The sequence below is a fragment of the Centroberyx affinis genome, unplaced genomic scaffold (assembly GCF_046629955.1).
Source record: "Centroberyx affinis isolate AG114_WGS23_722 - 3 ecotype Tasmania unplaced genomic scaffold, CSIRO-AGI_Caff_v1 ptg001070l_1, whole genome shotgun sequence".
Classification (NCBI taxonomy): domain Eukaryota; kingdom Metazoa; phylum Chordata; class Actinopteri; order Beryciformes; family Berycidae; genus Centroberyx; species Centroberyx affinis.
In genome coordinates this window covers 23-144,201 of record NW_027279619.1, presented here as the reverse complement: position 1 = coordinate 144,201, position 144,179 = coordinate 23, and the positions used below count along the sequence as shown (strand labels likewise).

Below are 144,179 nucleotides of genomic sequence, written 5' to 3'. Positions count from 1 at the left end.
TCATATGGGCCATTGTACTGTATGTGTTTCCCATCAGGCCCTCCTGCAAAATGGGATACTCTATGATGTCATGCAGATTCCTCTGCCAGTGTATCATTTACTAGCTTCAGGTCTTATAATTTAGAGGAGGTAACCCGCTTGATATCACAAGTGACAACCTGTTGATGTGTTTTTGCTGCGTAGCAAGGGAGTTGCTAGGCACTTTTTTAGTCAGCAATTAATTTCAACTTTGGCCAAGGGTGGGTGTGACAGCCCAAGTGGCTTGGAGGGTTTGACAGCGGGCCAAGAGAGAGAGAGGGAGAGAGAGAGAGAGAGAGAGAGAGAGAGAGAGAGAGAGAGAGAGAGAGAGAGAGAGAGGGGGAGAGAGAGAGAGAGGGAGAGAGAGAGAGGGGGGGGGAGAGAGAGAGAGAGAGAGAGAGAGAGAGAGATTCCTTCAGCTGACTTTATTTTTATGACCGGCAAACCACAGTAAACAAACAAAAAAGCACATAAATTGTTCATGGACTACCATCTAAAACCCAAGCCCTGGAAACAGTTCTGTAGCAAGCAACAAGTCTCTTACACGAGAAGCATACAACTACAGTTTTTAGCTTGAGCTTTTTTTATTTACCCACTGCAGATTTGCCGATTATGCAAACAGAGAACATTTATGAACCCTGTCCTCAATTGTGACTGTTGGTGTGACAGTTTTAAAGTCAGAGAGTTGGACAAACAATCTTATAGACAATCTGTTATTGGAATCAAACTGACAGATTTACAAATTTATGCCAATTTATACAAAAATTTGTTCATGAGACTGTGTAAAATCAAACAAAAAGTACATTTCTCTAAGTAGTTTTCAAACATGCGTTGCTTGTTTGTGACCTTTACTATATCCAGGGAAAATATGACATACCTTATTACATCATTGTGAAATGCAACAGAGTTAAGCCTCCTTGTCATTACTGAAAAAGTAAAGTGTACAGCTCAATTTTAATGCATCTGCAACATACTTGCCTTTTCTCATGATGTCCAAAAATGAAAATGGAATGTTTGTTTGGAAAAGCACAAGGCAAATCAAACATTTTCTCATTTCCCTTCCTGTTTAATTGGAAAGACAGTGTTTTGACAAAGAGGTGTGGGCACCCTGAGGGGGAGGAAGAACCCCCCCCACACACCCCCACCCCCGCCCCCGCATCCTAGCCACCACCACCACAACAACAACCCTGCCCACCCTGCATACGGAAATAACATTGAAGATAATGTCACATACAGAGGCTGGCATTAATATAAAGACCATAATTTCATGATACTTAGCTCCTTCTAAGTCAAGGAACATGTTGAGGTCTGTGTTCCACATCTTCTTCATGGATCCTCAGCTCCAAAAGGAGAAAGTAAGGCTTCCATGAGAAAAACCAAAGCAGTGAGACTGCAGGACTCGCTCAGTCTTTTTGCAGTCACAAAACCGAGAACCAAATGGTCACTTTCAGGTTGAAACTGGGCAGAAATGAGTTGAGAAGTGAGTACTTCATTGCAAATAAAAAATAAAACCTTACTCTTGCACTTTCTATAATCAGAATCTATGCAATTCAAAGCAGTAAAAACATAAGCAGCATTGCAATTTGCAGTATGCAAGAAACAAATTTCAAAGCGCTGGATGAAATACATATTATTGTTCCAGTCAGACAATGTTTTTGTATATTGTGTTCTGGTTTTGTTTAAGACGGAGTCTATTCATTTTCTTGTGGTCACTTACTCTGTGGAGTGACTTCAACTAATGGGGGATAACAACATCTGGACTCGCTAAAGCACTATTAGCAGCTCGATTATAATTGGCCATGACCCCTTATTCTGAGAGGTCATTGGTCAGAAAAGGTTTGGCAGTTTAGGAACAGGAAAATGAACTTCCTGTTATTCAATGATAATGACTGCATTAGGTGCAAAGTTAACCAAGGGTCGTTAGAAAGAACATCACACACATACCACTTCTTTTTAGACAAAATGTTGGTTTAATTTGCTGAAATGGGAAACAGCTCAAAAGTAAAGAACACTGTCAGTCATTGAACAAGTTTAGCCAAACCTCTATGGCACAAAAGGCAGTTTGCGTGTCTAAAAACAGTGTAGTGCCTGCTGATTAGAAGCCTATTCCAGTATACTGAATTATAGAATGGTTTAGTAGAAAATCTTTCTTCAAGATGTGCACACTAAAATGCTGGGATATTATACTGTTTTTGATTACTGTTTGATTAAGTGGGCATTGGAGAAATGCTGAGCAGAAACTCCACATAATACTGTGCCACATAGACTAGCCACATAACACCAAACACACACGGGTGTTATGGCTTCAGTATATATAATGCATTTAGTATGGATGTTGATCCTTTACACATGCCGCATTCTGCATTATACAATATGGTTATAATAGATGGCACTTAATGTCAGACTTGTCTATGCAATGAATAGATTCCAGACACAAGGAGTTACAATAGTAATATAATCATATCCCAGTATAGGACAAGTGACCATGTTGTGTGTATTACTTTACTGTTACATTATTTTCCACCAAATCAAATTCTGCCTTTGTTTTAGTAAAGTTAACTCTTACTTCTCGTACTTTTGTAAGGAAAGGACCTTCTCAAAAAAACAAAAAAAAAACCCTACTTTTCATCATTATTAGAAGCCAGCTTTTTGTCCTTCGCTTAAAAAAACAAACTCTGACTGTAATCTTTGAAGCTATATGTTGCCTGCAGCGATCGGAAAGCGTCTCATTGAGGCGGCCGCTCACTGCTGGTCACGTATAGAGAGACAGAGGGCCTGAGGCTTGCTGTTTTGCTTCTAACTAACTCCATATGGCTCGGGTCTGGACATCCAACTGACTTCTAAGACTATGGCAGACTGGTGCGACGTAAACTTAGCATCTCATCTGAGCGGGGCCGTGGGCAGCCGCCTCTGTTCTAAAGAGAAGCATCTGTCCCCCATCGCTCTTAATATCCACCTCGCCAGTGGCCAAAAGCTCTGACAATGATGTGGCTCACATTCTCAAAGCATTCATAGTTTCGCTCCCTTAATAAGTTTATAGAAATCAAATCATCCTAAAGAATCATGAAGGTTGGACGTTTTAAGTAACGCTTCCAAATTTAAACAAGCAGCAGAGAAAACGCTCCCCTTTTTCAGTTGTTTTGTCAAAGTCCAAGACTAAGGTACATACTTGGATCCCACTTTCTGTGAGGAATTTTCTTTGAGAAGTCTTTACAGCGTGCGACGGTGAAAGGGAGCGTTAGGCATTGAGAGTGGATTCTGGAATGAGCGGGGCAAGAAAGACTACAACAGGTAACAAGGACCTACTGCTGAGAGACAGATGGTTGAGCTGCACAGTAAGAGGCCCGTACACTAACGGGAAAGTGTGTGTGTGTGCATGTGTGTGCGTTTATGTTTGTGTGTGTGTGTGTGTGTGTGTGTGTGTGTGTTCATGTGTGCATAACACTCTCTTTTATTGGCTGCATATCAATTTTTCCAACAAGCGATCAAGAATGTTTCATGAATGACAGTTTCACAAAGCAGTTATTGGCATTTCTTTGGGGCTTATTCATTCCCAGCTGTCTAATGAGCGAGCTAAAGGTGGCTTCCCATGAGAAACAAATTCTCAGCTGCAGAATTTCACAATGTTGCAGTGAGCCAAATTGATACTTATATAAACAACAACAACAACAACAACAAACTGGTTAACTGGTTATGTATTGGATTACCCAGAAACATTTGAAAAGGTATTTTGACTGTGAGATTATGGACACCATTGTAGTTACATGTTATTTCCTATCTTGAAATAGCAGTTGGTAATGAATCATGATTATTATCATGATAAAAAAAAAAACACAATTCAAATTACAGACTGTATATTTAGGCAAATTGTAAGAGAACATCATGCAGTTTTGTTTTGGAGAAAATAAACTAAACAAAAAATAACTAAATAAATAAAAAATAAAATAACTAAAAGTTTACTGATTCTTCTCAGATATCAGATTCTTTTACTGGACGATACTGACTGCAATTTTAAACAGGCATTTTGAAGTAGAGACACTCCGTACATAACTCCTACAAACATATCTGATCTTATTTGTATGTTGTTAAATTTCAGAATCAATCCCATGAAGCTTGAAATCGCTGTGAAGAAGTGCTCAGCTCTGTTCTGTTCTGATGTACACACACACCTTCTCCCTGTAACTGTACTGCAGGCTTGAATTCATAAGCCCACAATGCTCTAGACACTGTACTGAAAATAGAAAGCTTTAATCTGCAGAACTCACTGGTTGGCTTTTTGGAACTGGAGTTCATTCACTGATTACGGAGCACTGCAGTGTAAAAATGACATTAAAGGAAAGGTGGGTGTATGAACATATAAATGTAGCTACCTAGACAACTAGTTTAAGAACATTGGGGCCTGTCTATGATGGTGGCTAGGCCCCATACTCAAAACACAAAATGTCTTCTTGCTGCACTGCATTCTGGTATTGAGTACCGTGGCGTAAATGCAAACGCACTACAAGGGCCCACCTGCATTAAGAGAAATGTGCTGCAACCTCAGAAATTATGATAATTCCCATACAAAAATCCAAAGCAAATACAACAGAAACATGCTGCAAAAGAAGAAACATGCTGCAGAATGCCAAAGCAAATACATTAACAGTAAACGCGCTGCAAATTCATAAACTATTAACCACGAAAACAAAAGAACAACATAAAAGTCCTGCATATCCAGTCGGTAAAAAAAGAAACGTCTCCAATCAAACTGTATTGTAGCTGCGCTGGAAACACTTTAACATTATGTCACAGTCGACATTTGACCATGTATCCATGGGAATAAGAAAAATACACCACCAGAAAACAAACTTGGCTCAAATTCCACATTGCCAATACCAGTTTTTTTTTATCGGAGTTAAACAGTTACAGAGCTAAAGTAACTGTTGCAGTGTGTAAGAAACTGGCCATGCTTCAGTTAAAACATTCTATTCTTGCTATCCTTCAGTAAATCATGTCTAGAGTAATGTAAATGTGTTGTTGGCATTTTGCAAGGCATTCTCAATCTTTTGCAACTGGATGTCATCAATGACATGAAGCACTGACAGCATTCAACAAAATGACAAAAAATGGACAGGTGAGTTGTTTTTTTCTTGAATACAGTCTGTATTGTGATTGTAGCAAGAGAACATGAATAGAAGTCAAGCATGCAAGCGCAGCATGGATGAATCACAGCGGATCTCCAATTCCAGAGCTCCAGCCACTGTAATTGATAGGGAAACATCCAACCCTCCTCCCTCTAACCACCATCCCCCCTTTGGGAGAAAATGTACAACTAAGAGTCAAACCACATTCATCCCAAGAAGAGCTCAACCCCCCCCCCCCCCCAACCAACCCCCGCTACACCAGTTTGGACCTCGGCCAGTCTATGATTCATTGCTTCAGCTATCTCTCTCATGGTGCCAATGCAGAATCATATGGATTACACACACACACACACACACACACACACACACACACTACAGAACAACCAGTGCATGTGCATACAAGTATAGTGCACATAAAACCACACACGCACACGCGCACGCACACGCGCACGCACACGCACACGCACACGCACACACACACACACACATGCACACAGAGGAACATGTGTGTCTATGTCTATACATGCGTAGACACAGACAGAGACACACACACACACTGTTGCCCTATCAGGCGGCCGGAGCTATTTTCTGGAAGTGAACTTGTTGGCTGTGGTGGCTCTCCACACTAAATAGCGAGGCTAACCAGTGTTTGCTTTGTGGAAATCCCTTTGGCGTTTGCAGAGTGAGATGGGACGGATGGCTCACACAGGCCCGCTGCCCGCCTCCAGTCATGTGCCTCATGTCATGTGTTAGAAGCTGTGTGCTTTCAGTCAGATAGTAACTGTGCTGGTGGGACATGAGAAATATGCCGCACTACAGAACCAAGCAAGTCAGCCTTCTGTTTATGATAAAAGGGTTGAGCGATGCTAAAAATAATCGCTTACCAAATTAGATTTTTCCACATCGGGCTTGTTAGAGAGCTCTAGCCAAACAGATTTATCTTGTAGTGTACGCAGGCATAACCCAGATTTGAATCCAAGTTTGACCTGTTGGTTTGGAGGCGATGGACCAAATTTATATTTAAAATCAGATTAATGGGCCACAGCAAGATCTGAAGCTGGTTTACACAGCAAAAACAAAGTCTCATCAGCTTCAGATCTCCTTGAGCCAGATTCCACATGTTGTTGTTTTTTTTTATCAGTGTGTTGTCCCATTTCAGGGAAGAGGAACAATTTTAATAAATGCTCTGTAGAACTTGTTTTTTCTCTGTTCCCTGTGATCCAGTGAGGATGGGGCTCTCCCCTATCAGGATTCGACCACGGCAACCTGCAGGCCTAAAGCCAAAGCTCAGCCAGAGTCGGGGCCTAGGCCACATCTCATCTGGTTTCTATTCTCTCTGCCCTGTCCAATGAAACCTGACCTGCTTTAGAGGAGGACTGAATTATGGGCCCATCAATAAATACCATATTTCCCCTTTTGATGTTACGTACGTTATGGAAAGTGGTAAGATGTCATGTGTTAAAGTTATTACCCGATTCCTTAGCACTAATCTACTGTGCTTGACGTTCCTGAGTTTTGAAGACTGCTGTGGCTTTATCTATTCTGACAGCAGCCAGACTGGACGCTTTTTTCACTTCGCCCAAACGTCAAAACTATTTTCAATCTCCCCTCGACTTTATATAACCCCCACAGAGCTAACCTGGTGGAAGGGGCGGGTGTGTGGGGTGTGTGGGGCTTTGAATGTTTCGTGACAATGGTGGATAATTTTACCAGCTGGTGAATAGTCTGTTCTTGAGTCATTTGGAGGTGCCTATAAAGCCTGTGTGTAATCTTCCTGCCTCCCACTCTTTAATTGTGCCTCTCACGGAACAAGTTGCTTTTGTTAAAGGAAGAGATAGCCTAAGGTCTTTCCAATCCTGCCAGCCAGAAGAATGGGACACAGGGATACGCTGTGGATTTCCAAAACATATTCTTGTGTTGTATTTTATTTTTGAATGCAAATTTTTTGCGGGGCTTTTTTAGCATTATTTGATAATTGACAGTGGGAGACAGCTTTAATTTAGATGGGAGAGAGAGCGATTACATGCGAGAAGGGTCCTGCGCCAGATTTGAATCCACATGATATATGCCTTAACCAATTGAGCCACCAGGACTTTACTTTACTTTTTTTTTTTGGGAGGCATTTTCCCCTTTATTTGACAGTTGAAAGTAGAGACAGACAGGAAGGACCGGGAGAGAGAGGGGGCGATGACATGCGACAAAGTTCCTGGGTCGATTTGTACTTTGTTGAATATTAAAAGACAGAGTTGTGTTGTAATGCTTATTTTCACATAGGACAGCAGAAAAATCTAGAAAAAACAACATAGAAATGGCAGAGAGAAAAAATGTGCACAGAGAGTCGTTCGCAGTGACCTTGTGAACGTTGCGAAGCCCCATAAGAGCCATAAGAAATGTGGGGGTGAGAGGTGAGCTGGCTGTTACCTGCACAGGGCCAGTGCCAATGAAGACCTCAAGTGAGGAAAGTGCCCCTCTGACAGGTCAGTGGGATCCAGGGTTATCCCTCCGGTAACAGCTGCCTGGGATAATGAATAACAGTGTTCATGCCACGCTAAACGGGAAAAATACCAAGACCATTAAGGAGCCTCACATGGAGAGAGGAGGGAGGGAGGAGGGAGGAGGGTGGAGGATGATTGCATTGTGATCTCAGTACAGAAATGAGGTGAAATCAGTCCATCATCTGTAATTACAGATAGGGAAAGCCAGAAAAAGACAGGCAATGAAAATTGCAATGTCGACATATATTTAAATTGACCTAAAGCTGGCGAGAATGTGCTGTGGGTTTTGGATTAGCATGAGACTTCAGTAAAAGTGAAAAGTTTCTGTACAAGTACAAAACATACAGATTTTTTTATAAGAACATTATATTGTCAGTATTGTCTCATTTTGTGTGTGTGTGTATGTGGGAGTGTTTATGCATGTATATGAGGAATGACACCCGCCTCTTTCAGAATAGCTTATACACTATAGTGTATCTGTTGACATAGTCATTGTGTAATTTCAGCAGTGCGTAGGAGGAAGTGTGAAGATGTTGTCGGTGGTATTCATTACAAGCCGGCGCATCAGCCCATCAAAGCTCTCCTTTGTAGAGGGGATCAAGCCAGAGGCAGGTTAAGGCTTTCCAGAGAGAAGCCTGTGGTTTGCCCTTCCTCCCTGGTTTCCTCTTTTCTTCTGCTGCCATGTTCTCATGCGTCTTCCTAGGAGAGCTGTGCAAACTAAACTCAAAACCTTTGCTAAACATTTTCTGAGTACAACAGCCCTCGAATGACCAGCCACTAGCGTTCAATCTATATGGGTTTTTGAAGGCCGATACCAATATTTTTAAACAGAAGTTGCTGATAGATGATATTTTGTGCCAATATTCAATATCTTTAAAATTGACCATTTACATGCCCAAAAACCCAGAATTATTTTCTTGGCAGAGTAGTTTGAAGTGGGTTAGCAGCTCTTTAAGGCAGGATGACCCACCCCACCTGTTCAGAGGGATGGGAAACTGTAAGAATTAAGAATTAATTTAGATAAAACATAGTTGAACAAAAGTATATAAAATTTGCAAAGAAAACAAAAGTTCATTTCAGATTTTACAGACTGTTTTTATGTCAGGGGGAACCTCCATCATATCGGCAGTCGACTCAGGCATGACTGGCTGATATCCAAATTTAATAAAATCTCAATATTGGCCAGATATATTAGTCTAACCCTACGAGCCACACAAACCCACTTTGCACTTTTTTTTGCAGGTCTTTCTGACTTCTGACTGACACAGAATTGTCCTCTAGTCAATCAGTGTGCTGTCAGAAATAGCCTAATGGGATACATGTGGATAAAGCAAGGACCTAATTTATTGTTTGCTATTAAATTTGATTACACCAATGATCAACACCTAGAACTCCACATTAATGTGATTGTTGTCTGTGGTTAAGTTCCCTGCTGCCTGCCAGGTCCAGACTGGACTGTCCTTTCCTCAGTGGCAGTATTGACTTGCAGACGTGACAGAGGATCGCTCTGTTCACAGACCAACACTCTACTGTTTGTTGTATATTATGCCAGTCAAGTTTTTCATTGTCCTCCAGCATGATAAGGACTTGACAGGTTCTGTTTATATGGCGAGGACTAACAAGGGCATTCACAGTGTAATTGCTGAGCTCCTTCAAATTCAATCATTTCGATCTTGGTTTGCAAAGACCAGTATATAGGATATAGGCCTATGTATGTAAAACTGACCTATGAAATTTTTATGAATAATACAAGAGGAAAGTCTGACACATGATTTCACGATAAAGCTGGAGATTGAACCCAAATAGATTTTTATAAATGAGGGTCTGTTTTGGCATCACTGAAAATCAGAATCAGTTTATCAGATTATAAATAAATTATAAAAAGTTATAAAAAATTATAAGTAAGAGAAGTAATAAGTAATAGTAAGTAATAAGAAGTACACAAAAGAAAATAGTATAAAAGTCCTGTAGCTTATAAAATATATTTAAAATAGACATTAAGGAAATAGTTATTTATTCTGTATAGTATATGGTCCTCTGTTGGAAGCTGATTGCACTGGTAGTTACATAGTATTGCAGATAGTATTGCACTATGTAAGCCGGAAAAAAATAAATAAATCTCTAATTACTCTAGTATTCTGCATTGAGGATGAATACTGAAAAGTGTTTGTCTTATCAGAAGTTGGTCTCTTGGTGGGAAAGGAATATCCATTTCTACTGTAAACTGACACAAAGTAAAAAATAAATGGCGTCGTAGAATTCAGAGATCAGTATCATTTCAGCTTTTCATCAGGCATGCACGCACACACACACACACACACACACACACACACACACACACACGCACACACACACACACACACATGCCAGCATTTAAAAACAGATGAAAGAAACAGAGGGGAAGTGGAGAGACTGAGAGATTCAGAGAGAGAGACGCAGAAGGTCTTGCCACTGAGCGGTCAAGAGGCTGCGAGGTCCTTCCTCTCCGCTGCAGGTTGTGACCCCGCTGGAAGGAGCAGCTGCTGCAGAATGGGCCGTCTGTTGGGGGAAAACGCTGAGCCAACGGAGCCAGAGAAGACCAGAGGGAGCTGCCTCAAGGCCTCTGACAGACTCAGATCAATCAGCCAAAGCCACCACAGCCTGAAGGGGCATCTCCACTGAAGTCATCCCACCTTGACCAGCAAAGGTCAATGCCTTTTAAGTTTGAATATGTTTCAGTTTTAGTTTTCCTCACTGCATCTTGTGCCTTGTTCTTCTTACAACATATTGAGAAATTGTTTAGAAAAATGAAATCTTACCTTAGCCCTCTAACTGACTGATCTTCCTTCACTTGCTTTGAAGATGACTATTCTTGGATGCTAGATTTCGGTGATGTCCTGGGCTTGAAATGAACACCAGCCACCAGGCAAATACCAACACTTTGGCTGCAGCTGGTAAGTCTGTAAATTCTACGGCCACTTCGGCCAGTAGTGTTCAACCATTTTTCTCTATTCTATATATAAACTACTTTGGCAGTCCAAATATAAACCAGCAAAATTGTGAATCCCTTTGCCATAGAACTGGTCCTTAAATGACCTGCCTCATTAAGTAAAGGTTATGGTTAAAAAAATGATAATAATAAAAATATGGGGCCATATGTCATGGGGCAGCTGAACACAGATGCTGAGCTATGCTTGGGGTGACGGGGGGTGTTTGGGGCCTAAGAAACTGAGAAGATTACTTTAAAAATGTAATGGCTAACATCCAAACTCCAGATAGTTATATCTAAGTTGCTTGCTTCAACTTTGTATTATTGCTTCACCTCTTGGTTTTTGGCTATGAATAAAAGAAACCGTTAGATGAATATACTTTGGATATGGGCGGGGTAGACCGCAGACCTGCTTTGTATTCGGTCCCTAAATGTCCAAGCCAGGCCGTGGAAACAGCCTGTGAAAGTGAGCAGAATTAGTAGGAGTGTGTTTTGGACTCATCGGAGGAACGTGACTCCCTCCCTACTTTCCTTCCAGCTCAGTCATTGGGCCCTTTTTAGTCCCCAGGGCCCAAGCACCAAGCAGCAGGCTTCAACTTGCGAAGGGTCTTTGAAACTCTTGTCAAACCAGAAAAAGGGCGTCTCTATGAGACATAAACTTTCAAACTCTCCACCCCTTGTGTCATTCAGCGAACACAGACGCCGAACATAAATTCTCATATTCTTGATATGAAGCAATGCAGTTTCCATATACCTGCCTGTTTCTGTGTAGTTATTCCAAGTCAAATATGTGATTGTTGCCTGTGAAAGAACTGCTTTTAATAATTTCATATCACTGAACGCAAGACTGATTATTAAATGAAAGCCATATATACTATATGTCTGTCAATTGTTGATCCTCAAAATGTGAGAGAAGAAAAAGAGAGAGTATAAACCTAGGAATTCACGTCCCACAGCGGGCCTCCTTCCCACCATCCATCCATCTCTATCTGTCTCCCTGTCCGCCCAGACACGATACCTTCTGCACTTTGCAGAGAAAGTGTGGGATGTTGTGGACAGATTTCTCTTTCCCGAAAGTCTGTTGATTGTTGACCCCTGTCATTTAAGACATTTACTGGCCCATTTTGTCTAGGGCACACACACACATAGGCAGGCAGGTCATGTTTATACACACACTTTTTTTTCAAGCATATAAAAGGATATATCAGTGAAAATGCAAACGATTCAGCAGTGTGCAGAGACAATAACAGGTCACCACACACACACACACAGATGCACGAACACATGCATGTGCACACACACACACACACACACACACACACACACACACATACAAGTTGAGCATCTAAAGAAAAAAAAACAGGAACAAAGTTGGAAAATCAAACCCATAAATACCACAACATGACTAAACAGGTGAGACATGAAGGTAGAGAATGCTGTTTTTGCCAAAGGATATAGGAAACATGCATTCCAAAGTATGTCAATTAGGATTTGTCTTATTATTAATTTACTTTTGTGTTAAAACTCAAGACTTACAAGGCTGTAATCATTATTTTCTTTGCTTGTCAAAAACTCAGGTTTGCTGTTCCATTACACCCACAAAATATTTGCTGAAAAAGATTGAAAGCATCCGGTATAGCCCATCATTTTTTTCTTTTTTTTTTATAATCAACATGCAATTATATAAGTAAGCTGCAATATTGGTGTGTTGCCTGGCAGAGAAGGTGTGTGACTTCATTCAAGTGGTGGGTATCTCACGTTGGAGCAAAACTCCTTATATATCAATGAAGGTTTTGTGCGAGTATGGGGACCCCTGTGGTTCCTTAATACCCCCTTCAGTCCTTTTTTGTAATCTAATCAAAGTTCCCAACTCAACGGGGGTGCTGGAGGGGAGGATGAAGGGGGGGTGGGGGGGGGGGGGTGTTCTGCTGTGTTAGACAGCTTACCGCAATTAAAATTTATTTAAGGCTTACAAGGAATCCTTTCACTCTTGAATAAATCAGAGTGAATTCCTCTGACTCTGACGAGGTTTGCCCTCCCTATAATTATCCTCTGCTCTCCAAGCGCTGAGAGAGCAGCTCTCCTGCAGCCCCTCCCTCCCCCCTCCTGCACTACCTCCAGCTTTACACTTGTAATTAAATCATAAAATAACAACAACTGCAAATTCACAGTATTCAAAGGAGTGCCACAAGACTGTGATTCAGGGAAACGGGTGCATGCCAGATGACTTCACTGATGTCATCTGTGTGGTAGCCTGATAGAACGATGCTTCGCTCTTTGATGGGGTTGCAGAGGTGAGGAGTCTTCACCTGTAGAGTCTGCCATGGAGGCACCAACCTGTACTGGCATCCTGGAGCCGACGTGGGTCACTGGGTAATGTAGTATTCACCATAAGCCATCTTTTGCCCATGAGGAGATTACAACTTAAAATAGGTTGTTACTAGATGTTGCAGCTTCTGTCCTGCAGACTGAGGCTTTAGTTTTAGGTGACTTCATATCACGCAATGTCAAGTTGAGCTGTATAATGTTTACAGTGTACAGTGGTATTTGCTGAGAAAGCAGTTTTTGGCCACCAGGTCTGCTAGGTAGTTCTGCACTATATGGTTTCAGCTATACCAGCTATACCTGAAACGCTCCAACAGCATTTCCATGACACTGGAAATAAACTCAGAGCCTGAACAGTAATTCAGGTTTTGCCATATCTGGATCAGTCCCTGTGGGCAAGAGCAGTGAGGAGAGCAATCTATAAATCTCAAATCCTACCTCACCCTCTCTGGTGTGTGGAGCCTAATTTTAAGCCTGACATACCTGACGAATACAACTAAAGTGCCTGCTTGCTTCGTAACTTTCATTTCATAGCTGTTTATAGTTTCCAGTTTGGAATTTAGAACAGATTTTAGGTTTAAGGTATTTATCTATATGTCTGTCAAATAGACCCTCCTTTTTTATTAAGTCACCAATCATTCATATGCGTCATTCATTGTATACTTTAACTTCGATTTTTAATAGATTCTAGTCAGCATTTCTTCACGTAACCAACACCTAGCACATAAGTCATTTTTGTGGGATATCCTACACTCTGCCTCTCCTTGTCCTTTTAATATGTTTTACGAATTCCCTCTGATTACTTTGCCCTTGTGACCGAATGTTGAATTAAATGCCTAATTTAACATGGCCCTTTTGTTGGCTGCCTCTTTGTTGGGAAGCTCTTTCTAATCGTCCAGCAGGGGCCTTGGTGTTGTTGACGGCCGGGGGCCACTCAGTCCGCTCTTATTATGCCTCAGTGACAGCGTGTCCTTGGGCAAGGCATCGGAGCTGTCAGGTCTCTCTGTCACACTTCTCTGCAGGCAGGACATGGCCAGCCCATGGCACAGCCAGGGGTCCTAAAGACCCAGTGCAGCACCGCTCTTCTCCAAGGATGCCAACCTTGGTTGTTTAGCAACCGACTCTGCCTGACAGCATTTGTTCATTTGTGTTTGGCTGCTGCTTGATGGAACGGTGGTTGTGGGGGTTACAGCGAAACTAACCAAACAACACGATGGGAGCTTTTGTTTCCTCACTAAAGAGGAGGAGCTCTCAGGAGATTCTACTATATGTCCTTTCATGCTTCCAAGTCATGGGAAGAGTGCACACTGACACACACACACACACACACGCACAAGTACATGTACAGTATACAACACCCGCATGACGCTGACTTGTCTACCCTCAACGCTAATTATATGTTTAACCTTTACATTTAACCAGAAAAGTTGACTAGATGCCTTAACTGCGCTGTCTTCTTTTTCTGCATAGTCCTTGTGTTATTTATTAGTATTTTCAATAGTTTATTGTCAGCGATTCTTCACATGCCTACCGAACACAAAAGTAAAAAACTCTGTAAATGATCAAGTTGTCTCCACATCAATAGCACCAGAACAAATTCTTGTATATTATTGAACTTGGCCAGTAAAGCGTTTTTTAATTCTGATTTTGGATTCCGATTAGTTCAGGTTTCAAAACACTCAGTTGGATACAGTAGCATAAAGCCACAGACCGCCGGCAATGACTGACTGAACCAGCTTCCTATTTCTTTCATCTCCCCTCTAATCTTCTGTTTGCACAGCTCTCTGCCTTGTCAGTGTAGTTTGTTTAGGTTTTATGCCCGTCAATGCAGCTGTATTCCCGTGTCTCAAGGTATCACCCACATCTGAAAAGATCATCGGTGATGGATTTGCAGGCAGAACATTTCCTCGACTGCAATCCCATTCTTTGTCTGCAAAATAATTAAGGGCATTTTTTTGCGTTTCACCCTAAAACCAGCAAAGAAAACGTATTTGTGCAACTGAAAGGCTTCGAATTCACTCTCTTTTCAACACCTGGTTCCAAGATCCTCTGAGAGTTGATGGCTGACTACAGCCAAGAAGGAAAATGTTTCTTTTTTTTTCCCAAATTCACATGCAGCAGGTAGTGAAAATGTCTCAAAACTAAAGAAGTACTGGATTAAATACTACCTCACAAAAAAAGACTAAAAGTAACAGGTACGACCAAGTATGTATAATAGCCGTTAAGGTGTTCACTTTCCTCAACCTGCTTCTTCTCCGCTGACCAGCCTTACTCAACAGAGAGAAAGAGAGTGTTGTTTTCCCTCAACTTCAGCAGTCAATGACTCACGCTGGAACGTGTTGCCAACAGACAGAGTTTGACAGTTTAATATTTATGCTGTCAATTCCAAAGACTAACCTTGGTAATTAGGGGAGGTGATTCCGGACAGATGTGGACGGAGGGACAAAAGGGCCTTTTGTTTGGCTCCTCTGAATGCAGTCACCTCTCCCATGACAACATTAAAAAACAGGCCTTAAGTCATTGGCAGGCGGGCGGTCTAATAGGTTCACTCCTCAGCTCGCTGAATGAAGTCACATTTCTTCGTGGCATGACGTCACTGTTGGGTTGGACATCACGTCAAGGTTCATTAGAGGGAGACGTCCTGTCATGATGTTGTGCTGTCAGCTGCTGAGCAATTAGCAGCACAGTATTGCATTGGAGAAGTAGATCCCAAAAACCAGCATGTTCTCTGAATTGCTCAAACCAAACTATTTGCAACTTGATATTTTGCCAACTTGATTTCAAACATTTGAAATACAAATAGCAGGTGGGTTGAGTGGTTAGAGAGACTGTCCTGTAACCAGAAGTTCACAGGTTCAATCCTATCAACAGCCATGTGTCCTGTCAAAGTGTCCGTGGACACTTTGACCATGAACTCCTACCTGCTCATTGTAAGCAAGGATGGAAGTAACTAGTTACATTTACTCTACTGAGTAGCTTGTGTAGGCTACTTGTAGTATTATTATTAGTATTTTTTGAGGTCAGTAGTTTTACTTTTACCTTAGTATGTTAGACATTGCATAAGAAATTGACCAACTGTAAATCAAACCTGTGGATCAAGTTAACAAACAGTAGTATTAAATGCTCAGATTTCTCCATGATAGTAGTTTAATTAACATTAGCCAAGTTAGAGCCAGTTACAGAATTACTGATTTGCGTTTGCCTGGTTGTGAGTTACTTCACTAGCCAGTTTTATTATTTATTTATTAATTTATTTCTATAGCACCTTTCAAAACACGGTTACAAAGTGCTTTACAATAAAAACAGAATACATTAGAATCACAGAGAGATTAGAATGAACTAAAAGTACAAAAGTACTAACAGTTTTATAGCTAGCTTAGCACAAGAAACATCAATGTTTTTTTAGAATGAAGGATCTAATATGACAAACTTTTAGAACACTCAACATTGTAACAACATGTGAATATCACATGCTAAATTATGTCTCATCCTTTTTACATTGCATGGGTAAGATCATGTCTGTTTTTTTTCTAAGTAACTCAGTAACATTTAGTCTGTATATGAGTGAGCTAATTTTTAATTTTGACTTAATTAGATTTTACACCAGTAATTTAACTTCTATAGATAGATAGATAGGTAGATAGATAGATAGATAGATAGATAGATAGATAGATAGATAGACAGATAGATAGATAGATAGATGGCCCATAGTGAACGAAGCTGCCTACCATTTACTTTAAGCTGTGGTCACTGGTCAACCTAACAGCACAGGCTTGGCCTCTCTCCCTGAAGTGCCGTCTGACCGCTGACTGTAACTTTGTTTTCCCTCCTAACAAATCACGCACCACAACCGCTGAAGACAAACACCACAAACTGCCGCCTGTGCACGGCAACACGTCAGGTAATGCACACATCCAGCATCAATCATGTTCGGCCCATCACAAGCGAGGTGAGGTAAAGAAAAAGGAAAATACTACTCCACACAGAAACCACTGCATGTCATTAATTGGCCCACTTGTATATATTAAATCATCAGTGATTTTTTTTATGTGGAAATGAACTGCTGTACTTATTCATGTCATGAGCTTGGAATTAGTTTGTGTAAATTTGTTCAGAATTGTTTTAATATATTGAGCATTACATTTTTTATGTCTGATAGAGCAATACTAATATCACCTTATTAAATTGCTTCATTTACCCACTTAAACCTTTGTGAAGATCTAATTTCATCCACATGTGAATCACTACTTTACTTTTTTATATCATAGAACAAAGAACTCACTGACACACATTCACACACATAAGCACACACACAAACGCTTTACATCAAATATTCATAAAATACAAAAAGAAATCTGATGAAACTTAACCATAACAAGTGCCACCTCATACTACCATGACCAAATGACTTATGTTGTTAAACTCGTCACGTAAAGTACGTTTTTTTTCAGTGACAGATACTTTGACAAATCCATCAAGCTCATTACTGACATTAAACAACAACCTAGCCCACAGAGCAGAGTTTTCCCCCTGAAAAGTTACAAAGTTTGACATAATTTGTTATTTTCTTTTCCCCACGCAAGCCCACCTGGGCCGCAAGTGAGAGTGGAGTAGTTGCCATAAACACTCTGGCTTTATCGTCTGGGGCAAATATGGCCAGGAGTCATTTCATTGCACACTCCCGTTTAATGAGAGATGACCTTGAGCCATTTATAGGCTGTAAAGGACACCCTGTAGCAGCTTTAGTGCAATGGAGCCTGGGCTCTTGGGCAGAGGCCATAGTGTATGGTCATTAAAGGCTGATTTCGGAGGAAGACTTGTCAATGAGCAAGGGAGGGGATGCTATTCAGACAGAGGCTCTGAAATTGTGGCTAAGTGAAGGCTACTAAGAGCTCAGGGCCAGGTGTCAATACTCTAATTTTTCTGATACGCTGCATGTTTTGGCAGGCTTGCGCATTCCTTGCACCTAAATTAACACTGAGCAAACACTTTTAATGAGTTGAAAAACATGTAAAATAGTTAGAGGGAGTAAGGCTGGTGTAAAATTGCAAAAAAAAACCACACTAAGATGGACCATATGTCAATTAAAGCATAAAGATGCCGATTTTAAATGTTTTGATCAGCCAAAATATCTGCAAACAAACAAAAAACAATGCTTCCTAAACTTGCTACCACTACCAAAAACACAAAAACATGTAATGAGAACTTTTTGGCTTGGCTGAGTGTCAGACTAGTGATTTGTCAGGTAGGATCAATAAAATCTTACTGTCTTCCCTTAACCTGTGAGTTCATGGTTATACATTTTATAGATTTACATTCAAATTATTTTGTTCATTTCACCGCTGGGAAAATTGCAGCACACTCATCATTTGCAACAGTCATGGGACACACATGGGACGCCACAGGGGCTCAGACATGCTGAAGCATGGAGGGGGGGGGGTTCTACATTCACTCTCCACATGCATGGTCAAACCCGATGGCACAGGGGCCCTTCACCTAAGGTAGAGTTTTGTTGTGCTAGACCCGGGGATCCAGGCCTTGTTATTGAGCAATATGCTCTTGTGCAGTGAAGGTCCGCCCCCTCATGCTCAGTGCTTGTGTTTTATCTTCCCCTTTACAAAGAAAGAGGCCCTACAAACAGCCATGTGGCTTGCAGGGGTGGCCACCTTCACACCTCTCTTAGCAGTCCTGTTGAATGAGTTTAAGCAATTCCCTATTCATACACACATAATATATACTAAACAAAAATCAGGGTAACTGTGAGTACTCAGCCCTTTCTCCTGACGGTGAAGAAAACAACACAAAAAAAACGTATCCGACGACGTACTGAGATCTTCATATGAAAGAGGAAAAAGCACTGACTCCTGTTTGGTTATTGGCCTTGAAATGTTTATAGGTTTTTCCAAAAGGGGGATCGAGGAGTGAACCACTCGACAATAGGGCCCAAAAACTCCAGCAGCTTGGAACCTTTATGAAAGTGCCAAATATGAATCACTGCACTGCAGATGCCAGACGGGCCTTTCCTGTGTTGCTAAGAGAGCCCCTTGGACCGGAGCGGGCCGGGGAGCCTGAGGGGGGTTAAGTGTTTCGGATAGCTGTACAGTGCTGCACGTTAGATATGACTCGATGCTCCTACTCCTGCCCCGCAGCATGGGTGGTCCGTGCTTGATTTTTATACTGCCACCTATTAGCACCATGGGCCAGTGATTTATGCAGCTGTCAACTTCGACTTCATCAGCTCTGTCAGCCGCTGGTGAATTGTGGGTATCTTGGCAAAGCCTTTCCTCTCTGCACCTCCTACTTTGGGGCTAAAGTAAACTGCCCCTGAGAGCGAAAGGGGGGGGGGGGGAGGAGAAAAAAAAAATGCTGTTAAAGAGAAAAATACAATTTAGATAAATAACAACCATGCATACCACTGAGCCCTGCTCTATGGAGAATTTCCAGCCTAAACATCTGGCTGGCTGCATATAAGGCAGAGACTGTGCTTCAGCTAAAGCAAGGTGAGAATGGAGGAATTCATGGTTAAAACAGCCATCTAGCAGTTGAACAACCCAGGGATCAGTCAGAGTCTACACAATATTATTAAGGGCAAGTCTTACCAGGAAAGAATGCTATCTTGGCAAAACAGAAAAAATAACTGTATTCATGGAAGTCAGTACCTAAAATTTGAGCTGATGGAATAGTAGGATATTGTCCTTGAGATCAGAATGTGGCAAAGCGAAAATCTGTCGAAAATTAGTCGACTGAGCGATGAGTTATTTTGCATTAGGGTGTCCGGTGAATGTAAATCTCTGTAATGGAAACTGTAGCGTTATGGGCAACAACTCTGATTCCTTGGTTAATGAAGAGAAAGGTGTTGTTCCCTGTGGACAGGACAGGGTAATGGGCTTTTGCCTGGTTGTAATGAGGCTGCTAGATTCATGCTGGACTGGTGCAGCAGGCCAATTTAGACATACACTGCCATGAAAGGAAGGTGGACTCCACATATGGGTGATTTATGTAATTCTTTACCATAAGGATCATATTAGCAAACAAAATTACTTCTGGTGCTAATGCAATGCCTAGGGCATTTACAGTGAACAAGCTGATTTGTGTAAAAGGATTTCTGTAAGACATGGAGGTTTTAAAGTGTCATGGAGTAATTGAAGTCCATTACAATCACAACCAAGAACCTTAAACTTTATTAAACATCTGACTGTTAAAAATACTTGTCTCAGTGAATTTATGGAAAGTGTTTAATTGGATGGAAAATCCTAAGGAGTGGTGATTTAGATGATTGTTTATCTTTGAACGTCCATATGGCACGGTGGACCTTGTAAGGAAGGTTGTATCAGTTCAGTCACAGTGTAAGCTTCTGTTTTCAGTTGTTATCATTTGTAATTATAACTGTCTGTATTAAGACAACTTTTCTGCAGTTTCTGTAGTTTTCTGTAGTTTTATTTTTAGATCATCACTATCAAAAATAGCACTCCCAATAATAATAATGACAGACAACACTTTTGACTACAGTCGAAGCTGATTGTATTTGCCTCTATTATACTCGTGCATAACCTGAATGTAAACTGTACTGCTACTTATGTAGTTTGCGTTGACATGCAGCCATCTTGTGTGTGCAGATCCACCGGACCTACATCACAGATTTTCACATTTAAATGTTGGTGTTGGCTACATGCAGGGTGTGACTTGGTGGCAAAGCCCTCTCTTCAGTGTGAAGTGGTTTACTTAATTTATGCTGGGTCAGAAGGAAAGATCATACTTATAGATTTGGAAAAAAAAAAAAAAAAAACCCTGTTAAGGTCACACGCTAGCTTTCCAGATGCCAGAGAGTGTGATCAAACAGTTCCCAATTAGAACCATATAATTTGGGAACATTATGATATTAAAGATGGCAGCTTGGTTTTCCCAAGCAAAACTAACTTCACGAGCGGCTGACCATAATTTGGGGTTCTGTTGCATTTATGCAGAGGGGTAATAGTGCTGGAAGGGGCTGTGCGTGTGTGTGTGTGTGTGTGTGTGTGTGTGTGTGTGTGCGTGTGCGTGTGCGTGTGTGTGTGTGTGTGTGTGGAGGGGGGGGGGTTGGGGTTGCTCAGAGACAGAGAAGTATTCTGGAGAAAAAAATGGTTGGTAAGCATTCAAATATGCATTTCTAAGGTCCAGAGGCAACATTACTCAGGGATGAAAGGGCGGAGAGTAGGTAGGAACATGAGTGTGTCATGGGGAAGGCTTTTGGCTGTGACTGTCGGAAAGACTGGGGGAAAAAAAAAAGTTTACATACTCCACTACATCACCCAGACAAATTCTGAGTATAAAGTGGGGATAACTGTTGTCAAGGTGACAACCAAAGGAAAATGCAAAAACAAAAACAACAATGACAACAAGAACTTCTTACTGTAGATAAAAAAAGGTAGATGTAAGCATAGACTAGATGTAAATCCCCAAGAATACATAGAGAAGGCAGAGTAGTTATTATTGTTGCCTCTAAAACACACATTATGTACCCACTGCTGCTGAGGACTGAATGTTGCCATCTATCATCTCTGCAATTAGATGATAGGTAGTGCGATAGGTAGATGAGAAATCTCAGCATACACAGTGTGTTTTAAATTGTTAAGACCACTGTTAGAATAATTTATTAAGTTTACTGTAGAGATTGGAGATATGACTTTCTTCAAACTTTCTGTTTTTTTGGTGCATGTCTGTTTTGAGGCAGAATAATAAAAAAGTACTACCTTCAAAAGCATTACTGAAAACCAAGATAAGTTCATACATTGGTTGCTATAAACACACATTTGTCACAAAGTGCTTTACAGAAAACAAAGGACACAAAACAGATTAAAAACAAAGATATAAAAACAAGAGATTTGTATTTTACCGAATTCATAAATGGATAAACAACCACCATAAATGATGATAAAAAGAGAGCTCACTTAAACTGTTTTATTACCATGACTCATCCCAATGTCACATAATGTAAAGGACTGCAGCACTGGGGGCTTTTAAGATGTGAAGTGCCACGACAATATGCGTGTGTGTGTGTGTGTGTGTGTGGAGGGAGAGAGAGAGAGAGAAGTTTGCTCAGTTCAGCGAAGCGTTGTGACCCCTCATGGCCAGGTTGCCAGTGAAGCATACAGGGAGGATCCAAAGGGGCAAGAGGGATTGAGGACGGATTCACAGGGAGGCCGAGAGTTAACAGCAGAGCCGGATCCCCAGAGACTTCTGCCTGTCTCACTCCTCTGTTGACACTCTCGTACTCCATTGACTTCTTCACTAACCCCTTATCAAAATGTTTTTCTCTCCCACACTCCACCGACATTAGCCCCCCCCCCCCCCCTTTTCTTTTAGGATTTTTTTTTTTTTTTGGATATCCTGGTTCAGCTGTTCCACCTTGTGGTCATATTGGATATGAGGACGTTTTTACACCTACACACAAATAAATGAGATTCTGTCAGTCTGTTGATATCTGTGCTCTGGCTGCGTAGGAGTATTTACACATGCCTCTTCTTAGACCAGCTGTAAATCTTAAATTTAGGACTGTTATGGAAATGATTGATTGGGTAAGGAATATTAAGGCAGGTCAGTGTTTGCATTGGAGAAAAAGGCCACAGTTTCATTTGTGATAATAAAATAGCTTTTTTTAAAATGTTGCAGCTGCAATAAGAACATTTACTTAAATAATACAATTTTGACAACCCAATATATTGATAGCCTACAAGATTAAGACAGAGCACTTGTTTTCAACACATCACACACCCGTGTCTCAGTAAGCATAAAATACAGACCTACACAATAAATTAAACCTGTGAACGCATTTTATTTGGTGCTGAAAATTTCAAATTGGCCAAAATAACTTATGGCTTCTCACTTATTTTAATTACCTGCAACTTGTAGCGCAGCCAAAATCAATGTTTTCATTGGCCTATATTCAGAGTTATATCCAGCCGGCACTTTGGCAACTGTGAAGCAGTTTCAGACACTAACTTTAGTCTCAGAAATAATTTAACTGATTTATTTAATTAATGGACGAAGCATGCACGATTCAAATAGGTCATTCCCACAGAAAAAGGGAAACAGTTATACCATCCACTACAGCCGGAGGCAAGACAAGTTTCCCTAAATCTTTCTAAATCTGTGATGTTCTGGTGAATAATCTCATGGCTGTTGGAAGAATTGGCTTTCAGGCTGGACCGGCACTTGAGTGAGCTCTAGCCCCAAGAAGTATAATTTACCCTTACTGTGAGTTTGTTGATTGACAAACCAGATAGTAAGATGGACCAAACAAAAGCAAAGGTTAAAGCTCCACAACAAGCCATTTTTTTTGTTTCTTTTGCCAAATTTGTGGTAGCCGTTTCCCCATAGTAAAAGTCCCATGGCACTGATCAATGCGTATGTATCTGAGTGATTTGTTTTGTATTTGTATGTAATGCAGAAACACTGCTGACAGCCTGTCCCTTCCAGCTACACAGGCAGAGGATGCAGGTATAGCACCCACTAGTGGTTTATATAGTAATCAGAGGCTGATGGTGGGAGGCTGATGAAAGATGAGAATAAACATAAAACAGCCTTTGTATTACATTGTCAAAAATCTGAACTATGTTATATATTAAATTGGGCAAAGTACACTTTCAGTATGCTTTGAGCAAAAAATCAACTTTAAAAACAGAAAAGATAAGATTCCTGCACTAAGTATTGGACAAAAAAGCAAAAGAAGTCCAACTACAGCATAATACTTCAGATAACTAGTGATGTGGAATTAAAAAGGAAAAATAATAAGTCAACTGACTCCCATCCTTTTTTTTTATGGGGGGGGGGGGGGGGGCATAAAAAGCACCATACCAAGTATAACCATATCAAGTATTAATATGGAAAAAACAACAAAAAACAAAAAAACATTAGAATTAGAACTCATTAGAATCAAGAAGGTCAACTTTTAATGGAGAAATAAAAGTTAATTATTAGTCCATTAGTGTAATGGACCTAAATAGTAACAAAAGTGTGTTGCTTCCAAAGAGCATCCAGTAAAAAGGCATGGATACCTTCCACCACATCAGGAGCGTGGTTTTGGGGGGGGAGGTGACTTCATTGGCACTGGCCACCGGTGTTATTGATCCCCTGTCCCCACAGCAGTACACCTCTTTTACACACCTCTCCAACTCCTATCCACCCCCATGTGGAAAATTGAATGTGTCCAGTCTCCAACTATCAATTCATTGCACTGCCAGTTTGGTATAAGCACCTCATTCTGCTCTCCTTGTGTTCTACCACCTCTCTATTCTTCTCCCAGTTATCACCCATCTATTCTTCCCTCCTGAGCTATATTTAGTCCAGTCCAGTCCAGTGCAGGGGGTGGGGGTGGGGGGGCGGGGGGGGCTGCTTCAACACAGCCTTGGTCTGCAATCAAGGAAGGAATTCACACCACTGCCTCAAAGAGGCAGAATTGCCTTTATGTTATTCCCACCACATATTTTTTAATTTCAGTCCAGTTTGAATATGTAGAATCTCGAGCCAGTGAACTGAGTTGACTCGCATGAAAAAAAAAAAGCAGTCTGTAAGCAATCTTGATTGTTACAGGCTTCCCACACCTTTTCACTGATGAAACTCTTCCATGACCCCTTTTCAAATCTCCATGACCAAATTTTTAATGAGACCGAATTAAAAAGCAACCATCAACTACACTTACTTTAAGCTTTAGTTTGTTTTTCACTTGAAATTCTATGATTGTATTATATTATTTATTATTTCAGCAATCAACAACAGGGAGCTCTAGACTGTTTCAGAGCCAGCCACAGCTTTTTGTGACATTTGACAGTATTCAAGAAAAACAAAACCATTAACTTCACAAATAAAATTTCAAGACTTTTTGAAAACTTCTCTCCCTTTTATCATTTTTCACAACTTTTTCATATCTTCTATGACTTTTCCAGGTTTTCCAGGAGTGTGGGAACCTTGCTGTTAGTAACATCTGCAAATAAAAACTGCAAGTAAATCCATATATGCATATAAATAATGCATATTCTTTCTCATACTTCCCATCAATACAGTCTACTTAATGTGTTGACATTGTCACCTGCATGTTTATATAACCCCACAATTGTTAAATATTCTATTTATTGCTTTAATTGCTTATTTTACATTCTAGTTTTAATACTTAGAAACCATTTCTCCCATTACTTGCGCTGCTGCAATGACCCAATTCCCCCATGGGGGATCAATGAAGTTTCATCGTATCTTGTCTTACCTGATAAAAAGCATGCACACACCCATCAAGAATAGATTGTTTAATTATCAAAATTGTAACTCATGTACAATTCCCTGAAGAGAGATGACGGACTGATACAAATAGTCATCGAGTCAACGTTACAAACCATTCCCTTCTGTTATGATCCTATTCCTGACTTACGGAAACGACTACGAGAAGAATTAAGTCATATGGTCCAATTAATTTAATTATACAGAGGTGTTCTGTAAGGCTACTCAAAGACCAAATCACATAAGAGTAGTATTAGTTGTATTTCACCATAAGCAGTAAGGAAAAGGGTGATTACAGTAAATTCCATGGAGGGTATGGCACCCAATGATACAAGTGACTTGACAAAAGAAATCCTATACTGATAATAGTAGCAGGGCAACGGAAGACACTAGAAAAACGACTGAATTTGTTCATAACTGTATAATCTGGAAAATCTGATTTCTGGGGGGAAAAGCAGAGATTAGGCAACAATGTGGAAGTAGTTTCATCCCTCACCAAAAACCTTTTTCAACCAATCAACAAAGTGGCCCTGATAGTAGCTGCTATTGATCAAACGATGAGGTGATGGCAGCGAGTTTGGGAAGGCTCAGAATTCCTCTTCGGCGTTCCGACTCCTGGAAGACTTGAGCTGCTGCAGGCGCTCGATGCACTCCTTCACGCTGCGCTCGCCGTGGACTTTGTTGTCCCGGGTACGCACATTCACCGTGTCGCTCGTCTTCTCCTTCTCTCCCACCACTTCTCCCCAGCAAAAGAAAAAAAAAAAAAAAAAGAAGATGCGAGAAGGAATTAATATCTAGAGACTTGGGAGGGAGGAGACACAGACAGGCAGACAGACAGAGAGAGAGAGACAGATAGACAGACAGACAGACAGCCAAAGAGAGACAAAGAGAGAGAGAGAGAGACAGACAGACAGAAAGAGAGAGAGAGCACAAGAGTGTGTTCGCTACTGACCCAGGATGAAGTTGTACTGGGCCAACTGTGCATTCCTGATCTTTTTGTTGAGAGTGCAGCCAGGATCCAGATCCACATCAGTCATGAACCCGTTGTTGTGGAATTCCTGCTGGACCTACCGCATTCACACACAAGACAAAACAGTTAATTCCATGCCAGTATTTCTTAAAACAATATACTACACACCATGAATCATTCTACAGGGTTCCTACAAATCTTACATTTCAATATTCCATATTTTTTCCAGATCAGATTTGGAAATTTTGGCCAGTGACTGTCAACTAGTCTCCACCACTCTTTAGCTAAAAACTCTTTTTCACATCCACAATATCACAGCATGTGAAATTACAGCAGGTCTACAACTACATAAAATGTGCAGTAACATGTGTATCAGGACTGAGCAACTGTTAATTTTCTTTTTGTGCAATGACCAAGCTGTTAAAAGATGGGAAATTATCAAGTATATACATTTTCAATACATTTTCAGACTTTCCAGATGTGTAAAAACTCTGATTTTAGCAGCAGTGACAGTATTTTATATAACTGCATGTCCAGATATACTGTATATGGACTTCAGATGTTGTGGTGGGTGTATACCTTCTGGGCATACTCCTCGCAGGTCGGTCCCACAGGTACAACCATCACTTGACGAGGGGAGAGCCACAGAGGCCTGGAGAGGAACAGACCACATTTGAATTCAGTTGCTTGGCACTGGAGCAAGCGAGGCTCTCTCTGCACAGACATTTACACCTCCACATAGCCCAGGTCCTTCTATTTCTGCTGCTTAAATTTGGAGACTATAATCAGTGTCTGGGTTTCCGTTATCCGGTTATTACCGTTTTTTTTAACGAGAAAATCTGTTGAAGTCCGACATATTTAAATCTCTCCGGTCATAATGTCCGATGAAAATAATTCCCTCTAAGCACAATTATTGGAACATTGTGCTCCTTGTTTTACTGAGACTGAGTTACAGCAACAGGTTGAGTTCTACTCCTAGTCTATCTCCCGACCTGCCCCCGTTGAGTAGCTTTGAGTAGCTTTAAGTCTCGTTCAATAAAGTAATAATAGTGAGTTGAGTTGATTTAAGTGACATGAGACACAACTGGGGAGGACTCACTTAACTGTTTTGAATATAGCGTAATGTATTAACCAATCAAGGGCGATGTGTGTGTGTGTCAGGTAGGCCTACGTTGTGCGTCGAGTGAAGTTAAGATGCCTTTGCAGTTTATTTTCATGACTTTTTGCTGGGCTGTGCTTTTTACATATTTACTGTGTTGTTTTTCTTGGGTGTAGGTTGCGTATTTAGCAATTGGCAATGTGTGATGATGGTTAACGGGACATGCACGTTGCGCATTTTGCATTGTGTAATGGTGAGAGGGACACAGTTTTTGGCATTTGGCATTCCGTAATGGTGAAAGCATATGGCTATTTGGCAACAAAATACATGTCAGGAACGAAGTAAAGTGCAAATTTTCATAGTAGATAATCCTATTTTTCTATTTTGCATGGTAACGTTGTTTGTGTGTTTGAGAGAGATAGCGTTATGCACGTGAGTCTATTGACGGGACTTATTTTATTTGGAATATAATGTATAAGCAAAAGTAGCCTACTTTTCAATTAAAAATATTATAAATCTACATGCCTTGATGATGTCATTCTTTATATAGCCTGCCTATCAATTGTTTTTAAGCTCAATAAACACAGATAATATTTGACCGGAATTTCTCCCATTTGTCTGGGACATTGAAATCTTCCAGGACACGTGGACCGGCACCAATTTTTTCTAATGGAAACCCTGATCAGTGTTTTAAAGCAAGTGCAATCAAACGACGTCTCAAGGTATTAGAGCACGCATATTAACCAACCAATTACTCCTCCTCTTTAACAAATCTGCTTTTTAAATGCATTGGTTGCTACAAACCATTTGCCTCCGTAGTTTTCAGTCAGGATAGCGATCATCCTCTCTACTGATCCCAGGATGGCTCTGTGGATGATCACTGGTCTCTTCTTGTCGTCACCGTCATGGCTACACAGTCAGTGGAGGGGGACAACAACAGTGTCAACAACAACCATGACTCAAATGAGAAGAGGAAATCCAACAGCAGTCCTCCTAAGAAGTTATTAAGTCCTTATCATTCCAGCCACAAGCCGTTCATTTTCATTCTTTTTAGAAGACAGACAGCTAAAACAGCAGTAATGAGTTGAAGTTCAGTAAATACAGTAAGACAAATGCCTGACAGCAACATTAAACAAATCTACGGCCACTGGAGCAGCAACAAAAGGGTTAGTACTTCTCCATAAATAAACTTCACACAGTATCATTCAAGGCAATCCTATTTTCCCCTATGGCATCAGCACATTTTTACATTTTGTGTTTTTACTTTTATCCCACAACATTACAGCAAATTCTTAACATTAATCTCGACCAATTCTTCTCCGCAAATTGCAGTGTTTTTAATTCCAGCACTGTGAAGCCAAAGGTGCATTTCCGCGAGTGTGGACAAAAAATAAATATATTATTTTAATGTCATTTTGCCTGGCTGTGAACAAAAAAGAAGCAGATGAGTTACCTAACAAAGGTGAGATTGAAGCGGATTGGCAGCTGGAAGTCAAGCTGAATTGTGGCACACTGATGGTATCGACCAATGGCATCTTTGATCTGAATGTCGATCTGCAGAGAGAGAACACAAATGAGACCGATCCTCCTGCTGCTCCACAGTCCAAGTGAATCATCACTTCAGCGTACTGCTCACCTTTGGTCCATAGAAAGCTCCGTCACCTGGGTTGAGAACCCATTTCTCCCCAAACTCATTCAAGCTGTTCTCCAGTTGCTGTCAAAATAACAAACAATTGTTGCTTTGTTAGAATATCAATGGCTGACATTAGGCAAAGTTGTATATTTAGACTGTAATATCGGTTTTATTCCATTTTCTTCATCTGGAACGAATCACTGAAGTGAGAAATATAACGTCTCAATAATCTTTTATGGTTATTTGTGGGAGTTAATAGGGGCGGGGGGAAAACGCAGTGAGTGCCAGTGACTACACCGAGTTTATAAGTCAGTATTTTGTGCCTACAAACATTAATCATGATCATTTAGTGGTGAATTTACGGAATGTTTCCTAAATTAGTTTCTAGGGGTAGGACAACAACTTTTATTTTCTTACCCTTTTTTACAAGTCCATACAGTCTGATCATATTCAGATATTACCCTGATATTACCCCTGAGAACTGTGACTAACTTTGTTGATTACAGTATCCATGCTATGGAAACATTCAGAGGCACACTGATATTAAACATGCAGTAGGCTTGGGCTGAAAGATATTGACAACAAAAACCTAGTTGCGATTATTTGACAGAATATTGCAGTTGCGATTTAAACTATGATTCATATCAAGTTTTTTTTTTGTCATAATCTTTTTTAGAACTTTAAAGTGATTTTGTAAAAAAAAAATAGATGTCAGTGTGCAGGATTTACTGAGTGTTAGTATGATGACAGGGTTTCACCAGTATTGAACTTGATTCATGGACCAAAGATTACCTGTAAGTTAACACCTTGTTTAGAAATCCATTTCGGACAACCCCCTCTCTTAAGAAATTAACTGCAGCCTCTGCAATTTAGAAATTGCAGACATTCATATTGCGATTTCGATTTTTTTCTGATTAATTGTTCAGCTCTAACATACAGCCAGGGATTTCTCCATCTCCATAGTCTTTCAATCATCTCCTTTCTTCCCTCCCATCAGCACAAACAATCAAGTGTTTAATATTTAAATAGTTCCTGTGGCCGCTGGATAGATTGTTAAGTGAAATACCATGTTAAAAATAACTTCTATTATCATCAGTAATGTTTGCCATCCCATAACAAATGACACAAGCTTGAAAATGAAAGTAAAATGTAACACTGAGGACAGAACAATAACACAACTGGCTGTAAGTTTATTCGCATGTTCATCCATTCATGGCTTGCCAGTAGAAGTTTGTCGGAGTAATAAACAATTTATGTGTGCTTAATATACTTGTGCTATTCTCAAAACAACCTGACAACTGTCATTTAATAAATTTTAAGGATCAGTTTTAGTTCTAATTGACCCAATAGAGGTGTGCACTGTGTGCCATCTAATGCTGAAAGTGCTGCACATTGCTGCCAGGCAGGAAATACTTGCTAAATAGGACAGGTTAATTATTACTAAATTTAATTCAATAATTTGTGTGATTGCTATGTTCAAGGACTGTCCAAACTAGTTTTGAACATCAACTAATCTCTCCCAAAGTCAGACACCAGAGAACTGAACCTGGCCTGAACCTGTTATGTCATCAAGATGTAAAATCTGGAGCTGGTCCATGGAGAGTGAATTTGGATCGACAGCAAAGGGAAACAGTGAGAGCAGTGAGGAGGATTCTCTGGAGATATGAGTACGTTTTCTGCTTCAGACATGATAGCAGTACAACTGAATAAAGCTCATTTATATAAAAACAAACATCCGGTGGGTCGACAAAATCAGGCAGTCAGTCTCTTATTCATCAAGTGGCTTCAGAATTTCAATCCTGATACCATCACAGATTAACGTCTTCATTCTCCGGTTTCTGACTTGTGTTGAGCTACATGAGAGAAATGAGAGGTAAGCCGAGTATCTTATTACCTTCTCTGCCTGGTCCCAGACCTCGGCGTCTCCCAGGAACTTCTCCGGTCGTGTGGAGAGGTTGAGTTTGAAAGTGAAGCCAAACACTTCGTACACAGTCCGCAGGAAGTCCAGGCAGCCTTTGATCTCCTCCTCAATCTGGAGTCAAAGACAACAACAAAACAGAACTGCGTTTATATGGTCCATCTGTAGAAGGCTGCAACTTTACTTTCTCTTCTAATGCTTCACTTTTTCTTCAAGGCACATTTTATCATTGTGTTTGTTCTAATATAAACAAAGAATGAAATGATATGACAATAGTTAAACATGTTCATTATCGCCTTGAGGATAAACTAAGTGAAGCTCTGGTACAGCAAAAATAAAAAACAATCTATGTAGTTTACCAAGAGCTGCACAATTAATCATAGATAATTGTATATCGCAGTTTTATGTTTCCACGATTGGTAATTCTGTGATTTGGTGACAATGAAGTGTTTTTTATAGTTTAAATTCCCCTGAAAGTCCCACTGCCGTATATCAAGTGCTTCCATTACACAAAATTAATCACAACTCTTGGACAGGTAAGTCCGTGGGAAAGAAAGAGAGAAACCTTACAAAACACCATCTTTGGACAAATGTAGCAATGAGCAAAGTAGAAAACAAAGGTTCGGCCCAACGTTAGAGAGGAAGATCTTTCTTCAGAGTCTGAACGTGAAAGTGTTGTTTTAGTTCCTTTAAGTGGATCCTCATCTGTCATTTGAGGATACTTTGGTTTTAAACCAGATGACGACAAACAAGTACAGATACTGTGCAAAGTTTGCCCTAGGGTTGTAGCTGCAACCCCAAGCAATAAAGTAGTAATTCTTTATTATTTGAATTTTGTAGGTTAAGACGACAATAAGAGTAAGACAGACTGAAAACAATACTTTCTAGCAGCTGCTACTTTAAGAAATAGCTCTTAAAAAAGTGAAAATACATGGTTACGGTTAGCATTGCAAAAGTGCAACAATAATTTTGTTTCCTCAAAGAGCGAAATAATGGTGAACAATTATCAGGATCACAATATTGAGCTAAATAATGGGAATTATCATTTTTGCCATGATCGTGCAGCCATAAGAGTACATCATGCCAGATTCATGGTTGATCAAACAGTTTTCTGCTTATTGTTGTTGTTGACTATAAAATGTATTATACACTCTGTGCATGTAATTTTCGTAAACTATTGCATCAACACTGTCACTGTTCAAACTTTCCAAACTTGTTTACACTTTGAACAATATCATGTGATGCAGAAGCTAAAAGAGCTGCTAATTAAAATCGCCATGTTATTTCACCATTTGATCGCTGCCATTACTGATATAGGGAAAAGAAAAACTGGGCTCTGGACTGCAAGTTTCTGTGTCGCTACACTTGAACAAACTAATTATGAAAGTTTGACACTGTACTTCTGACCGTCACAAAATTAAATTTCTGTGTGTCAATATTAGCAGTGCTCTTGTTTGGTGAAAGAATTAAACATGCAAGTTGCTACATCAGTGGACAGGCTACAGCCGTTAGTGGAGTCCATACTGGAGAATGTGACAGACCATTCACTGACATCATTACCTGCAATCATTAAATAAATGGTTCCGAAAATAGGCCTAAAAACCTCTCTCTTCAGAAAGGCAGTTTTTGTGATCTGCGTAATAGCTTACCCTTGTTTTGCTTTTTTTTTCCCCTTCACGCTGTGTTTTACTAGCTTTTAAATGTCTTTTTCTTGTAGCACTTTGAGATTTGCTTTTAATGTCAAGCGCATTATCAATAAAATGCATCACCATTATTATTATTATTAATGTGAATAAGACTGAAGCAAAATACATTAATCAAAGTTACTGCCAGGAAAATTTGGCAGCAATGTAAAAAACATGTTTTAGGGTTTTCAATTCATCAGGCAACTGAAAGGCTATTGTCTGACTCGCACTGCTGCAAAACAGATGTGTGTGTTGGATGTGTGAGCTTCGCTGGCCAATGAGAACACTGGACTGCGGGCTTCACCTGGTCCATGGAGCAGAAGATATGAGCGTCGTCCTGCTGGAAGCGGCGAACGCGGGTGAGGCCAGTCAGGGCTCCTGACAGCTCGTTCCTGTGCAGGACACCAAAGTCGGCCAAGCGAAGGGGCAACTCCCTCCAGGAGCGCGGCCGGTGATCAAACATCAGACTGGTGGCCAAGGGACGGAGTAAGAAACACACAGTCAAAACCACTGATAACTTTCAACTAGTGTTGTCACAATAACTGAAATTCCCATACTGCTGTCAAAGGCTGAATTCAAGAAAAAGTCCATTTCCATGTCACCTCCAGAGGGTGTATACATGTAAATGGCTCAAAGATGGGAATAGTTAAAGGAAGAATGAGGACTGTATTAGACAGATCTGTAGTCTGGCTCTTGACAGTGGACTGCAGCAGTCAGCGCAAAATTCAGTCAAAAAGTGTCAACCAGTTCAGTTCAAGACGTGGGGGACTGTCTGACAAAACTGGTGCTAGGAACTAAATATGGAACTATTTCACTTATAGAGCAGATGACTCCCTACCAACATCAAAACCTGTGTGCAAGCGTTGCTATAAAGATGTTCACGTGGTAAAACGTTGCTTGATGGTTTTTACGTATTAAACATAACATTAAGCAGAAATTGTGGTATTGTGACAACACTACTTTAAGCTCATTTCAAGTTATGTGGCTATATCTTTCCCATGTGATATAAACTCATTTATTGCTGGTGAAACCAACAGCACTGCCTCAAACAGACAGTGGTTTTCCCTGGTTACAGATTGAAACATCAATCTAAAAGTATCTATTTCCCACCAGTGTAAGAATTAAAACCCAGACTCAACAGTGGGTGTGTGTTTTCTTCACACTCTAATCACTGTTTTCTAATGCCTTGCTGAGTTAGAGCCACATTTTGAGAGCAACTCTAACCAGCTCTGCAGGTGAATGTGTGTAAAAGCAGGCGTTTACCAGTGTCCCGGGCAGTTCATGGGTTTGAGGGCGAAGGTCTCCTTCTCCACCTCGAAGGAGAACATGTTCTCGCTGTAGTGCTGCCAGTGGCCGGAGGTCTGCCACAGCTTGCTGTTGTAGATGTTGGGTGTGACAACCTCCTGGAAACCCCTCTTCTTGTACTCACTCTGTCAGTGGTGGAGAACATAAAATGATGTTTTCTCACGAAGAGGGAGACCTTCATGAGACTTTGATTTCACCATTAACGCTCTTCTGAGCTACTGGCAGCTCAGCTTCATAATGTTGTCTACATAGCACAACTACAAAAGATTGGTTAGACCATATTATCTGTCAAGACCTGGGGCCTCATTAATAAATGGTGCATGTGTACAAAAACAATGCACACATACTGTATCTTTCCATGCAAACTAGCCTTGAGTATACTGCTGCACATTCAATGCCATGCGTACACATTTTATGAAGGAGATTTTGGGTAAACTGAAAGATAAAGTTAGCTAATTAAGAAAATGTAGACTATTTTTTCAACCTTTTCACTTTGGAGTGGCCATTAAAACATCTTCAAATATAGTTTTTGTAATCATATTTATACTGCTTCAGTGCACCATGGGCTGCCCTTTTTCCGATGTTTGTTATCAGTTTTTAAATTCAAAGTAGAAAGCAGCCAGTAAGGATTAAATTGAATAGAATAATGATTTTTCTATGCCTGATCAGCTGTCTTATAAACTCTGACAGTCACATACGCTACATTTGGGATGTTATGCGAGAGTCATTCTGATGCTCGTACATGCAGCGCTGCCATTTGCTTCAGACATCTCATTACTCAAACTCTCTTCAGAACCGTCAGAAATAATACAATTATGACTCATCTATTTCAGTAGACAATTTGTGACAATGCTGAAATTACTTTCAGTGTGGTGGATAATGTTCACAATTAGTGATGTGTATTGCACAGTGGCTGCACTGTTGGAAAACTTTGCGAAGAGTTAATTTTTGAGATCATATTTCTTTTCTGGCTCTTTATAATGATAAGGGGACTTCAGAACTTTCATTTATTACTGTCTCCATCACTTCTGTTTTACAAATTTCATTTCATTTCTAATTCCAAATAAATACCTCGAAATAATATTCACTTCTTTCTGGATTAATAGTCAACTTTGTCTGCAAAGATGAACTTCACATTGGGCAAATCTGTGGTTATTTAAGTCTAGCGCTATGTGCTCTTTGTATTTTCAAGCCAAAACTGAGAAATTAAATGTTTAATAGGCAAATATTAGGTGTTTCAACAACCATGGCTTTATTGGCTTATGGCTTATGGCTGGAGCTGACAGGGTGTGGATATTAAATTTTATATGCACACAAATTCACTGTTTGTGTTTTATAACAAGATACATGCATACTGGTGGTGTGGGTTTTATGAATCTGACAATAAATGTGAGTATGCAAGGTTTCAACTTTAAGCATCAAAATAATAAAAGTAGAGTCCGCACACTATAAGCTCCCTTTATGACGATACTTTATCGTCATAAATATACTACAGTAAAATACACTATATAAACTCAGGGAGTTTATACTTATATGCGGATTCTGCTTTTGTTATGTCAATGTTCTTTCATCTGTCCAGCACCTACATCAGCATTTGGATAAGCGTGTTTTGTGTGGAGTGTTTCAAGTAGTGGTGAAACTATAAAAGTTTTATACACGCAGCCCCTTGTTTCTCCGATACATCAAGCCTATTGTTCAAGAGGAAAACATGCTTTTTCCAATTTAAAATCATGTTACTTGGCTGCCTATTTCACACCTGTGAGACCACTGATGTTTTGTAACATCGGTAACGCTGTGTCAGCAACACATAAGCTCTTCCTCCTCCCTTGACTAAAAGATTATGCATATAATGATTCTAAATAGCAGTGCTTAACATAAATCTCATGAATATATGAAGGCATCATTATGCCACAGGCCAACTAGCGGCTCTTGTACAAGCCTGTTCTTCCGCTCTCCGCAGGTCTCCTTGCAAATTTAAACTGTCTGCCTCGCACTCTCCGTCTCTTTCTGCGTCTCAAAGTTTACAGTAAAATCATACAGCATTTATCCATTATGGCTTTCACAGCTCTGACTCACTCTGATGAACTGCACCAGGGTGTTGTAGATAAAGGCTCCCTTAGGCAGGAAGAAGCAGCTGCCTGGACTCAGGTCATGGAAGAAGAACAGGTCCTGCTCCTAGAGATGAAAAAAAGAGATTTGTTAGTGTTTGAAGGAAAATGAGAGTGCAACACTCAGGCCAACAGTGGTGCATGGCTGTCGCACGCTACAATAGATGACCAATTTAACATAACTAGCATTTGTCTGACTTAATACCGAGTCTCCTGCTCATTGTTTTAGTCATAGTTTCACATATCCACATCCGCAAAACCACACACATCCTGACCTGGTAATTAGAGCTGCAACGATTAATCGATTAGTTGTCAACTATTCAATTATTCGCCAACTATTTTGATAATCGATTAGTCTTAAATGTGAATATTTTCTGGTTTCTTTACTCCTCTATGACAGTAAACTGAATACCTTTGGGTTGTGGACAAAACAAGACATTTGAGGACGTCATCTTGGACTTTGGGAAACACTGATCGACATTTTTCACCATTTTCTGACATTTTATAGACCAAACAACTAATCGATTAATCGAGAAAATAATCGACAGATTAATCGACAATGAAAATAATTGTTAGTTGCAGCCCTACTGGTAATTCCCTGTCAACAATTACCTCAGAGATCATTTTATCACCTTTGGGACGGCCTTAAAGATAGACACAGCTCAAACCTCTAAATTATAATTTAGATGCTGAAGCACATCTAGTGTCAGATTATTATCTGTGGTGGGTTCATTTTGCCATCACTCACAGTTGAAAAGCTCATGGGTAAAAATGTATCATGCCACTGTAGGGATTTTTTTTTTTTTCCAGATCTTGAGACCACTCCATTAATATTTGTGAACATGAACAACTCCCTAAAATCCTAAGAACCAAGTCACCAATCAGTGATGTCAGCAAGGGATACTTTCTGAAGTGGCTGAGTTTAAGGAATATTTCAGCTTTTAAACATAAAGAGAGCTTTTTTTCCACAGTAGGACTAATGGTTCTTCACCAGAAAATGTAACTATATTGGTATTATATTTTCACACAAAATTGGTTTTCAATCTATTGCCAGTGGAGAAGAAGGTGTCCCTTCATAACACTAGAAAACAGCCTGGGCTCTCTTATTTTTAACTTCAGGATAGACAAAACTATCTTTTGGTTTGATTTTTGCATTTAGATTTTAACATTGCAGTCATATCATGTCATCACAAACTTCACACAAACACTCACTGCACTAAATAAACTGCCTTTCGAAGGATAAATCCTACAGGAGACTATTTTAAAATAACCAATGATATTAAATCTTTAGCTAATTGACAGCCTCCTCGTATTTCAGTCCTTACCCGGCCCAGTTTGCGGTGATCTCGGTTCTTGGCTTCCTCCTGGAACTTCTCCCACTCTTTGAGCATTTTGGGGTCAGGGAAGGAGATTCCATAAATTCTCTGCAGGGTTTCCATGTCGGCCTTTCCCTCCCAGTATGTGGACGAGTTCTAGCACACCACAGATATGTTGAAGGGACAAGTTAGCTTTGATAACTTTTTTTTTTGGGTCTCTTTTCCCTTGAGAATAAAGCATAAGGTGTCTTTGCTCTAGAAATGGAGTTGAATGCGCTTTCTGTCAGGCAATCAGGACACAGACTACTAAGAATCCTAGCAATGCACAAATAACAACCAAATCCGCATATAACAACACATCTTCTCTGTACTTAAACAGTGATGCACAACTGAAACACAAAATTCACCTTATGGATCTTCATGGCCTTGATCTTCCCAGTGTGTCTCACATGGGGCCCTCGGCACAAGTCAATTAAGGGGCCACACCTAGAATATACAGCATGTTTATAAATGAGATCACTCTTGAATATTTTAAGATGACATATCAGATGACATAGTGAAACAAACAGTTAACAAAACAATGGAAACACCAACCTAAATCAAGGTCTATGTTTAAAGATACAAACTTTTAAATCCACAGGCCATACACTCACCTGTAAACTGTGGTAGTGGGAGTGGTGACTTTCTCGTTCAGAATGCGGCACTTAAACTTGTTGTACTGTCAAAGAGAAGAGGCGGTTTTAGAATGGCAAGTACCTGATGCTGACTAAGTTATGCGTTGCTCCTCATAGTTCGCTTTTGTGTGCGTGTGTTTGGGTGTTTGTTTGCAGATACCTTGAACATTTCCAGAAGAGTCTCCTTCTTTATCTCCAGCCTCTCAAATGGTTGCTTTTCCTTGATGATTTTCTTGCACAAGTTCTCCAGACCTGGAAAGTCATTGCTCGATACACCTCTGGCCAAAACAATGGGAGATAAACACAAGAGCAGCACCACATCAAACAATGACTTTGTTACCTACTCTGTCGTCTATATTAGTATGCAAAGTGTTTCCAACTCTAAATCTAGTATGCCACAGTTTCCAGAGGGCATCAAGGATGTGGCCAGACATTTTGCCATGTGAGCAGACCTTGTGTTCAACAGCGCAATTCTGTGACTGCCAGAAACCGATAACCTCTACCAAGCGTGGGCAAATACTCACAGGCCTAGGCTTTAGGGCTTGTGCAATGTCAAAATGACCTTGCAAAAACAGTCTCCAAGAATACCATTAGCATAAAATGACTTCAATAAGGAGGTTGTAGAATTAATTAGACAGCACTCCTCACACTCTCCTGCAGGCTGGAGCAGAGAGAAATGCATCTGCTTGAGGGAAAGGTCAAATGAAAAAGTTGTTTATGAGGAAGAAGTGCTCCGACTTGGTGAGGGTGTCTGAACATGCTTTCAAAGCTTGAGTAAAATAATCTCTAGTTTTATGCACTGAATAAATTTGATTTCAGACGTCCAATCCTGTTGACAGACGAACAGCCAAGATAGATGTCATTCCAAATCCACACCCCAGAAAAATCCAGCTTGACAGCATTAGTGTCATTACAGTCCACCTGTTTTGTGTTTACCGTCAGTCTTAAGAAGCAAACCAGACTGACAGCTCCAAAGCCTTGAAGTACACACCAAAACAACATTAAGGGAGCTGATTAAGACAACTAATTAAGCAGAAACAAATTAAACCCATGCCTGTGTGACTCACTCATTGTTATCGAGGAACATGTCGTAGTAGAAGCCGCTCTCGATGGGGGGACCATAGCAGAGGCAGCCGCCGTACACCCGCTCCATGGCTTCACCCATGATGTGGGCACTGGAGTGCCAGTACACCTGAGGGATACCCAGGGAAATACTGCCCAATTAGCAAAACAGCAGTAGAGTCATTCTAAACCCATTGTGTTTAATAAGATGGCATTAATGCAGTGGAAAAACAAGTTGTTGTTTTTTTGTAACACTGTTTATCCTCATATTTGTGCTGATGGTGCGATCATTTACTATTGTGCTGTAGACTTTGTTAAAGCCTTTGAGAATCTCCAAACCACAACAGTGCACAGTCTACCTGACAGACAAACAATATGTTAAAAATCTGCTAAATAGGCTACAAAATCTTCCAACTATTGGTACCATGGAAAGTAAAGTGACTGAGACTGCTGAATCTTATAAGTACTTAGGAATATCAATCAACGAATGCCTTTCCTTCAGGCCATATATTCAGTACCTTGTAAAGAAAATGAAGCTGAAATTGGGGTTTTATTTTAGGAACAAGTCATGTTATTGTCTTGCGGTTAAAAAGAGACCGGTCGCTGCCTCTTTTATGACAGTACTTGATCACAGCGATGTTTAATATTCACACGCCTTGTCTTAATGTCTTTGTGGCTTGGACAGTGTGTATCATATAGCACTGAGGCTTATTATTGATTGTAAAGCGCTCACTCATGCCTTAAACTTGTATGCTCAGGTTCATCTGCCTGCCATTACTACATACAAATAAGGTTACACACACTGTGCAAGATATTTTGAACCAATAAAGAACCAGTTACTGTCCTGGCCAACTTTGTAAAACCACTGTAGTCGGAGAAAGCCTTCAGGAACAACTCCCATTAAGATTTTCACCCTAAATCTTCCAAATGTGTGAAGACCGCCTCAAGCACCAATTAAGTGTTCCAAAACAAATTTCAAAGATCACTGTGTGTCGTAGGACTTAATAAATGTAGCACTGAAAAATTATCAAAGTTATTTTGAATCTCTAGGCAGAACAGAGGTTTGATGGTGGAAAATCTGAAGCCATAATGTAATCTGTACTTTGATTTATTTTATTACTGTATTCTGCATAATAACATAGAGTGATTTATTGTATTACTGCATTCTGCATAATAATACTCAAGGGGATCAGCAGATTCCAATATTTCTCAACAAATCCAACACATGGGCAGTTAATTTTCACCAATGCATAAAACACCACTGTGGTGACAGAGAAAACAGTGCTTGGTGTGAGCGCTGTGTCAGAAAAGCAATTTGTTCCTTGCAATTAAGCAGCATAATAATGACAATAGCTGCAGGAGTCTGTACGCCACAGATACTTTGATTTGAAGGCCACATTAGTTTGATGTGGATTCTGCCTTTATGGCATCAGGCTCTGTGTGCATCCTATCAACAATGGTCAAACAGGCCAATGACACCCAACTTGACTCATTGTTTTTGAACAGAAGGCATAAAAACAAACAAACTTCTTCTGGTTATGGTTTTGCTAGAAATCTGTGGGAAACAGTTGGCTGGCAAGTATAGTGGGTGACAAAGGTGGTGCTCAAAAAACCTCAAACTGTGTATCCAGCCTAAGAAGTTGTTTGAGGTGACTTCATTATCAGTTTACAATTATGATGTATTTGTGTGGTATTTCTTCTATTATGGCAATGCACTATTTCATATGTAGAAAAAAAAATCCTAATCCAAGAGTTGTGTCAGAACCAGGGTTGAGGTGCACTTACAGCTTGAGCCTCCTCATCATCAAACTTGAGCAACTGTAGACTGCAGTCATCCTCCAGAGGCCTGTCCAGGTCCCACACACCGTTGTTCACTTTGGCAATCACAGTGTTGTCGGCAAGACCTTGACTGGACAGGAAAAAATGAAAAATTCAAAATGAAATTAATGTCAGCCCACATAATGTGTCATAGCTCAGACAGCAAAATATACCATATTTTGAAAGCAGACCATTTTAAAAAGGACTACTTTGGTCAAAAATGCCCAAATATAACCACAAATATAACCACATCTGTGACACCATCCATCTTAGATGAGAGATTTTGCTCTAGAAGTATATAAAATGTACATTTTCTGTCATATCCACTGGTACTGATCATGTGATAATAATGTCATCAGTCTTAAGTGTAACGTTTGGCTGGTCTCACAAGGTGTGTGTTCGTAGGACAGTCCTATAAGAAAAACAGAGTCCCTTGCTGTTATACAGTACTGTGCAGAAGTCTTACGCACCCTAGATTTTTTATATACATTTCTTAGATGTTTATTTGTTTTCTGCATTAGTGTGCCAGTAGACTGCTGTTTATTGTAAATTTTTGATATTCAGAAACTTTTCACTTCATTAGTTTTGAAAGCATCTTCACTTTATGGATATCTTTGACATATGCCTAAGACTTTTGCACAGTACTGTATATTGTATCACAAGGCAACCTTTTTTTATAGCTGTGTCATGAAAAAAAAGAAGAAGAAGCAGGTGCGCTCCAAAATCATAAGCTCTGGGGTCTGTTTATGAACTGCAGACAGAAAATCTCTGGAGATTAAATTCCTGGAGCATTTTTGAGGTTTTCTATTTTTTGCTACACGAAAGCAAAGCGCCACATTCAACCAACGGCATTCGGGACATAAAAGTACAGCTGGTCTGACATCAATATCGGTCCCCTCGCCACACTGACCTGATTCCGCAGGCCACCTGGTATGGGGTGGTCTTCCAGGACTCAGCCTCCACCACCTTCCCATCAGGCAGAGTCACCTTGATGGCTCTGCTATCCTTCTCTGCCCTCTCAGCCATCAGGGCATCATGCTCAGCCTTCAGCTTTGCGTACAAAGCAAGGCGCTCATCAATGTACTGGGGCGGCGGGGACAGCTGGAAAGCAACAAGAGATAGGTGTGAGTAGATGGAGGGTAGCTGATAATGCAGTCATCATGTGTTATTTCTACAGGTGCCAAGCTGTACAAATATTCATCAAATATTCATCAAGTCACCTAGCTCATGTGCCTCTTCAAGGAAAAATCTACCCACTGAGACTGTTAGATGTCAATTTGTGATGTTCAGTGAATTCCAGGAGTTATTTTGTGATTAAGTGTTGTAAATTATTTGTTGATGTACCCATGTTTCCTCACCCTTCTTTCTCTACTTCGCTGTGTTTTCTGCTATCAAACTCCATTGTAGTTGTGATGGACATATCTGGATGTGACATCATATTGTAAACATTTGGCCAGTTATCCATGGAAACAGTATTCAAGTATTCAAGGGTGGAGTTTTCCTTTAACAGTCAATTTAAGAGGCATGTGTACGGACTTGTTTGGGTTTGCACTTGCATTAAAAGTACCATGGACACTTATCCAGTGTTTCTGAAATGTATTTGTGGCAGTTCACCACAACAGCCAGACCACAAATAGCTCCCCCAATCTGATAGAAAACACATCAACAATATTTGGTGTATTCTTTACACATTCCTACACACCGCTTGCCTGTGTACAAGTGTCTGGCCATCATGACAAACACCCTAAGAACATGTGGGAGACTGCTTCTATGCATTGGCAGAGGGTCCAGTTTGACTAAAGCTCTTGTAGAACATGAGATTAACATGAACTGTATAGCATCCACATACCTTCTGACAAATTTAGCCACTCACCTCGGTCTTGCCACCAGAGTCTCCTGCAGCACCTTTGGCCTTCTTCTTTCCTCCCTCTTTACCACTTTCGTGTCCCCCCTATCCCAAAGGCACAGCATCAGGTTAGTAAACTTTTCTCATAATAGATAAAAGACTAGTCTGACAGCACTGGCCTCAGACACAAATACACACACTGTTTACAGCCAGACAGGGCATGGGCAAGCACACATTTACACAGTGCTTGGCATAAGGATGACAGCTTCTGTACAACTAGGCCTAGTATGTTCGTATAGAGAGAACATCATCCTAAACTCCTTTCAAAAATCTGGCGATTTAACATGGCTTTACTTAGTGGCAATTATACATAATAGTTAGAATATGACTTGAGACCTTTCACAAGTCGGTAGGATCCTCTGGTAAATTCGGCATACAAGTGATCCACCAAGCAGCACTTTATTTCGATGAAAATTCACTACTTATAATTAGTTCCCATTGCTCGCTGCCGCCCTCCACGTTGCATTTTAGAGGAAGAATACAGAGGGAATGCTAGGTGAGCCAGTTCTTAAAGTTGAAACTTTAATGAAATAAGTGCCGCTTGATGAATCTGATGTATGCCGAATTGAAAAGTGGATCCTATTGCTTCGTAAAAGGTCTCAAGTCTCGTTCTACGATGTGTGTAGAATTTGCCGATAAGCAAGGCAACTTTAAATTGACAGACTTTTGAATAGAGTTTGGCGTGCTGTTCTCTCCTCAGATGAGAACGGAACGTGAGCCATTAAAACAGCCAAACCCAGCTATCCAGCAGGGCTTGTTGAAACTGAATGTGACATATTCTGCCATATAAGTAATTTAGATGTGTAATCTGTAGGATAACACACACATGAAGCCACAGTTTACGTTAGCTAATTTAGATAACTGAGGCATTGACAAAAGCTAGCTAGATATAGCACCTCATTGCTGGTGGCTAAGTGACAGCATGAAGCTGACTACTAGCTAAGCTAGCTAGTTAAAACCATAAATGCAGCCAGCCATCGGACTGATTTAGCACCTTTTTCCCGTCTTCCACTTGCAATTCGCTCATTTTCTCCTCCACAGTCTGTTCAGCCATAACAAGTGGAAAGCTACCCCGCCTGTGGAGATAACTTTTAAATGAATCTCGTTAATGTGAATCCAGAGCCGGGTGTAGATGCAGGGTCGATGACGTTTCCCGGATATTGCGATTCTGATGCAACATTGCTATAGAACCTCCTTGGTGGAGCCTCGTACTAAAAAAAGGATTAAAACTGTCAAACTGTACGGTGAACTCTTTAAAGAAGAATAACATGTTTTTGTTTTGTTTTGTTAATCATAATCTTATATTAATGAGGTTTATTTATTCCAACTCTGTTTTGTTTGTTTTTTGTTTGTTTTTTTGAGTAAATAATTATTATTATTACTTTTATTTGTTTATTTAAATTCATTTTCTTGTTTTTTGTATACTACTATGCTGAGCACATGTCTGCACTGTTTGTATATTTTAATGTTTTTTCAATAAAGATTGGAAAGGAAAAAAAAGAGGGTGGAGCCTCGCAAGACAGACGTTTTGAAAGTCAGTAGTATGTATTAAAGACATTTTTAGTGAATACTCAGAGTATTATTATGCACTTACAATACCATCCCATAAGTTAATAAACAGGTTAATACATTGGAATAAGGTCATTGTGATATGTGACCCAATAATGTTCGCTATTAGGCTACTTTGCAGTGCAGTGAATGACCCAAACAGAAATCATTGAAACAATCACTAAATGTTAATTTGAGTTTATTCCCCATGTGGATTAATAAAGTTTCATCTTATTTTATGACCACACAGTGGTTGGTGGAGCTTTTCAACACAACATTTCCAATCATTGAAGTTAATAGGCTATTACTGATAATCTTTTGTTTTAATTTTTTCAACAAATAACCACAGTAATTGCCACAGGTCACCTGACACCATCTGAACATCATCCAAGTCATCATGCCTCTTTGGCATTGTAGATTATTTGAAGATTATAAGGATGAATTGTGAAAAGTTGTCAGTGCAATATGAATATGAATTATATCAAACTGAGTTAGTCAGTTAAGTACTGACTTAAAATAGTTAATTTGAATAGCAATCCCAGAAAAATCTGATGCACCAATTGCCCATTCCATTTAAGATCAAGTTGAAGTTCCTTTTATTTCCACCAGCTAGGCTAGTACAGTACAACTGAAAGAAAAATGCTCAGGCATTTTTAACACATAACTTCAGTGCAACATTAAACATAAACACAACGGACTGACAATCCAAAGTCTGACAGTGCTTCACAAATATAATACAATCAAGTTCACAGAATTACATACATATACATATACATATACATATACATTCAATTCATATGTCAAGGCCATGGTTTAATTGGGGTGGAGATGGAGGGCTAATTGTGAGAGTTTGAGAGCTTATTGCTTGGGGGGAGAAGCAGTTTGAAATGTTTGTCTTCCCTGCCAAGGACCTGTAGCACCTGCCAAAGGGTAGAAAATGAAAGAGAGTGAGCTGGCTGGGAAAGAATGATTGTTTTCTTTGCAATCTTGACACTGTATATAGAGTGTAGAGGGAGAAGGTGGCAGCATGTCATTTTTGATGCTTTCTGGATGACGGTTCATTTTTTTATTTGTTTGGTTGTGCTGTTGCACAACATGGTAAGTGACAGTGTTAGCATACTTTGGATAAAAGCATTTTTGAGTTGAGTTGACACAGTAATCTCTGTTTTGCTCTGTATTTTTTTGAGGTGTTGGAGAAAGTAAAGTCTGCTGAGGTTTCTTCATGAGATCACTGGAGTTAATGCTCCATTTGAAATGATTGCAGATGTGATTGCACAGTAACTTGGTGTTGTTGGCTCATTGTTGATCAGGAGTGGAATTACATTTTTAGTCTTTTCTGTTGTTAAGTCTGAAGTATGTTGTTGGTTTTCTCATGCGTCACCCAATTATCAACGATGACACGGCACATCATTATTTCCAGTGATGAGGCTCACAGTTGAGGTGGTGTTGTCAGCATGCTTTAATATTCTGATAGAGCTACTGCTGGATATGAGGTCATTTGTGAAGAGGAAGAAGAGGAAGGGGGGCAGGATGCAGCCTGTTGGAAGTCTAAACTCCAGAAGCAAATGGAGAGCTTGATGTCCACGCTCTGAAATGCCTTCTCTCACTTGACAGGGCTGACAGTGTTGCTGAAATGAAATCAATAAAGAGTATTCATGTGTGTGTATTCTTGGACTCCCAGTGCTGAGGACTGTAGTGCAGAGCAAGGCTGACTGCATCATCTGCTGACCAATTTGGCCAGTGAGTAAAGTGTTGTGGGTCCATCAGGGATGAAGTGCAGGATATGAGGTAAGATGTAAGATACGATGTGGAAAACAAGGCTGAAGTCATCAAGACCGTCTGTTTTGGCTGATTTGGGAATGAGGATGATAGTAGAGTCAATAAAGCAGCTTGAGGTCTTTTGCTGACAGTGTGAGGTGTTGTGAATATCAGTGAATACTGGGGCCAAATGATCTGCGCAGAGTCTGAAGTTAGGGTCATTTGGTCATGGCCTGCTGCTTTCCTTTTATTTGTGAAGTAATCATGCGATATCTTTAGTTTTGACTGTGAATGATTGGAGGAGACGGGATGGGGAGACTGGGATGAATAAGAGATGGGTTTTCAAACTATGAGGATGTGCAGCTTGTCTGCATCTGATATAGTGGAAGTGCTGGCTGTTTTTTGTATTTGGTTGTTTCTTGGAGATACGGATCCACAAGATCCAGGAACTAGAGGTACTGGTAAAAAAAAAAAAAGAAGTAGTTTTTGTTAATGTTTTGAAGTTTCCCTATATCTACTTTTCTCTTTATGCAGTTACAGCAGATCAAGTGACGGCTTGTTTTTGCTATATGATGGATCAGGCTCAGGTGGATCTTAACTGGATTTAGAAAGAATAACTCCACAGATTTCATTGCCAATCAGTTGATTTTTTGATATAGAAACTTTATTGTAAAAGCCTTATACATTTTTTACACACCACATACATATCATCTGTCCTTGTTCCTTTAATCAAATCAACAAAGTGCAATAATTGTACCAACACGGACGTACAAATAATTAACACCCACAATACATACAAAATCAAAATAAATAAAGAACAGATTAGTCTTCTCGTTGATTGGAATCACATCACTGATTGCTCAGCTTACCGAGTGAGTATGTGAGGTTACGTCTGTCCTATGTTTTCCTTCTCCTTTGTTTGAGGGCTCCAAACCCCAAGACAACATGTGCATTTCAATTATAGTTTAGCAGTGGTTTTAAACTTCTGACACTCTCCAAGGGAATAAAGAAGAAGCTGCAGCAAACCCCACTCTCCTGCTGTTCCTGGCTTGTAGTGAGGAGAGGAAAGTCGATGAATAATTAACCTCCAAGCACTTGAAAAGTCAGAGGCACCATGTTCTATTTCTTGGCACTGTAGATTGGGCCTTAAACATTGCTCCAGTGCCAACTCAGGCACAGTGTGGCTGATGAAGAACCAAGGTTAAGGCATAGCGGATTATATGTAACCGGATTACAGTAATCTGATTACCAAAAAAAATGAATAAAATAAAATAAAATAAATAAAAAAGTAAAATAAAATAAAAAGTCAAATCAGAAAAATTAGAATTTGTTTTTGAATTATTATGAATCTTTAAAGTGCAAAAGGTATTTTGATTATAAGATTATAGGCATAAATATCTTGCATAACTTTTCAGTTGTACGCTGTAATTTTCCATTCAACTTCATATTCTACAGATTTTGGGGGCAGGGTCATCCAAAAGTAATTAAATTAGTGAAAAAATTAAAATAGATAGTGAAAAATTAGATTAAAATTAGATTTGTTATACTGATTACAATTTTTTAAGAACGCAATTAGTAACTGGTAAACTATTTGAAAGCAATCTTTCTTATTTTGTAAACAAGGCAGTACATTCAGAAGATAAAAGGTGAATGAGATAGTCGGATAGTTGGTGGGAGATGAAAACTGTGATGGGGATACTTATATATTATTTATAGAAAAGACAAAAAAAAAAAAAAACAGCGGAACAAAATTGATGCCACTGCAAAGAAAGTGGGAATATTCAGGGCACCTCTGGTGTTGTAAAGACAAGATTTATGTGTCATGTCTTTATTGATTCTCTAATTATTTGGAGATATTTTGAATATTTTATATCAGCAGCCATTAGGTGTCAGTAGAGAAACCATGCACAAGAAAATCCTAGCCAGAATCTATATAGCAAGTCTCCAACACTCTGTTTTCCTGCCTGCAGTTTGCACTCCCCCACAGTTCAGGAGCTGACATTGTCACCTCCCTCACTGAAGTTTTGATATAGCCGGTGTTTGTCTAGAGGCATCTCTGGAGATAGCAGCACAGTGCTCCTGCCTCTTCCACTACTCTGCTCCACATTCAAAGGAAATTGCGGAGGCGAACACATGATGGGATTCGTTCCAAATGCATCATTAATATTTTATCTTTCCGTGCTAAATTTTTTTAAATTGCATATTGAGTTTATGAGATTGTCATTCTGTGTATATTAGGCTACTGTCTATCTCACATGAAACATCTATCAGAAAGGTTACTGAGCAATACCGCTCAATTTAAACATTTATTTACGTTATTTTTATGGTCTAGGATGGCCCAATTAATATTTTCAAACCTGACCAACTCTTTCCCAAAGCCAAAACACACAGAACAAAGCCATGATGCAATCAAGGTGTAAAAGCTGGAGCTATAAAGAATGAATGGGAATAGATGATAAGGTACTGTGGGAGCAACTGGGTGGAATTTTTTGGGAATAGGGCTACAGTGTTGGGTTTAGAGCTGATAATAGCTCAAAATCAATATCATATTTTAAATCATTTCTTAGAACTTTTATTGAAAACCTCACCTTTAATCCTGGTCTGATTTTAGCTAAGTTGCCCAGCTACTATATATTATATATATATAGTTTATTTATTGTCATTTGTTTGTGTTTTTATTTCTCTATTATGTTTTTTTGTGGTTGCGCTTTTTAAATTTTTTTTTTTTATTACATGTTATTATTACATGTTTTATTTCTTGCACTACTGTAGTTCCTTGTTAAGCACTTTGTAACATTGGTTTTGTTCAAGTGTCTTGAACAAAACCAATTGATTGTTATTGATTGTTATTATGTTATTATGATTGTTATTATTATTATCATTAATAAATAAAGCACAGGTTTGTAAAGTTGCGTTTTTATTTTCCATGTCTGTTTACACTTTTGGCAATCTGGCCTGCACACATTCCTGGTGACTATCATCACCAACACCCTCACCAATCTCTCACAACCAATCCTGGTCTAATTTTACAGCTCAGTAATTGAAGGCATTCTCACACTCTGCATCACCGCCTGGCCCAGGAATGCCTACGCCTGCTCCAAGGACAAGCTCCAGTGTGTTATCTGCACTGCGGAGCAGGTCATTGGCTTTCAGCCGCCATAAAGGAAAAGCATGACACCGGGTCAAAAAAAAGGGCAGGAAGGATCGCCACTGACCCTGACCAAGCAGACAACCATCTGCTCCGAAACCTTTCGATGAGATGGTAGCGGTCCATAAGACTAAGACCACCCGTCACCTCAACAGCCTCCTCCCAAAGAGCTGTCACACTCCTCTGCCAGCCCTCCTGAGGCTCACCCCCCTGCACACACACACACACACACACACACACACACCATCTCTGGACTCACTATGACAGTTTGTAAAACATGCTACTGTTACTATTTATTGCCATTCTATTTATTATCACCCAAGCATGATGTCTGCACAACAATGCGTAAATTCAAACCTTGCACACTATGCCACTTTTCAGCCTCACAACTTGTATGTTCTGTATCGCCCATAATTTATTTTATTTGTCTCATTCTATTTAATACCCACATAATAGTACATTGAGCTCTACGCCTCAAGAGCTGCAGCCATACAGTATGCCATGCTGCTTGAGCGCACATAGGTATTGAATGATGAATGTCCTGAGTATATGTAGAGTGACATGTATATTCTGATGGCTATCACATATCCTGACTGTCCATTTGCACTGTATGTGAGGACCTGTCACCCTCTGTACTGTGTGTCTCAGTATATGTGCTGTTGAGTTGTCATTATGTCACTACACAAACGCCACCAAGGCGAATTTCTCTAGTAGGTGAAAGAAGTGATTGTGTTTCTTATTCCAAATCCTTCACCCTAACCACTTCATATGAATACAAATAATATATTTAGAAACGGCTGGTCTGATCCACACCTGCCCATTGTAACCCATTACGCTTCACAACACAAAAATATGCACATACGCACACACACACATACACACACACACATACACACGCACACACACACACACACACACACACACATCGAATCAGGTGCTTCTGGGTCGTTTACCCTCTACTGCTGAGCTGCCTGCAGAGTTTCTGGTTCAGACAAAGGTGCTCCCTTCGAATAGAAATTCAAATGCTGATGCACATGAAACAACAGCGACAACAGTCAAATGAAGTACAATAAACAACTCAAACTTTTTCAGAGGAGAAACAAAAAAAGATTTTCTCAGAGGTGTTTCCTAGTGTTGAGTGCAACTTGTCTTTATTCAAGGTGAATCACTGATATAAAATAAAACGCTTCCCTTCTTAACAGTGAAGTGGCATCAGGTGGTGCAATATTCCAGGAGTGCAATATGCTACATATTAAAGGTTACCTAATCCTTTAGGGTGTATAACACAAATTTGCAACTCAAATTATATTATTATTTTCAGTGTGACAGAGCTTTTGCCTTCAGGGCCCCTTGGCTTTGAAATAACGAGCTTAGACTAGCAGAAATGATTACATGATTATTCTGTCTCATCATCATTACCTCATCATCTTTGTCATCAAAATGAATACATCAAAAGAAACTGGGACTCCTTTGCTATCCAGAGGTACCTGCCATCTTTTCATTCCCACATAATGTCAAATGCAGCAAGGGGCAGGCTTCAATAACACCGCCTTTTCCAGAACCCCTCCATGTCCCTGTGCTGCCAGGGGAGGAGAAAAAAAGTACAAAGAAAAAAAAAATTAAACGAGGCACTGAGCTCATTTCTAGCTGCTTGCGTCGTCGTAAGAAATGAGAATAAATCACTGTAGGAGGCAATAAAAACTACATCACATCCCACCAAAAGGAACATTTATTGGCCTCTTACCACAGCCAATGACAATGGCAGATGAGAACAACTGGTTAGTTTGAATGAGAGAGAGAGAGAGAGAGACAGAGAGAGAGAGAGAGAGAGAGAGAGAGAGAGACAGAGAGAGAGAGAGAGAGATATAAGGATTTAGGCTTGATTCTACATTCCTTATCATTCAGTTCACTCTGCTGGCTCAGCAGTAGGCAAATTGAAACTAACAGGATCTGCTGTAGCTACCTCTTCACAGTAATATGTAAGCCACTACAGTCCTGACTGTCATTACAAGATTACGCTTTATGTCCTCTACCCACTGCCAAAAGAGCCCTGTTGTACTTCAAGGAACAATCCTCCCTAAAGCAAAAACCACATTTACAGTAATGTTTGTGAATATGAAGACGTCGAACTATCAGGAGCTTCTCCATCAACAATGATTTTGTTTTGATCTTAATTTTGTTATCGCTTTAGCAATATTTTATTATCATGCACACCGTTTAGAACCAGAAAGTGTGTCCATTACCCAGTAAATGTTCCCTGGGTACTATACCAGTGTCTATTCTGTCATCCATGTACAGTTAATGAAGCACTCTTGATGGCATCACTGCTCATAGTTTTGACAGCCTTGTTCACAGTCATAATTTTAGACTCACTGACCTGTCCACAATCATCATATATCATGGACTGTTTTGTATGTGTTGCCTGTTTGTGTGAGCTAACACCATTAAACCAAGGCCAGTTCCTTGTGCTCTTAAATGTACTTTGCCCTCAATTTACTCTACATTTTGTCACCTTGGCTGTATGGTTTGGACCAAAATGTACCCACAGAGACAAAAGGTACAATATATTATATATATATATATATATTTTTTACATTTCAAAAATGTCTTACATCTTATAGTCTTAATCATATTTTATCTATTGTGACCTTATGGTATCCTAGGTCAATATTGACTTCTATGAGTAGCACAATTGATTGGTATTTCCCCTACAGATGAGATCTTGTATTGGATTGCCTCCCTATGGGCTGTGTAACTGGCCAATTTCGGTTCATGTTTTTAATTGAAATATTCTCAACAGAATTCTCTCTGGCAAGTTTATTTCTTATGAACTCAGCGTTAGTGATGATTGCAAAACTGTTAAAATTATCTCACTAATTCCAGAGGCTTTTCAAATGAACAAACTCCCAATGCCCACATCAAATCAACATTGTCTGCATTTATCCAAGGCCATATCTTTTAAATTTACCATTTACCAGAAAGGTTCCAATCACTCCCCTTGACCAGTAGTTTTGAATATATTTCTCTCTCTCATCTCTATGAAACAGTATCTTGCCCCCTTGATGTTGTTCCTACAAAATTCCTAAGAGGTCTTTGACACAGTTGTTCCTGGTGTTTTCAATCAATAATCAATAGCGTTCTGGCAATTTGTGCTTTCCCTTCTGTTTTTAAAGCCTAGTAGCATAGTACAACACCTCCTTAAAAAAATGAATCTAGATCCCTTAAATCTCAGTAATTGCAGGCCTTTCTCCAAGCTTCAGTTTTTATCTAACATTTTAGAGAAAATTATTACAAACCAACTAAGTGCTTTTATGAATCAAAACAACATTTTCGAGCAATTCCAATCTGGTTTTAGAGCAATGCACTCTACAGAGTCAGCCCCAGTTAAAGATACCAATGACTTTCTTTTAGCAGCACATGTGGGTGAAAGTTCAGTTTTTATCCTTTTAGGTCTTAGTGCAGCCTTTGACACTGTAGACCACAGAATTTCAAATGACCGCCTCAAATTGTGGGTTGGCATCTAATGCTCAGAGCATTTAACTGTTCAGCTCACATAGAACATTCTCTGTCAATATGGAAACTCTTTTTTTTCGGGAGTTCCTCAAGCTTCAATTTTAGGCCCCATCCTGTTTTCCATTTACATGCTCCCACTTGGCAATATCCTAATTATCCTAATATTATAATGTTACTAATTTTGATTTATTTTATGAGCATGGAGTTTGCTTTTAAACTGATTGTTAAAATAATTTTGTAAACTCTGCTTTTAAAAAGTGCTATACAAATAAAGATGATTATGATGTGTATTATTATTATTATTATGATTATCATGATTATTATTATTATTATTTAGTTCATTGAGGCTCTGAAATGCATGAGAGGTGATGTGACTTCCATGCCAAAGATTTTGTGATTAGATGGTTGGTGATATTTTTCCAGGCAAAATCTTCCACTTGCAAAAAAAAAAAAAAAAAAAAAATCCATAACAGTGAAGGTATTGTGGAACAAATAATGAGACATGCCTGCTTCACTAGCACCTGCTGTAGAATGCAAGTAATGGAGGGGGAACACTAAGCAAAAGCCAGTGAACCAGATAGAGCATGAATAAAGCAGCAGGGAGATGGATGGAGCAGGGGCTTGAATCCTCCCACCCCTCTCATTTCCTTTGGAGCGGTCGGGAGGCATCTTTGGCTTTAATCAGGCTCACCTAAGCATACCTCGGCGCTGCCATGCCAGGGTGATGGATGACCTGGAGAAATACCTGTAATGGCAAGCTCTCCACTACACATTGTGTTTGGCAAAGCAGCTGCTTGCTCTCAAAAGTATGCTAAGCCAACTAAGCGGTGATACCAGTGTAGATGTCCTGTAGAGAAAACTGGCTTTACAGTTCAGTGTTTTCAAATTCTTCACTGAATTATTTATTTATTTATTTTTGTCCCACAATGTCCTATTTGTATCCGGTTGAGATAATCAGCTTACAGGCCCAAACCTGGTTCCTTAAAACAAGGACACAGCTGCGAAGTGCAGTCTTTCAGGAAATTTCTGACATTTTGTGTGAAATAAAATTCAGCAGTAATGTATATATCATTCGTTTTTGCCTCTGGACTGACATCATGTAGGGCTGATGGAAAGATGTCTTTTCACCAAGTCCTGAATGATACATTATGATCTTTGAGAAGTGCCTAAGGCTTAGTTTAATCTATTCCCACACGCTTTTTCATGCTGTTGCCTTCGAGGGCCGAGGCTGCTGCCGCACAAAGCAATTCTTGTAATTGTAATAAATAATGTATGATTAATATGGCTGATTAAACAGTCTGGGAATCCTCTCCCTGTGGGCAACACTACTTCTAGCAGAATAACAAAGATTACCTCTCAGCTTTCCGCTCTTGTCACAGCATTGTCTGATAAGGAATTAGACAGCCTCCCTAGATCAAAGAACACCTTTATGTGACCTAGCTTTACAAGTTAAATTTCAGTCAGTTAAAAAGTGATGCAGTTTGCAGCTTGGTGGTCATACGAGGTGTGCGGTTTAGTGATTGTTAATTCAAAGTTTTCAGGCCGACTTCAGGCTGTAAAAAGGGAGATGTGGTGGAATGCTACAGGTCTTAAAAGTTAACATGAGGCTACATGAACAAATGACCCCCGTTTCTTAATCTGTACAATGTGTTTGATATGCTTTATTAATTTGGATTGGCTGTGATGATACTCCTAAATTCAGAATCGCATTTGGCAAAAAAATTACACAGCAAAAGCGTCAGTGTTAATTTAAGTCTGAGAGTGTCAAAATCAATACTATGCCAGTGTTTTTATAAGGCCACACCATCAGAGTTAATTTAACACTTTTGATAGTTTTGAACAGCCGTCCCAGAACCAAACCAGCTCTATGAGTGGACAAACAACTGGTCCACTCCAAATAACTGTCACTGAAAATTCAACACTTATTAATACTGGAAAACTTGCTGTGTATTTGCTGTGTGCTCAATTTCTGACACAACTTTCACCCACTTTCATCATACAGGTACTTGCTACCACTTGTACTACAAAGATGATACTAGAAGATAGGTTGGGACTTCTGGCCAAATCATTTTTATTCTCTCAACATTGAAGTCACCTGCTGCAAAATTGCATCAAGCCACTGCACTCTGCTGTCCCTCTCTAGATGGCCCCTCATGGGATATTGGGGTTTTGTTCTAAAGTTGCAAGGACTTGTTGAATACTTGGCGTAAAAAGCATGGTCCCTTCAAGTTCAGACAAAAATGACATTTTCCACTTGTCCTACCTGAAGGAGACACCACTAAAACTTTCTTGCTAGAAATTCTGTTTAAATATGAATTTCCATGGATTTGAGACAAGGTCACCGTCTTTGGCCATAGATTGGCCCCTGATGTATGGAGAGAAAATGCTATTACGAACTCCATTGCTGTTGAGGAACAAGCTCTGTCCCTGGGCTTTGGCTAATATACCTGATGGGATCACTCCCACGAGCGGTCAAGCGAGAGAAAGAATGGTGTATTTCTAATTTAACTGCCAATGTCTTTGACAGATGCTGGCCTTTGGTGGAAAAAAGGTCTTTAAACACTTTTACAGGGTTTTGGGGGAAATAGAAGTCATTTAAGCTAATGCTTGACTCACTCACAGAATCTGATAAAGCTGAAGGTTACCCGCTGTCCATTGAGCCTTAAAACAGAACAGTTGAAGAACATTTGCTAAGTGCTGTGTATTATCTTGTTGGGACTCCAGACAACTTGAACTGATTTGAGACAGCTGTTTGATTTCCTTAGAGAGCCTTTGATGCCCTAATAAGCTCAGGGTGCTTCTGAAAGAAGAAGCTGATCCCTCTTGTTCCAAACTAATGACATGACAAGATTTTTTTTATGTAAGATATCAGAGGAAAACCCAATATGAACCTCTTGTGTTGCAGAATTCTAGCACACTCTTCACCAACACCACTAACACCAAGCTAATTTTATGAACAATTAAACTTTTAATTATTTGAGGAACTCTGCCACAGATTCACCACCAGATATGAGGCCCTATCTGAAATGACTAACTGACTCAAGGTCCTTTAACATTCAACAATTAACATCAACATTGTGTGCACATAACCATATTAGTCATATCATCTTGGTATCTATTGTATGCTGCTGTGATGTACAGCTGAATATACTTTGACAGCAGATGATATAACTGCAATTGTTTGCCACAAACTAGTTCACTTGGATTTGTCCAGTCTCAAAACAAAACACATTGAGGTGGAGTGTGTATGCTGTCTACCAATTAAACGGGGTGTGGGAGGCATTATGGGGCTCATCAGAATTTTAAGGTTGAGGGAGTGTATGAATAAAGAAATACAAGAATCCTTCAGACATTTTGGCATCTTATAACAATACAAAATGACAAGTCAACCAGACAGTCAAAACAAAGGATGGCTGTAACAGTATTCAGCAAAATACCAATTCCGTGACTGTGGGAAACCTTTCCATATGCTCATTCATTCATTGTCTTTACCTGCATGTTTATTCCTGTTCAGGGGATCTAGCCTATCCCAGCATACACTGAGCAGAAGGCAGGGAAACTGCCAGTCCATCGCAGCGCTAACACAGATCGACAGACAATCACTCACTGTCTCATTCATACAGTATGGGTAACTTATAGTCTCTAATCCAAATGACCTTCTTGCTGTGAGGCAACACTGCTAACCACTGAGCCACCATGCCACCCATTTCCACATGTGACCACTTTAAAATTTAGACTGTGAACAGACTTATTTCTTTTTTTTTTTTTTTTTTTTTTTTTTTTTTTTTTTTTACAACAAATCCAGCAGTCACTACCAGGTGGAAATGTAAAAAGAGGCATATATTTCCAAAGAAGGACAGCAACAAGGTTAATGGCCTGGATTGGTTTATGACTTTGGAGGATGATTACTTTTCATGGCAATTTGCTGTTTATATGAGTAGAAAAGCCTATAAATAGTACAGGCTTGCAGAGCGACAATGTGATTATGGCTTTGGCTACTCAAGATAAGCAAATCGTGTTGCTCTAAGTAAAAGCTTTCCTAGGATTCACTTTCCTTGACCTAGAAAGTCCCGTCACTCCCACTCACCCACATACTTACTTTCTTGAAGATAAATGGTTTAAGAAAGTCACTTACACTCTAAGGCAGCGGCTCTTCTACTGTCCGCAAGTAACCCAAGTCCTTACTGGGTGTTTTTTAAACTGCAGTTTATTTCTTACATAGTGATAATCCAAGGATGGATTTGACGTTTCACTGCAACTGTGGAGTGACTGGAAATTGAAAATTGCAATGCCCTCTCTCTCTCTCTGTCTGTCTCTCTCTCTCTCTCTCATACACACACACACACACACCGCCAGACATACAGTTGCTCAAATCACCAATGCACACAGCTTTCTCTGCACCATTAGAAAACACCCAGTAACCAGAAACTTTGGCCGTTTTTTTTCTTGTTTACAAGCAGAAACCGGAAGTAAGTCACCCTCTCCTGTCTTGTCTCAGCTTTCGCAGTGTTCCTGAATGTAAATATGAAACAGCCATCTTATAGTGAACAGGACTTTTTTTCACATTGTAGCGCTCTGATGTAACATTGCAAAAAAAAAAATTGTTGGCTTCTCATACACAGTGACGGATTACCGTTACCAACGGAGACGTCCTGGGAGTTGTTTTGAATTGAATGGTTGTGAATGAGACACCCCCCCTGAGAGGTATAGAAAAACTGATTTCAAAATATCTTTAATCATGACAGGACAGATACATGTAAAAACATTCAGAATTAACATTAAATGGATGGAAATGTAAAAATGAGCTAAAAAAAAAATCCAATCATGTTGGAATGGTCCTTTAAAGCAACAACACAGCCGCTTGATATTGCTTTTAGTCCTGTACTAGTTCTTTTGGCAATCAGTGTAAATACATCCAGTACTATATCCACAGCTCATAACATACAGTAAATAGTTAGCTAATGTTACACTCCAATTTACCTCTGCAGAACTGAATACTACTTGAACTGCCAAGATGAAGATTGAAACTGTTGAGAAGCAGATGGAACAATGTTCAGGTTTCAAATGTGCAGTGTACACTGTAGGGTTTGGTGATCTGCCATATTGGTTGAAAATGCATCACATTATGATACCATTATGAAAACTGTGGGTTGAATTCAAATCTCCTTTTAATCTGCCAAGTTATCATGTATGTGATAAATGCTGGTTCAGTCACTGAGCATTGGAGCAGCAATTTAAGAGACTGATACCGTGAAGAAGAGGATTGGCTTTTTTTTAAGTTGTTTATGACAGGCTGCGGAGCCACAATAGTTTGATTTGACTCAATCACCCTTATGTAATGTAGTCCCCAGTGAAGCATGCAATGTTTTTCTTTTCATAACATAGCAATGCCTGCTTGCTTCTAAGTGAAAAGCCTCATGAGTCAGAAAGAAATTGTTGTTAGATGTGGTTATCTAACGAATATATATATATATATGTATATATATATATATATATATGTATATATGTGTGTGTGTGTATATATATATATATATATATATATATATATATATATACATATATATATATATATATATATATGTATATATATATATATATATATATAATATATATATATATATATATATATATATATATATATATATATATATAAATGGGTCCTGGACTTCTCATCTTAAGATTTACCTGATAGAGACAATCAGTCTCCATACATCTGATCTCCCTCAAGAGTAAAGTTTTAGGCTGATATTCTTCTCTTCAATATGGCCAGGGAGTAACATCTATATTCATCAGCACAGCATCTCTTGTCACGGCTATAACGACGATAGTTGAATATATTACGAAAGTGTCTAAAATTGGAGTTCAGACACGATTTTATCCACTTGGCAACGAGGCAAAGATAAGATCAGTTTTGATCTTTAACAATACTGAGAGAATTATTCATGCTTTTATATCAACTTGTCCTGACTTCAATGCCTTGTCTTCCCGTCTCAAGTGACTCGCCATGACATTGTGCAGAATATTGCTGCCATGTCATCGACCAAGTCTAAACGCACATCTCACGTCTTGTTGTATTTATTATCAAAAGTTCTTTCCTTAGTCACTGACTGTAGGAAAATCCATACAGCAATGACAAGCCCAAAAATGAGGTGAATTATTCAATTCATCAAAAATTTGGGATTTAGAGCTACAATATGCGTCTTTTTTCCCTTGGTTTAGTGTATTGTTAATCTCGCCTCCTCCCCCTCAGTTGGCCCCAAGTTCCCGCCCCAACACTTGTCAGTCATATTGATCAGCTGTCTACCTTGAAACAGCATCTAGCCTGAGACTGAAGTAACAAGCATCCGTAAAGCCACCACAGACACTGAAAAAACAGACGATGAACGCAAGGAATCTGCCATAAAAAACACAATGCCAGTGTCATATATGCTGCACGTTTAATTTCACTGTTCTTTCGTTTCTTTCTGCTTTCAGCCATTGTTGTTGTGCTCAGGTCACAACCCCCACCGCTGGACACGCCCATAAGACACACGACCACAACAAATGATATACACCCCAAACTGTCAAATTTCAGGTGAATGGGGGGATTTAGGAATGTCACAGACTGATAGTGTATAATATACCTGATTTATTTATTGTTATTTTAATGTAAAAAAAAAAGATGCATATTACAGCTTTAAGAAAATGGAGGTACTTGCACAGCAAGTTGGCACGTCCCAATATGAAAAAAAACAAGTTCACAATTTGCTGCTCAGTGATTTTAGGGACAGCGTCACATCCTCTTGTGTCAAAAACAGAAAGAAGTTGCCAAAAACATTGCTGTACATTCCCAGTGCAACATCACACCATCCAACTTCAAACAGAGAGACCAGTATCACAGAAACCACAGAAACAGCAACAAGCTGTTCAGAGCTGACCAGACTCAAGCCAAAGATTGACCCAACTTCCTAGGCTCCCCATTCCTCACCTCCCAAAGCAACAGTCTGAACCCCTAATTGGTGAGACTGTGGCTCAGACCGAGGGATGAGCCAATCAGGATGTCTTCCTCTCCACAGGAGTGGAACTGCTCGCTGGCTTTAGAGCTTGTTAAGGCATAGTGACTTGTGGCATCACGGGAACACTACACAAACACACACACACACACACACACACACACACACACACACACACACACACACACCGCCAGACATACAGTTGCTCAAATCACCAATGCACACAGCTTTCTTTGCACCATTAGAAAACACCCAGTAGAAATATTCTGTGGTAGAGAAAGTTGAAGAAAGCATGATCACACAACATAGTCAAACACAGACAATAACTGTGTAAAACACTTCTTAAAGCCAAAGCCACCCAACCTTGAATTGTTAGGTAGAATCAGTAAAAAAAAAAAACATTTAAGACCAAAACTGCCTTTTAACAACATCTCAAATACATAAGAATCAGCATGAACAAAAAATATCTAAATGCAGATGTGAGATAGGACTCAAATTCCATTTTCATTCTCCTTTTCTAATAGTCGATCACACTGCCTGTGTCCATGCGCTCAGAAAACAAAGATGAATTAACATCAATACTGAGGCTACATTCACACTTTTTTTCTCTTTTTTTTCCCCACATGTGACACAGATCTGATGTTTCCTAATCAATGTGAACAGCAAAAACCTTCATGGAGTTGTATTTCTTCAATTCTGGACCACATGGATATGAGGCACATAATCTGATCCCAAGGGATGCAACCTACATGCGACTTGAACGCTCAAATTAGAATTTGTCAGCGTTGCCATGACAATAAGTAAATATTATGTCATTCACCTGAGATAATTGTCATAATTTTGGCACCCACAGCCTTGGCTGAGCCAGCAGCTGTCTGGAAGAGAAGACACAAGGATGGAAAGAAAGCAAAATAGCCGACTTGATTGGCATTTGGCACCTCAAATCAGTCAAAACTCAAAAGGCGCATAACCAAAATGTGTTTGAAACAAGCAGGAGAACCGTAGGTACAAACACGAATGTGACATCCTTTGTTATTGTTACTCAGTGCACACGTGTCTTCCTGACATCGCTGTCAGTTCATATTGTTATCGGATATGGGTTACATCCTAAAATAGATATGAACAGTCATCCAAAAACATCAGATGAGCAGCAATTTGGAATTGAACATGAAGGCCTGCGGTGTGAATGTAGCCTGAGATATGAGTCAGACTTCGGTGACAGACGTCTTTTGAAAAGATCACAGCTCAGGTCACATCTGGCCACGCTAAACAAAAGGAGGTTAGGAATAAGGTGGGCCAGAAGAAAACCCCTTCTGTCCTATCAACTTAAATCTTCAGGGTGATTGTCAATGTGACTCCTGCAACAGACACTGCAGTCACCCAGCAGAATCACAAACAACAATGGTGGCTACAGTGTCACAATATTTGAGCGAATACAGCATCTGTTACAGAAGAAGTGAAACGGAGAAGATGAATAAAATGACTTTTGGCAGATTTTCCTTACAAAGACGGCAAGAATCTTTGATCAGGGGGTTAGTAAAATGTCGAAACTGATCACTACTGGCTGACAACCTCAGCAGGTAAACAACGTGTGTTAGAAGTTACATGAGCTGTTTTTTTACTCTTACAATCTGAAGTGATTTTCATAAGTTCATAATTTTCAGCAGCTGGCACAAACCTTCATGTGGTGATTGGTTTGGCTATTTAGCATAATGCAAAATGCCCCTGGGTGAAGCTCCTGGATGGGACAGGAAGGCCAGATGCGTCTTGTGCTATGAGATAACTATCACAAAACTGAAGAAATATACTTCCAGGTTTTCTGCAGTTAAAAAATTGACAAATGTTCTGAAAACTGGCATGCTGGTCTGTATGTGTCTCCTGAAACAGATCGAGACATGATGCAGAAAATGTAAAATGCACTTACTGTTGGAATTTAAATGACTATACATATTTTAGATTTTGTTTTAGATCTTTCCAAGGGATCATGAAAGCCATTGGGCCATTCTACATATTTAAGGACCTTTGAATATTTTGGCCCATTCTCTTGCTTGAAAATAGTCAACTGCGTTTGAGGATGCTGTCTTTAGTCTAAATCTGTAATAGGCAAATGCTGCCACTATAACAGTCAAGTCTTCCCCGTTTTTTTGGACCCATTAAAGATTTGGCATTACCAAGTCTTCCCATTTCTGTATGCATTAGGTTGTAATAAATTAAGTGAAAATCAAATACTAGGATGTAAGTTTGTGTTTTTGGGATGTCATCCGAACGTAATCATTATCAGCAAATTATGCAAACTGATTTTAAGAAGTAGCCCATGATTGCACTTGTAGATGTCGACAGATGTCTACATGAAACTGTTGCAAACCTTGAAACACGCTGAAACTTTATGCAACACAAACCGATAGCAGAGTGATGACATTGAGGAGCGATAATGAAGCGCGTGTCCTTCTGACCTGCAGCATATCATCTTTACAAGTCAAATCTGAGCAGAAACAACTACAAGGACCCGGGGCTTTATTCTTAAGCCACAGTGTTATTGCATCTTAAACTGTGACCATCATTAGCACACTCACACACCCGGGGCTTGTCAATGTTTCAAAAGCCAGTCATCATGTAGTCCTGTATGACAGATGTCTGTGTGAAGCTACACGCTGTATAGACCCACTGCAGACTCTATTAAATCTCCCAGCAGCACCAACATTCAGCCATCCCTCTCTACACAGCATCTGAAATGTAGCATGACCTTTCTGGTCCCATCAGACTGCCAGGCTGTCTGCTTGATGTGTTTGGGTCCAGTGTATGCTGACAGGAATCTGGGGGAAGAGCAGAGCAGAGCCAATTCGGAGATGCGAAGCCACTTATTCAGATCTATCCTGCTTTGACACTTCTCTCCCTCCTCTGTGCCACTCTATTTGAGAGGTCTCATTGTAAAATGCTAGTTAGCTATTTTGGGAAAAGGTTATCTGTTATTGAATGATCAGCATTTAAAAGACTCAGACTTCTTGTGTTGTTGCTGTTTTGCAAAAGGCTCAAGATGCATAATCATTTCAACAGCATTGTATGAGTTGCCAGGAATAATTTGGAACAAATTCATTTCTACCTCAGGGTTTGTGGTGTAGCAGGACCAAACCGCTCATAACAAAGATGAGACCTCATCTCCCTCAGAGCTGGAACATCAGTTATTTTAGCACCTCTACCCAATGGGACATGGCAGTTGTGCAATCAGCATTCAGCATGCACATGTGTCAAAAAAGCACAAAATTGGACCTGTTTTCTTTTCATGTGTGAATGGAATGGATGAGCACACAGACTCGTATGCTTGTTTGATTGGTCTAATTTCAGTTTCTATGAGCAGTTAAGGCTGATGGCTCACAGGCTATTTCCAAATCCCTTGTACCAACTTAATCATGGATTATGTAAAAAAAATAACATTTTCCTCAGGAAGTACGTCTCTTAAATAGTATTTGTGTTCTGTAGCAAACAGATTACCCGTTAGTAGACTTTTCCCATCATATAGTGAATGTATTCCTATGTAATTTAATGTAATGATGTTTGAAACTGTTATAGCCTAGTCTTAGATGACGAGTCAGCCTGGTAGCAGCTCTAACAAACAAAATCCACAGGCCATCTGAATTATTTATACTTGCACTGAAAATGCAATTTGGGCAGCAATTATAGCTGGATTAGATGGACAGTTGGATAACTAGTATATTGTTGCCCCTGTTTTTTGTTTATGCTGAGCACAAGTCATGTATGCTCAGTTTCAACAAAACTTTCCAGCTGGTTTATTTGTTTTATTGGCCCTGTACTTTCTCCTTGATGGTGCCAAACAGCCAGACATGATTGCATTAATTTCTACCAGACTGATGCTCATGAATTAAGCTTGATTTAGTTGAGCTATGCTTTTATTTTTCATTTTCATTTCATTTGTTAAGTTCTCTAAATACGAAACAAAATTCTGTCAATCAAAAAAGGCAACTAGTACCAAAAAGGTCACTGCGGCAAACAAAATAAAATTGAAGGCAGGGGCTAGAATGGATCCTAAGAGACAATGAGAACAACAGGATTTGGCCTGGGGATTTCTATATGTGATATTGATTGTGCGCACATCGGGCCATGTGGGAGCAATTACGTGATAAGACCCGGGGATCGTGACCGTATGGACCGGCTGCCATTTGAGGGGTAACAAGACAGTGCAGTCTCCAGTTAAACAATGCTCTATTGAAATACAGTGTGTGCAAGTACATAGTCATTGCACACCTCCAAAATCAAGATCAATACTAGTGTGCATCAGCCGAGTGACAGAGTGATAGTTAAAGGATCGAACCTCTAAGTAACAAAGTCTCCCTCCTCCTCCTCCTTTTAAATGATATGTTCAATATTGTGCCTATTGCCCAAGATTTAGCCAATCAGGCCTGGGCTCTGTAATTGAGCTAAGACACAACAGTATCCATATTCCTAATTAGTCTCTAGGTTATTTGTTGGTGGAGATGGAGAAAGCTACTCTGCGGGGTCCACCTTCCTCCAGCTAATACATCTAGCTGTGACTTTATCGCTAATTTCCTAAACTTCTCATTGGGGCGCAAACACATGGACAACGATAATTTGGCTCATTCAGAAGTCATTACAGCTTATGAGGCTAGTTACTGCTTCAGGGCTGAGGGAAACCTGGAACTTAAGCGAGTGACACCTATGGGACATGGGGAAGGAAAGTCATGGTTTTGCCCTCTGATGGATGTGTTCAAAACTGACAAGGTTTGACCTCTTCATAGGGAATTACATGAAAAATTATAGAGCAGAGTACAATGAATCAAACGTCACAGTGAGTGTATTTCCATATAAACAGTCTGCTTTTATTTATTATAATTACATGCAGGCTGCCAAAGATGTAATTGACTGTTTATAAGATTTTACTGCAATGAAAGGTTGGTTATATGGGGGGTGGACAAAATAACAGAAACAGATAACAGTATATGAATATCAAGTACCTAACCTACCCAAGCATAACCTAACCTAACCTAACCTAACCTAATTTAACCTAACCTAACCTAACCTAACCAACCTAACCTAACCTAATTTAACCTAACCTAACCTAACCTAACCTAACCTAACCAACCTAAACTAACCTAATTTAACCTAACCTAACCTAACCAACCTAACCTAACCTAATTTAACCTAACCTAACCTAACCTAACCTAACCTAACCAACCTAACCTAACCTAATTTAACCTAATTTAACCTAACCTAACCTAACCTAACCGCTTGAAGGCATCCTTTGGCTTTCTTCAAATGTAAACCTATCTGGATAGAAAAAAGGCTGAAAGATGACTCATCAGACCATGTTAATTTTTTTTTCCATTATTCAGGGTTCAGGTTTTGTGCTCCTTACACCAGGTTATGCATCTTTGTGCTTTGACCTTGGATACAAAGGGTTTCTGAATGGCAGCTCTGTCCTGAATACCTTTGTGAGGCTCCTGACGTACAGGTTTTGCTGAGACTGTGTCACAGAGGAGTTGATTAAATTCTGTGGTGAATTTCTGTGGTGTTTAGTAACTATCCTGTTGAGTTTCTGTCTTGCGACCACTGTTCCTCGTTGCCGATGTAGTTTGTCCATGTTTGGTATGTTGTCATAATTTTCGAGGCTGTTCCTTTTGCAACATTAATTTTGATAGATGCAGTTTCAGTTTGGGCACAGGCTGAAAATTGGCAAAAATATAAAAGTGATGATTGTCAGACCTTTTTTAAAGCAAACATATACTGCTAATTGGCAGCTAATTGGCATTCAAATTAAAATGACTTGCCTGTGTAGCTGCTTTTGTAATTGTGATTTAGTTACTTCAAATCAAAATTTTTTGAATTTCTGTTATTTAGTCCACGCCTTGTAATTCAGAACCTTATCTATTCAAAACCAACTGTAAACAACCATTGCAGTAAATTTGATGCATTTCATTTATTTGAGTTTTTTTTTTAATGGCAATTTCTTGGAAAACCTTCATTTTCCTAAATCTAAAAAAAAATGTCCTTTGCTCCAATTGTGCTTGGCCATGAAAATGTTTGTAATAACACTGTTTTTCAGACACTGTACGCTCTTTATTCCATGCTCCTCTGTTTTACCAACCTTTCCATGTGCTTGTTGTTAGAAATACCTCCTATATGAACATGGAAGCTGAAATGGGCTACATGTAAGGAGATGATCCACAGTCATGAATGTGCCATGTAGCTGGTATGAAGCAGCTGTTATCATGTTATGGATGTGTTATAAATCACAGTTTGTGTAATCTCTAAGAATATTAAGATGTGTTAAAATGTTCTACATTTACAAAAAACATATTTTTGGTCACAATTTAGAAATGATCGACGTCTCTCTGTTAGGGTTTCGATGGTTGAAACATCTTGTTTGAAACAAGAATGAGACGGACCAGCAGCATGAGCACGCCAAAATGTCAACTAACAAAAGCTGCGGTTTTGCCACCATGTGGCTCAAGTTTCAGCCCGGTACAGTAGCTTTCTACTCAGGCAGCAGGATTTACCCCAGGAAAAATCGCCATGCAAATAAGACAAGGTGAAATTGCTCTAGTGCGCTAGGTTATGGTGTGTCAGAGTAATAATCCTGTTAGATTTGTTAGCGTAGAATCCATGAATACAAAAAAGGTACTTGCTTTGATTTCATGTGTGGTGGAAGTACAGGGATATCCACTGTTTGAAATTTCAATATCTAAGACCTCGTGTCATTTTGGTATAATTTGTCTCATTAAGTTCAGTCACAGGCCTTTTATTCCTGCCAAGGGGCGCAGTCTGCACTTGGAATATTGAGTCTCTTCTTACAAGAATTTCCATTTCTTGGCTTTTCATTGAAGTGACTGGGAGTGGCTGAGAAAAGCACTGAAATACATACTTTCATAAAGTTTTGTGTTGATCTAATGATTGTTTTATTTAGCATGTCAATGGCACATAATTGTTTCTTTTCAATATCACTTGAATCCCTCAGTATTTCTTAAATTATTGGGACCCAAAAAGAGTCATGTGGACATTTCTTTGGATTCTTTTTGATGTGAGGGAAAGAGCAACAAAGACTCAACTACTTTTTCACATATGGGTGGCATAGCTCTTACCTTGACTAAAATTACTTAATTTAAAATATAATACTTGTCTGAGTATTCAAATACCACTTTGAGGCATAATTTTCAGAAACAACTTCTAGAGCACAATAACTACAAGAATGAATCACTAAACTTTGGGGAAAAAAAAAAAAAGTCTAAAATATGTTATTGTTTATTAGTCATTGCTCCTGCTCAAGGTTTGACTAAACCATCTTTTATCTTCTGTATTTTTGCTCATTTTGGTTAGGGAGAGAGCAGAGAAGAAAAGTTACAGTAAGGATTATAAATGCCCTCCAGTGACCTCATCTCATCACATTTTCAAAGCTCAACAGAAACACTCCAACTAAAGAACTGATGCATAATTAGCTCCAGCAGTCGCAGTCCTGGTCAAAAATGAGGAATTAGTTGTTTCCCCAATTCACCCTGTAAATAAATGCTTTGCTTGCAAAGCTTGAATGAAAAAAAAATGAAATTGTTGATTAGGTCACTTGGGGGAGAGCGCTAATGCAGCAAAAAGACTCTGCGATAATAGAGCAGAATGGTTTGTTGTGAATCCACAAAGCACTTTACTTCACTTTACTATCCCATCTCTGGTTCATCATGACATTCTCAGCGTAATCGCTTACTAAGTTTAAAACAGCAAAGTATAGTTATTTTATTCTTTAGTTTATGTTTTATAAAATTGATCTTAATAACCATCTTGTGGTGTTTTTACTTTATTTGTTAAATGTCAGGGACAGAAACTTAGTCCTCCACTCTAAGTTACGATGTGTGTATCCATGGTGTTTTTGCTTCTTTTTTTACTTGCGCAAAAGAATGAATTCTTTATATTTTCTCAAAGAGTGTGATAAAAAGGCCCTGCGCATAGGATGATGAATACTGAAGAACTGCTGAAGGATCATAAATATGAAGGAGTGAAGCAAATGCATAAGTCACAAACTCTCACAGCTCTGCTTTCCTTCACATAACAAGAGAGGCTACAGCATATCGACAGGATGCTCTGAAGCCGCCTTCATACCATTGCTGTACCGTGTTGGAGAATTATTTATTTCTTAGTCTATTCCTGGGAGGATACTGTTGACAGCTTCTCATCTCACTGTCTGGCTACCACTGACTTCCATTAGGCCAGGAATTGCAATATGATGTCTTTGTGTGAGGTTCACCAGTTGCACCACATTTAGAGCTACAGAAGCATAAGTAATACTGAGGCAAAGAAAGAAAACATTTATTGTTCATGAATCCAGTGTCAGACAGGTCCTGGCAGAAAGAACAGGGAAGTTGAGGTCTTGGTTTGAGGTCTCTGAAATTATCCCGCCTCCCCCTCACTTTCAGGCAGCTGGACTTTGGAATTGTTCCCATTAAGAACAATCAGCACATTCGTGTAAAAGCGATACATTGCAATTGCAAAAAGACAGTCTAACATTCCACATGACAACTAGATTTTACATTTGAACTTTGTGATGCCAATTTTAGTTTATACATACTATATTATTATAAAAATTTACAGAATAACATTTTTGTGTCTCAGTGCAAAAGATATATTCCAAAAGAATATCATAAAAGCCGTGCCCTTGATAAATGTTCCCCCACATCTTCCCCTCTCTGTACCCAAACAGTAAAATAACTGGCCTTTTTAAGAGACCATCAATAAATAACCAACATAAGCAGTTTTACAGTCACCGTCAAGTAGCAGCAGTGTTTCAGCTTTGACTTTAAATACATATTCACAAACAACAGTGTGTCACTGTACACCCACAATTCATCAGAACAACTTCAACAATAGATAATAATAATTACAGTTGTATTGATAATAATTACCATGACAATAACAACAGAAAAAAGATATGCAATGTATCACATCTGCATTAAAGTATTTACATTGCTTATTCAAGTTCTGTGGCTTATTTTCCCGTGTGTGAATTTCCCAAGTAAAAGAAGGCAATGGAGTGTCTCTAAGGTAAAGGGCTGGGAGTGGGGAATTCATCAGCTGGTACAGATGCTGTTGATGGAGATGATGGCCGGGTCCACCAGGCCCATCTCCTCGTGCTCATTCACGCACAGCTGATAGCCACAGCCCCGCCGGCGTTTCAGCGGGGTCACCTTTGCGTCGGGCTTGGCGCGAGGGGGGAGGAGGAAGCCCACGCTCCCCGCGATCAGCATGTGCCAAATGCTGTGGATGTAGAAGTAGTTCTCCTCCGTCTCCACGAAGGCGTAGAGGGCCACAGCGGACGTGGCGATCATGGTGCCCGGGAAGAGGAAGAACACCCAGCGCTTCCAGGTAGGGGGGTAGCAACGCCGTCGACGGATGGTACGCACCGTCTGACAGAACGACAGACAGACAGAAAATGTTTGACTCACACACAGAATCAGTGTTTTCAGCTTGATCATTTACTAAGTTTACAACAAAATGCTACAGTTAAAGTTTATTCTGTAGTTTCAGTTTTAGAAAACTGATCTTAATAATCAGTTTGCGTAGATTTTTGACATTATTTGTTGTGGTAGAATATGTGGCAGTCATTTTATGTAATTCTATGGCAAATGTCTCAATCTCTGTGAATTTCTGTGTGACAGCTGCAGTAACCTTGAAGTTAGACAGATGGGTTAGTGACTGAAACGTTACTGTGGATGCACTGATCAATAGGCCAGCGATCATAATAGATGTTCTAAATAGTTCATCAGTACTTAGCCGATCACTGCTTCAACTGCCTGAAAACATTATTGGCTTATTTTGTTATTTATGCTCATGTGCTATTTGTCAGTAATTGAATATGATCCTTTTTATTTTTGTTTCAATAGAGAATATCCATTCTTTAAGTGGCCTTGGCATTTTCAATTTCAGAATTGCCAGGAGCGAGAGAGGCGCAGAGAGAGACTTGGTCATTTCATTTCACTCCTTTGTGAACAGAGTGTTTAGAGAGTGTGTGATTATTGTATTCATTGACTATTTTCAACTGTTAATAAACACTGACAGCTCACATATATTAATTTCCCTAAACATTACCATACAGAATCCCAGGAAAATGTATAAGCCAATTATGAATGACCAAAAAAAATATATGCTAGCAGGAAAACATCTCTGATTGATTTATTATGCTGTATATATTTTAGGTTAAAGACTAATGATCCATCTGAAGCCAAATGGGGAAAAAATATTTTACTGTCTTTTCAGTTAGGGTTCCTGCCTGTGTGTGTTTTACTGGTAAAGACAAACAATTTCAGACGAGGATGGTCTTTTCATGCATAAGTCAGGAACCCCACTTGGATTGGAGAATCAGGGATTTTTGGCATTGACAGATTTGAACTTCTCCCCTACCACTTACAGCACATGACACCTCCGCAAAGCAGCAGACGCTCTGTGCCCTCCGCTTGACTGATCTAATTTGGTTGTGTCTGGGAACATTCAGAATGCCAGGCTTTGCAGAAACATGACAAGCTGATATGAAAAGGCCTTCATAGAAAATGTACGCTGCTGAAATGCAGAAGTATGGCACTGAAGAGAATGCTGAAATGCAGACATACAGTATTGAACAGCTGATAAATTATAAAGTGACTTGTGATTATAAAGTAATCAAAGCATGTGCCCAAAAGTTATCTTTGAAAAACTGCAACATTAGCATTTGATCCAAGTGAATTTCTATGACAATGTTGCTGCTCTCAATTTGCTATTGTGGCTATTTTGTCTGAGTGCGTTACATTGCCATGGGAAGATGAGAAAACAATACGGCTTTCTTTGTCAGTCCTTGTGATGCTGCACAAAATCTGTGTGGACTTCCATGCTGTAGATCTTGTTACAGTATACCCAACAATGGTATTTGCACTTTGTATTTGTTGAAGAACATATGTCAACAAGCCATCTATAATTGAATTACAGATGAGCCAAAGCCTTAGGAAAAACACCCAAACAGTTGAAGCCTGTGGCTTTATGTAATTCTCTGAAAAGGCTCATATTTGAAAGAGCAAGATACAGTAGTGTTGTGCATGAATTCTGAAGGGCTGTTGTTAATCTCTGAAGAAAGGAATCTTGTCTATGGCAACATATACTGTAACCTACCTTTGGTGCCAAAGCTGGAGGGTTTACTCAGCGGAATTAAACAGTACTTCATCTTTCCCTGCTTCTGTACAATCCTCCAACTCGCTAACTCTCAGAGCTACAACTCCCACACTTTATTCAATGCAAAGCTTTCTCCGAGGAGGCCACAAACCTTGTTTTCAAACTCATGTCAGAGCTTTGGCGTTAAAGGCTTTTTTTTCCAGAACCTTGCCTGAAAGACTATTATTTTTTATCTTCTCAGTTCAGGGAGCACATTATGACTCGGAGAAGAGTCAGTGAAAGTACAAGCTGACTTATAATGGAACTACAAGGCATGACTAATACCCACAGGCTGCGAAACTTTTAAAGCCCCTTCCATGCTAATGTGAAATAGCTTCATTGGTCAGAATCCCATAGTTTCAGGCATGCACATGTTTCAGCCCCATGTAACCTTAAGTGACGGATTAAGTCCCTTTACGCCTGCCGTGCACCAGGAACAATGGAAGGACAATGCTGACACTTTTCATCTGCATGTTCAAACTCAGTGTCGGACATGTTAGCCCATGAACATCATCGCTACATTATGCATGAGAAAACCCAGATATTTCATCCTGTGCAAGGTGTCAATCTTAGAACAGTTGAAGTTCACTTCCAATATGCTATACATCTTTTTCAATCTATTTTGGAAAAAAAATCATTACTTAATGTCATTCTTTATCTCTAAAATAGAGGATCCAGTATGGAAAAGTGTTATAATTTTGTCACCAAGGACATACTGTAAGTGGCAAACTTTCCTTTGAAAGTACCATAAATTGCTGTTTTAATTTTGCTTGGTCATAAAAAAACTGAAAACGCACACCACTATTAGTGAGGTGCTGGCCAACAAGAGCGGAGTACTTAAAAATGAAGATAAGGAAAGCATATTATTTATTAGGTAAAGACCAACATTTTGACAAGATGTCTTCATCATTCTGTAAGCATAGACTACTATTAATGTGTATCTTGTTATGTAATAAACCTCTGCAAGGTGTAGACATGTGTGCAACTGTGCAGGAAATCTATGGCTTCCACTTACCCATGCTACAGCCATGATGCCCAGAGCAAACAGGCTGGGACCCAACAGGTTCCACAGGCCGTGGCGGTCCAGCTGCAAAGCCATGGACAGAGACATCGCCCCCAGCAGGTACAGCACCTTCAGACAGACCACACATTAACAAAATGTAATTCTCCCCATTTAAAAAAAAAAAAAGCATGTGTGTTCAAGACAAAGCCAATGCATCTCTGCTTTTGAAGAAATGAACACTGGTCTGGGCTTGCCAAAACTGTTATTTTCTCCTCACAAGTTGGAAAAATGGCAATAGAGGCTTTGCAGTCATGTCACAAATCGCTTAGCAACCATGGCTAGTGCCATGGAGGTCCTGTGGAGAACTGACTGTGCTCAAATAACAACCACGCAAGAAAAAAAAAATGAAGAAGACTGCTGTGGTGTGGGTGCAGGCCAATTCAGTAATGTCCTAAAAAAAAAGTTAACAGTGTGATGTTCCGTGACACTAGTCTCTACTCCAAAGCACTGAGTTGTGAAGTGACAGCTCATTAACCTAAACAAACAGATGTTTTTTGGTGTTGTTAGCTAACCAAATAGCTAACAGGCTAATATAGCAAAACAACTGATGTGAATGATGCAACCACCCAGTACTAGCGCTAGCTTTACTAAATGGGATATCCAGCGTGTAAATAGTTATAGTTATAGTGATGGGTTAGCTAACCAGATACTATGGTTAGGTAGCTAACAAGCTGGCATTATCTAAACACACAATTAATCAGATGTATCAGTGGGGAAATTATCAGTTCCCTGTCAAAAACAGCACAGAAATTAACCATGTCTATTAATTAAATTCTGTTGAGTCAGCCAAGTTGTACATTTAGGAGAAACACAACCAGCTGTTCACAGCCACTGTTGTCCAAGAGCTGACGGGTCCATTATGGCTGCCAGAGAGAGCGTTACACCACCTGAAAGTTCTCTATGCAGACTGAGAACCACAACATAACAACAAAAAGAAAACACTAACAGTAGAAACCAATGCTACAAAAACAATTGAACTTTAATTTTTTTTGTCAAGCTCACAATTTGACAGAAAGCCACAGGATAGAAGAGAGATACAACATGAGTGAAAAGACGATCAATAAGCTGCGCTACACATGCTTTGGGAAACCTAAGCCTGTCCAGAATGCCTGGGGTCTGCATTCGTCTGTGGCCGAGCTGGAGGAAGATGTGCGGTAGGGAGTGCGAAGAGAAATTGGGGATTTTAGAGTGGGGAAGGGATGACCCGCCTGCAGGAGAACAGGACTAATTGGCACAGACCAAAGAGGAGAGGAGCGATGTGGAGCAGCCTGAGGACTCCATGCAGCAACGGTCATCAGTCATACTGCGCCACAGGATCGCACAGTAGCACGCACATGCATGTACACATGTATGCAGGCACAAACGCACACACAGTCACGCATAAACGATACTTTAAAAGTCATTTCATTGGCTTACATTGACTTAAATGGACCTAACCCTAACAGTAGTCCTTCCTACTAGTCTTGTCTCGAATCCCTAAAAGAAGCTTTTTTTTCCCTATGTGAGAAATGCAAAAATATCCTTGCAAGATATTTTCTGGTCATTGTATATGTGAGGACTTTTGGACCTCTGATGATAAACCTGGTACACACACACACACATGCACACAGACACAGACACACACACACACACACTAGCAGGTGCTTGTGGGTCCTTCACCCTCTGCTGCTGCTGCGGTCATGCACACAAACAAACAAACAAACACACACATGCACACATCTCTTTCTAGTACAGACACACACACACACACACACACACACACACAGTTCCACTTGCCAGTCCTGACATGTGCGATTTGATTAGTGACTGCGTACTGCAGCGCTCAGCAAAAATGAAAACTCTAGAGGACAGCAGATGTTCGGGCACTCTCCCTCCCTCCCACTACTCCGCCTCCTTCTCCCCCTCCTCTCTCCCTCTATCTCTCATTTATGGACATGGACACACACACACACACACACACACACACGCACACACACACACACACACACACACACACACACATTTTCCCTGAGACCGTTCCATCTTGGTGTGCAGCCAGGGAGTGACCCAGAGAGAGGGTGCACCTGTTAGTGTTTACTGTTATCCACCGCAATATGTCAACAACCACAGAATTTAGCACCACGCATCACTAATTCCAACACATTGATCTTTCAATTTGAGACTACAAAATGAGGCATAAGCAGTACTCATTAATAGACCTGCTTGATAGTTTTTTTTTCCCAAGTTTTCCTCCTCAGTAGCACTCTTCTCACTACTCTAATCCCTCTTCGATTCGGGGCTTATCTCAAGTTGTCCACCGTTAATGTGGAGCACTCAGCTTAGATGCGGCCACACTGTGTATTGCCTCCATAACGCTCAACACACATCACAGTGGACATATGTTACGGTCAAAGTTGACCCGCGCTCACTCCTCTCTTCTCCAGCCTGCTTTCACAAACTACAGGTCTGTAAAAATAGGGATAATCTAATATATTTTATTCCTCCCAGCTGAGCCATTGGACTTGACTTTCCTTTAACGAGGATTAGGTACGTACCTGTTTGATGATAGACTTGAGCCTGGCCATTGCAATGACAGTGACCCACACCGACATGAGCGAGCCGAGGAAGTCACAGAACTGCAGGACGTCATACTCCATGATGCAGAAGACCACAATGCCTGGCTGGTCACACGCATGGTAGAACTGCCAGGAGAAAGGGGAAAAGGGAAAAAGCTAGTTTTAGCCTTGGGCCAGCAAGAAGCACAGAGTTGTTGTCACAGAAAAACCATACAACTGCAATTTTGGTGATCTTCTTCTTACTCCTTTACACCATTGTTTATGTGTTGAGTGAGTTCAGAGACTCTTGGGGCATTGAAACCTTTAAAAATCTCAGTGTAAAATCTAAAAAATGCATGGGCAGCGGTGAAAAAAAATAAACACTCTATTTACAGTATCTATGAAAAATGTATTTTTTGCTAATACATGACATTAGTCCGACAATGACAATAGGCTAAATATGGTGCTTAAATCCCTGCCATTTTGAATCCCAATTCAAGTAAAAAACCTCAAAAAGTCCACTGAAAAATGACTGCAGATCGGAAGTTTGGTATCAAGTGAAAGCAATGTACGATGATTAATCCCCTTTTCACCAAATCCCTTTGGATCTCATTAGACAATTATTTTTCTTTCCACAGATATATTTGACACTTGCATTCATAATAAAAGCATCAGGTGTACTTGTGAAATTTATTGTCCAACCATAAAGCAGCCATTAGAATATTTCTCTCCATCAGTCTGTGTGGGGAAATTGTAGTTTTTCTCATGTCTCATAAAAACCCAATAGCGGCACATAAAGCAGCAACGCTCTTCCCAATTGTTTGTGCCGGTATCAGACCCAAAAATATTTTATAGGTCAGCCCCAGTTTAGTATTCTGCAGAGGGTAGAAGAGTGCAGCAGTCTGATTGTGTGACAGTCACTCACCGTGGAGAAGAACATGGTGAAGATGTAGACAGAAGCCTCCAGGAGGTAGTGGCTTCGGATCGCGATGGCCACCGGCGGAACGAACATCAAGTTGCTGAGACAGAGGAGCAGGGTGGAGAGGAGCTGGAAGCTATAGGAGTAGGCCTCCGAGTTGTCTGTGCATCCCCAGCCATCCCAGCCTAACACACACACACACACACACACACACACACACATATATACCGATATATTATGGTTACGGTGGTTTGTGTTGTGTTTGATCTAAGAGAGTAGATGTAAGAGCTGGACAATACAGTAATCCAAAAAAAAATCTAAATTGCAATATGAACTTATGCAATTTCCAAATCACAGAGGCTGCAATTACTTGCTTAAGAGAGGGGTGTCCAAAATAGACTAATAAATGGTATTTTATTATTTATAATAAAAGGTAGTTTAGTGCTCTGGTTAATCTTTGGTCCATGAATCAAGTACAATATTGGTAAAAACCCTTTATCATATTCAAACTCAGTAAATCCTGCACACAGACATCTTTCTTTTTCAAATCACTTTTATCAATTTTAAAGTTCTAAAAAAATATTACAAGAAAAACTTATGATGATATGAATCATAGTTTAAATCGCAATTTGCTGTTATATAATTGCAATTAGATGTTTTATCAATATCTTCCAGCCCTAGAGGTGCTGACAGAAAAGCTTTAGTTTTTAGACTGTTTAGGTTGGGAAAAGATGAGGTCAAAGAAATCTTCTTCCCTGAATCCTAAACATTTTTTTTGGAACACCTCCTTAAATCTTTTGGCTAAATGGATGGAAACAAATCCTTGGTGAATTGGTCTGTTTCCAAAGTTCAACCAGTTAGAATTTATCTGTCAGAGTGGATAAAAGGGCTGATGAAGTGTCCATCTCCGGCCGCTTCATCAGCCCAGTCTGATAAACAGACTTTCCTCTGTGAAAAATAATCAAACATAGATGAAAGGTCATTTATCCTGCACAATGGAACCTCCTGATGTAAGCTCACTCCTATTAAAATGCCCCTACTTTGCCATTTCAGTTCCTTATCAAGTGGTGGCTTGGGTAAGTCTGGATGTGTATGATTCGTGCCCAGTGGTGAATGGAGGGTTTGCAGTTCTGAGACAGTCCAAGGGCAAGTGCTGAATGCAGAGCGCCTGCCAGCAACCAGTCACACACAGACACAGACACCCAAGCCCTAAGCATGACAATTAAATGAACTGAAGAAGACGACTGCTAATAAAAAAAAAGATCAAGAAGATCAGATTTGTAAAAAAAAAAAAAAAGCCCCCAAGGACATTCTTTGTTTAGTGTCATAAGCTTATCTTTTATTGAAAAGCTGTTCTGAATTAAGAGCGTGTTTTATTGCTTTATCAAAAAGGTTTATATTAGAAGATTAATAACGAGGCACTCTGACTCATTGGACCAAGGCACATACAATTTAATCGCACTACTGTGAGTTCAAGTCTGGAAATGACCTATGTCATCCCACCTTGCTCTCTCTCCCATCTCCCTGTCACTCTGCATGATATATTATACAGCAAATTAGAAATTCTTTGCTGCTGCAGAAATCATTAAAGTTTAATCTCATCTTATATGCAAAAAAAGCTTTTGAATACTAATTAAAATCACTTACTTGAGATTACTAATTCATTGTCATGCTTTTTACTATTTGCTAATTAATGATTACTGATTTAGATTACTAATTAAAAGCATTATTGAGCATACATAATATTCATGCAATTATTTTTCCACTTATGTCACCCAACTTGTATGTTTGTTTAATCAATAAATAGCTCCCAGAAGTACGTGCCAGAGTCAACTGGTGCTTTGTGATTACGATGTGAAAATAAAGTGGATGGCAAAGAGGACCAAAAAGAATTAGACCGCCTCCTAATCTGAATTTAGTTTATTTCAAGGAGCTTGGGTCTGTATGGCACATTCACAGTATGTACAAATTCAAATCAACAGACCAGGGGCAAAAAAAAACAAAAAAAACATTGCAAGCCTGGAAAATGCATGGACAACACACTCTAAAGCAAAATATTTCTGAAAGTATTTTGTTACCTGCTTTGCATTCACATGCAGCATAAAGGTAGTTGTTGGTGCGCAGGAGTTTGCACTGCCCATATGTCCCACAGTCATTGATGCATGGAGTCAGGTATGAGCGCATATACACCTCAGCTGTAACATTGGTGCATGCCTCAAATCTGGGAAAGTCACAGATAGGCAGTGGATTAGATGGGAAGGAGGATCAGGAAGCCAGTTCAGGTGTGTCGGAGTCTTCACTCCGACACACCTGTGCGCTGTCAAACATCTACTGTGAAACTTTAACCTCGATTATGAATCTTAACACCTCAGATGCAAATTTTCACAATCCTCTTCTATCACCTTCATGTCAACATTTTGGGAAGACTCTTCTTTGTTTTTTGTATCACAGGAAATACATATCAACCAAAAGGTAGAAGTTTTTGGGAACAATTCCCAACCCTGTCTGATATTGATTATGGCTGATATTGGCACTTACAATCTAGTTTGAAATTGCTTTTAGCTAGCTATGTGTAGCTTGCATACCCACAAATGCATCATGAGCCTGTACATAATTGTCACTTGTTTATCCCTGACTTTACATGGAACATGGATGCAAGCAAAACCTTGTACATTTCAGCTACATGGACACTTTTCTAATTGATCGGTTCTATGATCAATCACAAGGAATGAAACTCCAGGAGGTAACAGATGTATGTTTCTTTGCTTTTCTCAGACCTCATTTGCTAATTAATGCAGCTGCTCAATCTTGTTTGCTTGCTTTTTTTATAAGTTAAGTTATATCAATCAATTTAATTGTAATCTGGAAGGCCACCTTTCGTTCACCCCACCTCTTTTGTCTCTAATTAGATTTGATTGATTTAACGTGGAAATCAAATAGATAGAAATGTGAAGTTTACCACATATTTTCATACCTCAGCAATGCTCTCATGTGAGGATCAGTCTATGAACCACACCATCTGTTATTCAGATTCAATTAAAACTCCCAAGTGTCTGGGAAAAATCTGCTTAATTTTATTCTGTTCACATTTTCTTCAGTTAAGGGTTCAGCCATACAGTTCAATCTGCTGAATAGCTAATGGTTAAAAACTGATAGCAAACTTTCATTTTGACATCTCAAAGGAAAAATCCATCCTCAGATTCTCTTACACTGTTATATATCATCAATCTATGTTGTGCAATGCATTCCAGGAGTTATTTTTTGTCCAAGTGTTGTAATTTACTTTTTTTTTTTTGTATCCACTTTCCCTCAACCTGCCTTGTCTGCTTCTACTTCAGTTAGTGATTTCCTGTATCTCCCAGAATGACTTTGACAACCCCCAGAGAGAGAGATTGGGCCTGAACTTTAATGACAGTGAATGAGAATAAGAGAAAGAGTTTTGTCTTCAGTCAAGAACAAGTGAGAGTCGTGGCTCTTCCTCAAAACACGTGTTCAAGTGTTTTAGGGTGGATTTTTCCATTAAGATTATTTGTGTCCCGCTACAGCACAACACATACTTGAATCATTTTGTTGAAATTCCATAACCTGTGATTATAGTAACATCTAAAATCTCCTTTTAAGAGCTCAAAGTCTAACCCTAGAACATCTAAGATATTATGCTAAGTGCGGACCAGAAGCATGTTCATTAAGCCAATCCCAAATTAATCTACTGGGTGACAGATGGGAAAGGATGTAAACTGATCGAGGGAGGCTGCACCACTTAAACAGTGGGCCTGGTGCCTTCATTAGCAGATTGAATAATAATGTTGGTAAACCACCAGTAACGTTTAAACAAACACACTTTGCCATTTTTTGCTGTAACTGACAGCAAACCTTGTCTCACATAGGTAGAAAAGGTTTCATAACCTTGGGACCAAGCTAAAGAATTGATGTTGCATTGTCAAATATCAAAAATGCATGGCGTCAGTCAACTGTTTTTGGTCAATTTCTGCCTGAAAAAAATACTTTTGGGAGACACTAGACTTTATAATCTATTTCAGTCCATTCTAACGACACAAAAATCTGTTTGTGTCCTTAGAATTATCCAAAGAAGCAGAGTGTAAGCATGTAGGAGAATCTAACGACTATCGATACAGAAGCAGTATTGCTATTGCCGGTCTCACCCATGTTCAGTGGCACAAAGAGAGCGCAGACTGAGGTACCAGGTGCCTGTTTGTGGGTAAGGAATCCTCAGTTTGGTGATATTGGAGGAGGCATTTACAGAAAGGAGAAAGCCGGCCGACGATTCTGCAAGAGAGGAAAGAAACGGAGGAGACGGTGGGGCAAAAAACATTAATTAATGCCATGAAACCGAGAGTTTGAAACCAAAGAGAGCTTCTCACTCAAACCGATTCATACAGGAAATACATTTATTATTAGCAATATTTCAATGGACCTGCCGGTAAAATCTGAAAAGGCTTATATTTACATACCTGATTCGCACTTCACTGAAGAATTTTCTCGTAGGAAAAGAGGCATCCCATGGTTCAGGCAGCCAAACACTGTGACGTTTGCTCCTTTTACTGTAGACTGCAGGAGGAAACACAAGCAAACCACACAGACATCATTTATCCATCCAGCCATCAGCCATCTGCTGGCATCATGTGGGTGTGCTAACGCTGTTCAGGATTTCCTTAGGTCTCCGTTTCCTTTAGCCATAAGACAGTAAACTTTAAAACTAACAAATCGACCGAAACTGCTTACCCTCTGTCTGTCTGAGGTAGCTAAATGAAGATGTTGGCAGTTAATCTCCCTAAAGCATGAATTATTAATTAACAAGGCTCATAAGAAAATGGAGAATTATTCAAACATGTGGAACTGGCATATGCTTATGCAAATACCGCACAGAGGTGAAACCAGGCCGGTGCAGTCCAATCCGGTGTGCCAGTAAAAGAAAAACAGGGGTACAAGCATAATAGTGAGAAATATTGGATGTGTTCACAAATTGGCGCTCTGATCATCAGCGGGAGGTCAGGCACCAAATTTGACTGTTCATACATTTCAAAATTCCTCTTCATTTATTCAGAGAGTCTCTGTCTAGTATTCAGTGTGCACAAGGAGCAGACGCTGTAGAGCTTTTGAATGTTTACAAAAATGGTGAAAGGTATCCAACTAATCGGCTAAACTTGAAAGCAAACAAGCTGCCAATCAGCAACAGTGGGAATGAGTCTTTTATCAGAACTTGCCACAGCATTTACAAAGATGCAACATATTACATGCATTGTGTGCAAAGGGAGATTCAGTTTATATGCTTGTGGTAGGTTTAAATTATTAGTTTAAATGGGCTATAACTAGGATTTTTACCACCCCATAGCACAAAATGACCATAATATATCTGCGGGGACTTGATAGAGTTATTGATTAACACTAATGACTCAACCATTACTTCACCAGGTGCTGAGATTTTATGGCTTTCAAAACTCTTTTTTTGGCCCGTACTCTCTGTTTTGGAACAAAAACTCCCTGCCCATTGGCATTTCAAGACACTCCCATCATTTCCCCCCCTCAGATTCTATGGCTCAACACTAATCGATTGCACACATTGCTTTTCATTTCAGCCTTGACAGTTTTCTGCCATTTTGAATTTCATGCATAACCTTTCTTTTTTTTTCACTATTTCTCGCAAAGTTGATCCAGTCTCCACTAAATTTTGAACACAGCACATGTGGATGTCCTATTTTATAGCTGTTACACAGAATTTTGCAACCTTGCAATAGCACCTATTTGTTTTTAATCTCTCCTAGAAACATGCCTCAACCTCACCAAATTTTACACGCAGCATATATCATCTTTATATTACAGAATTTTGATGCCTGTAACCATTTGGCGTTGATGCACAAAAGATGGCAAACACACGCAAACAGGAAGGGATGCATAATTCCGTAATCCCGAAATGTTTGAGCAACCAAACTTCATATAAATGTAAAGGGCTTAAAAGCGTGTCCAACCACATTTGGCTGAGCTCGACAGCTTTACCATTAGGCCAAAAAATTGGCAGTTTTTCAAATGGCAATATGTCAGGCACCGTTTCACCTGCAGTAGCAGGACTGTCACCCAAATGTTCTATCTGTGAGATGTAGCACTTTTCTAAAATGATGAATCAAGTTTATATTCTCACTGTCAAATCAGTTTCCCCATGGGCTTGGACCCCCACTAATGGCTGCTTGCAGCTATATTTATTTCTTGATACTTTTCCCTTGTGAAATCTATTATCTGAACCATTCATACAAAATTCAGGAAAACACAATAAATGACACCCACCATAAATACACATCACAGGGTCATATTGCCCCCACTTTATCTTCCCCACACTGTTTGCCTGTTTCGAACTGAATTTTTGAGAATTTTCGAAACTGAAATTTTACTGATTACTTTTAAGTCTCAGTCTGGCCTCCAGCTACATCTCAGATCGTTTCCCCTCTTTGGAGCCTGACTGCAGCCTGAGGCAGGATGCTGACCGCTCCTAAACCCCCTGAGTCTTCTCCGTCTCGGCCCCTAGGCTTTGGAAATCCCTCCTGAGGAGATTACTGGCAAAGTCTGTGGAATCTTTTAAATCACATAAACACATTTCTATTGTGATTTGTTCCTGTTGTATTTGTTGTATTGTTTTATCCTTCTGCACCCCATTTTTAATTCAAGTCTGGCATTTTTATTGTTAATCTTGTTGGGTTTTATTTGTTGTTGTACTGCTTGTAAAGCACTTGGTGATATGGTTTTGAAAATTGCTATATTAATCAAGTTTATTATTATTATTATTTACAAACCTGATCCATTATGCAGCTGTTAGCTCGCATTGTGAAATGTGACTGGCAGAAGTAATCAGGAGCTCTGTGTCACAACAATGCAATGTTGAAGGTTACTGACTGAAGCAAACTACTGTAGCAAACTCCTGAGTTAATATCTCTACAAAAGCCAACAACACTCAAAACTTGTAACTAATGCCAGGTTGTTGCTCTAACCATCTTTCTTTACTCATGTGTCTGTCTGGCTAATTTCCCATGAGTTCTGCTAATGACGAGCCTGACAGGACATGATGCCAACTGATGCATGAACATCAATGAAGCTAGCTTGTGTAGCAGCATGGATAGCACCATGCACTGCACGTACAGCCCAATGCCCAAACTAATTAAAAGAATATGAATTTGCAAAATAGCAGTTGCTATGAAACTGGACACAAAAAGATGAGCTTATTATTTTACTGCTATTCAAACTGCCCCATGTTGTTCAATAAAAGTCAAAAAAAGTGTTTTGGCAAGTTGCTCACCTTGTTAGCCTACTATCGCTGCTTAGAAACAGTGAACATTTGGGGGTTTTGTCTTTGGGGATGCTCCAGTGCAATATGTTCTGCTCAAATTAAACACCTATTGTTTTACATACAACTTTTTAGAGGATGGTGTGTGAATAAATGTGTTATAACAACAGTAACATATATAAGCCAATAAGCCAATCTCAGGGTATAACACTGATCACAGTGCTTAAAAAAATGTCTTGGATGAAATGTAATTAAAACAATCCAATTTTGGTGAATTATCGGTGGAATAAAGTCTATACGGATTCTTTTCACAGCCTTTCACAGCCTTTCACTGAGATTGATGCAAGGCAGAGAAGCAGCTCCAGCTACTGTCTCCCGAAGCCCTGCAAGTCTGCCAAAGAGTGCCCCACTGGTAGTGGTTGATTGGATTCTGTGCCTGTGACAAGCAAGTGACAGATCATTGCAAAGGAGGGAGAGAGTGTCCATAGAAAAATATAGTAAGATATTCACTCTGAGGAATACATCTCGTTGCTCATAACAATCACAGCAACCAGAATTCATCATAACATATTTTCTTTTACATTCACATTCTTGTTGCCACAGAGAATTCCCCCATATCTATCAACCAACCAACCAATCAATAAACCATCCAACCAATTATTCAGTCAATTATCATCCTTTTCCTAAAATTGTAACGTCATTTATATTGAGCATTCAAAGACTGATGTTTGGATTTTATGCTCTCTCCTCTAGTTATTTGGTCACATACTGTTTTCTATTAGGAGAAAAATGTGTAAAAGTATGTGTAACTCTCTAGTTATCATGTTCCTGGCTCCTTGTAGCCCTACAGAGCCACTGTGGGTGCATTCCTAATGCCATTAATATCTGAAGGACAGACAAATAAAGTCCTATCAAACCCTAGTCTGCTGATTTTGTGTTTTGCTCCTTCTGAATTAGAGACATATGCCACCAGGCAAACACTGGTGTCTGCCTCATTCTGAACTTTTTCAGTCCCCACAGGAGATACCATGACCATACCAGCATCCATATTTAGCAGGGTAGCTCAGCCAGACACTTTGTAAGTCCAATTACCTCCCTTGTTAGATGGGGATTTTCCTTGGGCAAGCTGTTACATATTTAGTTACTTATTTCAATCTGCTCCAGTGGTGAAGGACAGGTGAAGTCTAGGAGGGTGAGAGAGCCAAAACATTCCTATCCAAGACCTTGAATATATTTTGACCAAGGACCAAGATTCCTTTGGCAGTCTGGTAAATATTCACTTGTATGACCGGGATTGTACATTTTAGCAATGTCAAGAAATTCCTCAAACATCATCAACACATGAAAGCACAAACTCTCAAGCAATCAATCACAGCTTCCCTAAGTGGCGATATTGTCAGCTGTGGAACTCACCATGTTGAGCTTGAGCTCCATGTTGAGGACCCCTCCGCTGTCTAACACAGGCATTAGGTTGATGGCGAACACAGCGGCCCTGTCAGGTGGAATGGATATGTTGGGACCAAAGAAGACGTAGAAGTGCACAGAAAAGGTGTCCAGCTCATTGCGTAGTGTTGGGCGGATGGGCCAGCACTTGTTGGCGTCAGCAGTGGGGGCGAGGTAAACGATGCTCTCCTCTGACGTGTGCAGGTGGCTGGCGTTCTGCGACAGGCTGGGCAGGTCGGCCATCGACAGCGTCTCCGACAAGGAGAGACCCATTGCCGTTCCAAAAGACTGGGGCATGTTCAGTGATGAGCTGGGCGACGCTTGGTCCTTCGACAGATTGGGTTTGGAGCAATCTAGTCAGAAGAGGAAGATTTACAAAAGAAGTACAATCAAATTGACGTTTGTATGTGAGCTAAACCTTTTGGTGCATTACCAGACATTTGATGCAAAAGGTTTTTAAAACGCACCTGCAACATCCAGTCCAATGTAATATTCCCTATCATCAAATCAAACAAACAATCCCTATCAAATCTCAAACAAACAAGCAATAACTAAGTCAGTTATGCTGCTAAGCAACCAAGTCTTTTGCAAATGTTTGGAATGATCCCCTTCAGCTGCTTTTCAGAAAGTAAACAGCAAGGTTCAGTACTGTACACTGGTTTTTAATGAGACAAAGATTCACAGTAATTACAAACAGTATGCCTTTACTCAACACAAAGCAACTCACAGCAAAATGGTCATTGATGGCAACTGGCAAAGTACCATCAAATACCGCCAATCCCCAAGGGGAAGGATTTCAAAGGTTTTTCTAGCTCAGCCTGGTTTGCATAGAGTTGTCTCTGAAAGGGTTTGAAGTATTTTGATGTACATGTAGGAAGGCAGCTGAAGCACTTCTAAAAATACTAAAATACTGTTGTCTCTGGACAAATGTAACTGTGGTTGAATCAGATAAATTATAAAGTTGGTATAGACCAAAATATATACATATACTGTATATGTATGTATATATATATGTATGTGTGTATGTGTGTGTGGGTGGGTGGGTAGGGCTGGAGGGGGCTGTGTAAATGTGTTGTTTCATAATATTCATAATGTAAAGACCGAGAATGGGTTTAATTTTGCTCTCATATATCAAATAAACTATCTTCAATGCTCAATCATCTTAAGAGCAAAATACTTGCAGAGAAAATATAGTATAAACAATGATAAAGCTCCACCTAGTTTCACCATCCTCTGTATAGCACGCAGCTATTATATCTATAAATTGGAGATTGGACTTCTGGGACAGAGCTTAACAACAACAACCAGAAACAGCTAGGAACCATACGAAGGAGAGACTCCAGCTGATGGTCTTTCCCTGAGTTTGAGGTATTCTTCAATTTAAGAGCAAATCCACAAAAGGTCAAGTGAAATATGCCTGGCAGGCAGAGGAAAAGAGAGTGTGAATAATTAGTGTCTGTGTTGCCATGGTGACAAAGTGCATCGTACAGTGTCGAGCGGAGGGAGGGCTTGCTACATGGAAGTGGACTTCCCACTGATTTGTGAGCCATCCCTGCGGAGTGAGCATAAAGAATATCAGCTCTCCACAACTCAAAAACAGCATGTAGCACTCAAGCGTGGCATCACTGGCCTCTTAGCAATCACACACGAATTGCTTCAGTTCAGGCTCCCGTCTGGTCTTGTACAAGGCTCTCGATGGTCTTATACTGCGTCTGTCTCCCTTTTCTCTCGCCCATCAAAACATCTGTACAAATTATCAACATTCAATTTCCGCCTGGCATATCTGTGAGAAGGATGAGCATCTGAAACACGCTCTAAAAGACGTGGAGATGTTCCTTTTTATCTAACCTGTGTGTTGATATGGGGGAAAAAAATCACGCTGAGAATCAGCTATCTTCTGAGAGAGCCAATGCAAATTAAAAGCCACAATCCTTGATATTCTGAGTGTATAATTCATGGATATTGGATATGGTATCTAGCAGAGATCTGCTTTGAGTCTCCTCTTGGTCTAATTTGGAGTTCTCAGGTTTGATTCCCCACAAAATTTAAGAAAACCACTGCAGTATCGTCCTAAATTACACATCAAAAGCAGCAGGAGGGAAAATAATGAACCATGCTGGAAGCAAACAGCGCACAAAATGTAGTGATAAGCATTATCACAATTCATTTGACAAGGATAGATAGAAAATCCTACACATCATGTCTAACAAATTATTCAATAATTTTCTTTAATTGGCAAAATTGTTAAAACAGATATAAAAAATCCAAATGGGAAATGAACAATATTGTGAGACATGAGTAACTGTAAAATGAAACAATTATAGAAAAACCAACCATGTGACACTAGAAACTCATAAGAGTTTTTGTGGTATGTCAAACTTATCTTGTAGCATATTAATATTATAATATTAGCATATTAGTATTATTCATGCATACACTACAGACAGCACTTGGTGTTGTAATTGTGTTTGTATTGAACTAATTTCACTAAAGACCTGAAAAGCAAAGTGGGGCTCCAGTACTTCACACTCAAGGACGGAGCGATGAAGGTGAAGCCACCATTATGTGTTAGTACAATGATGCAGTCTCTGATTCTTCAAAGCCTTTATTGGATAAGGTAAACAGATAAGGAGTGATTTTTACTTTCTTCTTGACTGTAACTCAGTGTTCCCTGTTCCATGCTATAAAAACTAAAAACTTTTCTTTTCTATTTGTCTTAAAACTACAGAATGCAACTGTTTGCCTTGCGATTGCAATTCCTGCCCCAAAACTTGTCACTCATCTTCAGCTGTTAATTCTGTGGGATAATCTATCACCGTTAGCTTTCTACGTAGAAAACCTAGCAAACTGGCTAGCATTGTAGCTGAGCCCTTTTGTCTCCTTCCAATGGCGCTAGTGTTGGAAAGCAATGAGGTTGTTCACACGTTTTTTTAAGCGGTTCTTGTCTGTTGCATGTTTAACTTCGCTGTACTTTGTTTTGTTACTGCTTTACACCCTTGTTGTTGTTGCTATGACTTCCCTGTACTCGATAACCACACCCCAGCCCCCTGCTGGCCACACACATACGACACACGCCCACAGCAGATGGTGCCCGTCTCCCAACTGAAAAAACAATTTCAGGCAAACAGGAGGATTTAGGCATGCACACACAGCATCACAGACAGACACAGACTAATAATGTGTAATATATCCAATTTACTTATTGTTATTTTAATGTGGAAAAATGTTGCATATTGCAACTTTAAATTAAGGAGGACTACAACCCTTTGCTGTCAATCCCTATGGATTGGCATCAGGAATTGAAACTGGAATCATCATCTAAATCCATGAAATTCCTTGAGCATGAGAATGAGGATCATGACACTTATCAAGCACATTGTGCCTGTGACAATCACTCACCTGTGACCTGCACCCCGATGCGGAAGTAGACATCGGAGTTACTCAGGTATCTCTCCACTAGAATGTAGTACCATTGTTCCCAGGCAGGTACAAGTGTGTCTAATTCACAAGGGTTCCACTCCCTGCAGTCGAGGGCACTTGAGTTGTGCACCGGCGGCGCCCGCGCTCTTATCTTCAGCACCACGGGACAACTGTCGCCGCTCTTGTTCCTGGTGCTGCAGTTTACCAGCTGAACCTTCACTTTCGAAATATAATTGGGGATGAACACTCTGCATGACCGCAAATTCACACCCAGACGCACACACAGACAAACACATACACACACACACACACAAGCTTTAGTAATACTACATATAGGAATATACAGGGTAGGCTATATAGGATATACATTAATATTATAATATACTAATACTGTATGTATACTAATGTAGTATAATGTAGAATAGTATTGTAGATAATATGTATTCAAATTAATGCTTATTAAACATTTTAAAGAATCTTAAGCCTGTTTAAAATGGCCTAAAATTCTCAGAAGAGAATACTATGCATTTGCCACAGCTGCTGGAGTTTAAGATTTTCAATCATTTCATTGGACCAGGTTTTAAGGTTTGTTTGGCTATTTCACGCACAAAAAAATCTAATACATTCAGTCTTTCCAGGGCAAAGCAAGGTATCCAGTCAATCCATGATGATATTGATTTGACTTGTCATCAAGGTTGGGGACTAATTTAAAATACTGATTACATTTTATGGTAACTTAACACACTACTTTGTTGTTTTTCCAAGTAGGTATATTGATACTTTTGCAGGAATTTCCAAATCAACCTCAGACTTTCTTTAAAAGACTCTTCTTCCCATAAATGAACTGTGTGAATCACTTGTCAGTCTTCTGTCAGTTTCAGGCTTCATTTGAATGAATGGTCTTATAAATTAGACAACCCCTATAATAACAATACTGTGCAAAGGCTAGTGTTTTAAATTCAAAAAGCAAATGAATCCCACACACATTACAATGGCTGAAAACAACAGACTTTCAATGGAAGTAAAACTGTAATATTTAAATGTTGAAGTAAAATGATGCAAAGGGTATTTCCATACCCTTTGCATCATTTTAGATTTTTCTTATGCAGCAATTGACTTAAATATTGGCTCTGCTACCTTTAGGCACCTTGGCAAGATTATGAAAAAATGAACATAACCCTGAAAAAATTCATATTGCTCACAAGAGCGAGGTGACTTTTAGAGAGGGGGAAGTTAATAAAGATGCACAGGCTATGAGCACCAACTTGGAAATTGCATCTTTTTAAAATGAAAATGCAAGATAAGGGTGCTGCAGAGAGTGCGAGAAAATCCCAACTTTAATGGCCATCAAGGAGGTGGACTGTGGAAGTAGACTGGGCAGAAGAGCTTCCTATTTTTCTGCTAGATAATGTACGATTAGATGAGTTATTACTTAGCCAACTCAATGTCCTGACTTTTGCTATTCAACAATTTTAGGGTACATACAGTATCCATGACGTGTTCAGCCCTATGGACATGGAAATGTAATAAGAAGACTTACTTATAAAGTGCAGATCTGTTGTGGATGGGGATCATCTGGTCGATAAAGTATCCAGGATAGAGCACTGAAATCCCAATAAGCCTCTGGACAATGAGCTGAGGTTGGAATAGATACTGGCATTCTTCATATAGACCCTAAAAGGATAAGAGAACAATGGTAAAGATGGTATACTAACGCCAACGATTCCTCAAGCCCTCCCAGGTAAAGAGCAGATTAGATATCATTCAGACTGCCTCAAAATTCTTAATGGACTGTGTGCATAAAGCTTGTCAGCCCGCTGGATTAATATCACTTTGCCCTCCCTGCCTGTCTCACAGTGTAACTCGCACCGAGCATTTCACTTCTGTTGTGCTAATGCTTGATGTGCAATACGCTGTGAGATGAGCCAGGCACACAGAATGACTTTGAACCAGGAGGCTGTGCATTGTTTCTGCACATGGTTCACTGGAAAATGTATTTTAAAATGAAAGGGGCCTTTGGCACCCAAATCAAAAGGACAGGTGTGAATGCCAAATGAGGTCCTTCATTCCTGTCAGCTGATCACTAACCCCTCCTGCTCAAGCCACAATTACTGTGGCATGTCATTAGAGCGGGAGGTGCCAGGGTGACCCTTTGATTTATTACAGCCTGTCAGCTGGACCTGCAAATGTATCCTGTGGAGCATGTTGTGTTTCGATTAGGGTTCAACCGAAATGGGTTTTTGAAGGCAGCTACTGATGGAGATATTTTTAGACTGAAGGCGCCAATAGCCAATATTGTTTGCTGATATTCAATAGCTTTAAATGTGACCATTGTGATGCCAAAAAATTACAAGCATTCAGTGTTTCCCCCTTGGCAAGCTGTGAAAGCCTCTAACAGCATTTAGAGCATCATGGGACACAAACACTCTCCACTGAAACCCATATTAATGAAATTATTTTAGGGGAAACTCTGGGATACATTAGGCCTTTAGATGAAGAATTAATTTACAAACACATTATTGAACAATTAAAATTAAACATTACAGGTTTGTAGCTGTGGCCACTCCATCATATCAGCGGTGGATGAAACTGACTGGCCAATATCCAATATTTTTTATTAATAATATATTGGCAAACCGATTTATCGGTGTGACCCGAACTTATGTACGTTATAAACAGTGAATATCTTTTTCTGAGGGATAAGTGAGAGAAAAATGAAGATGAACTTTTTAATCATTACTTTTTAGTCATTACATAAATTAGGTAACCCTGAAGAATCGTGATTGATTATATTGTGTTTTACACTCTTTTCCACTGAGTATATGGCCACAGCCTTATTACTATGGCCTAGGACAGTTCAGTCAATGAACATTCACCAGTGTTGCCTTTACCCAGATACAAGAGGGAATACTTTGCCTCGCAATCAGTAATGTGATACCAAAACACCTCCAGCAGCATAAAAATGGCTGCCACCTGACATAATTCACTTCTCCCATTCCTTCCCATAGTGCAATAGGCATCCAGTTACACCCAGCTTTGTACTGTAGGATGATGGTCCAATAAAAAAATGATGGAAAAGGTATCTGGACAGTATCCAGTATTTCTTTCTGGGTAAATGGGACTGTTTAAATACCCGATGAGGTGAAAAATTTTGTACATTATGAAAACAGCATATTTAGCAAAAGGGTACTCCGAAGAGATAATACAGGTCAGACAATTTACAAAAAACAATGCCTAGAAGAAATACATGCTCAAACGAAACATTATTCTCCAATCTGTAAAATCTGTGTGAAGGGACAGCTTGCTCAAATTGCACCAAGGGACATAACCAGTAAGTCCAAGTAAATATGGCGATAACACAGGTTTGACTACAATTACATTTCATCACTGCTTATTTGTCCAGTTTGTTCCTTACATACTGTGCAGTCAATTGCTGCAGTATGTGACTGAGATTGTTAGCAATGCAATGTGCACTCCCACTGTTCCACTTGCATTACTGCCACCCATGTTTCCTTTTTGAACTTAAATCATCGCAGATTAGAGTCTTGGTTGCTAGGAAATTGCCTCGGGAAGCAGCATTTGGAGACGTTATGCTATTTCTACCGATGCAAAGTGTGTCATTGGAAGCTGATCCCATGTTAGCCATAACTGTTTGTAATCCCAATGTCCCCAAAGCAAACTGCTTCTTTTGTACACACAACGTTGATGGAAACTTTTGATGGTATTTTTGATTGTGTTGTATTCCAGATGCACTTTTGAACTGTAGTGCAGTCACTGGAAGCCACAAAGGAAACACAACTGAACACTACACCAGTGACAAATAAATTGCCTGAAATGGTAATCAGCAGGTGTTTATGTGGCCAAATAGGCAAACATGATGAGGTGAAGAAAGAACTCTCCGATGCCGTTCTGCTTCTTTAAGCTCTGAAACACAGGCTGGAATACTAATACCAGTGAACACTTAAATTATTTTTATTTTTTCTATCAACTGAAGGGGAGTTAAGTGACCATGGAGAAAATATTTTCAATGTAGATCTTATTAAAGTAATAGTCATTTTTGTATAAATAAGATTCCATTTTGTTACTCTCTGTCACCGATAGATAATACACAATAGTGATTCAATTGATAGCCAGTTCATGAAAGCTTTTACATTACTGTTCTAAACACCTGGTGACAGGTGAGTCTTTCCCGCGGAAAACCATCTGCTGCACAGGAAGAGATGTGTGTCACATTTCCAGCAGCAGCAACAGCGGTTTGTTTGGAATAAATAGAAGAAGAACTGGGAAGTTACCATAAGCAGCGATACAGGTGGTTAGTCGCATGGTAATCCCAACATCATCAAGGTTCAGGAAGTGTTTTGTGCATTCATTTGTAGTACCAGATATCAAAACAGCTGGGTTTCACACAGTTTCACTCATTCAATCAATCAGAGAATTTACGGTAAGAGTAATGGATAACTAACCAGTAATGGATGACTAACTGCCCAGCTCAGTGGTTTTGTGCCGGATAGTAATCAATTGCACAACATTTTACTTATTTAGTGAGCGCTTGAAAGAACGGTGGATCAGACTCATATGGTAAGAATAACTTTCTTTCAAACAGAACATGCAGGGTACTACGGCTGTTACGAAGCACAGAGCTATTCTACCATGACAAATCGGTGCTGAGGAGAGAGTGACAGTAGAACGAGGGTAAGAGCTGTTCTGATCTGATCGTGTGATTGGTCAGGAGTTGGCGAGCCTTATGGGTATTGTAGTAGGTGTCATGGAAGAGTATGTGTCTGATGATAAAAAAACAGATTTTTCAACACAGAGGTTGAGACATGCACAATCACGGATGACAGCAATCACACAGTGAAGCCTTATAATCAGCCTGTTTGATACAGATCGGCTGTAATCAGCAATAGAATGCAGTTGGACGGGGGGGCTAACATGGGGAAAATCACTTGTTGAACCAGGGTGACACGTGACTAGCAGGCTCTAAAGCCACCATGGCTGAACACACAAAGAAAAGACCAAAGAAGAGACCACCTACAGAAACAAATTCATCAACGGAAAATCCAAGGAAAAATACGTCACAGTACTGGACACACTGATTGATTGACAAGTGATTGCATAAAAAAGAAGAAACAAGATTTGTATTTGTGATAATTGATCAGTTTCACCTTGACTGAGATCTTCCCTTCATCCTTGGGTAAATGTGCGGCCAGGAACCAATCTCCCGGGAGCGGACTGGTCACGTTGAATGCTCCTGTTGTACGGTTTGGAAGAGTCCAGGTCAACGTAACAGCAAAGGACCCTGGGACAACTGTATCCCGAGGGAAGTGGGTGTAGAGGGGGTTGATGACAGGAGGTGCTCCAGACCTGAAGTACCTATGAATCATAAAACCAACAGCCAAAATCAAATCCTTGTTAGTTGGGCCTAATACTCTTAGAAACAACTGAAGTGTCTGCCAAATACAAAATCTGTCCATCAGAAGTCTGACCAAGATTGTACTGTAAGAACAGCCAACAGTATTAGTGTAGATGGCATCTTCTATCTTGAATATGAAGGATTCAAACATTGATCAGTAAAACATTAATTATATCCAATCCTACACATTTGAATGTGATAACTGTGGCCACGTCAATCACAAAACCACACTGACGATTCAGATCTGAACTATATGTGCTGTCATGGCAAACATTACTTGCCAATCTGATAAAAAATAGACAGGCACAATAAAAAGCTAAACACAGCTAATGTTTCAAACAGCACCTCTTCCATATGGTGAGGCTGCCAATAATAGCTGACACTGCACAGGTTTTGCCAGCTGCTTTACCTTTTCCCCATAGGCAGGCCTCTTGTCTAATGTCTATAAGGCCCTTATCACTATCTCTTTATACCTGACTGAAGGAGAGAACTTAGAAGAGCCACTTACTGGTATCTCAACAACTTTGTAAAGAAGTGTTTCTTCTCGGCTGTGAAAGCCCACATCTGAACACCTTTCTAGCCTCCACATCAATAACAACATCTAGGCTGTTTTGTTTTGAAAGAATCATTCACACATACACACACAGACACACACACACAGACGCTACACAGTCTTACACAGTCACATTGCGGTCTGGGCAGCTGTCTCCGAAAGTGCCCCCTTGCTCCTTGAAGGTGATGAGGTTCCATACGGCCATCATGGTGTCATCAGGCACATTGAAGTGGAACAGTTCCACACTGGCGAAGGAGTTGAAAGCATTCAGCTTACGAGGCGTACGGGTGAAATAATCAGTCACAAAAAGGCAATCTAGGGAACAGAACCAGAAGAAAATTTTGCTGAATATGTGTGAAGGTAATGTAAGGAGAGTTTCATTCCATCCAATGTGAGATAGTTGAAAAAAAAACTGGCACCTACACTTGAGTGAAAATTATGTTAACATGAAAATGAAACACATTATGAGTTACTATTAGTAAGTTATGAATATTTAAGACCTGATGAATGAAACTCAGGTGCCAACATTTTGATGTTTTACTTTATTAGTATTTTTGTGAACTGAACAGGGGCAAGAGGAACCTCTCAGTCTTCAGGCGCTAATGACAAGCTTCTCCTTGAAATTGGCAAACTGTTTGGAATGAGCCAGATCATCCAAAGGTGTGATCGCAGAGTTTAACTTCTTTTTGAGCAGCTGGGGGAGACATATGCAGGCTCACTCACATCCTGCATTATGTCAAATCCTTGGATTACATTCACTGAAGGCTCTGCATAAAAGCAGCAGAACAAGTGACAGGTGTAATCTGCCATATTACCAACATGAGCTGGTCCGACACTGAGCACACCCAGCAGGTGGGTGGGCAAAAGCTGGGAGAAATTATGTGCGAGTCAGTTAATTACTAGCACATCTCTCTAAGGTAATTGTTATCATAAACACAGACATAACAAAATGGAAAAGAAAAAAGGGAGTGGGATGTGTGAGGCCGCAGTATTTCATGGGAGCTACAGTATGAGGGAGTGCCATGAAGTTTCTTTGGAGGAGAGCGTTTTCATTTTGTACCATGTATATCCCCATTAGTCTTCATGCATGTCAACCATTAATATACTTTGCACTGCGGATACCTGTAGTGATGTCACTCACTGTTTTCTTATCTGACCTGTACAATACATACAAAAAACTATGGAAAAAACAACATAATACTGTTTTGCAGATGCAATGAAGAGGTTATGTTTCTAACATAATATGCAATTGTGAAGACCAACATGAAAACCTAACTGAGCTCTCTGTACTAATACTGTCATTTTCAACTGTGTGTCTGGCATTGCCTCTGCTATTTGCTGTGATGATGACAAGGAATAGAAAAGAAAACCAAGTGACCCTCTAGAGAGACGGAGCATGGAGGCATGAATGCGTAGTGGAAAGTGTTTCTTGAATGCACAATGTGTTCTAGTGTGTGTTTTAGTAAAAAGAGAAAAATGGCTCTGCTCTGCTCCGCTCCTCTCCCCCACACTATTACCAGACCTCAGAGCTTGCAGTGGCTCTCACCTATGGCAGCAACCTTGAATACTAAGGCAGAGAACAGGGAAGCAGAAACTCAGAAGAATGAAGTAATCTTGCTGTCAAGCGCTAAAGCTGAATCCCATACAAAGCTCCCAGCCATTATTTCATTCTCATCCCAGGCTTCCTCTGGTCCAGTACCTGCTTTATATGTGAGCCTTCTTCACATAAGGGTCGTTCTTTACCATTTCATGGACGGGTTTACATGGATACCTGTGACCAGGGCTCACAGATTACAGTAGATGCACCTGCACAAACACTTATTTTGGAGGTGTGAATATTTTCTCTGCTGAAGAACGTTAGTCTCATTAGAAAGAAACATAGAGGATTACTTTCAGCTGTAACAGATCTAGAAGATTACTAATAGTTGATAAAATAATCAGTTGATTACTTGTTTACTTGTTGTTTACTCCGAAAGATGTTTGAAGGGAAAAAGTCACTAATTCTGCACATCTGAAAATAATGAGAATAATGAGTTGTACAGTAGATGATGATAATAACACTATCAAATTAAATTGGGATGAATTGCTCATTACACGGCATATTCTTAGGGATTTTGGAGGAAAAGTAACCCAAATTAGATGAAAGTCAGTAATCTGCAACAGATTATGTTTTCATGGTAATCTTCCCAATGCTGCATATGTCTTACATTATTTCACATGTTGCAAATTTAATCTTGTGGAAATATCAGATGACTGAAATCTACATACCAATTTATGATTAGAATATTAAACTTGCATGCATATGTGTTTCCAAACCCTCTCCATATGAACATGAGAGTCTTAGGTAATGGAAACTGACCCAGCAAACAGCAAAAATCTCAGTAACAATCTAGCAACCAAGCAGCTAACAAGTTGCATTATGCTAGCAAGCTTTACTGTCCATAATGTAAAGTCTAGTCAAAAATGCTGTTGTCTCTCTGTAGAAAAACTGATAAAGTAATGGAGTTTTATAGTTTTGTTGCCCGGTGTGTAAAAGCTATGGAAAAGGATACTTGTTCAAAAGGTTTGTTAATGTCATGGAATTTGTTTAGAAACACTTCACCAGTTGAACATTCTTTAACTTAAAGCTTGGTGGTAGGTGTCTTTGAAGGAAGTGTAACCCAAAAAACATTTGTTCTGATTACATGACTCTGATTTGATAGCCTTAGCTAGTCAAAGAAATACCTTGGACATTCAAATCTGCTAATCAACAATGTAAATGTAACATAGACAGTGACAAATATTGGTCATGGAAATTGTGCTAAATGTCACACATTAGTCTTAGAGTTTAGTCAGCAAAATGTGTTGCAAACCTGTCTTTAGCTGAATATGTAAATGATTAAATATTCTTGTTTGTATGCCACCTAAATAAAGACTTTTTAATTTTTGATAAGGGAAGCAGAGTGCCTGCAGGCTTTCTTACAGCATGGTGTTGAATTCAGTAATCTCTTCAATGAGCACCTCCTCACCACTGTTTTACTCCTTTTGAGGCTTAATTTTGACATAATCCTGCTTTCTGTCAGCTCTACTGTAGATTTATTCTTTGCATACCTGCAGTCTATACACTTTTTTTATGAACAGTGTAAGTGAACACCGCTTTTCATAATTCATCATCTATGATTTTTTTAAATTCTTGAAAAACGAATGATAAGAGAACCATTAATGACCACAGGAATTAAAAGGAAGTCTAAATTCATAAACTGCTATCGATTATCACTCACTCACTATCCTCTGCTTCACCATGGTCACAGTCACCAACAGGAACATCACACACACACTTCACACTCCCAGACTCACAGACCTCAACACCGATGCTGTCAAACGTAAAACACTCACACAAGCACTTGACCCTGAACCCTCAACACTCGTTTCCCCCTCCTCACATCCAGCCGCAGATACTGATCCTGAATCTGTAGAAAAGCTTGCTTTGGCAGAGGCTTTGTTCCCTCTGCTATCACGACTCCCAACAAACTGTCTCAGTAACATCACAGACTACTTGTGGTCAAATCAATTTGGTAAATCTCTAGTGCCAATATGTCTATATGTCTGTCAGTGTCTTGTATTACGGTTCTTTAATGTTTACCTGCAGGTTGTGAAAACAAAATTCCTCTAGCAAGACAATAACCTATCTATCTATCTATCTATCTATCTATCTATCTATCTATCTATCTATCTATCTAGTGTTAAATTAAAATGTGGATAAACAATGATCTCCAGTTGGTGATTGTCATAAAGCAAACCATTTAAAAAAAAACATCAACTACATTTTCATAAAAGCATTATATTATGTTTTTTCTTCCTTATAAGACCCTATTCTCATATACCTAACATCACTTTGATACTTCTTACTATGATGCATAGTAAAAACTAACCTGAGAAAGATTGATGTCAGCCTAAAAGAAGGATGGTAAATCAAGTTTATGTGGGTTTATCCTCCACTACATCCCTGTCTACAGCCAAGTCCAAGATTTATAAAGGTACAAATTTATGGAGCGCAATTGCAACAAGTCTGTCAAGAGGCTGCAACATCCTGAGACCTCCGAGGCTCCAGTGACCACGGCCAGCACAGTCTGTGCTATAGGTAGAGATTCATCTTTGTCCCACTTGAGCAGTGAGGTTTGTGTTTCACGGTTGCAAAGACGTCTGGGAGGATGGACACAAAAAACACGCAAACACAAGACAAACACTATACATCTTCGCCAGCCTGAGATGTAAAACGGAAGAAAATATGTTTTTCTTATATGGTTGATCACGAAATTCTCATGGCTCTTTTGTCATGTCTCCAGACAATAAATCCAGTAAAGTAATTTAAAGAAAGGGACCAAGAAGGTTTTACTTTCACATTCCCACATTGTCCAAAGAATCTATTCACATCTTGCACGATACAAACGCGTGATAACTGGGTTTATCTTATTTTGTTCTTTAACAAAGCAAAACAAAGACAAAATCTGAATAACAAAAGGTGGCAACAACCAAAGCGTATAGCATGGTATGTTTTCTTCTGGCCACATTCAATATTCAGTTATGTAGCCCACAACCTATAGGAGCATCTGTCAATGTGTTGCGTGCCATAGCTTAATTAGTCGCAACCTTTCCATGCGCCACGTAATTGAATAGTCTGGTTAATCACAATGGTTTTGATTAATGGTTGAGAATAAACAGTAGCTCTGCATGTGGGGGAGACTGAAGGCGACCAGAATGGGATGCAATGATGCTTCTGGGAGGATTTCAGCACCCGACAAAAGAACAGCTCCCGTGAATCAAAGCAATACACACTGAATGAATCGCCACGAAATCACTCACCTCCAAGAGCGCAGAGATAGGTGTAAACAAGCAAGAGGAGCTGCAGGGGGCTAAATCCTAAGCCCAGACGCTCCAGTTGCCACATCGTTAAAAGCAAAATATTTGTGATGGGCTACAGCCCGGGTGCAGTTTTCAGTCGCTATGCTGGTCTACATTTTTTCAGGTTTTGCCAGCGACCAGCTGTTTGTGCATGACGTAATTCAGACGACGACGGGACAGCGCCTCCTCTTTTTCTTTGATTTGACAATCTCAAGATGTCGGCTTATCTCATTGGACCTGCCGCCCTGTCAGTCCGGGGACAGTGCAGACGTAGATTGCACCACAAGGCTCGTCATTTTCGGCGTTCAAGCTACAATACAGGGCAATGTGAGAAGTACAGAGGACGCAGCTGCCCCCCAAGGCTGCAGCCTGTCTGTCTCCCCGGGACCCGGGACGGTCTGGTCTGATGTGATCCTGTACACCCGCTGGACTCACACTCAGCTGTCTCTGGAGAATTAGGACAGCATACCTTGATGGATTTACAGCACTGTCTGCATTGCAGTGCATTTGATTTACTAAATAGCCACTTTGTGGTTAGACCAAGATGAGCAGACAGGGAATTTATATAGGTAGGCCAGTTCAAAAGCTGGCATCATTAACTTTTTTTGAATTATTTTTTTTACAACCACAACCCATGAACCCATTGGACCAGTTGAGATATGGCATTTTGAACTCTTATCCGAAATTATTACATTTTTGTTGATCCATTTTAATCAAAAGTAACTATGGGAACTATGTGTGCCATTATTTTTTTCTCATTTAAATGAATCGTTTTTTAAAGATTCTTTAAAGTTATTTTATTTGCTTCACAAACGTGACCAAATCGAAATTTCAATTGACTTCAGCATCAGAAAAGGATGCATATTCCTCTACAGGAACTGGACACAAACACTAACTCTTGAACTCTGAGTCATGAGTGTTTTCAGGCCGCTGGGTGACTTCCTTATGAGTCATAACTGTCCAAACAAATCTGTCAGCGAGTGAATGAGCTGCTGAATCCCACCAGACATCATTTAATCTGATCTTCATATACCTATTGAATTGTTTGCACTGGACGAATAAAACCAATCGCTTTACTAGAGAGTTGAGAATAATGAATAGGCTGAATTTCATATTTGGACAATTTGTGGTCTACCTGCCTTGCCAAAGACTCTGATGTTAGCAGCTCTACAGCAACTCCACCTAATCACTCATTAACTCACAAGTTCTTCAACTTAAAGTAATCCAGCCCACTGGGTGACTTTCAGTTTTGCTTGACTGAACAAATTTGTCAGCGATTGAATTAGTTTGCAGTTCAGTTATTGAATCAGTCTGGACTTCATTTCATTCAGGACACCTTTACCCACTGAATCACTTGCCGGAATGAATCTAATCTCTAATGAATTTATGTCTGTTAACTGTCTGAACAAGTCCCACCTGAGCCACGTCACAACAGTCTGCATGTCTGCTATTGAGTCATAGTAATAATGTGATACTTTATTGATCCCCAAAGGTGAAATTCAGTTTTTCAGTTGCCTCCCTCCACAGGAAGGTCAGAGATCAGGAACAGAAGCTCTGGAGCTGGTTGAGTTTCAGTGTTTTGCTCAAGGACACTTCAGCAGGGCAGATGCTTGCCGTTATGGCACCTTGAACCCGGGCTCCCTAGTCACTATGCCACCCTGCTACCCTGGTTTCCTTTGGCATCACAGACCGGCTGGGTTGGTAAACATGAGTGTGCTGTGTGCAGTTTCCTGATGTCATGTTACAGTTTTCAAAGAGTTACCTCTCACTGACATTTGGAGCTGCCAATGTGAGAAGTTGCTTTAATAGTGCAGCTTTAGATAAATAAGTAAGTCTCTATTGAATATTTCAAGTTTGGGATATAAAGACCCAAATCATGGCATTTCGGAAGTTTACCAACTTCATTATTATTCATCATTATGGTTTGAGACTTGAGCTACTTGAAAGAAAGCTAAGGATGTTTAACTGGTAGCTGTTATCAGATTGCAGTCTATTTGGCTTTTATTTATGTTTGTGACTTCCCACCTTTAGGTCCAGCCATACAAAGGGACATAGGCCCTCCACATACTTGTTAATTAGTGTTGTAGTTGAGTCCACCAAAGTCAAGTCAAGACAGAGACAAGAGTTTATCACGTTTGACTAAAGACTGAGAGTGGGGCGAGACAGAGTCCAGACTGAGGCTGGGCCAAGTTCAATTCAAGACCGTGTCTGGACAAAGAGCAGTCTCAGGTACTACAACCCTGTTGTTATCATCATCCCTTTGATGAAGATGAGGTACAACACATCAGTAATACCTGAGAGGGCATCCTTTGCTGTGATTATGGGTGCCACAGTCATGCTTTGCACCTTGCTGTTTGAGCTCATACTCTGAAGTTTTCTTCAAGGTAATTAACAGGTAGCTCCCTGGTTACCGCCAGAATTGGCATAGCAACCTCTCCAGTAGCCTACAGGTATCCATGTCATTAGGGAATAATTAGCACAGCTGGAATACAATTTTTCTATGCCTGGTTGAAAATACCTGTTCTGGCCTTCTTTAGCTATATAATTTATCCATATAGTACAATGATACTTGAAACTACCAGGCTGCACTGCACTTAACAAGTAAGGTATGTAGCTCTGCCACATAAACACAACATGGATTTAAAACCGAGTAAGTCTTGTGGCCCTCTAGGCTCAGTGTTAGCACTGTTGCTGCCAGCAAAAAGGACCCGGGTTCGATCCTCGGCCCTCTCTGAGTTTGCATGCTCTCCCCGTGTTCATGTGAGTTTCCTCCAGGTGCTCCGGCTTCCTCCCACAGTCCAAAGACCTGCAAGATGGGTGGTTTGAAGACTCCAAATTGCCCATAGGTATGAATGTGAGTGTCTGTGTGTGTTAGCCATCCCTGTTAGTCCAGATGAAAGAATAACCTTGCTCTTCTGTGAAAAGGGACCTGAAAGCTACCAGCTGTGTAATAATTGTAATAAAGAACAATCATGTTCAGTGCTAAGTTTAGATCAGTTTTGACACACAGACACAAATGCATGCTCTTGTATCATCTTGGTTTCCCCTGATTCAATAGCATATCGATCTGCATGCTGAAATGTTTGCTTTCGTTTCCTTGCTTACTGGCAAAAATACATACCAGAACATGCCTTACGACTTTTTCTGAACCACTAGGGTCCACTCCTCATCTCAGCATACATCCATCTAACAAGCAGTACTTATTTGAATACAATCTCAACTTTTAAAAGTGTTTCGCACTGCTCTAATGCCTCCCACAGTGACATTTGGTGGAAGATGATGAAGGCATAACCAGTGAACCAGAACTTGGTGGTAGAGGGAGGTGAAGGATTTGTGTGTGGGTGGCGACACACACACACACACACACACACACACACACACACACACACACACACACACACACACACACACACACACACACAATGGCCTGAGCTATTTCTGCTCTTCCGAAGATGAGGTTCTCCACAGCCTGTCTCGATGCACCAGCCGCACACTCAGTACAGACAGGTCTGCATATACCATGGCCCATGCATTTTAGCCAGCTAGCTTGATGCCATTCGCCACTAATGTAAACACTCAAATGCACTGCTGTATCTACTCCTTGGCCTCAAGGATAGTGCTATGAATGTGAGAAAAGTGCAACTCTGTGCCAGAGTGCACTCTGATGGGCTGTGCCAATGTGTGAGAATACTAACTGGATGCAACCTGTTCTACAGAATAGAAGATATGATAAAATGGAAAAGAGAGGAGGAGGGAGGTGGAGAGAAGGGATAGACAGCTGGTAAAGTTAAGCACTCTCCCTCTCTTTGGCTCAGCTTCGGTACACAGCACGCTGTGTGTTGTGTGTGTGTGTGTGTGTGTGTGTGTGTCTGCCTCCAGTGTGGGATCTGTAAAGACAGCATCCTATTCCCTCCTGCTAATTCAAAGTTTGCACAAGTATAGACGTGAAAGGGAAACAGAAGGCTGGCTCAGAAGGCATAAACCCACCAGTGTCTCTGGACAATAGAAATTTGAAGTGTGAAAATTTAGTTAATTACACATTACACAGACAACTTCAAAACTTCACGTCTTTTCTTCTCATTCCACCTCAAAACATTCTTCAGCTCATCTGTTATTGTTACACAAAATATTCAGCAGTACCAATATGTGCTATTTTAAAACCTATTAACTTGAAAAAATGTCTTAAGTGTGTCTCTACCACACCACAAGAATGCAGCCAGTCAGATATTTATAGCTAAACAGCGCCCCCTTATGAAATGTTTTGGTAACACTTTACAAGAAGGGTACATTAATTAAGGGTTAGTTAATGCTTAATAAGCATTAACTAACCCTTAACAGTTAACTAATGTGTCTGGTAATCATTTACTAATGGTGTTCATGTTAACTAAGGTATTAATTTATAGATTATTTAATAGTCATCTTTATAAACTATTAAATAATGTATAATACCTTAGTTAACATGAACACCATTAGTAAATTACACATTAGTTTAACTTCTAATTAAGGTTAGTTAATGCTTATTAAGCATTAACTAACCCTTATTAAGCATTAACTAACCATAAACTTAGTGTACCCTTATTGTAAAGTGTTACCAATGTTTTTTACTCAGATATTCCTGTCAGGTATCACCTTGCCAAAAGTAATGGACCAGACCAAAGACAGTTTCTGTATTAACAAGTTTCAAAATTCCCAAATTTTAATAGGTGACAATTAACAGTATCTCACAAAAAAAAAAAAACACAAACCACCTAAAGGAACAGTTTTATAGGTACAGTTGCATTTACACTGGATGAGTAACAGTTAAGGCACAAGTTAACAGCTGAAATGTCCCACAACAACAGAAGACCCTCAGATCTCGTCACCATGAATCCGATGTTGGATGATTCCATTCCCTGTGATTTTCTTCTTAATTTTCAAACTGTGTTTGCTATTCTAGTCTGGTGATACTTCCCAAAATCAACTACAAAGACTATAAATGTCCACGTGTGACTAGTGAAGCCAAGGATTACACCGGTAAAAGCCAATGGAGCATCACATCCTGAATACTCCGAAACGTGTCTTCTTCGTTGGTGCATTTAGCGCTGCGCTGAGGCTCATTCCCAAAACCAGACGAGTATCAGCAGGATCAATAATACCATCATCCCACAGTCTGTAAAAATAGAAAATAAAAGTGCATCACATTATTAGATGGCACATTATGCCTCACTCATTTGTGTGCTTGCTGTAGTACTTGTGCAGGGCTCTCATGAATTACTTTAGTAGTGTGGCAAGATGCTCCATTCCCCTCTATAATCGACATCCTCCCTCATCTTCCTCCTCTTCTTGCTTTATTATGCTCTTGTAGAGCCTTGTATTCTGGCCCGAGCCCGACGGGGCCCGAGGCTATGACAGATTCGGGCCAGGCTTCGGGCCGATTTTCACATCACTAACTTGGGCTCGGGTCGGGCCCGGGCCTGTTTCTTTTTTTTTTGGGCTTGGGACTTGAAATCAATAGGCATACCAATCAAAGAAACTACTAATTTAAGAAAATAAATACAATTTGATTATAAGACAAAGTTAAGATAGAAAAACGTTTTAGCCTATCAAATACAGACACTGCCTGGCGCACACACACACGCCCTCCTGTCGCTTCCAAGCAAGCACTGGCCTCATGGACTAACATTATTGTTCTGTTCTTGAGAAAATGGACTCTAGGCATTTTCTTTGGTGAAGCTTTTGATCGTACACAGCATGCGTTCTGTTGGCGTAACGGAGCTGTTCCGCCTGCGCTTCCATTCTGTTGCACGTATCTAGGATTTTACCTATGGGTAAGTCATCACAGTTATCCAGTTTTGCTTATTGTTCTATAAACAACTCACGTTGTACTGTGAGGAACATTAATGTACCATAGAAGAGTACTTGTGTCCCTTTTTATGTGTAGATGTACTGTTGCCAAATAGAAGCTTCTCAGCGGCTCTCTGTGGATAATTTCATCTCCAACATATATTTAAGCGACATTGATTCATGTATTTTCTTAACTGACATGGTGATAAATGACTACAATAAGCAAACTATTATTTATATAGATTTATATGGCTAAAATATGGAACAGACGGATGCATAGTAGTCCGTCAAAAATGGACTACATGTGTATCTCCAGAGTTGTGGCTCCGAGTAAAAAGCTCAACCTTTTTCTAATAAACGTTTGAACTGACACATCTAATACTGGTAATGCTTTGGAAGTGTTTTGTATGGTGTTGGTTTAATAAGCTATTCGAAATTGATCAAACACATTACGTTTTTATGTAACAAAAAAAAACAAAAAAAATTGGGCTCGGGTCGGGCTCGGGCTGAGAATTCTCATAAGCCTTAGGGCTTGGGCCGGGCTCAGGCCTAAATTTGAGGCCCGTGCAGGGCTCTATGCTCTTGTCTGAAGTTTAAAATCCTTTCTACCTCTCCTCGTACCTCTCATTTCTTTCCTAGCACACTTTTAACTTCATCAACGTTCTAGGCCACAGTAATACTTTGTTAAATGTATCGTCATATTTTGTTGACTGTATTGTCAGGTACTATTTGTGCATTCATGTGTGTTGAAAATATCGGAAAAACAACTTTCCTACTTGGAAATTTCACATGAACGCCATCCAAAGTCGGACGATTAAGTTAGAAACTTTTAAGTTAGAAGAAGTTAGAACTTTTAGTTAGAAGCTACCTGAGTTTCCGAGTTATGACGCAATGGCGACCTTTAACCTTCTTAACAAGGCAAAAAAATAAAGTTTTGTGTCAGTCAACAGTAAGACCAGGAGCCGAGTTGGAAGTCCCGGATGTCGGACCTTCCCGCCAGCACATGAACGCACAATATGACTCTGACTCTTGCATAGCTTACTATTGGTTGCTTGGTAATCGAGAAATTTACACTTATTCTACTGTTGCACTCATTCTAAATTGCTCGGGATAAGAGCGCCAGCTAAATGACGCAATGTTTTTGTTTTTGTAACAGTCTCCTATCAAGCAATGCTAATGCAAGTCAATGGGTTGTGACACCATTACTCTCAAAGCCACATAAAATCCTTTCAAGCCCTTTATTCTTACCGTTGCTACACAGCCATCCAAGTCTATGAATGGCTTGTAAGCAGTTCAGAGTATAATGCTTTCATACTTCATTGATTTACACAAATTTGGCAAATGCTGACAGGATACTGGTGCCAATTTCACAAAGAAAAGCCCTGGTGTTTATCGTTGTTTAGTGTCCTTGATTAGTGTTCTAGTGTCCTTGATTAGTGTTCTATCAGTCAGCTTCTAAAGAGTTTGAACCTTCCCTTTTGGAGAACACATTATCTGGATTTCCACCTAGTATACTATGCCTACTGCAAATGTGTTAATATCCTCTAAATCACAGGGACCACAAGGAGATTGTGGCTGCTACAGAGGCATTTTTTCTTATCAGAGATTTAGACCTTTTAGCGGCCAATACAATGTTTTAGGAGTCTCGTCAATTTAACATCTGCCATATTTTAATATTTGAATCATCTCCCAGCACTGCAAGAGCTTGTGCTTGCCATGTATTTGAAATTGTTGTGCCAAGGTGAAATTGGCAAAAAGAAGGTGCTACAGTAGGAGCCTTAAAACTTGTCCTCAATCTAACACACACACAGCATTTCCACCATGCACATGATGCTAATTTGGTTAACAAGAACTCCACCGTCTGATGTGTGCTCTGCTCACATACGACATGAAAAATAGCCGGCAGGACTAAATGAAAAGCAAAGATAGCTCATATTAGCAAAAGAACAGCACATCTAATAACAAAAAATACACTTGGGGCACAGCACAGCAGCACCTCTCATGCATGAAGAGCAGCTCTTGTGGTTTTTCAGTTTATGGAGGAGCAAGGTCGCAGGATACATCAATAAAATAATGTTAAAATAAATTGGAAAAATTGCTGGTTGCCTGTGGGTACTACAGCTCTGCCCCATATTACCATTCCCCAATGCTTTACCACAGAGGACCCTTGGTACCAGCGTTGAACTCCTATCACATACTGACATTCAAAAACTTCTTAGTCACAGCCTTTGGACTCGTGAGCTTCACATTTGAGCGTGTAACTGCCTGAGACATGACGTGTCCTGACAAAGCTCACCTGGCACTCGAGTAGTACGGGCTGCCTTCCTCCTCAAACCGCCGCACTATTGGCTCTTTCATGGCAGCCTCTTGCTCTGCTGTGAACTGTGAATACATTGCAAAACAAAATCATTGGTAGGTTTGCCAAACAGAACTGCATAAATGAAGCCGATTTACAGTCAGCTGCATGCAGGGTTGGACAACAGTTATGAGAGAGACTTGTGAATGTGCAATTACAAAGCAAAAAGCACAAGGCCACTTCTTTTGTTGTGGAAGTGACAGTTTCCTTGGGTGGAAAATGATGAATCAACCCTGTACAGTTTGTCGGTGATTACAGAGTAAGGTAAATCGAGCTAGCTCTTTATTATATTTTTTTAAAGGCACCAGCAATTACCACATCCATACGCTTGATGCCCACGACAAGAGACAGCAGCACCTACAGTAGCATGCATGTTGGCAAAGCGGCTAGCTGATAGCTGCTCATCTACTCCAATTAATTTATTGGCAAACAAATGAACGGAGAGACTTGACAGCCTCATGAATTTCCATTCCATTTTTTTTTTTTTGCATGTAACTGCTGGCCACATTTACAAAAAAGCTGCAATCACTTGGTTATAAGGGCTCTTCCATGAATATAATAAGTGCAACAAGGGCCGGTTTATACTTTCAAATAATTGTTATAATAAAAAGAATACATTTCAAATTTATTAAAAATCATCCAATTATTATCATTATTTTATTTATTTTTTTCAGTCATTTTGCTGCTGTTTATTGGACCATCTCCTACGTCACCTCGTCAAGGCCCTGCCATCAGGGTACAGATACATGAGAAACAGGTGTCACACTGCACTATAAATACACTCTTAATACACTCATAACAGCAAACCAGATGCTGTTAATATAATTATAGCTATGTGATGAATTAACAGTTTGGATGACTCATCGCTGTAATACTTGGTGATTAAACTGCTACAGTGCATATGCATGTCCTGTAGACATAATGTCAAACTCCTGCTGAACTCCTGTGACATACATGAATGTCAACCAATTACTGTGAGAAAAACGTCTTCCATTACATCTATGCTTTTGGCAATAGAATAGATTCACAGGAGCTAGTTTAAGCCTTTGTTGCTCATGTACTGGGGCTGCACGATATTGGAAAAAACTGACATTTTTTCTGCGATATATATTGCGATATAAAAAAATACAGGAAATTTCACCAGATACATGCAGTGTGTTATTCATGTACAGATATACAATTAAGAATCAGAATTTTCATCATTTGGGTTCTTTAAATGTCTATCCTCTTCTAACAAAACAAACCCCCCTCCTACTTCTACCACACTTGGTTCAGCCCTCTGCCACCCAGAAATCAGCTTGGACTCCTCCACTACAAGGAGTGGAGAGAGAACAGGTGGAGCGGTATTTGGGAAAAACAACACGTTTCTTAATAAACTTTACAAATGGACTTGTGTGTCGCAGTTGTGTTATTTACATGTAAGCTACCATTTCTAATGATGTTCAAATGTATGCTTAATCTGCGTGGTGGAAGATAAACAGGCCTCCCAGTGCGGCTGAGGATGGTAAAACTCTCAAACTCAAGCAACAAACAGATTTATCTCTCTGCCGGCAAGATGTAAGTACAGATAGATCTGGAAGTTTTGTGTGTATATTGTGTGTGTTATGCGTTTCTTACATTAAGGCACGGACCAGCCCCGTGACAGTAATTTTTTAACTTTTCTCCAGCACCGGAACGAGGTGCCGATGATAACGGGCATACATGCATTCAAAAGCCGCCTCGCATAACTGAATGCCTGCCTCTAGCATCCAGGCGACATTATCTGTGACAGAAGCCGCGTCGCATTCATGTTTACAGGCAGGTGATACGTAGACTCTGCATGCACAGCGAACAGTTCGCTATGTGCTCTGGTGAAGGGGTGCACTGGATCAGTTTGTCAAACAACCAAAACAGGCAGCGCTCATTTTCAGGTTGTGGTAGGCGACTAGTGGGGCCTGCTTTGGTTGTTAATAAATTGATGAAGCGCACCCCTTCACCAGAGCACATTGGGAACTGATCAAACTCCATGTACCCAAGAACCCTTAAATCGGACTAAATTATGTAATATCAGACGGACTTTTCCTTGTAGATTAGTCATGGAAAATGAGAACCTTGCGAGTTTTCCTTTTGTATCAAGCAGCAAAAAAGTTGTAGCATGAAGTGTGTGAGTTAATTTGCCTTACTTGACATCGCGCGTCCTGCAATGTGACTATTGTACATGCGCACATCGCGATGTCGATGCTGAAACAATATATCGTGTAGCCCTATTATGTACGGTGCCAATGAGAGCAAATATTGTAATTGAATTGTTACCTCCTTTCCCTCACGTGCCCTCTGATCCTTAGTGATGGTGGCCAGGACAGTGGCAGCCTGCTCACCACCCATTACAGAGATTCGGGAATTTGGCCACATGTACAGGAATCTGGGGCTGTGAAAGGAGAAACAAGAAGCATCATTTTGCTTGAGTCAGAATAACCAGCTATACCACATAATAATACCACAAAAACAGAAAGCTGTAATAATGAAGATCAAGTAAGAAAGTGATGACAAATACAGCAAAACACAATGAGCGTTTAAGCAGCAAGTGCATTATTTGGGTCATAAATCTGTTAAATCTCTTAACAAAGTAGAGGAATAGGCAACAATATGGATTTTCCAAAATGATTTGATTAAAAATGACTCAATTCAAATTGTCAACAATTCAACAATTATCTCAACGGTGAACTGGTGGCAGTCTTGGCAGGGGAAACATTTTGTTTGCTCTTGGGTTGGTCCTTTAATAATAATTAAATCTTTAACAATGTAGTCTTCATACCTGTAGGCTCTACCGCACATGCCATAGTTTCCTGCACCGTATGAACCTCCAATGATAACAGTCATCTTAGGCACATTGGCACAGGCAACTGCAGTCACCATCTTGGCTCCATCCTTGGCAATTCCTCCTGCTTCATACTCCCTTCCCACCATGAAGCCTAAGACGGAAATGTAGGAGGAGAAGAGAGAGTGCAAATTAAAACAGTGTATTTCTGGAGTAAGGTGGGTGAGAACTACTTTGTGTGTGTCGTCATCTCAGAAGAAAACCTCTGTCAGGATTAATAATAAGTAAGCAAAAAAAACTAGGAAATTGCTGAGCAAGAGATTTATACTACATCATCTAATTTGATCTGAAAATGATGTAAATTGAGATCTTAGGCATATTATCACTTTGTTATCACTTTCTTTTGGTGATGATAAATGATAGTAGGCAGCCATATCTGTGTAACATAGGAAATGAGCAAAAGAAAATAAAGATACTGATATAATCCTGTAATAATATATAATATTAATAAAGGAACAAAATCCATGATGTCAATGACCCCAACTAACCTGTTATGTTTTGGAGAAAGATAAGTGGAATGTTTCGTTGACAACATAATTCGATGAAATGCGTCCCCTGAAAAAGAATTTTAAATTCAATTAATATGTAAATTCCCAGTTGACCTCCAAGGAACAATTAAATTATTAAATTAATTTTTTTTTAAATACAGAAGTGTACCATCTCCATTTTAAAATAGAGTGATGGGACAGTACTGATTTATTTTTCTTGACACAAGAGCTAAACATGAATGTACTTTAAGCCTTAAGTGAGCTGCCATAAGTAACACCTGAGTAAAGAAGTAGGCTAATTCAAAATATATTTAAAGCACACAGGTGCACATGCCCAGCTGCTTGTTTCTCACCACTACAGGAACAGTTTGTGCCTTTGCATTTATTCTAAGGCGGTCTGGATCTCTTTCAGAGATCATTCTTCCATGAGAAGTTGGGAACTTATTGATGGCTGGGCAATAATTCAATATTATCATTTATCATCTTTCAGTGGAATCATACTGAGATTGTGACGTGGTGATGATATTTTGATATTGTGATATACCATTCTGTTATCTAAATTGATGATAACAAACACATTTTATTAAAAAATGAAGTTTGAAACATTTTAAGGAATATTATTTGATTTTTATTTTTTTGCATTAAGCTTAACATTACCGTGCAGTTCAATGAGATGAACATCAACTTGATTATTTAACTTGTGATTTTGCATACTTAACCCATATTGTGATATGTATTGAAATAAAACCCTTTATGATTATCGTGATATTGATTTCCACCATATTGCCCTGGTTGACGGTGGTGCAAAATGTTGCCTCAAGCAACTACTAACAACTTCTTCACGCTCATCAAACCATTCAGGAAACACTTGTGGCCTGTGAATGAGGGACCTGTCATCTAAGACGAGACGAGTCAGGATAGAAATGTTTCACCACAGGAGGAAGGCCATCTCTCAGAATGGCTTTGTATTTTACTGGCATTTACTTTGAATTCAAAGGGGCTGAATGGTCTTAAACCACGCCAGAAAAATGCAGCCCACAACACAAAACCACCAGAAGCCATTACATTTGCAAACAAGCACAAAGGACTGTGTACTGTGAGGAGCCATCTAATTTCAATACACTTTGCATCCCTGAATTACTCAGGTGTTTTCTTTATTTTGGCTGTTACCTCTACTGGTGTTCTTTTGGTGAATCTGCCTGCCTTGCTTTCAAAATGTAAACAAATGTCTGAAACAAGTGACAGTTTCTGTCAAAAATAATCTGTCAGTTTGTTTTCTGATGTGTTCACAGCAACAAATTGTATCTGTTCTTTGTCTGCCCTTCACAAAGAAACCTAGGAAAAACAGCATTTAACAATTTACCAGTTAGCATGATAGAAAGCCAGGCATGTCGTAAGTGATGACGGGCTGGCTCAAAAATGCGTCTAGAAACACAGGTGGCGTATTGATTTTTGTTGGATATGCAATCTGTGCATTTGTCTGGCCCACTTCTGTGCCTGTCTGAAGCACTGTGTCAGTCCCCATCTACAGTAATTGCCCTAGTGAAATAACTAATGCTATATCATAGTGTCATGTTGAGACCTTACTGGCAAGATAAAAAAAAAACCTTGTTTTAGGGTTAATATAATTCAAAATGTGTTCTAAAAAAAAAAATCTTAGTCTATAATCACAAATTCAGCACCTCATTTTGCCTCTGCCAGTGCCAAGTGCAGCGCTGTTCACGGCACCAGTGATCAGATTGGCTTGCAAATTGAATGAATTAGATTAAATGAAAATTACAGTTGTCACTTGTCTTTGGTTTCTAAATGTTATGTTATTACAACGCCATTCATCAGGCTATTACAGCCCATTCACAAGAAGGCCTGGACGAGTGTAAATTGAGAGCTTATTGTATGGGGAGAGGAGCTTCATGTCTTGAATGCAAATATGCCTTTATGGGTCAGTGCAAGACTGGAGCCTCCTCAAGAGTGAAATATTGGTATTCAGTGATGTAAGCAGCAGATCTCTGTGGAAGATCATCTTTGAACTGCTTCAGTCTTGTTTTTAAACCCTTAAAGTCCTTGACATTTTGAGAAGCACATTACCAGTAAAACAGACATGGTTATTCCTTCGCAAATTCAACATGATCTTGAGGCTTAGCTTTATACAATTTACACAGGTATTGTCTGTCTGTCTCCCTTCAGAATCAGCTCGTAAGCCCATGGGACGGAAGCTGTACCATTCTCAATCTGAACTCTGTGTGAAAGTCAAAGGAGCATACAGACTTTCTGAGGTTTTCTTCAGAGTTGTTATGAACAGACATCAGAAAACCCCCACTGTCTTCACAGATCACTCCGAAGCTATGGCACACAATATTATTCTATGCGATAGTCTTTCAGTTACCCTCGGGTACAAAGGAGATTTTATTGCTTACCTTTTTCGCAGACTCTGAGAACAAGACTCCGTTGTTGCCAATGATTCCAACAGGGTAACCAAATATTCTTGAAAATCCTGAAGAGGCAGAGATTCAAAGTTGAAACAGTGAGATTGGTAGAATCCACACCAACACAATTCTCTGTGCTGTCGAGAGGAATTTATTCATGTGAAAAAAAATGTTTATTTCACATACCTGTGACGAGTGTATCCCCGTAGAAAGCCTTGAACTCGTCGAACTTACTGCCATCTACGATTCTGGCAATGACCTGCAATCAAATGTATATACGAAAGCCATATTTGATGCAAGCCAATTGATGCAACAGCGGATGAAAAGACCAGTAAAAGAAAATGGACAACACTTGTGTATCAAGTCAGTATCAGGCTCAGACGATTCAGACGATTGCAACTGAAAACATCTAATGAAAAAAAGGCTGCTAGTAGATCTTGTGTCCAAAAAGGTCTGCCAACACTTTTGTAGACCATTGACAGTTTGACATGTTTAGCGTTAGCATAAATTCTTGCTTCCGGGGGCTAGAACAAGACTTAAAGGCCCGAGCTTTAATCCAAATGAGAACAAGTGTAGCACTGCCAAAGAAAGGAAAAAAAGACTGAACCGTTTTCAATTTTCAACTTCACTTAGCTCTTGATAGAGGGGGTTGACAGCTTTACATTGGTTTAAAATGGAAATCAGAACTACCCATCTTATATATACTCATAACTTATTGTCCAGGAATTCTAGATTGGAGTGTGTCAGTGTTCAAATCAAACTTGAAGGAAAACTTTACGTTTTCTTTAAGAAACTTAAGGACATTTTTTTCTTGAATTAGAGTTTTGATTTCCTCTCTCTATTTAAAGAAATACACAGAAAACTGAGTAAATACCTCTCTGACATCAAAGTTGCGTTTCAGGTTATCTCCAACTATGCCATACAGTTCATCTGCTGGGTAGAGGGGGGGTTCAACAGGTTCTGTGGTAACCTGAAAAATATAGCACAGATTCCACGTCAAGAGAATACAATCACTGATTTTTCAACTTTGGTTTATTGAAATCATACAAAAAACTTGGCTTCCTGCTAGTATGACATGACCTGATGTGCAATAAAATGTGAATGTTTATGGTGATTATCAGTGGACTTGCCTCAATGTTTTTCTTGTAGTTCAGGCTTCGCACTGCCTTCCTTGCCAAATGGAGGGCGTGGTTATCGTCTAAAGCATAGTGGTCGGTCACACCAGATTTTCTGTAAAATAAGCAACAGATCAATTTTGGTGGAATAACTGTGGTACATAAACCATTATATATGAAACAATTACTGTATATAACATGGGAGCATGTGTTCCATCAATTAAGTTAAATAACATGGTTATGTACGATACTTTTCCAAAGCACTCTTAACAGAGATGTATGATTTAATGTTTAAAGTCATATTTGTGCACCCCTGACTTTTTGTTGTGCATTTGGCTGTGCTGCAAAATAATTACAAATGCAATAATTTGCATTTCTCTGAGATCTACACAAAGTGAAAAGACTTAAATTACCTTACTGGACAATATTTGTACCACATTTTATATCAAATGTGCCTTCATGTGTAGGCTGTAGTCAAGGGTTTTGAACAATATTTTCCATTCAAAATCGTTCAGATTCTGCCCATTTTGCTGACACCTCAATACATCTCAGTGGGATTTTAGGGTGAAGGATCAGTCACAATAGTCACAATATTCCTCTGATCCACAACAGCTCACTAAGTATTTTTATTGATGAGCACTGCAGCCCTTTCCCAAAACCAGAAACCTGGGATCAGAAACCCAGACCTGCCATGTCATAAAAAATGCCACTAATTTCATACTTGCAGTGCAGGTCAGCACCACCAAGGTCCTCTGCAGATACTTCTTCCCCAGTGGCAGCTTTGACCTGCCAGAAACAAGGCACAGAGATCCTCAACCAAACGGAGACGCATTACCAGAAACAATATCATTGCAGTATTTATCTATTATTTGTGAGCAGTATCTGCTACCTGTTTGTTATTTGCAGCTTGTATGGAATTACAGTAATAGAATGAAAATAAGTTTAGCAATATTAACCACTTGTTAATTCCCAAATCCGGTCCCAAATTGTAAGGGATATTTTTTGTGTCTGTGTGTGTGTGCATATGCAACCCAAGCCTTGCTGAAAACCACTTAGTGCAATTATTATGTTGACTACCAAAGGAGGTCCTCCAAGGAAAATGGTTCCTTGCTTCCGCACAATGATGCTCTCATCTGCCATGGCTGGTACATATGCTCCTCCAGCGGTACAAGAGCCCATCACAACAGCAATCTGAAAGAGTAAAAAGAGAGACGTCTACTCACAGAACATCTCACAGAACATCAGCTGCTCATTCTGGGTCCGATATTAAGAATGCACATCTAAGAAGGGCAACCGATAAAAGCTCTGCTATCAAACGAATGGTGAATGGTTGATCTTGTTGATAGTGTAATTCAAATGCAAAATTATGAAATCCACTTATTCTAAGGACTACTGGGCTTGAAGAAAAATTTGTGGCTATGCATTAAAGCGAATCAGTCAAAAATCTCAGAAATAATAACCAATGCTATATGGGGCCCCTTTTAAAGCAATATTTCACTTAATTTTAACATGGGGCTTATTCTGCACTTGACTGCCATGAAAACCAGAATATAACCTAATCACCAAGATCGGAGTTTGTACAGTAGCGTTTGGATTTTTACTTCCCATTCATTCGAATGAGGCTACGAAAATAGCCTGAAAACGTATATTTAACACGTTTGTGAACAGATTCAACAACAGATCCCCCTACTGTGGTTTTCAATTGACTGTTGGTCGAACGCTTTAGAACATAATTTTGCCAAACAGCATTTTTACTGATAGAGGAGAACACAGCGGAGGGTTATTTTAATCAGCGTATCTTAAGAGACAATATTAACATGAATTCATGGCCATTCTATTTGGTGAAGCCGTATGATTATATTCTGGTGTGTGAGTCACCCTTGGGTCTACAGGAGAGACGCAAGTTCAAGGAAGATCTGACTTCTCTGTACCGCCATCCACATCTATCATCTTTCACACAAACAGCCCCTCACACTCAAGCCTTTTTTTTCTTTTAACCACAGAAGGGAAAAGATATCTCACAACCATCTTATTCTGTGAGAAAGGGTCAGACTACTGTATTCACAGACTAGTCTGAGATGGATTGTAGTTGCCTGTTGCAGACAGAAGAAAAGATGAAAAGATGACTAATCTATAGTGGTGGTGTTATATCACAATATGGCCTACTGCAATTTTCAAATCGCAGGAGGCGCAATAATTGTTAAAGGCGAAATGTGTGTCAAAATACCATTTTAAATTAAATATTGTCGTGCTGCAGAGATGTCCTGGCCTACACATATTCTACAGACTTAAGAAAACATCTTTGTTTGGTACAGATCCCCGCAAAAATCAAACCATAATCATTTTAATACGTTTTTCAATGAAAATGAGAATAATGATGTAAAAATTATCATTCCCTCTAATATCGCAAATCATATCGCAATTGCAATATCAGTCAAAATAATCGCAATTAGATATTTTTTCAAAATCGTTCAGCCCTAGTAGAAGAGACCAAAAGTAGATCAAATTATGAAACCGAGGTCTTGAGGCACTAAGTCCTATCAAGGTAAGAGTGGTATACCATCAACATGTGAAAAACAATAGTATTGACCAAACCCAAGCATTACCTGTGCTATTCCCTCCGAAGACAGTCTTGCCTGGTTGAAGAAAATCCGTCCAAAGTGATCTCTGTCTGGAAAAACATCTGCTTGTCTGGGTAGATTGGCTCCTCCCGAGTCCACTGAAGGAGTCAAGAACATCAGGACATGTTGAGATCTCATGGATTATTGTTAATGTCTGGCTATATTACAGGTATTTTATATTTCCTTATGTGCTGAGGTGCAGCCTGAGACCCTCAACCAGGGCCTTTTGGCATGTTCCAAATCTATACCAGCAAAAAAAAAAAAAGGATCAGGCCTTTTCCCAATGGGCCCTTTGACTTTGGAACAACTGCAGAGGAGATCTGGCTAGCCAAGTCAGTGAATCCTAATAAATCCCTATTAAAACACAACTTCTACTTTTAGTGAACTGGTTTTACAGAGCTGCTGTTTACCTTTCATTTTTATAAATTTCACTTCGGTGAGGCTATATTACGGAGCCCGGGAGTGGCCATTGGGAAAGAAAAAAAGTTATATCGAATCCACGATTTACTGTAACGTGCGCACATTTTAGTTCATTCGTGGGCACGCGATACAATTTGTTCCCTCAATTTCGTTAAACTGTGTATTTTAGGAAAAAATGCAACTTAAAAGGTACCCTTTTAGGTATTGCAGATAGGCCTAGTACAGATCTGGTATGTTAATATCCATTGTCTGTTTACACTGAATAGGCATATCCCCCAAATTTAGCCACTTAACCTTCAAGCCATGTAAACACAATCAGGTGGCTGCAACACACCCAGGACAGCTCCACATTTAAACATAATCACCAATATGTGCACTGACTCTTTATAAGCTCGTGAAGAGCGCATGTATTATATTGAGAGCACGATATCACTATTTCGAGGGCACGTTTTGGCAATTCGTGCACACGTAAAGAGGAAATCGGGGGAACGAATTGTATCTCGTGCGCATGAATAAACCAAAACGAGGGCTCATTTTAACCAGATCGAGGGAACGAATTGTATCTCGTGCACATGAAAAAAGAAAATGAGAGCTCGAATTGCATATCGTGTTGCATATTGTGGCCACGACATATTATTTTTCTCCCGATGGCCACTCCCGGGCTCCGTACTATATAGAGGAGCTGGGGCGGCAGTGGGAGGTTAGGCAAAAAGGAATACTGATTTGATGAAATTGCAATTTAAAAACTCAGCCATGTTAACTATTGGAGAAAAAAAAAATGTTTTCTTTTTTCTTTTATAGGTTCATTTTGCTTGTTCGTCCAATCCCTAAAAGAAAAAAATATAAGCAACTTACCTAAGTATATGCATGGCATGTAGTTTTGCTGGGCGATTTCTTGTGCACGAAGATGCTTCTTCACTGTAACTGGATAGTATGTTCCCCCTTTGACGGTGGCATCATTCGCAACGATGACACACTCTACCCTACAAGGAATGAAAGACAATCAACAAGATATTTATTTCGGGGCCTGAGTGCATTTGAAGCAGTCATGTGAAAATGTGCTTAGAAATTAAGCAAAAAAGCCAAGTTAGAAAACAACAAGGAGATGAAATTAACGTCCTATGTAATTGTCATTGTCAAGATTTATTTCACTGTCTGCTGATATCAAGCCGCTGGATATTACATCTGTGCGTATCTCCACCAGCACGGCTAATGATAATAGGCCAGATGTGGCTAAGAAACAAGCCTTCTGCCTTACCTCCCTGTATATAGTAAGGGAATGATAAGTCATTGATAAGTCATGGAATTTAGTCATGGGCCAAGTTAAATTATGGTTATGCATGTGAGCAAACCATACCAAATACAATAATGGCTTATAATACCAAGATGTTTTAACCATTACAATCAAAGTCAGTAACCCTGTGAGAATTACTTTTACCACTTTCAAAGACGTGTAGTATCGCTAACACCCTGGTAAACCCATGTCAAAAGTGTCCATAGAACTTACCCTGAAACCCGGCCAATTCCAGTAATTATACCGCCTGCTGGGACTTCCTCTTTTCCATACAACTGATATGCTGCAAACTGGGAGAGTTCCAAAAAAGGGGTCCTGAAAGAAAATCAGATAAAGAACAACAATATGTAATAGATAATTGTAAAAAGGAGAGGGAAAAAAAGTGATGGCTTCTTTCAGGAGTCTAAATTGTAAGAGGATAGCAATGGCATCCTTCCATCCCTGTATCCAGTGTTAAACGATAACAACATTAGGAAAATTTGCACCATGGTTTGAGTAACGACATCGAACCAGAGGGCCACCATCTTTATGCATCTGGTCTGGTCTGAATTTGATTGATTTGTAATTTCTGAATTGGCCAAAACCAAGGGTGGAGGTGGATGTCATTACCCTGGATCCAGAAGTCTGTCTATGCGCTCTCTTGGCAGGAGCTTCCCACGAGAAGTATGAAGTTTCCTGGCCTTTTCTCCTCCACCTGTATCAACCCAAATAAATAAAATGACAATTTTTAGAAAATCTTAGGGATCCGCACATTGACTGTGGGTGCAAGACTAATGCAAGGTCATGTAAATAAAGGCAGAGCCCACACACAAGATCTCCATATCAATCTTCTTTCATTTTAAACTTTTAATCTTTGACCTGACCAAGTCCACCATGGATCGAAACGTTGTCTAAAGCCTAATGAAATAAAAGGAGATTGATATGGAGATCTGGTGTGCGGGCTCTACCTTCATCAATCAAGTGTGTTGCTCAAGGGAACTGTGACAGCACTTTCATCACCCAGATTGTCCCAATTAGTCCACTGATTTGAACTGGTGACCTTCAAGACACAAGCTCACTTCTCCATTAGGCTGTCACCGTATGGGAAACAATGTCACTATTTAACACAGTGCAAACCCTGTTGAATTTCACTTCAAAGAGCTTGTAAACATGGCGTGTAGTGTGTGATCCATCATGTGCTAACACTTACCCAATTTAATCTTCTCTGTTCGGCTTTTCAATTCATCAACAAGAACTTGCATCCGCTCATAATTTTCCTAAAAAAACAAAAAAAAGTAGAGTACATGCACATTTGTTTTGTTAGTCAATGAGCTACAATGGCTATAATTTCTATTGATGACATTTTTTGGCAGACACAGCCCCACATTAAGATCCTGAAGACAGATTTGGAGGTTGGCTGCCAAAAGGTTCTGCTCCTTGATGCAGACCTAAGTAGGTTGGCAGGCCAGCCTCAAAGTGATGCATATGCAAAAGCCTATGTATAAAACGAAGCCTTGAAGCCTCCAGTCAAGAACCCTGAGCATTGTGGAGATATAGCAGTGGGAGTAACAGTGTTTCCCCATACACTGACCAATTTATGGCCACATGCCATAGAGTTATTAAGCTAATTCTAAGGCTAGCTCCTTTGTCAGACATAAGGTATTACTTTGTGCTGCTAGTTTATTTGATTCCAAACAAAACCTTTTTCAGGGGAAATTAATTTAATTCTCCTCCTTCAATACTAGCTAATACTAATGGAAAATTTGGGGTGTCAGGAGCATGTCTGACAATCTGCTGATGGGACGCACAAGGGCAACACCTTTTGTTGAGACGCTCCCGTTTACAAAGAGTAGGCTACTTTCCCAATCATTGCCTGAGTGTGTCATCACATAAATGCCAGTAGCGCTCTAATCTTCTACTGAGATGAATTTTCTTTCAACATCAGAAAATAGGCTATTCTATAATTGTTCGGCTTATGAAGTTGTAATGGGTTAGGTTAGTTCCATTTCACATAGAGAAGTTAACAACCTCCTCAATTCTGTCCCATCTAACTTAATTTTGGAAGAGGAAATGAAAAAACTTCACAACCTAGCTGCAATTATATAAAGCAAATAGAGATATTAGAAATGAAACTGATTTCATGTGTGATCTTATGATTTGACATAAGTTTTAATTTGTGGATTTTTAAACAAGTCTCTCCCCAAGCTGGAAAAATAATCACAATTCTATGATGCCATCAAGTGGCACTTTTTGGTGTTGCACCACTTTCAATGAAGAGGTTATGAATCACTGCATGTAGACACTGGGTACTGAGGGTGTTTTTCTGGAGATATGGGTACACTTTATTTTCTAACTATTCAATTATCACTGTTATTAACTAAAGTTCTCCACAATTAAACATTTTATTTTAAATGTTTAATATTTCATTTTCTCTTGCCATGGCCTGAAAGATATATATATATATATATATATATTTTATTCTAGGTTTGTGTTAATTTAAGTTAATTTGTCTCTGTGATTAATATAAAGTATCCATTTGGTCACTGTTCAAAGATTATGACTGAATTAATGAACGACATCAGATACAAAACAATGGGTGCTGTTTATGGTGGCTTTCCCCCTTTTTGCATGTAAACTTTTCTCATTTGTCTGGTTTCACCTAAGGCAGCGGTTCTGAATCCTGGTCCTCGAGAGCTGTGCTGGTTTTCATTCCAGCCATCTAATCAGGGACTATTTTACACCTGGGATGCCAGGTGAATGCAATTAACTGCAATTAACTATCTGGTATGTTAGAAAACCAGCAGTATTCAGGGTCCCGAGGACCAGGACTGTGATCCAGTGCCCTGCTGCTGTTCCCTCTAGCCATCAAATGAGGGACTGTTTTACGCCTGGGGTGCAAAGTGAATGCAATCAACTAGCTGGTAGGATAGTAAACCTGCGACACTCGCAGACCAGGGTGGACAATCACTGACCTCGGGCATTTCGTGTGCTTGCTAGCCAGGTCCCCCTTCTTACAATAACAAATGTGAAAAGCAAAGACTGTGTACTGGGTAATATCACCTGGTAAAACCTACTAGTTGGACTCACAGTGAACAAATTGGGCTGTATGAGGGAGATGCTACAGTAAGACCTTGGCTGAAGAGCACGAAACGCTCAAGGTTTTGACCTCCCATTGAAAGTCCTCTGGCATGTGTTAGCTTGTGCGTGGTTCAGAGACAAGTTATAACCGATATGCTTATCAACGTTAGCTAACCTTAACGTAACTTACAGTTGTTGGGCAGGTAAAATGTGAGCCAACGCTAACGTTAGCTGTGTGCAGAAATATGCATTTTGGCTAGCCAACGTTAGCTACAATCCAACCTACCTGATATTCAGGAGATTGCGTGTCAGGCTGAGAACCGAGTCGAGCTACTTTGTCGGCATAGTAAGGCCTTGTGTTAGCCAAGGATAGACTTCTACAACGAAGCAGCCACGGTTGGACAGTCCGTAGAAGCATCTTGCTGCTCACAGCCAGATAACCAAACGTCAAACTATTTACGTGGCTAGCTAGCAAGCTAACCCAGCAAAACTCTTCTTCTGTGGTTAATGGGAGAAGTAACGTTCCATACCGCCATCTACTGTCTGCAGAAACTATTCCGATAGGCCTACACTTATCTATCTATCTATCTATCTAATTGTAGAAACCAGTGTACAAATAGGAAATAACATTAACATCATGCCAGAGGTCTGTTATCTTTTGTAAAGATCTTACACACACATTTGAAGGGTTTCAATATTTTTTTACTAATTGAGATAGATTTTACATATTGATTGAGTTCATTGATCATAACAAGGACATCAGATTTGTTTTTTCTTGTGAATTTTCATTTGTTAATATGAAGTTTTGCCAACAGTACAATTACATGTACTAAGCAAAGCCACTATTCTTGTTCATTGCCCTGCTCAACAAATTTAAATATCACATTCTCCCTCAGGACTGAACAGACATTTCTCAATAGATCCTAAGTGTAATGACAGTAGGCTACCGTGATAAATAATAAAAGTATGTTTCTCATAAACTGCCCCATTAAAATATATATATTTTAATCTCTTAATAATTACAGGGTAGAGTTTATTAATAATTTCATGTATAGTCATTATTCACCTCCGCGCCGCCACCATGTGGATTCTAAGAGGATTACACTGCTGAAATTAGAGTGTGATCAGTGAGAGTTAATAAGTTGACACCTTATTTAGATTTCTACTCACACATTTTTTTCTGTTTGACCTAAAGCAGGAATTTGTTTGATCATGCACCAGTATTTTGTTTTATTTTGACAGATTTACTGAAGGAGGAGTGGCATTATCAAGGTATATTTTGATGAGTTTTTAGACTGACAACATTACACATATAAGGTGTGTAATGTTGAAATGACTCAATGTGTGGAAGGAAATTCTCATTATTTTACACATGCAATAGTAACACTGAAATGTGGTCTTTAAAACGCAGAGAAAAGGCCTCTCATTTAGAAATGGGAACTAAAGTTGGTTTTAAGTGGGAATTGGAGTTAGCCTAAAAGCTTCAAAAAAATATCCCTTCTGACCCAAGTGCTTTATTCTGAGGTAGAGTACATTTGGCAGAGTATGGACTGAAGAGCATTCAAAACAAGAGCTTTTTGTTCATTTAGTTTTAAGAGGCCTTTCTCCTCCAACACTCCCACCTATTCTATCAGTATGCATGGAAATGTCCATGACCTCCACTCGAATAGCTGCCCCTGTTTTCTTAGGAAATATACAATCCTCCACTCTCTGGGTGAACTTAAACCCTCTCACCCTTCCAGCTCTCTCTACTTTACTGTGACCCTTAAACCCTTCTCACTGCTGCAGTGATGAAGTGACAGAAGAGATGTAGAGGCACAAAGAGCCACGGTACAAAAAAAAAGGGCTATATATTGTGGTGACTGAGCATAAAGTGCCTGAACAAAGCACATGGACTTTGGATGAAAAAGAAAGAAAGAACAGGAATCTCTGGAATATCATGGACTTTTGAGAGGTGTATTTCAGATGGGGGAAGTTAGGGGATTTGCAAATTTCTCTGAGGAAATCAGAGAATACCTGGGAATTTTACAAATGGGTCACTTATTTTCCAACTTGTTTCACTCATTTGATGCCTTAAATGTTAGTGTTCAGCCCAACTGTAGTGTAAACCACACTGTTTAGCTCTTTAGGACTTTTCTGAACAAACCAGGAAGGGATACAATGTTTTGGCTATGGAAATACTCCAACTTAGTTACTGAAAGTCAAGGAAAATTCATGTAATCTTACATCAGGGCCACAGTGGGAACCCAGAAAGCAAGCAAGCAAGAAAGAAAAATGAAAGAAAGAAAGAAAGAAAGAAAGAAAGAAAGAAAGAAAAAGAAAGAAAGAAAGAAAGAAAGGGAAATGTGAGTACTATGTTCAGTTCACCAGATCAGTGTCAAAACACACCCACCCCCACAGTCCAGTATTAAATGAATAGTGAAACAAGATGTGATGGGGTATCATCATCTTTCTCTCCTCCTCTCGTTCTCTCTCTCTCTCTCTCTCACACACACACACACACACACACACACACACACAAACTGCAGTCCTGGCTGATTCCTCCCCTGTCTTTATACAAGCTGAGCAGCAGTCTCTCATCCTTCCCTTTTTGGAAAGAGATAATGATGCTCGTTTCACAGCTCAAAGAAGTCATTACTGTGTGACACAGCCTTGAATGTAGGATATCAAAGCGCTGCAGAGTGCGCCCCCCCCCCCACCCCCACCCCCCTAAACGGGCACAACCTCGTTAAGACGGCAGAGGCATGAATTAATCATCGCTCCACCCTGTTACGGGGCAGGAAATTGTTAGCAGCATCAGTTGTTGGGAGAAATGTCCCTTTGAATCACTCAAAAGCACGAAGCTCCTCGCAAATCTTTCATCTCATTACAAGATCACTGCCAAATTTACTCCACCAGATAAGCTACCATCATCTAATCTCTTTCACACATATGATAGGCCTGGCAAGGTGACATTTAGGAGGAAATGAACATTAGTAAATCAGATATGACAAGGGGATTGAGTAAGGACACATTAATGTGAGTTTAAGTGCAACACAAGGTATTATAAGGGAATACTATGAGCCTCATAACTGATGTAATCCCATTAAAAATACACTGTAATACATTCTGAATACAGTATTATTAGAGTTCTATCGTAAGTAAGTAAGTAAGCTTTATTTATATAGCACTTTTCAAAAACAAGTTACAAAGTGCTTACAAAGACATAAAAACAAGAGAAATTACCATATAAAAAGTAGAATTGATACAGTAATCATGAAAAGCGAGATATGGATTACAAAAACACAATAAAACAAATAAAATAAAACGAGAGAGAAACAGAATCAAGAGAAGGCAATTCTGGAAAAGTGCGTTTTTAAGAGAGATTTGAAAGAAGAAACAGAGCTAGCCTGCCTGATCTCCTCCTATAGGATAACCTGTTCCCCCAAATGCCAAAGGAACAAATCTCCATCCAGATGAATTTTCTTTTATGGACCTTATCCTCCCAGTGTGTGAGAGGCTCTGTCATTTTTATTTCCCGGCACCACCAGAAATGGACATTCATTGTGATGTCCTATTAATTTGCGTAGGTGAGCAGGAGTGTTATCGCTGTGACAAAACCTTCTTTTCAAAAGCAAAGTATAGAGCCATGTTATGAAATGCCAGACTGAGCTGTTGTCTGGCTTGTTGGTCATTGTGGAAAAGGCCTGTTGGAGTGCTTACTGTTTATTATGTAGTTTACTACTGTTTGAGACTGAAGTTTGCTGTGATTGTGAGTTACAAGGTAATGCAATCTTCAGTCTACTGATTCAGTGTTACTTGTACATGACAAAGGTTAATAAGTTGTCTGTGCTAGCCATTGTGGTGGTAGTGTGCGGTATCAAACCTAGTTATTATTGGTAGTCAGGTTTTATGCATATTTATCCTTGTTCATTATTTAAGTGCAAGATGCTGACATTTCTTAAATAGGTATAAATATATACTGTTGTTTGAATTGTCCCTTCTGTGTGTGTTCTGGGGAATAAAACAGCCTGGTGTAGTGGAGATAGGTTACATACACACTGTTGTAGTGCAGCATACACACCTCTGTCTCTGGGGATTTTGTGTATCTCAACCTAAGAATGATATTCAATTCGGCTGGGGTTTATGATCAAAGCACAGTAACAACTAGAAAAGAGTAATGGTCTGCAGTAACCTTCCAGTTCCTCTCCTGTTATCGAGGTTTTGACGTTATGCCAAAAATCTCCTAGCAACCATGACTGGCACCATGTCAGAAGAAGTAGCAGTTTAATCGGCCCTTAGAGGGTAAGAATCTGTAGTAATATAGTGACTCTGAGTAATCACTTTCAAAATGGACTGAATGTCCACGATTATAAGTTATGTCTCTGTTGGATCTTGTTCTAATTTGTTACCAGCTGATTTCACTGATTATTTCCTCTTCAGTTCAGATTACTCCTCTCCAGTTGCAGGTGCCAATCACAGAAATCAGCTGGTGCAGTGTTTAGTTGGAATGAAAAGCTGCAGACTCTTGGGTTACTACAGCACATGTTTGAGAACCACTGCTCCACTCTATGGTGTTTCGACAGATTTGTAAATAAAAGTGAGTTGTGGTCTGAGGGAGACCTTCACGTTCATTGTTTTGAACTGGCAGCTACCTTGCTTGCAATGTAAATATTCACTCTGTTGCACTTATACCTCTCCCAGAGGGTCCAGTGTGTGCTGCCAATGCTCTAAAACAGTGATGCTCTGAATTAATTAAGAGCAACTGTGCCAGTGCTCTGAATGTAGAATAGTATTGTAATGGTTCTGCAGAGCGGCACTTTGTGAACGAACTCCCAGAAGAACGTCAGGTCGCTAACATGGGTCATGGAGGTCTGTGGAAGGGCAGGCGACTGAGGCGGCCATGAACAAACACAATTTTAATGTACAAATTTGCAGTCTCTTTATGTAAGTAAATGAACGTTATCTTTACAGCTTTGTGGAGCCAGATCTTCCAGCATCATGTCATAACACATGCAACAGACGCCATCTTGCTATTGTGTGGCCTGTTTGTTTAATCCAACTTTTACGTCTGTCAGGAAAGTGGGCAATTTCCAAGCTGCAAGTGCTCTTAATACAAAATGTTGAAGTAGGGTGGCTCATTCCCACATTGCGTCCCCACCTTTTCTCCTTCTCTCCCACTTTTGGCTCTGTGAAGTGCTGGTTTGAGGGCTGTAACAGGAGTATCATTCACTGTAATGGTGTAGCCTCCTCCTCCACAGCCCTCACTTAGATCACTTAATCCACTTCAACAGTCCGGCTCTGTGCTCTGGATGAACACAGCACGTTCATGCTGGGAGGATAGACAGAGACTAGCGCTGACCTGTGAGCTTGCACTGAAACGCCACACTAAAACACTTGAAACCCTTGTTTCCCAGCTCACTTAATAACTTAGATATGGAGTATGCCTACCATTATACCTCAAGTCAAAATGCAAAACATTTTGGACGAAACGGGTCTGTCACACAGTGCTTTAAAGAGCCACAAAGGACATACCGATAGAAACATGGGAGAACAGATATAGTGGATGACTTCTATAATTCACAGAAATATAGAGGTTATGAGGGTAGTGCGGGCTTCTAAATGGAAGTAAGCCTGTTCAACCAAAGCTATCCTGTCAAGTGATATTCAAATCTTTTTTAATGACACAAATCTCAGCGTTATCTGTCCAAATTATGAAAATAACGACTTGACAGTTTACAAAAAGGTAGACAACTTCTATAATTCATATTGAAATGGAGGTTATAAAAGGTCGCAGGTGGGACGATTGGCCTGACAAGAGGTAAATGCAGAATATTTTTGCCTTTATTAGCATTTTTGCTTTATTAGATAGTTTAGAGTAGAGAGAGACAGGAAAGACTGGGGGAGAGAGAGAGGCATGACAGGCGACAAATTTCCCAGGATAGATTCATGCAATCGCCTATAGGTAATGAGGTTTTACAGCTTTCATCAGTGTACTGAGATTTCAGGTACAAATAATTTGGGGAAATTTTGTGAAGTGAAGTTCCCAGGCCGAGTGCACAGAGGGAACGCCTAGTTTGCAGTTGCCTTTGCAATGATCAAAGTCAGCCTCTGTGTCAATCTGAACGACACTGAATATGGCAGAGATGTATTTTTTCATGCCCTGCAAAGCTTCCTGTACAGATACCTACAGTTTTACTGGAATTTACAAATTTGAACACTTTAGCCAAAACTGTGTGTGTGTGAATACCTTCATGTGTTGTCACATGATGCACACATGTAGCTGCCTCAGCCTGTAGGCATGGGGAAGGGGAAGGGTAAAGGTGGGACCGGATCCAATATGTAGTGGCTGCATTACTGTGACTGGCAAGGAAGTGACGATCCAGGGTGGATAATTCTCGTGGCCTGGAGTGATAATGAATATCATAACTCAGGGATTAGTAATGGTTCAAAGGTATATATTTAAATAACTTATAACCTGTTTGGTATGAAGGAAAGGTACTAGGGTCGAGGCTGTTGAGGACCTGAAACTTTGTGACTGTAGCATGAGGTTATACAGAGGCTGGTCAGGTCTGAGAATTAATTAAATTAACTCATAATTAATTCTTGATTCAATGGGACCATCCACATCAGATGATGGCGGAGAAAGTCGTGGGTTAGGTGATGATTGGAAAATAAAATCACCCAATAATTGCACAATATCCAAGCGGCTATACTGATTAGCTGATTTTATTACCATGTCAAACACTATAGACCGAAAAACCAGCACTTGCTCATTCACTCCTCAGTCTCTACTTCTTTATTTGCCACCAGCCATCATTAGCATCAGAAGGCTGGTACTGAAACATCCGTACGACATGCTGCTGCTTGAATAAGCAAGTAGAGGCTGAAGAGTAAAATAGCGAGTGCTGGTTTTTCCTTGTTATATTGTGTCTTCCTGAACCTGGCACCCTATTAGTTTCAAGTGTTTGAAGTTTATTGCGCCATTTTCACTTTCTATAAACTAAAGATACCCAGCTCCAAATGGGCTTACAAGACACATCCATACACCACAATGCAGTATGTGTGTATAATAAATTCCAAACAAACCCAGGTATCACACAAAAATTCGGCTTGCTGTTTTCCTCAAATATGGTTTGCCACATAGAATCCCCTTTATATGAAGCACAATTGTGAAATTGTGACCTTGTTGCAGGCCATTGCAGCAGTGGGTGTCAGTGAGTGTCGGTGATGTTGTGATGCTTTTTTGCTTTCACTAGCATGGAAAAAACTGTGTATTTGTCTGATGAAAAGGTGATGAAATTGTAGGTGGCAGGGGGTGGAGGGTCTGTCCGTCCGTCAAACATGATATCTCAGGTGAAATCTCAGACACCACCGCTCTGTTTTTGACAAAGCTTGGAGGGACGTGCACTTTGACACTGTGTTCTGGTGACACTGATTGGACAAATGGAGACTCTATAATTAAAGGTCAAAATTTCAAACTTTGAAAGGCTGTAACTGATACAAACCAGGCTTATTTTGATGAAACTTGGAGGGATGATGCATCTTGTCAGTGATTGGCCCAAGTGGGGCCTGCATCACTCTTTTTGTTTTTATTAATGGGCTTGCTGCAAGTAAGCACAATTGCCATTATTTATTACGCTTCTTAATATTATTCCGCAAAAAGACCCCCCCCCCAAAAAAAAATTGGTGCACTATCTCCTCCCACACCGTTTGCACCAGAAACTCTGTTCAAGTTGCATCTTGTAGCATATGTTACATAGATTTATGCTTGCATTCAACTTTTTGATCCGACTTTTACTTTTTGCACTATTTACATTTAATCGCAAATTAAAACCACATACACAATCATTGACGGAATGTTCAGAGACCAGTGGAGCAGGTGGGGCTATTCTCACTGACCAGAGTCGTTAGCAGATGGCCACACACACACACACACACACACACACACACACACACACACACACACACACACACTGCAGATATAGCTATAGCAACACACACACCCCAACCACCGAGACACACGCATTCACACCACAGCTTCCCCCACTCACACACTAACACACACACACCCTACTAACCCTACAAACGCCCTAGCAACCACCTAATACACCCTAGCAACCACCTAGAAACACCCTAGCAACCACCTAGTATACCGTAGCAACCACCTAGAACTCCCTAGCAACCAACTTGTAACACCCTAGCAACCACCTATAAGAGCCCTAGCAACCACCTAGTACACCATAGTAACCACCTAGAACAGTGGTTCTCAAAGTGGGGTCTGGGGACCCCTAGGGGTCCTTGAGGGGGTTCCAGGGGGTCCCCAGCAAAAAGGGGAATAATTTATTTTCACTATAATTCCATCCATAAGTAACACAATGACAGAATGTATGACTATTTTTGGTCATGGGTTTCATACACTTTCTGTAATAAAACATCTAAAAGCAAAAATCCTATCAGATGGGGGACCCTGGGACAAAATCTTATCAAATGGGGGTCCGTGGTCTAATTTGTGTCAGTTGGGGGTCCTTGACGTGAAAAAGTTTGAGAACCACTGACCTAGAAACACCCTAGCAACCACCTACTTCTCCCTAGCAACCACCTAGAAGAGCCCTAGCAACCACCTAGTACACCCTAGCAACCACGTACTACACCCTAGCAACCACCTACAAATGCCCTAGCAACCACCAAGTACACCCTAGCAAGCACCTAGAAACACCCTAGCAACCATCTAGTATACCCTAGCAACCACCTAGAACTCCCTAGTAACCAAGTTGAAACACCCTAGCAACCACCTAGAAAAGCCCTAGCAACCACCTAGTACACCCTAGCAACCACCCAGTACACCCTAGCAACCACATAGAAACACCCTAGCAACCACCTAGTACTCCCTAGCAACCACCTAGAAGAGCCCTAGCAACCACCTAGTACACCCTAGCAACCACCTAGAAACACTCTAGCAACCACCTAGAACTCCCTAGCAACCACCTAGTACTCCCTAGCAACCACCTAGAAGAGGCCTAGCAACTCTACAGCAAGCCCACACATTTTGTCCAGGAAATGTATTCTAGTTTATTTTAGTTTTGTTCACGTTATCAGTGAGGTCATATTATCCCATACTTGATAAGTAATTGTATTCATCAGCATTAATAAAAAAAAAAATCCAATGCATTAACAAGGCTAATATCATCAAAATTGTTGGCTATATCTAGATATACCTAGACTTCATCATCATTGAAAGGATTTCAACGTATTATTTCATTGCTTGTTTTTTATTTGGTATAAGTTATTTTTGTTCTTTCTGGTCAGCTGTCATTTTGTAAGAAATGGAAGTAACTTTTGCAGATGGTCTTGTGTTTGTTTTGTTTAAATATTCCAATTTTGAATTAATTAGTACCAAAAAAATAAGGTCTTAGTGATTATTAGTCGGAAAAATGAATGAATCACACACCAAATCTTACTTCACACAATAATTTAATAAAATCAACCACAGACTAGAAAAACAGAGCAAAGGCATTTTGTATTGAAGAAAAAAGATCAACTAGCAACAGGAAGTATCTTTCCACTGTAAGCTTGAATTATTACATGTTTACAGTAAATTTATAGTCAGTCAAACTAAATGTTCTACACATCATTATTGTATGTAACATAATTTCTGTTGTATCAGGTCATGTTAGCCAGCTAACTTTTAACAATCAGATGAGACATGTGTAACACGCAAATTTGACTCTTCTTGACATTAGAGTGAGTGTACCCAAAGTATATTTTATATTTTTCCAATATTAATGTGTATTCCATACAGCAGGTGCCACCAGATTTCGACTCATTCAAGAGCAAAAAGCACAGCTGAGCAGTAAATGACAGCAAGGTGAGTCTTCATTTTAGTCTGAAAGTGTAGCTGACTGTAACAAATACAAAGTTTTTACAAATTAGGAAACAAAATACAGGATAAGGCGAACACTGTGAAAAATAAATCAATATCATAACCAGTCTCTCAGAATGTAAATTTATCAGTATGTGACTGCCACAAACCACAGAAATGTCTGTATTTCAGGTGTCAGTCATGTTTGCATGTACAAGTATCTTTCTCTCAGGGTGGCTCTCCTTTCTCAAACCCATGGCACTTTTGCCTACCAGCATAAGTGATGGCCACACTACAAAAGGAGCCAATTCATTCACACCAGTGGGTTTACTTTAACTAGTATCGTCAACTCTGTTACATACACTTTTGTACATACATGTATGTGCCAAAATACATAATTGATAAATGTGTCAAAATGCCTTTAGCCTGCAATTCAACAAACTAAATGGAGATCTGTCTGGATCACAGTTGCAGAGATACAATAGAAATCATTAAGAAAATAACAAAAAGTATCCACCAACTTCAAGTATGCTCTTCCTTGGCATTTCGTTGAAAAAAAACCAATGTCCATCTTTTTCTTCTCAGTGCATTACTGTATCTAGCTTATTTAAAAACTTTTTTTCCACAGATCAGATGTACATTAACCTTCTGCAAAGAGTTTTAAATTGTACTTAGAAACTTGGAGAGGAGTTCATACTTCTACGAGAGCGTCCCAGGCAGGCTATCCTAAGATCTGTATATTTTAGAAGTATTAAGGGCTTAGTAAGAGCCAGGTACATCTCAATTACGATGAGGCGAGTACTGCTCTCGAGATAAGCCATTAGAGAGATTAAAGTTTGGTCATGTTTGTCATTTTTGATGACTGAGTAGATCTTTTACAAGGCAGTCTTATCTATAACTCCACGCAACAAACTTTTGAGGACACTGGACTGAGGGTGTTGTGTGCCTTAACTAGACATGAGAATTAAAAAAAACTATTCCCATACATCTGAGACGTGCCTTTTTATGATCAATAATAATAATCCCATAGGTTCAGGTTGTGCATCCACTGGGAAACCCTTCCCAGTGGAAAACCAGCTTCTTTTCCTTATTTTCAGCTGACACAGCGTTGAGCATGTTTTTTTGCGCTCTGACAGGCAAACACTCAAAGTTAAAGCTACAATATGCAACTTTTTTGACACTAAAATAACAATAAATAAATAGGATATATTATACATTATCAGTCTGTTTCTGTCTGTGATCCTGTGTGTACATGCCTAAATCCCCCATTTGCCTAAAATTGGCTTTTCAATGATGTTTTTGGGCAAATATCATTTGCTGTGGCTGTGTGTCTCATGGGCGTGGCCAACAGTGAGCTGGGTACCGATCAAGGTGAGGCTAGCAGACACAGAGCAAGGAAGCCACAACAATAACAATAGTGGAAAGCAGTAAGAAGAGAAAGAACAGCAAAGCGAAACATGCAGCAGACAAGACCCGATCAAAATCACGGTGAACATCAGCATTGCTTTTTTTTATTGTCTGCCTGCGTTCACCTTCTGCTTCTTCAACGCCTGTGGTGGCGTTATGGATGCCGGTTACCTCAGCCTCAGGCTAGATGCCTTCAAGGCAGACAGCTGAAGATGAGTGACAAGTGTTGGGGCGGGACCTTGGCCAAGTGACAGAGAGGAGGGTGGGAATAACACTTCCAGCCTCAAGGCAAAAGCTGCATATTGTAGCTTTAAAAATATTTCAATTTTTGGCAAGACACTGCCATATTTCAAACAGTCAAACTGCAACTACAGTAGCCATGAGCAGTGCTTTCCACATGCATCTGTTCAGCACTACAAGCTAAAAAAGGAGTTTGGTGGATACACAGTAAAATATGTGTCATATTTCATTTCCTGATTACTCCAACTTGGACAATGGACAATGGAGAGAAACTGGATAGGATAATCATGTTTCTATTAATCTGTTATTAATCTGTTCAATAAAATCAAACCTCAAATGTCCCATTATCATGTCCACTCAAAAATATTAATTTTAAAAACGTTTCAGCTCTTTGTGTCGTTGATGTGAACACCCAGCAGGACGAAATGGGAGTTAGAAGCGTAGCGGCATAAAGGCACTGTGTTATTTCTACAAGCCGACAGAAGTGGATCCAAGAAGAACCACTACCACATCTTTGACCATTTGCATTTCTGAGAAATGATGGATAATTGAACAGGTCCAAAAGAAAAACCTAGGCAGGATTTGGAGGGCTGACTGATCTCCAACACCAATCAAATATGTATCTGTCTGAGAGAATCCAGTGAGCAGTAAGTGTAGTCTGAATTTAAGGGGCAGAACTGAGTCCAAAGGTCAGTCAGGGGTGAGGGCACAGAAGGCAATCTTGTTTGTTTTGTTTGTTTGTTCAATGCCTACGGGGTAGACTCATTAGAAAACACACACACACACACACACGCACGCACACACACACCAACAAAACCAAGCTCTATCACTCTAAGAAGTTGGATTATGAGAAAAGACTCCAAAAACAAATACGTAAAAGGAAGAAAACCTTTACACTCTGCAGGAGGTCATAGGCAAGAGCTGCATTAAAGGGCAATGACACTGTTTTTGTCATGTGGGTCCTATGTCAGTCTTGGTAGGAGGAAACACATCAGTTGTTCAACATGTTTTTCCATGACTGAGATATTTAGCATCTATTATGTGTTGAGTAACTACTGCCATAGACACCACCATATCTAAAAATGAGCAACTTTCCAGAAAAAACGTCTGTGTTTAGTATTAAATGTTTATGCGTTTATGTGTTTTTCAAATATATATGGTAGAATTTTAAATCATCAGCCTAAAATAGACAACAAATGTGTCAAAACGTTTTAAAAAATGACAAAGTTGGCCTGAGGTATTAACTTAAATCAAGGCAAGAATCAGACCAACATGTGAAAACGACAGTATTGCCCTTTTAACAAAATAGAGACCACATCAATAAAAGCGGTTCAACACAACCAAAACGCACAAAAACATCAATCTTTATGCAAATGTCCACAAGTAGCTTTTTAAAGAAGTATCACATAAAGGAATGGATCCGTTACTGCAGGCTACCTTCCACTCCAGAAGATTCATGATGGAGATTCACTCATCCTCACAACAACAAAAAGTCGCTCAATAAAAAAAAAAGAAAAACATCTGTGTGCTTGGCTCTGCTTGTTTGTTTTGATCCACGACCAGCCAAGAGGTCAAAAGGTCACGGTCCTTGAAAGAATCAAACTGGTTTGGTTTGTTCCATACAAATCCATTTTATACAAATTAAAAAATGTACATAGGGATGGGGATATCACAAAGTGCTTGGGTGGGAGGATGTTTGTGTTGTTTGTTGATTACAGCCCTCCTAGTAGATGACTTCGTAGACAGTCGCCTTCTTGTCTCCTGAGCCAGTCACAATATACTTATCATCGACGGAGATGTCGCAGCTTAGCACTGAGGACGACTCCTTGGACTGTAAGGGGAATAAGAACAATTACAACAATTTCACATTTGGCAGACGCTTTTATCCAAAGCGACTTACACATGAGATTTGCATACAACACAAGCAAGTTTCTAGATAGGAGAGAACAACGAGAGTAAGTGCTATAGAGCTAAGTTCTGGTCCAACAGGACAAAGGTGCTACGAGACAGTGCAACAAGCTAAGTTCTGGTCCAACAGGACATAGGTGCTACGAGGGAGTGCTACAAGGCAGTGCTATGAGGTAATGCATAGAGTGCATCAAATTTTTTTTTTTTTTTTTTTTTTTTTTTTTATGAAAGGAGGTATTCGCTAAAGAGCTGGGTCTTTAGCCTTTTCTTAAGGATAGAGAGGGATTCTGCGGATCGAATGGAGTTTGGCAACTCGTTCCACCACCGGGGAACCACAGAAGAGAAGAGTCTGGCTAGAGACTTAGGGCCTTGCTGAGGTGGCAGCACCAGGCGCCGCTCCATGGCAGAGCGTAGTGAGCGGGAGGGAGCGTAGACCTGAATGAGGGAGTTCAGGTAGGTCGGAGCCGTTTTGGTTATTGTTTTGTAGGCGAGCATCAAGGACTTGAACTTGATGCGGGCAGCAACTGGGAGCCAGTGGAGGGATATGAATAGCGGAGTGACATGTGCTCTTTTGGGCTGGTTGAAGACCAGACGCGCCGCCGCGTTCTGGATCATCTGCAGAGGTTTGAAAGTACAGGCCGGGAGCCCTGCCAGTAAGGAGTTGCAGTAGTCAAGGCGTGATATTACAAGAGCCTGTACCAGGAGTTGTGCTGCATGCTCAGACAGGTAGGGTCTGATCTTCCTGATATTGTATAGAGCAAATCGGCATGACCGAGCAACAGAAGTCACATGCTCCTTGAAGGTTAGCTGGTCATCAATCATGACACCCAAGTTTCTGGCAGACTTTGTGGGTATGAGCTCAGTTGATTCGAGCTGGATACTGATTTGTTGTTGTATAGAGGATTTGTTGTTGTATAGAGGTGCGTGAAAATGTAAAAAGAGCTCAGCAGGAAGAGAAAAAGGGAAGAGATGATGAAGGCTAACGGGACACATATATTCATGAACTTTCATGAGTATCTGATACTATATCTACCCAAGTCATATATGTAAAACATACTCTCTCTTTTCAAGATATTCATGTGCTTCTTCCCTTTTGTCACCCGTAACTATAATCTCTGTTAATATCACTTAATGTACACCCTATGTTTGGTTTTGTATGTAACTCACTGTGTGCCCATTTGTTTCTGTCAGTTTTCACTAATAGTAATAATAATAAAAAGTTTTTTCAAAAGACAGGGGGGAAAAAAAAACAAAAAACAAAACAAATGGGCACTGCAGAGAAGACATGATACAATTGATAGGATTCTTGGTCTAGTTCACAATTTACCATTTAGCGGACCCTCTTATCCACAACAGCTTACAATGAATGAGCAGGGAGGAGTTTGTTGTCTCACTCTAAGACACTTGTTGGAAACACATTGGCTGATGCAGGGATCTAACCTGCAACCTCTTGGTTATGGGACTGCCTCTCTGTAGCCACTGGGACACTCTGCTGCCCCGTCATACGTATGTTTTTTTTATGGTGTGTTTTGCTATGATTACCTGGAATATGCTGGCTCCGTACGGTGTTCTCCATGCGTTGAGCAGATTGTCCTTTCCTGTGCTCACAAACCACTTCCCTGCAGAGGACGACAACCCACATTAGGCCACATCAAGGACACAAATTTGAAACATGCCTCAGCTGCCCCAGTGACTCAGTTTAACTAGCTCTGGCATCATACATAAATTCAGAAATACAGGATTCAACAACAAACATTCAACATATTATTTTTACAACCACAAAATCTTTTCAAATGGTGGATTTGAACCGTGTATTCCCATTTGAACTGGTTCTTATATCAGATTCAGAAAGATATCTACAGTTGAAAAGCAGGGACTTTTTTTTTTGCTAATAAAAGCTTTATCAACACATCTGAATGACACTAATGGCCATGGACATATTAAAGCAGAATGTATTTCATTATCTGATCTGAGGGTTCAGGTGCTAATTTAAGAGATGGTTTATTAATTGACAAATCAATTGGCTCAAGAAAAAACTTGCCTTGATCTTATCTCTTGGCTCTGTACTTCCTAACAAGTACAGGCATAAAACAACTATATCATTTATAATACCCTAGCTATGGTAAGGAATTAATAATAATGTTATCATATGCAGTTGGATACACAACTTTCATTTATCTAGTTTGATAAGAACAATCAATAAATGATGAAGAACAATCAATAACTGTTTTTTTTATTATTTCAGGTGGCAGTTATATAGGTTGAGGTTTAGGAACTAATTTCTTAAATGTAGATGAAGTAACCTTCAGTCACACATTGTGGTTAGATAATTAGATATCCACTGTTTGAACAAACTGACACCTAATCCGACAAAATAATTGGTGGCATCAAAGTAAAGTGAAAACACATAATGAGAGTTACTATTAAAGTTATGAGTCATCTTAAAGGAATACACCAAGTTTTTGGGAGGTTGGCCTGCAAAATATGTTTTGAAGATAGAATCATCGGTGTGTTTCTCTTTGTGTATTGATGAGTGAATTTCAGGTGGCAATTTTTTTTCCCAAATGGACATTTTGGAAAGAAACCCCTCACATATATAAATCCCATGCCATAGATTCTTACCACAGTGGGCAAATCTGAGTGAGAGCACACAGCTTTCATGGAGGTGGAGCTGGTACTTGTCAGGTTTGGTGACATGCAGGACTTCCACATTACTGTTCTCCATTCCCACCGCCAGCCACTCGCCCGTTGGACAGTAGCCCAGTGAGAAGATCTGCAATGAAACCAAGCAGCCTCATTTTTAATGGTAGTTACATATTTTATTCATAGTTTATATGTAATAGTGTACAGTCTAGCAATTATATTAGCGTACTCCAGGATTTTCTGAGTACATGCAGATTGTGTGCATGTGTGTGTGTGCATGTGAGTGTGTGTGGGTGGGTACTGACATTACCATATCTATGGGTGTTGGCAAATGTTCACTGTATACAACACCATCAACACCATCATAAACATTTCAGTCCTTGACATACTAATCTGTTGAAACAGAAGGCTGTTTCAGTTTCTTAAATCGTATTAAGTGTGAAACAGTCCTTCTAGCACTGGCAGCACTTTGGAAAATGCAATTATACTTCATGAAATTAGGTGGGTGAATGACAGTTTTCATGTTTAAAAAAAATTGTCAACAATTATTTTTCAGATGACGAAGACCAAACCACGATACAGGTCATGAACTTGATAGCTTGATAAACCTGATGATAAAAACCAAAAGCCTTGTCTTTTTCTTTGCCAAGAAACGTGACAATATGAAAACTACTGGCAATACATTTGCTGAAGCTGTTTTTCTTCCTCTCTGTGCTTCTCCCTGTCTGCCCTGTGCCTCTCTGAGCTGCCTCTAATGCACACACACCTCCTCTGCACATTGAGGCTAGAAAATGGGCCTTTTCAGGAAAATTGCAGTAGTGGTCTATTATCACTGCTCTTTTTCTTACCTAAAAAATGGATTCTAAAGATTTTAAATTCTAACTGCTGTATTACAGTTGGTGTTCAAAGCATCAATGAGCCTGAAAATTGGAGCACAGGCCGGCAGACCACAGCCCCCCTCGCCTTAGTCATCGGTCAAATCTTCTGACCCACGCTTGAAGAAAAAGTAGAATCAGAGCAACTGCAGAGAACTGCAACTTCCCCTTTGATTTACAATTTTCATCACTCTGCAATGTGCACTTTAACTGCAAATTAACACAAAAAACACAAGTTGTGAGTCATGATTTTTCAGAAAAACCTGCACAAAATAGGTTTTGATCATAAAACCCACAAACTGGAGAGGCTGAACAAACTCCACATAGTAGTCCTAGCAATAATGGTAACAGGAGTAATAGCAGTAGTACTGGTGGTGGTAGTAATAGTGATAGTAGTACTAGCAGTAATAGTGTGCATGATGGTATGACAGTGGTGTGTGTCTGCTGTGTGTCTGGTTTAGTGTGCTGTATACCTGGGAGGTGAAGTCGTGCTGCTGGAGCTGCCGTCCCTCTCTCAGGTCCCAGGATCGGACAGTGTTATCCAGGCCCCCAGTCCACAGTTTGGTCCCATCGTTGGAAATGTCTATACAGCTGGCCCCATCAGTGTGGCCCTGGAACTGCCTGCAGAAAAACACAGTGGCAGGCAGACACACACCCGACCACAGAGGTATTTACCAAATCAAAGAACGGCAAATCGATACCTTGATGAAAACGTTTTTCCCAAGTTGTCTTGGAGAGAACGAAATTCTCAAGAAAACAAGCAAAGATAATATGTCTTTACAGTTTGAGATGGAGGCTTTAGGCTTGATGTCACACAATCAGTTCATACACACAGCTGTTCATTTTTACAGCTGTTTCAACCGTCTCTGTACTAATGACTATAGTGATGTGTCGTTTACGTTCTCGTCAGCCAAGTCACCATCTAAAGCATCTTGGGTTGGCAAGTAAACGTCCAGGATTTTTATCCATCCACCAACCTCGCATTCATATGTTTTGGAATTGTATTTCAGCTGTTAGATAGTTTAAAGATATAGTATAGTATAGTATAGTATAGTATAGTATAGTATAGTATAAGATATAGTTTACAGATAGAGTTTAAATCAGTGGTACTCAAACATGTGCAATGGAGGCCCAAGAGGTTTAGGTTTACATTCCAACCAAACACTACAGCAACTGATTTCACTGATTAGCACCTTCAGCCAGAGAGAGGAGAACTGATTAGCCCACCCTGCCACCCAAAACACCCTAAACTTAATGTTTGTGAAGTAAGCCAACTTGTATTTTGAGTTCATAAAATTTGCAAAAACTTTCCTTTCTTTAAGTCAAATTCTTCCAGAATCTATGAGATTATGCCTGAAATTTTACATGGCCGGATAAGGTCGAGACTTGGGGTTTAAGGATGAGAACTATTACAGTATGTGTTGTCACCAAACATACACACACACACACACTCACACAAACACACACACACATGCATGCACACATGCATACCGCACAAGCACACTCCCGTACTCCCAGCTCCATACCTAACCAGAGTCTGGTTGTGGAGATCCCAGACAGCAATGTTTCCGTCGGAGCAGCAGGAAAAGCAGACCTTGGAGTCGGGGCTGATGGCCAAAGCGTAGCACGCAGGTGCCGACGAAGTTAGCTCTGCCTTGATCCGTGGAGTAGGCGTGGCCAAATCCCAGATTGACAAAGTACTTGCCTCGCCGCCCACAATGAGAGTCCGCCCATCCGGAAGTAGCCGACAAGAGCGGATGTAGTTATCTCTGTTCTGATGTGACAGACACACACAGAATCACAATAAATATATTTGTAGAGCATCTTTCTTACCAAAAGTGGACCTCCATGATGGCACCAGCCGGATGGTAGGAGGTTTGTGTCGCAACTGCAACACCTCTATAGACAAACCAGAGTCTCTTTCACTCACAAGGCAGTCCAGCTGGGACACAGGGGTCTTGTTGCCCGGGTGACTGATGTCCCACACCTTCACACAGCCCTTGCCGCCGGTGTAGACATGACGTGTTGGGTTACTGATGGTGACAGCACACACCACCTCCCCGTGGCCAAGAGTATTGATCTGGCGTGCGTGGCGCGGGATGCCAGGGCCTATCAATGCATCAGGGGGAAAAGGCACAGGCTGCATTTGTCCATCAGCGCTCACATGGAAGGAGTAGGCTCTGGAGGTGAGAAAAGGATCGCATGGAAAGGGTGGCAAGAGAAGGGGGGGGGGGGGTAATTGCACAAGAGATGAGGATGTGAAAATGAAGAAGAGGCAGTATTTGTTCAGTTTGTGGATCTACTTAGCATATTAGCACCCTTTGTCATCTAGCAGAGGGATACATACGGTTTTCCACCAGGAATGCCTGACAGGTTGGGAGGAAGACCAGGGACACGTATGTGGTGGTGAGGATCAAATCCCACCTGCAGAGTGGAGAGAATGATACAGTTTACAAGCATTTCAAAGATATGCAAATGCTACACACACACACACACACATCCACCTGCACATACTCACACAACCCTAGAGTTGTTTAAAGTTAAGTTAAAATTAATCACGTATATACATACTGTATATATAAACCTTTAAAAACAAGAGATTAAGTAACACTGGCTTTTGCAGCTTATACATGCCCTGAATTCCAATGTTTTCTGTACTGAATACACCATAAACCACAAAGCCCCTGTCTAACCAAAGCTTATATGCCTAGTAGCCCCTTACTCTATCAAGCATGAATCCAGATAAGCAAGGCTGCAAACCAATGATGGTACGGGCGAGAGTTCTTTTTAATGATTTGAATATTAATGGTAACATTCGTGGGATTTTGTCTAAATAGATAACTGTCCAATTAATTGTGATAATGACTATCAGCACTATGTTCTGCGCCTGCAACGAACTGCATTTATATATTTAAATTTTAACAGAAGGCAAAATAATCATGCACCTCATCGCTTGTGTATGTGCTTGTATGTGGAGTGAGTGTGTGTTCAGGCTGTGGAAAATTGGAAAACCGTCACAATCAGCCCTAGTCTCCCTGGTTGCAATAAATTCATTCCAGTAGGTTTCTGACCAAATCAGATAATGAGTAAAAAAACATATAACTTTGGATCAGGCTTACTTATCGCTATTTAAAAACACCTAAAACAGTCATCACTAGTTGATGGAAAATATAACAACTAAATACTGTGCATGACCAAATAGATAGAAGAAATCCCAACCCACTTAAACTTCGCATTTGTATTGAAGTCAAAATTCTGGTATCGTGACACTTTACTGTAGACAGCAGGGTCCAAAAATAACTCCCACTGAGCACCCAATGCTGCTAAAATGTGTCTTTGTCTGATAAATCAATAAGGGTGACCTGCTACACTGGCCAGTAACTTTTTGAGATGATAACATTTGTATGCCTCCGTTATATACAGTCTTTGGTCTTTGGCTGTTCTGAGACTTTGTCACACTCTCCCTGACAATTAACTAATCAAAGCAAAGCAAAACACCGGCTCTGTATCAAACTGTTGACTGGCTGCCTGTTACGGTGGCTCTGCACAAACTGGTTGCATCTGAACTTCTGCAAACTTTGACAAAAATGACAAGTTTCTATGAAAAAGTATGAATTACTTTGGCTGGTAAAAGTTACTATGGGCAATAGGGATGTGACGATATGCTTGTCTCACGATACAATTCGATTCGCGACATGGGGTTCACAATTTGATACAACCACGATATGATGTAATAAATAAAAGTTCAATGACAACAAATTCTGACTGCAGAATTATGTTTATTTCTGAGCCACAAAACTTGCAATGGCAAGCAATGGCATTGCTTGCTAGAATGTAAACAACAATTTAAAAATGTCATGACAAATTGCAAATAATATAATCTGGATGGAGAGCTTTTGAAATTGTGATGGACAAGCCATTTCATTTGTAATTGCTACAGCAGAATAAAATGAAGCTAATATCGTGATTCAATTTTGCTGTCCCATGATACGTATTGTCACATTTTTGTATTACGATATATTGAATTTCGATATATCGCCACATCCCTAATTGGCAGGTAAATTTTTTTGGTTTCGTTTACTGAGCCAAAAATCAACCCTGACCCTGGCTGTAGGTATGTAGGTATATGTGAGTATATATATATATATATATATATACATATATGTATGTGTGTGTATGGGTACCACTTGTGTGCGTCCATAAGCTGCCACAGCAGCGGCAGCCACTGCGCTCATCTGTGGGGAAATGTTATGCAGGCCGGTGTATGCCGCTCCCGCACCACTCAGCTCTCCATTCATGCCAGGATGGGGCACCATCCCGAACGGACCCGGGTAGGAGCAGGGAACTGCCAGCGGCGTGCGCAGACCTGGGACTGGAAGACAAAACACTGTCTGATGCAAGTGTGCAGCGCTGTATTAATCAAAATATTGATTGCTGTTTTGACAGCCTTGTTAGTGTTAGTGCATACCAATGATACCATTTGGGGGGATGTGCAGTAATGGGCAGGTTCCTGTTTTGCACAGAAATTGACAAATTGAATAGCTGTCAGGGAATCATAATTTTCACTTTCTCTAACTAGGTGTGTATACGTGTACAATACTTGAGACAGATTTTTCTGCTCTGTCTCCCTGCTTAACTCTCTCTAGATTTTAGGCTACTCAAGTCAAGTGGCTTCAAGTGACGTTTTTTTGTTTGCTTGTTAAATCTAGGCACATGATTATCAAGTGCAGGTGCAAAGCGAAACAGTGATCTATGATTATTTTTCACAGAACTTCATTTATTAATCCTGCTCAGTTGAAGAGCTCATTTACAACACAATCCATTTTGAAAAAAATAAAATAAAAAATCATCACCTTGACTTCAACATTCAATTAATCCAGTATGTAAAAGGGGTTATCACAACAACAACAACTTAAGTTCTCTACTATTCTTCAGATCATAATTTGAGCTGTCAATTGTTTTTCTCTAGTGGGTATGTGTGGATATCTCATTTTGGAACAGGATTCTTTAATTCATAATAACATTTTACAGATATTTAATGTTTAAAAGTTTACAAACTGGAGTTTGTAACAACTTATATATTCAAAATGTTTATCATTTCAATTCAAACGACCAATGTTTTCCTAAAATTTGTCTGGTATTTCATTGATGAATGCAGAGGAGTTTTTGTGCTCCGTGAAACTGAACAAAACAGTGAACGAGAGGTGAGACTCACCCAGGGACTCCGCTCCTGGAGGTTTCACAGGTGTGGGCCTCAGGCCGGGGGTGGAGGTGCTGCTGGGGGTGGGCGCATCAGAGCGTGGGGTGGGAGTGCTGGACTTGGACACGGGCGTACTGGACTTCTCATTCTAGACCAGCAAAAAGCATTCATACTCACAACAAGCTACAATGACTACTTCTCATTTTTACATTTTTCTCAATGTCTCAAACTATAAAAACACCCTAAGAAGGATGAAAAAAGAAGACCAGAAAGCTATTATTACCCATATGACTCACAATATTAATCTCTTTGGACTTGGATGAAGGTGTGCTACTGGACGAGGCGATGGAGGAGGGACTGAGGGGCGGGTCCTTCTTTAACAGCCGACTCTTGTCCAATCCATTTTCCCGAGGGGAGTGGGCGGGACTTCCTCTAGGAGAAACTGGATCCTGCGGTGAGTGGAGGCAAAGGTGAGAGAGGAAGATGGACAAATGAGGGACAAGTTGTTCTGATTAGATAACACATTCGACTCCATGCCCAAAAAATGTCTTACCTCATTGGAGACATCCACTACCAAGTTGTCATCGCTCTTCTCTCCATCACTTTCCTGTGAAAGACATGAGAAACATAGTCAGTTACTGAAGGCACACACTTGACTTTTACTCCATTTTGTTGTGGCAAACAAATCAGAAAAAAATTGGCTGGATTTGTGTGTTTCAAATTCAAGGAATTTGACTCAAATACTTCCCATAACTGAATCACCTACTGCACGCTACATTATTCAGTCCACCCTACACACTAAAATCTCATAAATATTTATGGAAGGCACAAAAAATCAAAACTTTCTACAAAAGAAGATTTAGAAATTATTCTTTTGTCATTCTTCTATCATTCGCCTTTTTGTATTGTTGTGTGTTTTACATTGTAGATGAAACAGTCAAAATGGCTGCACCCAGGGCATCCTGATGGCTCATTTTGGCTAAGGCTCTTACTGTGAAACAGCACCTTTGTCGCATGTAATATCTCTCTCTCTCGTTCTCTCTCTCTCTCGTTCTCTCTCTCTCTCTCTCTCCCTCTCTCTCTCTCCCCCTCTACTGTCAACTGTCCAATAAAGCAGAAATGGCAAAATAAAACTGAAAAAATGGTTGCATTCTTAGAGACTCCCTGGTGTCTCAGTGGAATAAAAGCATCACATTATGTAATTCTCTCTCTCTCCCCCATCTTTTCTGCCTCTCTTAATTTTACAATCTAATCAAGCAGAAATGCTTCAAAAAGA

At 39.9% G+C, this 144,179-nt stretch overlaps 4 protein-coding genes across 5 annotated transcripts; all 4 read right to left on the bottom strand.

Annotated features, from left to right (window-relative positions):
- Window positions 1-24,711: 24,711 nt before the first annotated feature.
- tars1 (threonyl-tRNA synthetase 1) lies at window positions 24,712-43,812 on the bottom strand. The gene is made up of 19 exons (XM_071523152.1): window positions 43,664-43,812; window positions 42,637-42,714; window positions 41,674-41,864; window positions 40,731-40,854; window positions 38,951-39,075; window positions 38,044-38,161; window positions 37,863-37,927; window positions 37,617-37,695; window positions 37,219-37,365; window positions 35,862-35,960; window positions 33,744-33,910; window positions 32,785-32,947; window positions 30,772-30,909; window positions 28,881-28,958; window positions 28,698-28,798; window positions 28,049-28,153; window positions 26,725-26,797; window positions 26,128-26,242; window positions 24,712-25,911 (listed from the first exon to the last, which is right to left on the bottom strand). The coding sequence occupies exons 1-19, from the start codon at window positions 43,721-43,723 to the stop codon at window positions 25,763-25,765; spliced, it is 2,175 nt and encodes a 724-aa protein (XP_071379253.1). The 5' UTR covers window positions 43,724-43,812; the 3' UTR covers window positions 24,712-25,762.
- Window positions 43,813-68,711: 24,899 nt separating this feature from the next.
- tmem8b (transmembrane protein 8B) lies at window positions 68,712-93,662 on the bottom strand. The gene is made up of 12 exons (XM_071523179.1): window positions 93,580-93,662; window positions 92,654-92,861; window positions 89,029-89,162; window positions 87,468-87,736; window positions 84,039-84,421; window positions 79,807-79,903; window positions 79,498-79,621; window positions 77,413-77,555; window positions 75,341-75,519; window positions 74,416-74,562; window positions 71,834-71,950; window positions 68,712-69,047 (listed from the first exon to the last, which is right to left on the bottom strand). The coding sequence occupies exons 1-12, from the start codon at window positions 93,660-93,662 to the stop codon at window positions 68,712-68,714; spliced, it is 2,220 nt and encodes a 739-aa protein (XP_071379280.1).
- A 9,309-nt stretch (window positions 93,663-102,971) lies between these two features.
- Window positions 102,972-121,279, bottom strand: mccc2 (methylcrotonyl-CoA carboxylase subunit 2). Of its 2 annotated transcripts, XM_071523163.1 has the most exons (17): window positions 121,076-121,279; window positions 118,922-118,988; window positions 118,342-118,426; window positions 117,946-118,047; window positions 117,294-117,421; window positions 116,004-116,116; window positions 114,475-114,588; window positions 114,119-114,183; window positions 113,413-113,512; window positions 113,157-113,252; window positions 112,469-112,541; window positions 112,274-112,350; window positions 109,860-109,926; window positions 109,309-109,465; window positions 108,807-108,921; window positions 106,455-106,540; window positions 102,974-103,484 (listed from the first exon to the last, which is right to left on the bottom strand). In XM_071523163.1, the coding sequence occupies exons 1-17, from the start codon at window positions 121,205-121,207 to the stop codon at window positions 103,367-103,369; spliced, it is 1,695 nt and encodes a 564-aa protein (XP_071379264.1). In that variant the 5' UTR covers window positions 121,208-121,279; the 3' UTR covers window positions 102,974-103,366. The 2 variants fall into 2 exon arrangements, with proteins under 2 accessions (XP_071379265.1, XP_071379264.1); XM_071523164.1 differs by lacking the exon at window positions 114,475-114,588 and having other exon boundaries at window positions 102,972-103,484.
- A 12,657-nt stretch (window positions 121,280-133,936) lies between these two features.
- Window positions 133,937-143,510, bottom strand: LOC139647272 (transducin-like enhancer protein 4; the record flags this gene model as incomplete). The annotated part of the gene is made up of 11 exons (XM_071523136.1): window positions 133,937-134,108; window positions 135,728-135,804; window positions 136,808-136,958; window positions 138,177-138,324; window positions 139,230-139,477; window positions 139,634-139,883; window positions 140,051-140,127; window positions 141,888-142,069; window positions 142,919-143,051; window positions 143,200-143,352; window positions 143,457-143,510. Coding segments are annotated over 11 exons (1,581 nt in total), but the record flags the coding sequence as incomplete, so codon positions are not given.
- Window positions 143,511-144,179: the final 669 nt, after the last annotated feature.

What these genes read in the sequence shown, in the direction of transcription:
- tars1 (XM_071523152.1), bottom strand. Translation starts at nt 43,723, where the DNA reads ATGGCTGAACAGACTGTGGAGGAGAAAATGAGCGAATTGCAAGTGGAA. An exon ending in TCTGGGACCAGGCAGAGAAG is followed by an intron (nt 28,959 to 30,771) that starts GTAATAAGATAC and finishes TTATTTTGACAG; the next exon opens with CAACTGGAGAACAGCTTGAA. An exon ending in GAAAACTACGGAGGCAAATG is followed by an intron (nt 26,798 to 28,048) that starts GTTTGTAGCAAC and finishes GTTCCTCTCCAG; the next exon opens with GCCTCTGTGGCTCTCCCCTC.
- tmem8b (XM_071523179.1), bottom strand. Translation starts at nt 93,662, where the DNA reads ATGATGGCCGTATGGAACCTCATCACCTTCAAGGAGCAAGGGGGCACT. An exon ending in AACAGATCTGCACTTTATAA is followed by an intron (nt 87,737 to 89,028) that starts GTAAGTCTTCTT and finishes GCGGTCATGCAG; the next exon opens with AGTGTTCATCCCCAATTATA. An exon ending in TCAAGTCTATCATCAAACAG is followed by an intron (nt 71,951 to 74,415) that starts GTACGTACCTAA and finishes GTCTGTCTGAAG; the next exon opens with GTGCTGTACCTGCTGGGGGC.
- mccc2 (XM_071523163.1), bottom strand. Translation starts at nt 121,207, where the DNA reads ATGCTTCTACGGACTGTCCAACCGTGGCTGCTTCGTTGTAGAAGTCTA. An exon ending in GCAACTTTGATGTCAGAGAG is followed by an intron (nt 112,542 to 113,156) that starts GTATTTACTCAG and finishes ATTTGATTGCAG; the next exon opens with GTCATTGCCAGAATCGTAGA. An exon ending in ATGTGCGGTAGAGCCTACAG is followed by an intron (nt 108,922 to 109,308) that starts GTATGAAGACTA and finishes CTCCTTTCACAG; the next exon opens with CCCCAGATTCCTGTACATGT.